This window comes from Atractosteus spatula, chromosome 23, assembly GCF_055471065.1.
Source record: "Atractosteus spatula isolate fAtrSpa1 chromosome 23, fAtrSpa1.hap1, whole genome shotgun sequence".
Taxonomy (NCBI): domain Eukaryota; kingdom Metazoa; phylum Chordata; class Actinopteri; order Semionotiformes; family Lepisosteidae; genus Atractosteus; species Atractosteus spatula.
In genome coordinates this window covers 4,193,461-4,337,639 of record NC_142728.1, presented here as the reverse complement: position 1 = coordinate 4,337,639, position 144,179 = coordinate 4,193,461, and the positions used below count along the sequence as shown (strand labels likewise).

The 144,179-nt window shown below is 39.0% G+C and overlaps 2 protein-coding genes across 3 annotated transcripts; both read right to left on the bottom strand.

Moving 5' to 3' along the window:
* Positions 1–35,656: 35,656 nt before the first annotated feature.
* Positions 35,657–60,090, bottom strand: LOC148816083 (uncharacterized). The gene is made up of 9 exons (XM_088904655.1): positions 60,074–60,090; positions 52,959–53,047; positions 50,722–50,772; positions 49,965–50,048; positions 47,286–47,357; positions 37,729–37,878; positions 37,053–37,166; positions 36,370–36,438; positions 35,657–35,718 (listed from the first exon to the last, which is right to left on the bottom strand). Exons 1-9 carry the CDS (start codon positions 60,088–60,090, stop codon positions 35,657–35,659), a joined length of 708 nt encoding a protein of 235 aa, XP_088760781.1.
* Positions 60,091–62,556: 2,466 nt separating this feature from the next.
* On the bottom strand, positions 62,557–120,095 carry znf618 (zinc finger protein 618). Of its 2 annotated transcripts, XM_088940263.1 has the most exons (13): positions 119,490–119,665; positions 85,530–85,782; positions 84,244–84,321; positions 82,789–82,845; positions 81,344–81,433; positions 76,723–76,803; positions 75,289–75,378; positions 71,350–71,442; positions 70,285–70,362; positions 67,457–67,501; positions 65,762–65,839; positions 65,056–65,163; positions 62,557–64,190 (listed from the first exon to the last, which is right to left on the bottom strand). In XM_088940263.1, the coding sequence occupies exons 2-13, from the start codon at positions 85,759–85,761 to the stop codon at positions 62,692–62,694; spliced, it is 2,529 nt and encodes an 842-aa protein (XP_088796389.1). In that variant the 5' UTR covers positions 85,762–85,782; positions 119,490–119,665; the 3' UTR covers positions 62,557–62,691. The 2 variants fall into 2 exon arrangements, with proteins under 2 accessions (XP_088796389.1, XP_088796390.1); XM_088940264.1 differs by lacking the exon at positions 71,350–71,442 and having other exon boundaries at positions 119,490–120,095.
* Positions 120,096–144,179: the final 24,084 nt, after the last annotated feature.

Sequence of the window (144,179 nt, the reverse complement as noted above, 5' to 3'; positions counted from 1 at the left end):
CAGTTTACTCCAGAGCGCAGTGTGAGGCCATTCTATAAATATATTCTCCATAATCAAAGATAAGAAGGGCAAATGTCAGAACTAAAGTGTTCTGTCCATGTTGGATATGTGAAACAGGCCTCACTGAGCTAAAAATACCTAAACTATGTTTCATGTTGTTTTGCAAATTCTTAATGTGAGGTAAATGTTAAGGCGTTACCAAACACAATCCTAAGGTACTTATTGTATGTCCTGTAACTTGTTCCAAATGTTAATTTGTGAAGTTGTAGGATACCAATTTCCCCAAAACACATACAGATGCAGCCATTCAAAGTGCGCGTTACAGACACGTACCGCAGGTGACGTCGCTCAGTATGACGCAAGATGACGCGCGGCACCGCAGTACGTGATTGGTTGACCGACAGGGGCACTCGTGGTCCGTTGGTCTGTCGTAGAAAGACTTACAGTAAAAATGTCTTTGCTGTGCCCGTTGTAGATATTGAATTTTACCACTGAAGGGAAATCTTAGTAGCTGAGCATAAAAAGAATAGGAGCATACTGTAACGCGTGTGAAAGCCATAAACGATATTAATTTTGGAACATAAACATACAGTATATAGCTGGTCTTGGTACTTTAAAGAAAAAAATACACACCAGTATTCCATTTCTCCCTAAACATTGTAAGCTTCGAAGTCTTTAACGTGATACCGGAGTCAACAAGCATACTTTTAGAATTTGATTAAAAGGGAATATAATATGGAATCGCGTATCTCAAGAATTTAATAACGGTATGAGTATATCCGTGTACTGCGGCAGGGCTGTGTAGGGCTGTTTCGCCTGCCTGCTCATGCGAGCTGTCTTGTAGCCTACTGGTCTAGGTGCGTGACTACCAACGGGCAAGTTGTGTGTTCGAATCCAGCTGGTGCTGGACCATCCAGTTTTATTTATTTATTTTTTAATCGCGTAACATAAACATATTACCGTATGCAAACTGTACTGTATACAATATGTATATGTATATTTAATGTCTTAACTGTGCCCGTTTAAGTATTGAATATTCATATCTAATTTTACCACTGAAGGGAAATCTTAACATAAACATACAGTATATGGCTGGTCTCGGTACTTTAAAGAAAACATACACACCAGTATTCCATTTCTCCCTAAACATTGTAAACTTCGAAGTCTTTAACTAACGTGATACCGGAGTCAACAAGCATACTTTTAGAATTTGATTAAAAGGGAATATAATATGGAATCGCGTATCTCAAGAAATTAATAACGATATAATTATATTCATGTTACAAAAGAACTGCAATGGACATAAAAACTCCCTTGCTTTTAACAGAGCGTTCCATAATTTCTAACTACGAAAATGCCAGGTGAAAGGATTTGTAAACATATTTTGTTAAAGCAAGTCAGTTTTTTCTGCAACACATAAAATACATTTTTCCAAGAAAGTTTAGCCTTTGTCACTAATGAAACCACTAAATAAAGACATAAATATAGAAATCTTAAGATTTGTTTTATTTAATGTTGGTAGCAGGATGAACTGTCAGAGTGTATATTTTGTTCGCAAAGTTGCTGCAAGATGTTAACAGTGAAAAAGGTATTTAGAAATGAGTTATTTCAAGATGAAAAAGAAAACATACACGAAACATGGTTTCATTACGACCAGAATCGGTCTTGAGATATTTTTAACTTGATTTACAGTATTTGAGAGGTATGTCTTAACACCGATACTACAGTGCTTAAGTACTGCTCACGTATATGTTTCTAGGTTTATATTATGCATTTCATACGGTCAAATTACTTTTGAGCAACTAATAAGAAGCGCGAAACGGTATGCATTTTACTTTCGTTTTGTGCTGGGACCCGTGGATTGATTAGAGATATCAAGTACATACAAGTCATTTTTTAAATGTTGTAGTTCGTCTTGAAAAAATGTTACGAGTACATCATCTGTCAACAACCACACAGGTTCTGTTTCCATATTGCGGATTTTGGTTAGGTATTATCAAATCCAGTGGCGCTGTTAGTTTACTGAGTCCCATGTCACATGGTCTGTGATTGAAACCGGTAAAACCGGTTTAATTCGTCACAGCCAGCACTCTTCAGGTGTGAGGGTCTTCTGCTCAGAATGAAACGCTAAAATGTTTGTGTATATTCTAATGGTAGTGGGGGCAGGGTGTGTGGGAACAGGTTTGGTTGAAATTGCATTAGAGATCTATGTAAATCGCTATCTTTGTCTTCTGTGTAATAATGTTCACCTCTCTGTCCAGCAAATTTACAGGTTAAAAACAATACTGTTAGGCTGGGAAAACGATTTTTTTTTAAGAAATACAAAATGAGATATAATGATATGTTCCGGCTTAGACATTAACGAAGAGCATAACGCGTGTACTGCATACACTGCAAGTACAACCCCCCTCTCTGCAGGAGTGCTGGCTGTGACGAATTGAACTGGTTTCACGGGTATTTTCAAAGTAGGAGGCGAGATTTCCAGCGAAAGACACCCCCCCCCCCCTCAAAAACCCAGTAAGTACAGTACTTACTAGTTAAAGGCTAGGCTCCCGACTACGGCGAAAGGAACCCTTCTTTCATTAGAAGACGATGAACTTATTTTAGCCTTGAATGAATTAATAGCAAACATGGTTTACATAAAAGACATTTTTCCAAGAAAGTTTAGCCTTTGTCACTAATGAAACCACTAAATGAAGACATAAATATAAAAATCTTAAGATTTTTAAAATACATGACTTTGCTAAAATTTATTTGAAAATAAAAACAATTACAACCGCCAGGGGAGGGAGAGAACAGGGGAGGGATGTTGGTTTTGCATAAGGGGCGGGGCTATGGAAATTTGGTCTGTTTGGGAATGTGTAGTTACATGTTCTGGCTGTTTGTGAATTATCGTTGTTGAGTATGGAGTGTTGAGGTATTGATTTTGTGTAATGCTTTATGTTGAAAATTGAGGTGGATTTTGTTTATGATAAACAGGATAAACTGGGATGGGAGGAAGGTTTGGTTTTGCATAAGGGGCGGGATTATGATAACTGGAGGACTTTGCGAGAGTAAAATGGTTTGATATATTTGATTTTGTATTGTGGTTGTTATCTATGTTTTTGGTTGGTATTATGTTTATATGGTTGTTTTTGTTGGTTGGTTGTTATTATGGTTATTAATAATACGATCTATAGTTGAAATCTGAGCCTAAATAAAAAGAAAAAGCAAGTGATTAGGTTTATGAGCAATCTAATTACTTATTCGTTTAAAACGCTATATAAAATAAAGTTTATTATTAATTTGCTGGACAGAGCGGTGAATATTATTATGCATAAGACAAAGATAACGATCCTGATCAGTTTAGAAATCTGTGTACGCTGTAAGGTTTTTACTTCTTAAACTTTTAAAATACACGTTTTGAACAGAAAGAAATCCTCTTCCTGATACAGTATGTATAGCAAACCAGCACGTCTTTTTTCTCCAATCAGAGGGGTGTCAGATGGTGTCAGCCAATCACCATTCTGCGTTGGGTAGCAACGGGTGACTGTTCTCAGGCGGAAGATGTAAACAGCTTAATGTTCGTGTTAAATAATTTTTTTAAATTCAATTAAACGGGCACAGTTAAGACATTAAATATACATATACATACTGTATACAGTACAGTTTGCATACGGTAATATGTTTATGTTACGCGATTAAAAAATAAATAAATAAAACTGGATGGTCCAGCACCAGCTGGATTCGAACATACAACCTGCGAGTTGGTAGTCACGCACCTAGACCAGTAGGCTACAAGACAGCTCGCATGAGCAGGCAGGCGAAACAGCCCTACACAGCCCTGCCGCAGTACACGGATATAATCATACCGTTATTAAATTCTTGAGATACGCGATTCCATATTATATTCCCTTTTAATCAAATTCTAAAAGTATGCTTGTTGACTCCGGTATCACGTTAGTTAAAGACTTCGAAGCTTACAATGTTTAGGGAGAAATGGAATACCGGTGTGTATTTTTCCTTGTGATATTTTAAGCTCTAGTTGAATGATAGGTGTCGCATTTTAAATCATTTTCGTAGTTAGAAATTATGAAACGCCCTGTTAAAAGCAAGGAAGTTTTTATGCCCGTTGAAGTAAAACAAAATGCCTGACAAAGTATGGCTTGGACAGATTCCAAGTGCTTGTACAAATGTGCTAAAGAAATTATACTTTGAGTATACAGCTTGTCCAAAGTCATCCATTATTAATACTATTAGTAATATCTTCGGTAAAGGCTTTGATGCATAAATATTTCTGATAAAGGTAGGTTGTGTACTTTTGTCCAACTGAGCAATCTTGCTTTCATAAAATATACCAACATTTTAATGACTGAAGATTAACATGCTGTAATACACTGTTCAAAATTAAAGGCTCAAATGCTGTACATGAGAGGTTAAGCTCCCCCTGGCGGTTTTACAAGGTGACGCCGGATAGTTTCCGGCAGAGCGTCAAATGACGCGCGATTAACCACGTGACACTGCGTGACACCGCGTGATACCGCGACACGCCCACCAGGGTATGCCGCAAAATAACTCACCCATTTTGAATGGCTGCATCTGTATCACTGAACCTTTTACAATCTAAAACCATCAATTTAGTTACAATTATCAAAGAATTTTAAATAAAAAAAGGCTTGCTTGTCTCAACACTCAACTGTAAATTAGACAAGGAAGATAAATAAAGAGGGACTGAATACAGAATACTATATAAGACTGTCAAAACCATATTTATGAACACAACAGTTGCATAAGACAATATTTACAGTATACTGATAGATACCTACGTTGGACCTACTACAGATACATGTGAGACCCCTTATTTACAGTAAGGAGGGTCAAGAAAAAGACGTATCTGCTTTCACACACTTCACATTTTATTTCAAATATAATTAAAAATTATGCAAGAGAGTCCTTCTGTAACACAGCCTATTTATAGTATAGAATGGTGTCACATGACACTGATCAATTTTACAGATCAAAGCATATTTACTTCTTGTCAATGACGGGTCTAATATCATTAAAATGTTAATGATTAGTGTTTTGTACAGATGCAACTCTGCTCTAAATGAAAATCTGACTGCGTATCTAATAAAATGCTGCTGTTCTTAAAAAAGATTAAACAGTTGTTTCCTAATCCTTGTTAAAACCCCTGGCAGACAGGATACAATGCATATACAGTAGACCAGTGACAAGTAAGATCTTACTGTGTTTTCCTCTAAAGGGAAAACATAGTCACAGATTTCCCGTCTTTGGGAATGTCCACTCTTTGAAAGGAAATGTTAAAGAAGACATGGGCAGTGAGCTGACATTTCTATCATTATGCAAATTAAGATCCTATCAGTAATAGGACCAATATTTATCAAACAATTGTGAAATAGATTAACTGTTGTTTTTGTACTCAAAAGAGCAGAACAATGGAAATGTCCACGCCAAATCTGATAAACAGTCTATAAACAACCTATTAACACTCTGCTATAAATTATTACAAGACAATGTACACTCTGACCCCAGGGTTATGGTCAGGTGCATTGTTCAGGTTCTGATCAGATTTGTTACTTTATATCTCAGTTAATCTACAGTTGAGGTTGGTTATCTCATTAATGTCACTCAAATTAATAACATGTCATTATTTCATTATATATTATAATTTATAACAAATAGATTTCATTTATAAAGCATTTCTAAAAGCCATTTGCAGCCCCTAATCTGAAATGTTACCAGATGTTCCAAATATACAAAATGAAAACCTTATGAACCTCTCTTTAACGATTCCCAAAAACATTTGTGGACACCAGTAAGACCTTTTTATTAAAATGCAACTCTTGGAAGTATATAATTCAATTACAATAACCACTCGCTTTCTAAATCTATACTGAGAATTTAGAATGAAATCATACAGCTACAGAAGAGCTACATTTGGCTTGAGAAGTCAATTTAGGTTATGGTCTTTTGATATATATTGCTGTGCCTTTAAAGATGTAAACATTTTCCTCTTTCTAATTATGTAAAAAGCTTTAAACAGTATTGCATCCTATTAATTTCATAATGCACAAAATGATGACTTAATCAGTTGGTAATGGCAGGCTGATTTGTTAAAATAATTTCCTAGGTTCAGACTGCCAAAGACAATATATTCAGTATTGTAAATAATTCTGGCAAATGTTCCACCTAGTCATTCAATATTGGTAAAAATATCAAGTTGGAGACACTTCTGAAGTATTATTCATTGAAAGTGTCATATCTAATTCACTAGAGGAAACGTTTACAAGAACAGAAGAAAGGTTACAAACAACAGAGTCATTTCGCTCTTCGGTGAATTTGGTCAGAATTGACTCTCCTCAATCCTGGCAGCTATTTAATTTGAAGGAAAATTAAATTCCTTCAAGCCCAGAAATATATGTGGTCACTCATCTCTAAACAGATTCTAGAGCTGCAATACAGTATATGTTTTGTAAGGCGGTGACTCAAATAGAACAATATATTCTAAATAAGGTGTTCTGAATGCATTATACAATTTAAATACATCATTCCCTGATAAAACTCTGAGTCGTTATTCTAAAATTGTCTACATGATGAAAATGATATGTCAACATAAACACCTTTTTCATATACAGCCTCTTTGGGGTTTCCTATGTTTAATCTCAAATTAATGTTTCTGTGACATGCAGTTTGCACCTATCTTCTGTACATTTAAACTCATCTGTCTCATGTTTGTTCTGATTTGTGTTATGTCTTTCTATATTTCCTTTGCAGAATCTACAGTACAGTTTGACAACTCTCCAGTTCTTGCATCACAAACTGACTAGTTTACATAATGATACCAAAATCTACAGTACATCTCCGATACAAATTAACAAGAGAAGTGGTCCTAATACAGGTCCTTGTGGAACTCCTAATTACTTTCCATTTACCCTTACTCTAGGTTTCCTGCAAGTTGAGCAGTTCTCAATCAAAAAACTTGTACTACTTTGAATGCCAAACGCTTGTAATTTAAAATTAAATTTTTAAAGAGAAACATTTTCGAAATCTTTCTGAAACTTTAAAAGGACTATACCATGTGCTATTTTTATTCATTACTGCTGATGCTTGTTCAAAGAATGCTGTCAAGCAATACCTATCTTTTCAAAACCCATACCTCCTAGAATCCTACTGCCATAGATCCTAGAGTTTAATTCCAATTGTTTCCATAACAATACGCATAACAGAAGCAAGACTTATTGGTCTATAATTACTTTTGCTCATTTTATCTTTTTTTTTTTGATAGGTGCTACCTCAGCAATTTTCAAGTCAATACTTGTCTTGATATTTTAACTGCCATGTAATATTTTTATGTACCAATACAATACACATTTATAAAAGATAAAACAATCAAATCCACCAGAAATAATACAATGCTCTCATACAAAACAGCAGAACATGGTGAATTTGTAAACCAGTGATGAGATCTCACTCAATAAGAGATACACATGACTGTAAACAGTATGTATTTTATGTTGAGAGATGCAAATATATGTAGCTAATGGTAGCCTTAGAGAGGTTTTCAGTACAATCTTGTTGCTTGTAAATTCTGAAGAGGAACTGATTAATTTTCATCAACTGTCTCGCATGGATTTCTTTTTTTTGACAAAACACAAAGCCTATAACATTGGCATTATTATGTTAATAAAATTGGAAAGGAGACCTTTGACAGAGCTAAGACTCCATTAGACAACCTCACATGAATACTTTTACATGAATACAGTGCCGTGACAGCCAGCCCTGCTCAATATAAACCTAACTTATACTGGCCCTTTCCATCAGAGTCAAGTTGCCAGCATAAAGATTCAACAAGCACATTATGCCACAATCAAAGGAAATTCCTGAAGAGAAAAGTTGTTGATATCTGTTAGTCTGGAAAGGGTTACAAAGCCATTTGTAAGGCTCTGGGACTCCACCAAACCACAGTGACAGCCATGATCTCCAAATTGACAACACTTGGAACTTTAGTGAATCTTTCCAGGAGCGGCCGACCTGCCAAAATTTCTCCAAGGCCGCAGCGTAAAATCATTCAGGAAGTCACAAGGGATAAAAAAAAACATCCAGAGAACTGCAGACTTCTCTTGCCTCAGCTAAGGTCAGTGTTCATGACTCCACAATCAGAAAGAGACTGGGCAAAAATGGGCTTCATGGGAGAGTAGCAAGACGGAAACCACTGCTAACCAAGAAGAACATAAATGCTGGTCTCTCATTTCCCAAGAAGCGCCTGGATGATCCCCAAGCCATTAGGGAGGATGTTCTATAGACAGATGAATCAAAAGTGGAACTTTTTGGACGACATAGGTCCATATGTCTGGTGTAAAGCAAACACAGCATTCCATAGTAAGAACATCAGACCAACAGTCAAACATGGTGGTGGTAGTGTGATGGTGTGGGGATGCTTTGCTGCCTCAGGACCTGGGTGACTTGTCATAACTGAAGGAACCATGAATTCTGTACATAATAAGGTTGTGCTACCATTTCAAGATCCATAGGACTACAGATGACAAGTCTTTGTCAGTAAAAAGAAAACAAAATTTCAATAAAAAAGTCTAATATAATATAAAATACATAACACATTTCTTTACCAAAGAATGAACATTGAAACAACAATGCTGTTTTATATATGCTTTTTACCAGTCTTTATTGTCTTTAATAACATCAACTGGCAAGTGTTTTTCTAAAACGATAATTTTAAAAGAAATAATTAAAAATGAAGTTGCTGCTTGCGTCTTTCATAACACATAAAAAAGACTGTTTGGAATCTCTCCTGGGATAGATGAGATTTACAGTTCAGGGGTTAGAGAAGGTGAGAGTAAGGATATAATCTAAAGGGCGGCTTGTCCCAGAGGGCAGGTCAGGACAAACCTGTTGAGTCTTCATAAAGAAGAATGATATATAAGGTGTGTAAGCCTTCCTCTTAGCTGTACAAATAGATTTACAACTGCTGCTGTAAAACTTTAATGACCAATTAGTCTGAAGAGACTTCTTGGATGTGTGCTTTTATTGTGGTAGAGCTGTGTTTCATAATTTGTGTTTACCACCCACAACTGCTTAGAACTGCTTACCCAGAATCACCATGGCGACACAGCAGAGGTAGCCGCCTCTGAAGTCTGTGTGATTTTTAATAAATCATTACTGGGAACACCCCTGGCCCTGCCAGTTTTACTCAACATTTTGGCCTTCTCCTTACCATTCACTATTACCTTCTCTTCTCCCTGCTTTAATGTGTTTAACCATGTACAGCTCTCTCGCAGGAGAGAACTTGCACTTTACTGCCTACTGCCATTTTATAAAAAAGCCTTCAGTTTCAATAGAACTCAGAACACTCTGACAAACAGCAGAGATGTTCCAGAGGCCTGGGCTTGCCTGCATCTGCTCATGGCAGTCCAGATTGTTGTGAAAATACACTCGAGAAAATACCCCTGGGTGGATACAGCACAAGTTCCAGGAAGGAATATAAAAGGTTCCCTTTCTCTAGGTCTAAAAGTTTGTCTAGGTTTAAATCTTAAAAACCTCAAATTATAAATTCCATTACAACCACTGATAATGAAATCATTATGCTTAAAAGTATATCTCCACTTGGGAAGTTAACCATTTGGCTGACCTCAAATTGTTGGAGCAGGCTGTCAGATGGTCGTCTTGTGGCTGTACAAAACCAGGCTCTTTTCCACAACAAGAGCCCTGCTTCAGAGTCTTACATCCTTTTTTATTCCATAAAGTTGCTCAGTTCAAACTCCAAACAAAAGCAAAACAAATCCTAACTTTGTTTGGAGACCTGCCTGTACTGTAGGTCAGTTTACCCTGCCTACTATGTGGCAGGCTATGTCCTGTTCTCCACACAGACCACAACACAATTCTAATGTGGTCTGTACAGTATACGTTTCATGTCAAACTTAAGATTCTAGCTCTGTGTGTTCTTCCCACTCTCTCCATGCTTTGCTTTAGAGGGTTTATATCCTTCAGGTGAACCTTGATTTCCACTACCCACACCTGGGCTCAATTACTGGACTGTCAGCAGCCATTTTGGCTCAGGGCCTACTCTTGGCCCACATAAGAGCAAACATGGCTGCCACCTATTGAAGCCTTACAGGGACCCCACAGATGAGTTCATTTTTAACTTTTTTAATCCAAATTTTAACATTTTTGATCAGAACTTGAATGCTCAAGTCAAATTCTTATATGGATAAAAACAAAATAAACATCTGTAAAAAGACAATTCCACAACTAAAACACGTCAGTTGCGGAAGTATTCATCTCTTTTTCTCTTACAAACTAGATTGGTTGAGAAGTATAAAACGACTTTGACAAGTTACACAATTAGATGAATGGGCTCTGTGTGCTGTAATAGTGATTTGCATGATTTCAGAATACATTCTGTACAATGAAAGGTCCCTCAGTCTGGGAGTGAATTTCAAGGAAAGAATCAACAGTGAAGACCAAGGAGCTTTCAGACCTACTCAGGGACAAATTTATTGAAAGGCAAACTTAGATTTGAAAAATATTTCCTATAAAAAATGTGTATATATATTGTTTCTAATTCAACAAAACAGGACATCAATAGAACTTGGTAAACTAATTTTGCAAAGCACTATATAGAATCTGTATGGAACTGTAATTATGTGTAATTAAGTGTCATTTTTATTAGTGGGATAGCTCTATCCTAGTCTTTTTGTCTAACAGAAATGCTTACAGAATAAAAACGAATTATTTCTGAGTAAAAAGCTAAATACAATAAGTAAATAAAATTAATCAAGGTATTTCTTTCTAATTTTTGTCACATTCAGACTTTTAATAATAAATGCATACAGCAGATTCTTAAGAATGTTGTGGCAATGTGGGAGAAAGCATTGTAGAGGGCAGGTAGATTCCTAGCAGACAGCTCAGGAAAATGGGGATGAAAAGTGTCTGAAAACTACAAGATCACAAATCCTTAATGAGTCCAAGCTCAAGTTGCTTATGTGAGCTGAAACAATTAGTAAAAGTCCACCTGACAGAACCTGAGAGGTGAATTTTAATCTACCAAAAGAAGAGGGAGGAATGTGTTTTAGAAACAACTATAGACCTTTTGGAAACATGACCTGTTGTTTTAGATGGGAAGATTTTGATCCCTGATTGGAGGTTTTTGATTGGAGTGCCGAAGATTCCAGTTATTTACTCAAGGAAGCAGGGTGCTAAAATTCACAAGATCTGAATAAACCCGGACACAAATTCGTCCTCTCATTGTGTCACTGCACTCAATTACGTTTGAGCAGAATTGATTCGTATGGTTTATCATTCAAACAAATACACTTTTGTAGTGACAGCTGAAGTGTGGTTGAAAGTAAGATTGTTCTTTCCTTGGTCAAAACAATCCTAAGATGTCAATACTTTTGAAAAAACAGTGGAACAAGCAGTTCAATTCTGTGCACAATTATCACGACCTCAAATATTAGCTATCATACTAGAAGAACAAGATTACTGTAGCATGCACATTTTGTAGGGAATACATGTAACATCCTATTGAAACTGTTCCTGCAGCTCACAGAGTCTTGACATGTTAGTGGGGGCTCTTAATATTGCTGCATATTAGATCTGTAAAGGGCTAGGGAGTGTACAATTCAAAGGTCAGTTGCTAGAGTTTATTCTGCAATCTCTGGGAGCACCAAAAATGAAAACACACAGACCATTTAAAACTTGAAAAAATTAGAATTAGCAAATAAGTTTGTTAGGTCTTCCGAAATTCACTAATTTGTGAACTGGACATTTTCTCTTAAACTATTATTTTGAGAGCCTTCTGTCCAGATTATTGCCTAATAAAAAAATATTTTTTCCAACTCAAAGTAACAGACAGTTGAGTGATTATGGCAACAGATATACTTGATGAATCCAGTCAGTCAGTGCACATTTGTAACTCACTGTTCCTGATTAGCATTGTAGGATTAAACTGTTAAGAAATGATGAATGTGGAATTAAAGTCCTTTGAGTTTCTCTTGTTTCAGCTACAGTATGCTTTTACCCCTGAGGTTTCCGATGAACGTCAATGAGAATAGACAACTCCCTATTTGTAGCATTGCAGTCTCTTAGCCCTGCAAAGCCCTTTTGGCACAAACTGTGCTTTTCCAGTCCTCACAAATTAGTACTTACTGACATTCTCTTTAGTCTGTGCCATATGCTACTTTCATACTGGAAGACCCCTTCCAACATGTGTTGTATTTATTTATCTTCTATGGTGAAACAAAATCAATGAAAAGACTCTCATTGATAGTTAAGCAAATTCATGATAAATTGAAAAAGGTCATGAGGAAGAAAGGGAGGAGACAAAGGCTTTTTCGCTTCTGTCAACTTCTTAAAATCAGAACAGGTCAGAGTCAAACTTTCTGCTAAACAACTCTGGAAAAAATCTTTGGTTACACCATTCCCATTTCTTGCAAATCTGTAAGTCTTTGTATTTTTTTTCTGGGTAGGAAAGAAGTTGCAAGACTTTTAAGTGTAAGATAAGCTACATATCAGTAAAAACTAAAGTGAAAATACTGAAATGTTGGTCACAAGAGTATCCTGACCCATGATGTCAATACTTGATGGGAGCACCTTTGAAGCAATTATAGCCCCAATATTTTTTGGTAAGGCTCTAAGAACTTTGCACACCAGCTTGGTGCAATTTTTGCTCGTTCTTCTAGGGACACTTGCTCAAGCTCTCTCAGGTTGCTTGGGAGTCACATATGGACAGCAGATCTCACATTCTTCTATAGATTCTTAATAACATTCAAGTCAGGATTTTGTGTCAGTCAAGTACGTTACCATTCTCATGCCTCAGCTGCTCTCGTATAGCTTTGACCTTGTGCTTGGGGTCATTGTCTTGCTGAAAGGTAGAAGTTATGTCCCAGTTTCAGGGCTGAAGCAGGTTTTCTTCTAAGATTTACCAGTACTTTGCTCCATCTACAAGTTTCCTAGTCCCACAAAAAGCAGAAATATGAAATAATTCAGGTGTTTAGCTGCATCAGCATGCGTAGGCTGCAAAGGACCAAGTAATAGGTTTATTCCATGCAATTTTCTTGAATCATTGACAATGACAGCAATGTGGCACTGCGCACATCTGGAAATTGATTTAATTGATTTTGTGATGTAAATTGTAGGTTTACAGGGTAATGTGTACATTTTACCTGTATTATAGTTTGAAATGCACTCATCAATGCTGATTCTTTTTAACCCCAAAACATAAAAAGTGTTGCAGTTCCCATTTGAATACATATTAAATATGATATATTTATTAATCATAAGAACCACTATTATTCCGCAAAGAGGCCAATCAACAGACTATGAGTCTTGTTAAGATACAATAATTGTGCACCTAAATTGATCTAATGCAAAACATTAGGAAAAAAGTCATTAGATGAAAATACACAAGGAAGGTGATTTTCAGTTGGTTCACATTTCTAAGAGGTGTAAACCTTAGGATTGTGGTACACCTGTAAGATTTGTATACCCATTTTTGCAAGTGCATGTTGGGCTTCAAGTCTGATTAAATATCCAATTATTAGCAGTAACTGATGATGGAACAGTGGGTTAATCAGTAATCCAAGTTGATAGGAATCCACCCTAAGTGGCAGTTTTTTGGGTATGACATACAAACATCAGCTTCCAAACAACCCCAGAAACTGGAGCTTTTGTAATACCACCAGAAACTAAATTACCAGCTTAGTCTTAGAAAGGTGTAACTATGCCCTAGAGAGCTAGAAACAATGCTTTTATTACTGTACATCCCCTTAATAAATGTGCTTTGAAAAAACTGAAACAAGTGCCTTCTGATCACACAACTTGTTCAATTTCACATTAGAAAAGTAATAACTACTACAGTATATTTGGTAGATTGATTAGTAACTCATATTCCTTTGCTGGTACTGTAATTAGAAATTTGTAACTTCCAGATGACCAGTAAAGTCTGCTGGATTCTGCCTGTCCAATAGCTGCCTGATGATCCTTGGGTGGACAGCTGAAGCAAATCCGTATAGCCATGACTCAAATTGGGCTAAAAATGGAAATAATTCATGGAATTCTCAAAGTGCTGCAAAAAGCAATCAACTGACATACTCTTTCAGTATTTATACTATTTATAGTGCCTGGGCTTTGTCTGAGAGCTCAGCCATGGCACGCACTGTACAATCTCTGTGTCATGAGTCAGTCCTCCATAGTCTTAATAATATTCGTCAATCCCAGGAATCCACTGTAAACGTAAACATCGGTGGATTCCTGGGAATCACGGTTCTTTTTCTCTCTGCGTGCAAATATAAAAGATGGGCTTGCACAGGGATAAGTGGCACAGACTGGAGCAGCGTCCAGTCTGTGCCACTTATCCCTCTTCATACAAGTATACAAAATCCTGAAAGGTATTCACAAGGTCAACTACGTGTCTTGTTTTATTTTTAACAGCTAAATGTACAGTGGGAATGAGAACAGGAATCTTTTCTTTACATGAAGAATGCTTAGTATCTGGAGCAAGCTTCTGAAGATGGATCTCTGGAAAACTTGAAAAAGCCATCATGGAGATCAATGCAGATCAATAAACTACCAGTAAGCACACATTAGAACAATTCTCAAAAGGCCATGTCTTATTTGTAATCTAATATTATTATAACTTGGCACTCCAGGAATATAAGTGAACATATTCATAGAAAATGTGTTATATGAATTAACGAACTAGTGCCTTTTGGTGAAAGATGCTTCCAGACGTTTTCAAAGAGAAAGAGGCCTGTAGCTTTAGAGGAAAAATCAGTGGTGTTCAATTGGACACAATGAAGCCGCCAATGGCCCACTCCTGTCTGAGGCCTGACAACATTACTGGTGGTAGGTAGCAGGAAAAAACAGGGGCTGCTGGCAGAAAAGATAAATTGTCTTGGCTTATGAGGTCCCAAGATACTTAGATGTATTTTCCCTCACATGGATCAAACGTTAAACTGGCTCAAATCTAACACTGGAGGTGAGGGGTGCTACACCGGGCAGTTTAAAGAAGACCTACAAAAACACAAGGATGGATAAACATCGTAAAACTCCTGGCAGTATGAGAAGGTCTTACGAACCACAAAGATTGATTTAGGATGACAAAGCAACCTCTATGTACGCTACTCTCAAATCTCCACTTGGAGCTACAAGTACGAGCTGAATAGTGTTTAAAATGAGGATAAAAAAGAAACAACTTTCTCCCAAGTTCAAGTTCTGCAACATGTGAAATTTGACTTTCCCCTTAGAATCATGATTGTTGTTCTCAACCTGCTGGTGACTCCAAGTCCGTTTCTGTTGTTTAGTTTAGCTGATGGTAATTACCAGCTGTAACCCCAGGATGTCACATGAATAGCATTCCCTTCTGTGAAGCCTTGGGAACTTGAAAATGAAACATAACATTGCAAAGTTTGGTTAAGACAGCAGGGACTTTCTGCAGCATTCCTGTGCGCAACAACCGCGAATTAGTAACACCTGGGCCACAGTTATGTTCTGTCCATCAGCTCTTTTGAATGATTGATTTGACGTCAAGGCGAATTAGGAATTAGAATGCCATGAAGTGCAGTTTCTCTACCTGTGCTTTAATGTAGGGCTTGGCTGGAGAGTGTCTGTGGAAATTGATTCGTGCAGGGGGGTATACAACACACATAGCACTTGTGGCACACTAACTTTCCTCATGCCTTTCCTGGCTGGTTCAGAAGTAAGGTCATAAATTAGATCTGGGTGTTGCTCTTGCACATGGAAAATCTTTGCTTTGATACATTTGCAGGCAGTGAATTAAGCAGTTTCTCATTACATTTGTATGGATCCTGTTTGTGTGAATTTTCAAAGAATGGTCTCATTTTTACAGCTTGTTGGAAATGGTTAACACATGTACAGTACATACTACCCCATATTATAGTTGCATTTGACAGTGTGTTAACTGTGATAACTGCAGGCTAACCAAGTGACTACTAAACCATAAACCGACACAAGGATAGGTCAATAAATCAATCATTCATCATATACACTTCAACTTCACAGTGTATATGGCTTTTTTTACATAAGCCCCTTACATATCCACAGCTTTGGCTGTGAATAGCACCAAATGATTACAAGGGTTTACAGTGCAGATTACTGAGGAACTTGCTTCTGAACTGTTAACTCCCATCTGGACTATATCCTGCTTGACCCCATGAAGGAAGCTACCCGAAGCTGGAAATTCAGGGATGGAACCAACCAACATTTTAATTAACTGTATTTACACCGTTTTTACATTGTAATCCCAAAGCTCTTGTATATGGGCGGGGGAACCAACTGATCTGCAGTTGAAGTGTAGCACCTACTGTACCTGGGTGACACTCAACAGCTGTTATGCTCCAGCAGCCAACTAGACTGCAGAGCAGGTAGAGAACAGAAAAAACTGCTTTATAATGGAGGAAGTAGGAAACATTTTACGAAACCCTAAGTGTTCATTATTTAGCCAGAATGTCTACATTATATCCAGAATATCCAGACTCCACACAGATAGCACCGCAGGACTGGAATTGAAGTGCTGTGAGACAGGAATGCTAACCACTGTGCACCATGCCTTCCTGCTACGTTACTGTCTAAACCAAAAAAGATGAGCCATGCTGCTAGAGGAATTATCTAAGATTAAGTCGTAAATATCTGCTCTTGATAGCCAATGATTTTGTACAGAAAAACTGGAATTAAGGCGCCAGTAAACATCCATCCAAAATATGTGGGTGAGATCAGACAAAGTAAGATTTCACAGGATGTCAGATCACCACAGAGACTGCCTGAAAAAATAAGCAGATAAAGTCCTCTTTTTGGTGTCTTGCGTCTTTGTTCTGTTTCTGCCTCTGTGACCCTAGGTCAGCCCTGTTTTTTCAAATCACAGCCTGAAAGTGCTTAGCCAAACCACATGATAGCAGGTCATAACCAGGGTAGGGTCCAATCCAGGTAGGACGAGAATCACACCAATGTGAAAAGAGTTTACCACGGTCCTTAAGGACTTGCTGTCTAATGTGAGGTAGAAAATAAAAAAAAGGTTGCAAGATTATTGTGGCAGAACACCGCAATAATTGAAAATCAAAACAGTCTTGCCACACAGGGTGACCTAACAGAATTGTCAAATAAGAAAATACTTTCAGACTTAAGAACGTGATGTTTGTGTGTTTCAGCAGCAGCAGACTTGCTCGTTTTCAGGTTTTTCACTGCTCTAAAATGTGAAAGGTCAAACTGTAGATTACACATGTGGAAGTGGTTATGCTAAAAAAAAAAAGTGTATGTGTAGCGAAAATCAAATTTTACTAAAGTTTTAGGGCTTATTTTGTCAAATACATTTTTTTTTCTGAAAAATGATGACAAAAAGAAATCCACAGGGGCTAGGTCCAGCAGAATAGGCCTGCAAAGCAAAGCAATTGTAACACAGAGGTTCACTTTCAGTTCATTTAACCAGAATCTGCAATTATCTACCTTGCCACACGTTTCCTAGATTTCACATATTCTGATACAGTTCAAACACCCTTGCTCATAAAGAAAGCTTTATAACCCTTAGCTTATAACCTCTCCTCTCAGGTAACAAAATCTCTAAAACAACTTGCTTCAAAAACAAGTTACCCAATGGTGAACTCTAAGGGAAACAGTGCAGTGTTTGTTTTTTTGGAAAAACAGGAGTGTAACATATGCGCGGGGAACCAAAGACACAAAAATATACACAAATTAATAATAAACCAACCTTGGAAACTTCTTTACTGCCGTGACCTAGCTCCTACGACAAGAACAAATGGGGAAAATTAACTTTTTTTTTCCAGTCTTGCAAATAAAAACCTGAAAAGGACTGTGCTAATGTATCCAGTAAAATAAATAAAATGCAACATTTACTCAAAGAAAATTTTCACTATGATGATGAGTGGGAAATTATATCAAACTGCTTAAATTTCCCCTCTTTCGGAATGTGATCATTCTGGTAAACAGATGAATGAGAGTGTTATCATGGGGAAGTATAGGAATGAAAGCAAATATTTTGCTCAAACTTAAATTCACCACCTCAGGTGTCAGTCTGCAGCTGCTTCTTTTAAAATTCAATACAGTATAGAAACAAATTCAGAGAAAATACAACTCCAAACACAGATGGAAAAGAAGGCAGGCCTTCCTACTGTTTTTTTTATAGCTTTTCCTTTACCTATTATTCCTGCTGTAGTCCTTACAGCTGCCCCATGGAAAACGATATTGAACCTCAAGGCCTGTATGAGTGCAAAGGGGTGCCTTTTTGTCCCATTTTGCCTTTCATTCACTGATCTACAACACACATTCAGACATCCAGAAAGTCACACTAGTCACCATATTGCCGCAATCTGTGAATGCCAAACCAACTAAAGTATCTGATCATGCTCTAACTGCCACACACTGCAGAGCTGGGGAATCTTGGTCACAATCAGATTCGCAACATCACAGAATTCAGTCTGCACTCCTACTGAGCCACTTGGACCAGAAATAAAGGACACATATATAAAATCCTGGCATACATAACATATACGGCCATAACCAACGTCCAGTAGCGGTATTTGTTTCTCAAATTGGTCAGTTTGCGTTTCACAGAGGATAGCTTCTGTTGTCTGGGTGCTACAGTACATACAGTATCACTTACGTCAGTAATGACCAAAACTGGTGCTCTTCCCATAGTTACTGTATGTCACTGCAGCCTCTGCACCAACCAGCTGATATGTGACAAATATTTATGCAGTATTTAACAAACAGGAGTCTGCTCTCCTCGTTCACCAGCTCACATTATTCCATTAACATAGCACAACAACACTCTGCTGCTCATGGACGATGCCAAGTCTAAACCATGAAAGCCAGCTGCCTAGTTAAAACAAACTATCCCTTTTTTTGTCTCTTTAAGCTAAATTCAGTACTGTAATACCATGGTGCCAGTTTGTCTACCACAACCTACGGCTTGGATATGTGAAAGTGGATCATAAAAACAGTATTAAGTTAAAATAAATATTTGTTGTTGAAGACACACACAAGTTACCGCGTCTTATTCCAATTAATTTTATTTTTGCACATTACACTGAATTTCAAAGGTTTATTGCATTTGAAAAGTTAGCAACAATGCTAAATACTGTGCCACTGTTCTGACCTTTGGGTTACTCCAGTTAATACGTTAATAATCTCTGCAAGTCTGAAGCTGTCTATGCCCTAATGAGACCTAGAAAATCTGCTAGGCCTTGGCCCTACAGCCCACGGTTAGACATAGATGTACTGTACTTCTATATCAAATGACAGGAAAAGACAGTCAGTGAAGATAAGCAGCCCAGGTTAGAATCACAAAATATTACTCACGTTCACCATAGCTGAAATTCTTCCAAATTCTGGATAATAACCGAAGGCTATCTTGCACGACTTTCAGAAAAATCTGTTCAGTTCTAAATTAAAACCTCTTCACACTGCGTATGTCTTGGTCATCTTTTTTAACTTACTGTATCTGATCTACAGAACTGCATACAGTGAAACTGTTGTAATCCACACAATATGTTGGGTGATACACAATGTGTTTCAAAACATTTTCAAGAAAGCAAAAGTCAGGAAAAGTCTTGGATCTGATAATGTCAGTGGGCAGGTACTGAGGTCTACTCAGTACTATATTTCATTACGTTTTCTAAATCAGCAAAAAGTAACCAGAATTTGGAAACAGGCAACAGTCAAACCAGTTGCAAAACACAAAATACTAAATGATTACCAACCAGAGCCATTGACCTCTTTAGTCATGAAATCACTTGAGAAAAATGTTAAAAGGCATGTTCTCCACCAGGTAGAGCACCTACTGTACTGTATCCCAGGAAATGTACCTACAGGGCCAAAAGAGGAGTCAAAGATACTACCCTCACATTACTGAATCTTTGATATTCACATCTAGACGTTCCCAAGACACACATCAGCCTTTAACATCATTCAACCACACTTGTTAGTGGAGAGATTTTTACAAATGCTAATCTAGACTTTAATATTATAGGTGGGATATTTGACTTTTTGACAAACAGATCACAAATAGTGAAGGCAAATGGTCGTATATCAGAGCAGCTTTGTTCTTCTACTGAGTCTTCTCAGGGCTCTGTGCTGTCCTCCATCCTATACATTCTTCATACAGGTAGCTGTAGAAGCCCTTTTGATGACAGACACACCATTAAGTTTTCTGACTACTCTAACACGGCCAGGCTCCTCTAAGACAAAGACACAGATCATGGGCCTGTAGTGGATTATTTTGTTGATTGGTGTAAGAACGTCTTTCTTCAACTTAATCTGTCAAAAACCAAAGGCATTATCATTGATGACACAAAGCAACCACTAGCTGGAACACTAACAGTCATCGAGGAGCAAGAAATGTTACAGATATCCTGGCACTATTGTAGAATATAAACTAACCTTAGACGAAAACACACATGCCAACAGAAGAGCCAATAGTGATTGTTCTTCCTAAGAATGCTCTGTTTTTTTAACGTGTGGACTAACACAATGACTTTATACCACAGAATATACCACTTTATTTAATCTGTCATGCACTGTGGCAGCCTGGTTTGGTAACCTTAATACCAGCAATAAAAACAGACTGAGCAGGATTGTGGAGGTAGCCAGCAAAATTATTGGTGCACAACAGCTACAGCTTTCAGACATCTACGTCAAACAAATAGTGTGGAAGGCCAATATAATCACTGACTGTCGTGACCACCCCTTGCAGAGTAAAACTGAGCTCCTTCCATCTGGGCATCAATGTAAACTGCCTAGATGCAAATGCAACAGAACTAAGTTAGAGTATCTTTTTTTTCCCATGTTTATTAACATGCTTATTTTAGACAACTGTCTGTATATTTGACTTTTTTATATATTTAATTCCTCATCATACATGCATATCTCTTATTTGTTAATGGGTTCATGTTTTATGAAATCAATTGCATATTGAGTTACTGTATGTCTTTTACCTGCCTAGAATGCAAATTTTCCATCACAGACAATAAAAGTAAGATTGAGTAACAAAGAACTTTAGGCACTAAGAGAACACAATATCTCTGAATCTAGAATGTCACAGGCCAGAACAGACACCTTATAATTTGACAGATTTCTCTGTAATGGACTGCAGCACTTGATAAAACTGCATTTGCACTTTTACAAATCATTCAAAACAACACAGGCTACAAAAACATGACTGAAACTGACATGTACAGAATAGATTTTTTCATATGGCATACATTTGAGGTTCATCGTAAATCTGAGTCATGGTCTTATAAACCGAATGCAATGCAAACAACCTGTTGCATCCCAGTATAATGGAGCCATCATTCATTTTAAAGGGTTAAGAGCAGTGGATATCTTTAGCCATGAGACATGTAAGCTGCAAAGATTTTCCACAATCTTACACATCGGAGCCAGTGCCATAAAACAATTAAAATCTCCTGAGGAAGAACATGATTAACTAAATAAAAAACGAAGATTAAGGACAGGAGAGGTTACATTTCTAACAGTTTGATGAAATCAAATGCCATGTTTTGCAAAGTTTTCCGAGGTCTCTGTTTGCTAAACCAAACCTTTGACCAAACAACTCTTTTGGTAATCAAAACTATGGCAAATTCATTCCAACACTGAAACATCTAAGTTACTTTAAAGGTTCTTTAAACTGACCTTAAGGCTGTCACTTTTTAGAAAATGAAAACAGCTCATTGAAGTAAGCTATTAAGGTTAAATAAAGTAATTTCCACTTTCCAGGAAGAGTAAATGTCAGACGACCTCGGTATTATAAGGACTACAAACCTGCTCCTTGAGAGCACTACTCTGGTATTTTCTTTAGTGTTGAGTCAACTCTAAGATTTCCAACCTTGGTCCAGGGCATTTAAACAGCGGGTGTGTTTGTTCCACCTGCATAGTCAATTAAACAATTTGAGCCGTTAACAGACCTAACAGTAGGTTTTATCTGAACCTTTGATTATCAGTTCCTAAACATGTCAGAAATTACCTTTTAACTATTACAGAAAATTTACTGTAAGAAGAAACTTTCATCTCCAGCCTATGATAGAAAAAAGATTGAATCCAAGCTTGTTGCTTCAACTAAGGGTTTATTTAAGTAAAGACCTCAGCTACAATGAAAACCAGGAGGTGTATGTGTGTCCAGAAGCAGGATTGGGAAGACCTGCGCTAACTCTTTTTAAGAATGTTGTTTGCTTAAGTGAGCAATCCAATCACTTATTTTACATGTACATGTGCAACCAATCTGAAGAAACAGGTCTTTTAAAGTGACCTGGAAAATTCTTTAGATTGGGGCTCTGCAGAAACCAGGACTGGAAATCAATGACATAGAAAATCATGAACTCCTGCATCTTTATCCAAAGCTACTTCCTGGGGGTCACATCACTTGACAGTGAACAGGACTCTGTAGTCAGAATTGGCAAGGCGCAGCAAGGGTACAGATGGGATAAGTCAGTCAAAGATCCTTAAACTTCAGCAACTCACCTCTGACAACTCGCTAACATCTGCAGGCTTGCACTAATGTCAGAGACTTATCCAGTCAGGTGTCGTGGAGCTTGAGGCATATATTTAGGTCTAGATATCAAATTCTCTCAAGTATTTTTGGAGTAACTGCTGTTAAAGACAAATCTAAGATCAATTAAAGTGCTAGGCTTGAGCTGAGCCACCATAAAATATCTGAGCACTTGAAATTTTTTAAAACCTTCTTGTTTTACTGATTGGTGTCCCTCCATTAAGTACTATGTCTGAGTTCAGTGATAAGGAAGTTTCAATACAATGTGTCCCGGAGCTCTTCCATTGTTGCAGTTAAATCTGTACAGTATGTTCTCTTTAGAAACATCAATTAAACAATTTAATTAAAAGGTCAATTTAACAACCAAAGGTCAATTAGAATTCAAGTACATGTTCTTAAAATGGTATGTTTCACACAAGCCAAAGCCAAATCTACCTGTACACATATACACAAAGATTTGTCCTAAGAACATTAAACCGCATTTATCAATTATAACTTAAAACATCAGCACAAAGTAAACAAAAGCAAGAAGTAAACAAGAGATTTTTTTTTCTTAAAAATCCTTCATTGTCCTGAGAGTCACAGGAGTTTTCTACGCAGGTTCTCTCTAAATAAGTTGAGAATTACCGATTATCTAAACAAGCGGTTCTTAACATGAGCTGTTTTCAAGAAAGTACTCTTAGGAAACCCAGTTCAAACACACAAAGTATTTTAGCTCTTCGGCATCGGCGTGCACTATATGATATTCTCGGACAGATGATTTTGTTTCAATGTTTTTGCTGCCGAGCCTTCAGAAATCGAAAGCTGGCCACTGTTGGCTTCTCCTCAGTATCCAACACAGATTGTATTGATTTAAGTTATGTTATGCACAGCAAATACATAAGTTGTCTACAGATCTTCAGATCAAGATCCAAAATTTCTGAGCTTATGATACAGTACATGTTACAGAGAGAAATAAGAACAGTTCCAAATGGGAATAGGCCATTGGACTCATACAGTTTATTTGCTTGTAGTAGCTAAATAATCTCGACCTCATCCAGCCATTTCGAGAAAGCTGCCAGGAACCATGGCAGTGTCACTTCTTCCACACTCCTACAACCCTTTGTGTAAATAAGTGCATCCTGTATTAGTTTGAAAGCATTTTTGAAGTGGCTCTGTGACAACACAGAACAATCCCCGTGAGTCAGATTCCAATTTCGTTGTCAAACATCTTTCTGTCTTTGGCTGTTTGTCCAAAGAAAAAAAAAAACCCTGGCACTGCCTCCTATTTTCACATATGCTACTTTGTTAAAACAAAGGGCAATAATTTCACCCCCATTAAAGATTAGCGATAAAACATTTAAAAGCAGGCTACTTCATACTGCTGATCTCCAGCCAGGAGTTATTACACTTCTCAGGACACGAATTAGAGTTGTATGGGGCACAGAAAGAAAAATCATTCAGTGATCTTCAGTGCCACCTTCTGGAAAAAAGCTATTAATGAGAAATCTGCAGCTAAGTGCATATATCGATACAGTTAAGACATGTTTATTAAAAGGTGGACTGTTCTAGACCTCTGGTACAGTATATGGTTCATACTACGACTTATGTTGTTTTTTCAGAATCATAAATAAGAATATGCTAATTTTTACATAAAATACTGGCATGTCAGTGCCTATGAGTGTGGCCTTGTACTCATTTTGATCTGGTCTTATTTTAGTATGAAAGGGGATTTATTTATTATATAAAATGGAGGCATTTATGGATAGATTTCCTATAGAATTTTAAATTATTGCAGCTGTGTTGACACTAGATTTCTGTAAACTGAAAATGAAAAGTAAATTGTAAAGCAAGCTTTATTAGAAGGTCCACATATGAACAATTTAGAACAACTCAGAAGTAAAACATTGATGTTTTATTTTGGTCTATTATTATGAATCATGTACAATATAAACATGTAAAATCAAGACCAATAATTCCTACAAACTCATACAATTCATTGTAATTCATACAAACAGTTCTAGTCTCATTGTGTACAATGGAGTGACTTTCAAAAGCAGTCTTTAATACTGTATATTCTTTAATTATAATTCACTTTATCTTTACCAGTTGTGCCATCCAAAAGGCCCCACTCATAGTTCAATGCATTCTGAATTTTAAAAGAAATTCTTCCACCTGTGAGACGATATGCCATTAAGGGTGGCACATTTTAAATGTTTAAGATTTTAAATACAGATACATACTGTACAGTCCTGTAGTAATCTATACATCTAGAGATTTATTCCAAAGTCTGTTGGACAGGTTAGACACATTTCCTTTGTATATGTGATGCATAAGGACTCAGAAACTGTATTTGAAGAACCAGATTTCTGTAGGATCTCTGTAAACATATGATGAATCACAAGAATTTCAGCACTTTGAAACAGCCATCTACTCTGCATTCAACCAAAGAGGTACGAACTGTGACAAATGATCATCTGTTTACAAGAGAGTTCCAGAAACAGCTGCTTGAAAAAAAATGGCTTGGAACCACCACTGTTGTTGTGTGGTTTACGATTTTTAAAATGTAGATCACTTGAAAATAAATCTGGAGTTATTGAAAGGCTGCCTTTACAGTTCAAGTTGAACTATACTTAAACACCAACTTACAGCACATCAGAAGGATGCAAGCTATTCTTGTGCTATTTCAATGTTTCGGTAAAAGCTGAGATCAATAATAAAGCTCTTATAATTTCTTACAGTGGATAAACACTCAACATAAAACTAAAAATAAAATAGTTGCTTTCCCATAAATGTTTAACTGCATTTCTATTTTTTGTTTCTAAATTATGCACCTTATGCATGTGTTGTTAAGTGTTTTGAAAACGTTCAGCAAAGGAACTAGCAGCCAACTCACAACTGGCAGCTCACTGAAGCTCAGCAGGTGTGAGCCCAGTCAATACCTGGATGGGAGACCTCCTGGAAAAAACTAACGTTGCTGCTGAAAGAGGTATTAGAGGGGCCAGTAATGAACACTCACCCTGCGGTCTGTGTGGGTCCTAATGCCCCAGTATATTAACGGGGACACTATACTGTAAAATGGCGCCATCCTTTGGATGTGACAGAAAACTGAAGTCCTGACTCTCTGCGGTCATGAAAAATCTTAGATTGTTTATTGGAAAGAGTAGGGCATCCTGGCCAAATCTCCCATTGGCCTTTACCAATCATGGCCTCCTAATAATCCCCATCGATGAACTGGTTCAATCACTCTGTTCTCCTCCCCACTGATAGCTGATGTGTGGGGAGTGTACTGGCACACTATGGCTGCCGCCGCATCATCCAGGTGGGGCTGCACACTGGTGGTGGTGGAGGGGAGTCCCCATTACCTGTAAAGCGCTTTGAGAGGAGTGTCCAGAAAAGCGCTATATAAGTGTAAGAAATTATTATTAATTCTTATTAACTATTTAATCAAAATTGAAAACCGTATGGACTCTTTCATTCAGAACCTTGTGACTAGACCAAGCAACGGCCATTCTTTCAAATAAATTAAATTCATACTGTGGCCTTCACAGTGCTGGCTGATGTCTGAACACATTTTGATGAACTATTGTGCTCAAAAGCTTCCAGAGCTACCAACAGGTGTGTTATGATGATCAAACTGTTTCATGTGAAGAGGATATTTTTCTAGTTACTTAGGTCCAAGATGGATAGGGTCAGTTACTAAACATTTGGCTCCAAGGTAAATAAATATGTGGTAAAAGGCTCCAGAATGAAATCTCACAATATTAACCACACAGACCCCAATTTTAACGCAGACTTGCAATACCACCCTGAATAACACTAACACCTGTTTTTCCTCAGCAGCAAAAATCCAGCAAATCTGGCCTTGAGATTCATGATTAAGAGCCTTAAGAAAATATATTGCTTGCTGTTTCTTTCATATGCACCTGGTTACTTATTAGGAAGTAAACCGAATATGGGGTCACCTAGAGACAGGATGTCCTAACAAAAACATAGAAAGTCTATTACTTCCTGTTTTAAACCAGGAATTCATCATAACGTGCTTGAAGACACCCAAATCTCTAGCATTTGTTTCTTTGAGGGCCTCTGATCTTGAGCTCACTTTATTGCTACTAAATCTTCCAAGACAGGCTAAGGCTTTGATCTTTCTCTTTCTGGCACTGTAGTTTTATTAACAGAGAAAAAGTCTTGCTCCAGTGTAGGCAGGTTAATAGCAAAGGCAGTTGTCCTTACCCTAATGAAGGTTAAAGTGAAAATGAGGTAAAAGTCATGAAAGTTTTCTAAGACAAATACTGTATTGTACAGTAACAAGAACTTAATGTAGATATTTCTAAACATGATTTCCATGACTGGTTGTTCATAAATGCAAATATAGCAAGAGAATCATTCTGTATGAGATGTTTTCCATTAATTAATATATTTGGCTGATTTTCTGTGTAAAACAAATTGTATTTGTATCCATTTATACAGCAGGGTATTTTATTGAAGCAGTCTGAGTGACATACCATATTCAAGGGTACAAAATCAGTGTGATGACACTGGTACTCAAACACACCTCACCATAATTGCAACATTACCAGCATGTCACTTTAGTTCTTAGTATTTGAGAGGTTGGTCCTTGTCTTTCTTGACCTCCCAAAGGATCCTAGATCTAATGGTGAGCCCTTCATTCTTGAAAGTTTTTATTCTCTTGGTTCTTGTAACGCAAGTTTCTACAGCTTCCCATAAACTCTTTTCGCTGTGCATCTTCATTTATCGCCACGCACTAGATTATTTAAATACACTCCATGCTGCCCTGCATCTCCCACTCTTCCATAATCTGTCACTTAGATCAGCAGGGACCCAATCTCTCCATGGCAGCCCTTTGCAATATTCACTAAAATTGTCACTTTAACTCAAGGAGACACTAGTGTGTTGAGCATGGTTAAACCCTTTAACCCATGGTTAAATCTGGATAGTCAGCTATCCAGACATAGTGTCTCACCCCAAAATGCATTTCCCTGACCAGATCCCTAAACACTACTCCACATTTCTGTAGTTGGAAGTTTTATGTAACAGTGCCCCGTGGACTAACTCTTTACACTTCAAAGGAGTGACTTTTTGGGTCCAGTTTCCTGTAAAATTGTAAAATCATAAATATTATTTAGCACAACATGCAGCCATACTCTGCAATTTATTCTTTATTCATTGCTGATATACTATTTATTATTCATCGTTAATACTTCACTTATCCATTATGCCGACGTAATGACAAAATCACCCAACTAAAGTCAAATTGATGGGGCCACACACAAACAAGGGACTATTTAATGTTGCACTGTATACAAAAACAATCAATTCAGTTTTACGTTTTAACACAGCACTATGTTTGTAATAGATTTTGAGGATACCATAAAATTTCAACACTACCCTTCCTTACAACAACAAAAAATGACAGTCATTCACCTCTCGATTAATTCTTTATTAAGAATGGTGTGCACCCTCATCGATCAGTGCTTTTAGATACAAAGACAGAAGCTGATGATCCAATTCTTGCTTCCTAAGCCTCTTGCTCATCTTCAACTCAAAAAAAACCCCACAAAAGTTTAGAAAACCCAAAAATGAAACAACCATTAGTGCACTCTTTAACCCCAGCTTTAACAAGCCACACCACTACAACACAAGGTAAACAAAAGTCATGATGACATTAACACCAACATTACTTCAATATAGTAATATAATTCATTCTTTATCAAGGAAGGAACAAAGTAACCAAGTACGTAGTAAGATAAGCCGTTTGTCTAAGAAAGAGCAAAAAGAAAAAAGAGGTACAAACGACAGACTGACCTATCTCAATATCTGACCTTCAGATATTCGCTATTTCTTCTTCCCAGTCATCTTGAAGCACTCAGGTACTTTGTTTGTGATTAAGCTCATGAGTTCATGCAGCTGACCTGTACCAGTCGGAGAACTGGAATGCCATAGTGATTGCGACCACCCAAATGTTTACAATTTTGGCCAGCCGTGCATATTCTTATAAAATTCACAAGCCACCAATTTACATTTGGCATTCATTTTGCCCACCTATGATAGTATTGTAACAAGAGGTTCAGGTCTTTTTTTGTTCCTGCTGCGGTCAAACTGTATATCCCATAGTAAGTGAAGATCGCAGTTTGCCACACCAAGCAGACTAAGCCCCTAAGGTCTAAAACTATTCAAAGAGCTCAAGTACTGTAAGCTTTCTTTTCCAAATGATCTTTATCATTAACTTTTTCATCTGCCCTCTTGCTTTGGGGACACTCCAATGAACTATTGCGCTTTCTGCGTTTTCCCTTTCATATTTCTCACCCTGTTGCCTTAGTCATACCTTGCATGCCTTCAGCACTGGGTATTTTCTGGAAGCAGTTAGGGAACAAAATCGAACTCCTTTAGACAGGTCTTTCTCTGGCATTTCAAAAAAGCTATTCAATGCAATTCATTGTTTTACATCCATTTTATCTTTAGGTTCACTAGGCCATTCTGAGGCTTCTGAAAGATGAGAATATTAAGTAAAAATATATTTTAATACTTCCTGAGGTATAATCGTATATATGCACATTTTAAATTATGACTACTGAGATCTATCCATGTCATAGTTTGCATGGAAATTAAGAAACAGCAGGGAACTCATCGATGAGTACTACAATGACCGAGCAGTAGTCATGCACAAATAGCTACAGTAAGACCGTTTTTTTTGTTTTACCGGACACAGAAACTCAACACTGTAGTGATGTCTTTCCAAGCCACTTGGAAAATGGACCTGAAGAGGGTCAAGTTAAAATATGAAATTTTTTCAGCATCCAATAGGAAACGTTGCAACTTTTAAAAGGTTCCACTCTTGAGTGGGATCTGAAAATAAGGATAAAGAAGGCAGATGGGCTTAATTTTAAAGAAAATATTTGAAAAAGAGCTGTATGTATATCTCAAGCCTAGTATGCTATTGTGGCTCGAGATAAAAGGACCACCAGAAAATCTGCCTTTTGCAATCATTGACATTATGAAAAGGTTTTATTATTTTATCCCACAAGACCATATTACTAATGTGGTTTACCAAACTCCCCTAAAGATAGTGAATTTAATCCCCTTTTCAGGAATATTTTGGTAGTACTTCATGAAAAACATACTATTTTATAAGTCTCTTACATCGTCTTATAACAAAACACTTGTGTGTGTGTGTGGCACAGCAGTGGGGTTGTGCAATACAGACTAGTTTCGCAATGCATTATGCCCAGTTACCAAAGCAGTTTGTTACGCAAGTCTGACTGAACTCTATTAATGCACTTTCAGTGGCCTCTAGAAAATGATCACAGCACCTGAACACTACACTCTTAAATAATGCTATTTCACTTAGGATTTAGGTCATGCTTCATGTACCACCCTGTCTGACCTTGCCAGTGCCTCCTAACACCCTGTTCTACAGCCTTTCAAAAGTGCAAAGTCCACTGTCTAATGAGAACACAACTTAAAATAGCTGGTGTCTCTGTGGCTAAGGATCTGCGCCTGTGGCTGGAAGGCTGGGGGTTCGTATCCTGCGGCCGGCAGAGGAATCCTACTCCACTGGGCCCTTAAACCCCAACTGCTCCAGGGGCGCCGTATAAATGGCTGACCCTGCGCTCTGACCCCAAGCTTCTCTCCCTGTCTGTGTGTCTCATGGAGAGCAAGCTGGGGTAGGCGAAAAGACAAATTCCTTATACAAGAAATGGTATATAGCCAATAAAGTGATCTCTCTCTACAGTCCCACTACCGAGACTGCTTCAGGGAGGCTTTATACTGTATGCTAGTATTTTCTCAGTCCAGGGAAAGGAACCAGAGGAATCCTACAGTATGGTCCCAGAACCCAACAGTAAGTGGGAGCTTTAAAAAATGCTACAAGAAAACAAAAAAACTCCAAACTCCATTAAAGCAGAATGTACAGCAGCTAGTGTTTAGAAATCTGTAGGGAGAAATGTAAGGCATTTGGCAATGTTTTCAAAGTACTGAAGTAGTGAAAAAGTCTGCTACCTTCCAGATACTGTAACTCCATATGAGAACATGTTTTTTTTTTATTGTGCATGAGTCAAAAAAAGTTAATTCAGTAAATACCAAATACAAATAGATTAGGCAATTAAACTTTAATTGAATACAAGCCCCAACACTTACTGTACCTTACTAAAACTATGCTGTGACCAACAAAAATACATTTCCTACTCAATTACCAAGTAGTCCAATATATTGTGTCCATTACGTCTTTAAAATGATTTGTATCAAAAGGCAATGTTCCGAAAACATACTATATAAACAACCTCAAAAAAAAAGAAAAAGCAACATTTATCTAACCTGCGGAACATGACAACTGTGATCCTTGAAATATTTCTTACAAACTGGAAATTTTCTTCCATTTACATGACCAATGCACGAAACAAAACACAGTGAACTTTACCACACATGTCTCTCATGCCACTCCATAGGCTCTGTCCTAGCTCTCGCTAGGCGGAAATGTGATGTGCACACTCAATATCAAACGTATGTCATCTTCCTCTTCACTCTGCATTTGGAGGAGGTTTTGACTTTTTTCTTTATAGTTTCGAAGTTGGCTTTCGTTATTCAAAATGTGGGTAACAGTTCACATGCTTTGTAGTACAGAAGTTTCGTAAAAAGAACATTCGTAAAAAGACAGATGGGTATATTACATAAATCCAATAAAAGTGAGATTATAAAATACATTTAATACTGGATTATTTTTGGAATGTAACTTCAGTCTTTCCTGACCATATCAAGTCAGTGATTAAGACTATTTTCATTATACAGTTTTAAATTTTATTTAAACTGGACTGTGAACAAACACATAAATTCCCTAAATGCTTACATTTGCAATCTTTCTCAAAAACACATTTACAGTACTGTATGTCACTATTAAAACCAAACCACCTCTTAAATTTCACCTAAGTACCTCACTGAAACATTACTGAAGCAACATGCTTCACTCTGCCATTGACAAAAAAGCACAACTGAAGTAAAAATCTTAAAAAGTTCAAATCCAGCACAAGAAGCCTTCATTTCTTCTTTATTACACAAGGCAAAGGGGCGTTTCATGTGCTTTACATTAAAAAGCCAAGTGCTTCCGCAAAAGCCAAAATGGATCAAGATGAGGAGGGAGTCCAACTGACTTGCATTCCCAAGTGACAAGTAGTGATTAAAAAAAATACTGTAGGGGGAGAAAAACAAAGCAGGCATGAAAATAATAATAATAATAATTTAACGAAGGTTATTAACAGTCTGGGTTCATGTTGTTTTGGACAGTTGAATCACTGGAACACTGCATGCTTATCTATGACAAAAAAAAATACTGCTCCTTTTATGTCCGAAATGCTCTACTGAATGTTTCTGTCACCAAACAATTTAATTCAAAGTTCCACCTTAAGATACAACGCACAAATCAAAGAGTACTAATTTTCAATCAAATGTCTTCCTATTGTTATTGTTTTGGGGGGATGCTGCCTTCTTTCTGATTTAAGGAAGATCTTCTAAGAACCCACTCTGGTTCACGATACGGCCGGCAGGAAAAAAGTCTGGAGAGGGGGTGAAACAAATGAAACCTACTTTTCAGGTCTTCACCCACGCTTGGAAGACCACGTTTGTGCAAAGAACAGACAACAGTTCATATATTATCCTATATGTTGGATGGCCCAACATGATGATGTCCCAGTATGAAAACTGTATTCTCACATACCGTAAGTCATCACAATAATTGCAACTCACATGATCGCAGCCCAAGGTTCTATTTATATAAATATATTAACACATAAGTATTTATATTTATTTATATCTAAATAATATTTCATCATGGGTCAAGTAATCAATGAAGTGTCAAGCCTGGATTCCCATATGTTTTCCCTGTGAAAATCAGAGCAAGAATCTGATGCTCTGAAGTTGGGCTGGGCGATAATTCAATAACGATAATTATCGCGATATAATTTTCCTCGATATAATTTTAACAAAAGTTCGATAAATGTTCGATATATATGTTTATGCTTTGCGCATGATATGCGTGTGCGCACAAAATACTGCGCGAAGGACGATGACACCATCGACAGAAAAGGTCATTCAACTTCGGTAATTTGGAGATATTTTGGCTTTTTACGATCAGACATAAAACAGAGCACTTTAAACTTTGCAGTCTGTCTGAGCCATCTTCTATGTGTGTTTTATCACACTGCAGTATTTACTTTTTCTATTAAGATATTTATTTTGTAAATTTTACTCATGCATATTTTGACATAAAAAAGACGAATACTCTCTACCTCAGATTTGTTTAATGTTTCTGCTGTTTGGCAAGTGTTTGTTGTGTTCTTAAAATAAAAAGTTGTTTAATTTACCAATTAACTGTCTGGTTTCTTCAACTTTCACTCAGGAGAAAAAATCTCCCTTTAAACTTGAAAGAAATAATTATTTGACACTTATCGTGATAATTATCGATATCGACTGATATGAAAATTTTTATCGTGATAATGTTTTTGGCCATATCGCCCAGCCCTACTCTGAAGTCTATTTTGCATGTATACGACGGTTGCCTTCCACTCCCATCACATGCCCCCTGTAGTCAATGGAGCCATCCGCACTGGCAGTGTGTGTAATGTGTCGGCACTGTAGCAATGTGCAAGGCTCTGCATGAAGTGGAGCATCGACATACATCGTCCTTCGATGCAGATATTTGCCAGCAGCTAATATCACCCTGTAACTCACAACTGACAACCCACTGAAGCTCAGCATGAGCCTGCTCAGTACCTAGATGAGAGACCTCCTGGGAAAAACTAAGAATGCTGCTGGAAGAGGTGTTAGTGAGGCCAGTAGGTGGAGCTCACCTTGTGCTCTCTGTGGGTCCTTATGCCCCAGTATAGTGACGGGGACATACACTGTAAAAAGGTGCCGTCCTTCGGATGAGATAAAACTGAGGTCCCGGGTCTCTGTGGTCATTAAAAATCCCAGGATGTTTCTTGAAAAGAGTAGGGGTGTTACCCATTGGCCTTTACCAATCATGACCTCCTAATAATCCCCATCTATGAATTGGCTTCATCACTCTGCTCTCCTCCCCACTGAGAACTGGTGTGTGGTGAGTGTAATGGCACACTCTGGCTTCTGCTGTATCATCCAGGTAGGGCTGCACATTGGTGGTGGTGGAGGGGAGTCCCCATTACCTGTGAAGCGCTTTGAGTGGAGTGTCCAGAAAAGCGCTATATAAGTGAAAGGAATTATTTTTTTATTAAACCATATCATGAGCCACGTTCCAACGACTCACTAACGCACAAAAAAAAAACATCTAGGAAGCCAACAGAGGTGCTGGAGAGACTAACAGCCACTGGACTCCATGTGCTTTCATTCAGCACCCTGCGGTGAAGTGGGTGACCAGGTGATGAGTTTATGGGTCAAGTCACTGTATATTCAAGAATCATTTCACAGATGAATATCTTGCTTATTGTTAAAGTAGAGAAGTACAATAAGCCCCATGACCCCCGGCCGTCCTTCATACAGCAGAATCACAAACAAAATCTGCTCCAGATACTCTTGATGGTCTTCGTCAAGAGTAAGAGGCCCTAAATCAGCAGATCTTACATCAAGAGCTGGAATCTAAGAGGGATTCTTACAAAAGCGAGCACAGACAGAAGCTTGGAGTCTATGGCATAAACTTTGCTCACAAAAAAAGGCAGGCCTCAGTATTTACTCTGCTTGTTCTTACTCTGGAAGATGAGTGCGTATTAGTGACTTAAGTCTGCTTTCTAAGGTCTTCACTTATTAAGCCATCTGATGACCAAAATACCTCCGTTTGCTAGATAGGTGCAGAAGACACTAAGTTACCACCAACATCGACTCTGCAAAGAATCACTCAACAGTCTACTCCCCCCCAAATTGTTCTCTGTCCTGTTCTGACTGCATGGCAATTTCATTATACTGAACAGTACATAGTTATAAATGACATACCTCAGAACACATAAGTGCATATAAAACATTAAATTAATTGTCTGTTAATAGCTATCTGCTGAACCTGTGACACTACTGCTGTTAGTTTTAAAGAGTACCACATTAACATTTAATCACCAGCCCTTTTTTGTGAGTAGAACAATTCATTACTTAACAGTTGGAACAACAAAAATAAGAGTATTTTACTCAGCTTCTAAAGTTTTAATTGGTTACAAAATTTTGGAAATCTGGGATAAAGGTGTCCTTTAAGACTGTGTCCTAAATTTATTCCTTAAGTCCAAACAGATTTTCTCTATCTGGCAAAGTCATACATAATTATCAGTCAGATGCATTACTGAAGTTTTTTTAAGAGGAATTTAATACCAATTATACTTATACTATAAAGTAGGCATTTGCTGCTAACACATCTTTGTATGCAGTGGGCTGGCCAAATACTTCAGATAACTTGCATTATGCCCACTCACGCCTTATTATTGCTAAGCACACTGAAAACACCACAACCAATGGCAGACATGTCAATCAGGCTGTTACCATGAAAGGAAATATAGACAGAAATCAATCCCACCTGAATGTTCTTAACACCTGCCCTTCCTACTGTACACCACAGCACTTAGTCTTGGAGTGTTTTTCACCTAGTCTTTACTGTGAAGTGGAGAGTATACTGTTTCGACTTTTTTGACTTCACTTCTGGATTACCCTCTAGTTTGTTACTCAGGCATCTGCTTCCTGATTCCCTCTATCAGCACAGCTGCTTGACACACCTCATAATGAGATAATCATTACAACCAAGGCTGCTGCTAATGGGGAAAATAGGAAACCTTCAGAGGCTTGAAGAGACTTCCTCTACACTTCCAAAGAGCGGAATGTTGTTGTAGATTAGTTTTTGATGGATATTGTTTAAAGGAATTCACAGAGGTGTGAATAAATGTGGCCCGTGTGTTTTCTGTAAATGCCATTATGACAAATACAACTTGTCTCTGTGCAAATATCTATGGCAATTACAGTGGAACATCTTAAGAACCTTTAAGCAAGGCATTATCCAATCTCTATCTCTGTGTTCTTATTTAATTTGAGATGTGGAAGCCACCGTAAGTACAGATCCACTTATTTCATTGGCCAATATACATTACACAATGTATTTTGTCTAATGGCTTTTCAGCCAGAAAATGCAATACCTTAGAGCTCTTTGTCTCCTGTGCTTTCAGAACACAGATCTGCCAGCACTTTCTCTTCTGCTTCTGTAATATAGGAAGAGAACAAACATTTCAGATGGGGTTTAAAAGAATAAAACCCAACAATGTCCACATTCTCACTGCAACTGTTGTTCTCCCACCCCAGGAATGCTAGGAGCACTGAGACATGTTAAAACTACAACTAAGAACATAAGTGAAGCCATTACTATGTGTATGGGGCTTCAAAAGGATTCTCAAAAATACTGTGAGTGTGACTCCCTGTCATTAACTTGTCACTACTGTTTCTAAATTACACCTCAACACTCACAATATTGCAGCAGTTACATTGACTGCAGAATGTGCTTCTTAGCCTTCAGCAATTCAGCTGAAAATAGAGTTGAGAGTTATAAATATTGTGCCGCATACATTATAAACATCAGGAGCTTCTACAGCTCTCAGCAATAATGCTAATAACTAATCTCAGATATACTCTACTTGAAGGAGTTTTATTGCCATAAACCACAGCAGTGCAAAATATAAATACACTCATACATTGCTCGTTATATACTGTAGTGTTCTGGCTTAGATGACTTTGTAACAAACCTCTGGCTAACTTTCTATGTATAATTTGGTCTCCATTTTTCATCAACACTGCATATTTGTATTTGATAGGGCAGGGATTTTTAGGTATTCATTGGTGAAATATTCTTTACATACCTAACATCCCCAAGAACTCCGCCTGGGATATGGCTAGAGACCATACTTTGGTTATCTTAATCATGCCATCTGAAAAGACACAACCTGTCACTATTTAGGTAGACTGTTAATACAGATAGGTTAAGGGATTTAGAAAAAAAATACACACTCATATGGAAAAAATGAGTGTGTATCCAAGCAATGCCCCAATACAAAGTATGTTCTAGGACAGTGGTTTTCAACCTGTGTTGTGGATACTGTACTTATACAGGTCTGTGCACAATGGTAAACAGCTCTAGTTATGAAATGATGTTTTTCCCATCCATATCAAACAACTCTCTCTTTTCCACAGCCATATTCCCCTTCTACCAAAAGCTGTCACAACTTCTCATTTAATCATCAATTTAAATAATGTAGACAGCATAATCTTTTAAAATGGTTAATGAAGGATTAAACCCATTTGCAACAACATAAGGAACCCACCCCCAATACTTGTAGGCAAGTTATTTGTGGTTTGAAATGATGCTTAGGATACAAAAGGTTTAAAAACTACTCTTCTAGGATACGGCAAACTTTTTTGTTGAACAAAATTTTGAGGTTTGGAATGAGGAAAAGCTTACAAAAGCTCAGTAAGAAAGGAAGGTGCAAAAAAAAGACAGGCACTCAAGATTCTTCAAAAATTCGGAAATGCAGTTCTCACTCACCAGACTTGATGGGCTCAGCGCTCTCATAGCCATCAGTGTAAGAGGCATAAACTAGGCTGTTGCTACAACTTGCAGCTGCTTCAATCTCCACGTCTTTCATCTGTACATTTTCTGCTGAGGATGTTTTTAATGTTAGTGATCCAGCATTCTGTATGCGGTTTGGAACAGTGTGAGCAATTTAACAAGTACCCCTTGACAGACCTTACAACACATTTTATAATATTATAAGTTTTTTTTTTACATGGCATGGATCGAAGGTTAATGGTAACAGGTCCCTGTAAGACTTTTCAAATCCCTCTTTGCCCAGTAACTATTCCTTGTGCAATAAATTGCAAGAGTGGCCATTACAGGGCTAAGCACAGCTTACTTTGAATCAGGAGACAAAAGGAAAACAGGAATTCAAAAACGGATGTACCTTCAATTGGGAACCTTTGTTACCAAATACAAACTGCAAGTGAAACGTTTTTAGAGTAACTGCTTGTATAAAATGGAATATGAGAATCTCTCCTGAACAAACTGTTTATTACATTATCACACTAGACTTCCAAACAGCCAGTACAATAGATTCAATAATGAAAACCATGTTGATGAAAATGTACTTTTTACCCCAGAGATCCCAAAGTGCTTTCCATTCAGGATGGGCTTTTATTCTTCACTACTGAAGAGCAACACCCACCTGTGTGATGTGTGATGGCAAGGCCAGATGCGGGCATCTCAGATGATCCACTGGCATGTTCGTGATGACTAATCTTGCTGGGCTTGACGGTGTTTCTATAGTCTTTCTTGCTTTCTCTTGACAGCTTAGCACATGGCTGGCTCTTGAGACCTTGAAAGGGAAATAAAGGGAAAAGGGATATTTCTAGTCAAATTAAAGCAACAAAAAGGAGGAGATGAGGACATGAGGAGACACGCGAGGTAGCATCCACAGGTCTAGTGTTTTGACCTTAAGGCAGTCTTTTTTCTGCAGGGTATACTAATTAAAGCAAAAATGAAATTGTGATAGTCTTTCGATTTCTTGTATCATCCATGCAGGCTTATTTGATATTGTGGGCACTACTATTCTTTATTAAAATCTACCGGAATGAGAAAAAACAAACAAAAAAACAGGGAAACATTCATGGGGCTCACAAGCAGCTCAATCAGTAATGGTGCTTGCTTGGAGAGAGGGTTGAAACCTGCAGTCTGGACAATATCTGCCATATACAATAATAGACAAAAACACATTCTTCAGGCACAAAATGCATACTGACTGTCACTTGTCTTGTACACTCAACAAGTACATAATGATGATTTAAGAAATGTGACCTTTCAAATTTTCAAGAATATTCTTTGTTTTTTCTCTGGCTGTGAAGAAACAAAAGATTAATCAGTAATTGTGTGTAACAGTCACACAAATGCACAAAATGAAAATGTACGGTTGTCTTTGTGTCCCGATTATAGAAATATGCCAGTGTTAATGTAATTATGGATAAAAATATAGATATTTGAAATGGAGAACTACAATTTTATTCATTAAGCAAATGAAGTTTCTAGAATCTAACAAGAGGTTCTTCGCCTCCAAACTGCATGTGTGCTCTGAATGGATGACTGAAATTATTTATTTTTTCATTGAAGGCTTCAACAAAGACAGTTTGTTGTGCTGCATATCTGCCATGCCAAGGCTTGGTAGGCATTTAATTCCTCAAATGCGTCATTTATTTCACAGACTTACTTCATGACTCTCAACTCACTATTATAGTTAAAGACCGTTCTCAGGTGCTGATGAGAGAGAGCCTCGTTTCTAAACCTTGTAGATCCTTCAGTTATGTTTTCAGCTCTTTTAACATCACCGTATTCGCCGTATTCTCATTTTCCAAATTTATCACAGCTCCAGCGTCGACTCCACTGATTCCAGAGCTTAAGAGTGGGTACAGGGACACCTAGTGGATAATGACTGAACTACAGCTTAGGTGCCCCAAAGGTCACCTAGTCGAGAAAAAGCTCCAGACTCCAGAGATGAGATAATGCACCTACCTCGCATGCCAGAAGTCAAAACCACGGAGCAGACTGCTGTCCTTCCTGTATTACATGTCTAAATTGTCCACATGACTTAGCATCCAGCCTAACCCTGCCTCCTCACCACACTGTATGTCAATATCACAGTCTCCAGCAGGTTTGTTGCCTCCACCCCCGTTATAAAAAAACAGCTGGGGCTCAAAGGAACCAGCTGGGTTTATTTAACCCAGGTCGGCACCCCACCTGCTAAATAGTTCTACGTGGGGGTAAACATAAACCCATAAAAGGCAGCAAAAACAGCTGCATCAAGCAATTTAAATTTCTTCTTATGTGTTCTGTGACTCAAAGAGTGTGTACATTTCCTGACACTTCTCTCAGTTTCAGGTTTGCAAGACGCAGCTTATAACACGGAAGCCTCCCTCATACATTAGGGAAGGAAAACCACAGATTTTAATGGCAATTTGGTACAAACACCCTGAAGTCCAAATCTTTCTTAGCTTGATTATTCACTAATGTTGTCGGTGTTTAGGGCTTGATTTGGAATTATCCCACTTTTCTTATGATACAGGCACACTCTGCTGATGCCCCCTAAAAACAAATCTTAAATGTACCATCCATGCAATGCATACTGTTTGCATCACAATGAGAACCAGTAGCAAAATAGAGTACCTAACAACTACAACCGTTATGAATCTGAAAATAGCAATAATAATAATAATAATAATAATAATAATAATAATAATTGCTGGACACTCCACTCCAAGCACTTTACAGGTAATGGGGACTCCCCTCCACTACCATGACAAGATGCGATGGCAGCCATAGTGCGCCAGTACTCTCCCCAAACACCAGCTCTTAGTGGGAAGGAGAACAGAGTAATGAAGCCAGTTCAGAGGTGGGGATTATTAGGAGGCCATGATTGGTAAAGGCCAATGGGAGATTTAGCCAGGACACCGGGGTTACACCCCTAATCTTTTTGAGAAACGCTCAAGGATTTTTAATGACCACGGAGAGTCAGAACCTTGGTTTTAAGTCTCATCCAAAGGAACGGCACCTTTTTACAGTCTACTGTCCCTGTCACTATACTGGGGCATTAGGACCCACATAGACCGCAGGGTGAGCACCCGCTGCTGGCCCCACTAGTACCTCTTCAGGCAGCAACCTCAGTTTTTCCCAGGAGGTCTCCTATCCAGGTACTGACCAGGCTCACACCTGCTGAGCTTCAGTGGATTGCCAGCTGTGAGTTGCAGAGTGATATGGCTGCTGGCCAAATAATTATGGAACTTTACATACTACCGTACCATACTACCCAAAGCCTTAAACTACCTGTTGCCAACAAATAGTTCTAAACAAATGCTTATAAATGATTTCTGATGCATAATACCTTCAGAATGATGCTTTTCTTGCTGGCTCAAAAGGGCATTCTGGTTGGTGTAGCTTTGACCACATGATGGGTAAGAGCATCGGTAAGCCAGTTCGTTACGGCCTAAAAAAATGAAAACAATCTGTCCAAGAAATATTTAACAAAACACTAACTCCTAACCCCTCACATTGTCTTACCCTTCATCGCAATGGCTTCAGAAAAGGAAGTCCTGAACATGTTTCTTAACGAAAGCAGTGGAAAGACGTGCGCATCTGCATAATGTGACGTTTAACAGGATATCTGAATGTTTTTGCCAGAAAAAAAATCAACAAGCACTTGAGAAATCTCTCCCTAACCCAAAACAATCTGTAACCTCCTGATGGGAGAAATCTGTTGAACTGTCAGAATATGATCCTTGAGAACAGAACTGGAAAAGAGCGTGTGTGAGCAAGCTCCTTCAAGTGCAATGTCCATATCTGTTGCGCTCTCAAGACCAGTGGTCATGACAGTTCTCCATGTAGTCTGTGGGCTGATGCACAGAATGAAAGTTGGAACAGAAAAAAACAGTTTTATACCTTTTGTTTCACACATGAATAGTATTTTACTTTCACTATTTAATGCAAAAATGAGTTAAGGTAAAAATCAAGTAAATGTATAACCCTGGTTAAATTTTCAAATAAGACTTTGTTTTTACCATCTGGATTTAGCCATTCCAGCTCAGCTGCTGCACTGTTAGAGCAAAGCCAGTTAGTAAACGTACTGTAGGCGAGTGCAGTGTGGTTCACATGGCTTCTAGAGAGTTAAACATACACTCAAAACCCCTCAGCTGGGCCTTTTTGAGTGAGAGCACACGCCAGCAATATGCTCCATTCAACAACTGAAGAATGTCTTCTATCCATTTTCTGACTGCTTCATCCCTTCCAGGGTCAAGGGGGAACTAGAGTCTTATCTTAGCAAGCCGCAGCTGCAAGGGAGGATACACCCTGGGTGGGACGCCAGTCCATCACAGGGTAGACAAACACAGACACTTACATCAGGGCAAATTTTGACAGAAGCTAACTAAACTACCCTGTACGTCTTCAGACTAAACAAGGAAATCATAGCACCTGGAGGAAACCCACACACACATGGGGAGAAAATACACACAGTTTGCACCCTAGGTTTGGAATTGAACCCAGGGCCCAATGCTAACCACTGTGCCACTATGCTGTCCCACCAAAGAACTTTTTTTTATTCTCAAACAGTTAGCCGCATTCTGAAGGTCATTTCCACATTTACATACTGTACCACTGACACACTAGACGTTATAGTTCTAACTTACGTGGGAACAATTCAGGTATATGCCAAGTACGTCCTGCCCTTTCACATCATTTTCTAACAGCAGGTACAATGGAGAGGCTCCACTTTGTTCCAGTAAAGAATAAAACATTGCTTTATTTAAAAACAATGTTAATGTTTCCCGCACTGGGGCAAGAAAACGTTTAAGGTACTCAGCTTTTATAGCGAGTGGGACTGCATCATTATAAAACAGCAGTTAACTGTGAACAGTGTGATGGTTTTGTACTGTAAGTCTGGGTTTTGAAATTGAGCATAAGTGTTTTAAATTCCTTTTTCTACTGAGGTCGTTTAATACGGATGGAGAGAGGTTTTTAGGCGTGTCTACTCATTCCTGACACTAATCAAGAACCACTCTCCTTGGTTTTAGTTAATGTTATGTCTGTGGGAAGAACCTCCTATTTGTCATTTCACTATTACATTAACATGCTGTACACTTTTCTGCAAAGTATCCTGCATGCATAATGGGGACCAGTTAATGTACGTATATTTCAGCCTTCAATAACATGTTACGGTTACTGGCAATATCTGATAAGCTGAGAAACATAATGAAAGGGCAGACTGGATATGATGCGGACATGATTTCTATCTGCTCTAATTAACCAGTTGAGGGAGCACTCCCTTTGAAACACCCTGTAGTTGACTGTGAACACCCAGATCTGTTCCCTGTTTCCTGCATACCTCCTTGACTGATACATTCTTTTTTCATTTTTAATTTCACATTTTTGAAACTGACTAACACCTCCCAGGATATTCTAGTTTGAACCTGTTTGGAGGAAAACAACAAGCAGAAGTTAATATGGCTCACTGGCTGAAATCTGGGACTGTGAAGCAAGATATACAATCTAAAAGCTGGCAAGGTACAAAACAGAGGTGACAATACAAATAAAGCTATTTTTGAACTACAAGGTGAACAATTGAACACATGTTTCTTACATTGAAGCTGAAGTTCAGTTCACTGCTTTCTTAATTATAGACATAAGCACAGCAAAAAGATTTTTAGTTAAATTAAAGCACAAAACACTTATCTAATTCAAAACTGTAACAACAACCAAAAAACAAGAATGAAACAGAACAAAGTACAACACTAAGCTATGGTGTGCTTACCTTGATCTTGGAGAACTTGAGTTTTATAACTCTTCTGGCCAAATAAGAAACAGATAGGTATCAAATCGTGAAGTTTTCAAAGTGCACCTACAAGGCCTTCATGACAAATTGGGAAAATATTTGCTAGCACTAAGCAGGGGCTACCAGTAAATTAGTAATCCATCTGCAAACCAGGCCCTCACCGATCAGATCAGTATGTGCATCAAAAGAGAATAATGGGCAGCTGAATTTCAGTAAGAAAAGAGACTAACAGACTGTGGGCAGTGTGGTGGCTCTGTGGCTAAGGATCTGCGCCTGCGGTTGGAAGGTTGCCGGTTCGAATCCCGCGGCCAGCAGAGATATCCTACTCTGTTGGGCCCCTGAGCAAGGCCCTGAACCCCTACTGCTCCAGGGGCGCCGTATAAATGGCTGACCCTGCGCTCTGACCACAAGCTTCTCTCCCTGTCTGTGTGTCTCATGGAGAGCAAGCTGGGGTATGTGAAAAGGCAAATTCCTAATACAAGAAATTGTATATGGCCAATAAAGTGATTTAATCTTATCCTTTGCTCACTGACAGCTCTGAGGTTCCTACTGCCCTTTCCAACAACATACACACTTTCACAATGAGAGAAACTGGCTGGATGTGGAGCACAATCTGAGACACAGTAGCTAGACATCCTTTCACTGGTCTCTTGGCAAAAGCAGCACAATTCTGTATTGGGAAAATGGCTGAAGCAGAAACAACTGATATCTGCATGAAACTATAAGAGCACGAAAAGTACTCTTCAAAAGCAGATATTCCAAAACCCCAAACCAGAAAATTTTAAAGATACAAATGATTTGCATTCAAATTCAAATGTTAGGCCCCGGAGATACCAAAGTGTAACATGATGTTAGTGATGCACTAACAGCTTTGTACACCCATTCCCCGATTTACGCTGGAGTGTCCTGTTTTGCAAGTCTTTACGTGACCTAAATTTTAGATAAGTCAGAAGCGACTCTCACTTAGCTATTCTGTGGACATGTATGAAAAATCATTATTCCTGCTATTTATAAAAAATGTTTAAATTACCTAAAAAATTAACTATAAAAAAATCTAATGAAGATTACACACCAAATAAAACATACAATTAAAATGCAGTAGAGACAGTGATAAATTAACTGCTGAAGAGAGAATAAATTACCTTTTAACAAATCTATAAATGCTGCACTGTGTATTTCATTACCCTATGCTGTACAGTTTGGTACTTAATGTACAGTGAACAATAAAATCCCGTGGGCACCTTCCTGACAGGATGACAATACGGGTTACTCACTTTTCTAGAGAGAAAAGCAAGAGATGTAGAAGTTGCCATCCACGCATGACAACAAAACAAGACTGAAGTGTAAAATAAAGCTCTGGTGTTTTTACTGCTGGTAAACACATTACATTAAATCCCTGCTTTTCATCCATGGAAGACACTCACTACTTTCTCTTTACCCAAGTAAACTTTCTGTAATTCGAAAACCTCATTATTGGACCTACGGTATGCCCATAACGTCTTGCATAACCTAGAGAGAGGTTTACACAGAAGTGCTGAAACACTAGTGTTTCTTCAGACAGGCTCCCCTGTATCCAGGGAAGCACCTGGAGTGAAAACAGCTGAAGATTCAAGGCTGACCAAAGCACTGTTTGGGATTTAAAGGAAGCAAATGAACAAGTAGTTAACCCAGTTTCACTTGACAGTTCAGAAGATACTGAAAACTACAACAAGAGTGTGGAATCTAATCACTTTTAAAGTATAACATTTTGAAATAAAGTTCAGGTGGGTAGCTGCGTCAGCATGCGTAGGCTGCAAAGGAACAAGTAATAGGTTTATTCCATGCTGAAAAAAAGAAGAAAGAGAACATGTTTCGGCCGTGGAGCCTTCTTCAGGTGTGAGAGAGACAGGGCAAGACTATAAATATAAATAAATATGCATTTGCCAAGTTTAATGGAACAATTTCACCACTACTAAAACATTATGTATCCCTTTCAAATGAACAAAAACATCACTCTGCATAGTGTCATTGTGGTAAGAATTGTTTTTCTACCATCAAGTTTCTTTTAGCATCAGTGTGGCCTCTGCTGGCTCACCACTGCTTCTCCTATTGACATCTGAAATTTGGGCAGACACTGATTCCTCCTGTGTGCTCCTTTTGGAACATCCTAAAGACAGAGAAATCAGCTCTGTAGTGGATAAACTTAAAAGCTTGGGTTTCCTGTAAGTGACTGAATGACAGGATGATGCATATCTATCATAATACTGTCTTCAGTGTTATTCAGCGTATTTGGAGCAGAACTGACTGTGAAATCTTCAAAATTCTGTTTATATCATTATGAACTAACAACAGGCCAGTTCAGAAGTACACAGGTTTCAGTTATTGAATTTGAAAAGGTAAAAGAAAGTACACATGCAGGAATGAAGATGACCTCAAAATTCAATCATTTAGAAAACAAATAACACCAAGAGCAAAACTACCCTGGATGAAATCTTTATAGCTTTTAAGTTTCATGTGTGTGCTTTTGGGATATCTATTCTGGTGAGGATACTACACAATCAGGCATTTAACATCTCTGCCTGACACTGAAGCTCATGCCACAGACCCTGAAGCTCATGTCACAGACCCCCTTTAATTTTTTGCCTCCCCCCTGCTCTTTATTGGCACGTTTTCCTTTTCTGTGGGGTCTAGGATGTCAACAGAACGTAAGTAACTAGGCCTATTCCCCATTTCCTCTCCAAGCAACAGTCCTCTTCTATTTATATATTTCAGTTACAGGCTTGTTACAGGCCATTACTGTTTGGAACAGGGATATGAAAGTTGGGTGAGGCCATTTCCTGGAATAATGTTTAGGATAATACAAATTCGGCCTCAAAAAAGAAAAACATTTCCTCAACAGTGGATCTGACCCCTTTTAGACGTAATATTATGAAGACACTTTCATGCCCCCTGTTTGAACTCTCTCCAAGGGGCACTGTGGGCATATAGTTGCTCTTTTTGAGTGTGTCCAGAGGTTATGGAAACAGTTTGACAATATTCACGTTTAGTACTCTTGCCAGAAAATGACTCAAGAGGGCCTCTAACAGGGGCAGAAACAGGTCTGGCTGGCAGGTCTCATTGTAGCTAAAGATGGTATTACTTGGTTTCAAGGCTGGAAATTCTGGCTTCACTGGGTCCTGACCTATTCTGATAGCAAGCAGATGGAACCTTTGACTGCTAGAATCCATGGTGCCAGCGAGGAGGACAGTCAGAGGCCTGTAGTGCTGCTGAGCTCCATTGTATTTGACAGTACTAGCAGCCACATCACCCGGCAACTCACAACTGGCAGCCCAACAAAGCTACGCAGGTGTGAGCCTGGTCAGTACCTGGATGAGAGACCTCCTGAGAAAAAATAAGGTTGCTGCTGGAAGAGGTGTTAGTGGGGCCAGCAGGGAGCGCTCACCCTGTGGTCTGTGTGGGTCCTAATGCCCCAGTATAGTGACGGGGACACTATACTGTAAAAAGGCGCTACCTTCAGATGAGACGTAAAACTGAGGTCCTGACTCTCTGTGGTCATTAAAAATCCCAGAACATTTTTTGAAAAAAGAAGTGGTGTTACCCCAGTATCCCAGTCAATTTTCCCCCTGAATTTTGCTTCATCACTCTGCTCTCCTCCCCACTGAGAGCTGGTGTGTGGGGAACATACTGGCACACTATGGCTGCCGTTGCATCATCCAGGTGGGGCTGCAAACTGGTGGTGGGGGAGGGGATCCCCATTACCTGTAAAGCACTTTGAGTGGAGTGTCCAGAAAATTGCTATATAAGTGTAACGAATTATTATTTTTATTTTAGGTAACCGGAGGTAAGAAACTGGAGAGCAGAGAGGGGATAATGTGGAATGGGGGAATATATCTTCTGTGTGCAAAATATAAATTTCGACAATTGTACAGTATGTGGAGTCTGTTGCCAGACAAGACCTAATGTTTTTTTTTTTCTAGGCTTGTGTTCGATTTGTTCCGAGCCAATAAGACCGAAAGAAAAAAACTTTCACAACCTGAATTACATATTGGCTTGTAAAGGAACCACATTTTTTTCATTTCATGCTGCAGCAACAATATAATTTCATAATTATGAAAGATTACATCAAGATGTGGCAGTCACAAAACTCGATGGGGGATTGTTTTTCTACTTTGAGCTACAAAAGTGGAATTGCATAAAACTTGACCCGATTCTATAAAATTAAACTTCTGCCCTAGTTTATCCATATTATGACCTAGTTACCGGTTAGTGTCACTGAGACAAAGCCTTACCATACTTTGGGTTTGTGATACTGTTATGTTTGTAGGTGTGAATTTACTGCCTTTAGAACACCACTGCATTCTTCTGGTTTAGATTAGGTGAAAAAATAATCACCCTAAGGACCTTTATTTATAAACACAGAGAAAAAGTCTCACCTCGCTTTCCACTTTTCACCACTGGAATTCTGGCGGGAGTTGACTGTGTTCCTGGCTTGTCTGATGTGGTTCCTAAAGACAAACACATTCATTGTCTACAGCATGAATCAGAAGGTGGGATACAGAAAAATGTTTCAAATATACATTTCCATGCTGTTCTCATCTGTGCCACCAAGTTCTCAACAGCTGCCTCAGGTATTTAGAGCAGAATGGGTTGTGAAGACATTGAATCGGGAACAATATTAACAACCTGTTTAAACCCATGAAGATTTCTCTTAGTCCACTACTAAGTACACCAACACTAAAAAAAAATGCATATGCCGTGAAAAAAATAATCCCTTTGAATTATAAACCTTTGGATCTTTAAGGTTTACATGGGTGCTGGTGGGTGAAGTTCTATTTAATATTTGGTTTTCTCAAGTTTTGTTCTAGAACTTCAGCATGGTAGGAATTCTATACCTTAGTGCCTGCTTTGAAAACCCTCTAGGTACCATAATAGATTCTGGATGATTTAAAAAAAAATAAAAAATAATGTTTAAGCACACAAGGAACATTACATGATAAGCAGTAGACTCCCAGTCTCTAGGCCTTGAGACGAGAGCAACCTTTTTAAGTACCACACATAGACACAAACAGCAAAAAGGTGTTTTCACACTGTAAACATTAAACATTAAATGTGCTTCACACGACACCCATTCCATTGCTGTACTAAACATGATTTGTAATACACGGGAGTAATATTTTTTATATTTACAGTAGTGTTATCAGACTGCATTGGATAGATCTGGTCAATACAGGGATAGGTGATCTCCAGGGAACACCAGGTTGTGTTTGTAAATGGTTTTGGTGGACACAGTTCAGATGTTACCACTGGGGGGAAGTGTTGGCATGCAATCTGGGTTATGATTAGAATATTTACAATAATAATTGCTGTACAATAGGCCTGAGGTAAGGCCAGGAAGAGATTGTTTTCCTCCTATAGGCACTACCTGCCAATAGGTGGCACTGTAGTCCAAACGAAATCTTCCCTATGAGGACGGAACATGGTGCATAACTCAGAAAAGCAAGAAAATCCAATTCCCAGATAAAACACCAAAGGGCAAATGGAAATTTCAATGTAATGTGATAAGTGTATATACTGCAATGCAATACACATTAGCACCCCAGCCACAAACACTGCATAGATACTACTGTAGCACTGCATATACAGTACAGTAGTCTACTTACAAAAATGACTATACATTTTGTACAAAATTAAGCTCAAACACTGCCCAGTAAAGCGGTGGCATTTCATTCAGAATAAAAGTGCACTGTCCTCCTCTGTCATTCAAACATGCTATTAAAAAATAGCATTTTAAACAATTAGCTTATTTGCGGCACAAAGCGGTCATCACATAGTGTTGGGCTTCCTCTGCGCCCATACTGTTTTAATGCACACCATACACATCAGTGCTTCATTTAAAAAAAACCCACCGGAACAGAAAAAAGCTTTTTATTAAACCTTTGATTCGAAACAGGACTCAGATGTGGAAACAGATGTGGCTTAGGGTGTCTGTGCAAGTGTACAGTATGTACATTCAGATGTTCTGAATGATATACATGTAAATGAAAGTGTCTTTGTATTGCTGTCATGGAAGTTTCCATACACAGGTACACTGGCTGGGCACCAAGCCTGCTGTGCTCACGGGACTATCCAGAGCAGCGTTGGGGATGTTTAGTGGCAGAATTACCTGAAAGAACTGTGACTGTGGCGCCTGTTTTCTGCACAATACTGTGCTTCTAAAATACATCAAGTAGTTTTTACAATGTTACCAGAACACCATGCAAATACGAAAGGTTCAAAGCTTGTTCCAAGCTCAAAGATCAAAATCTAACCCTTTCAGGTCCTGTAAAAAAAACAAACATTAAAACAATCCTTTTTGTTGTAGAGGGCCGGCAATCACAAGCACTAAGATCAATTTAAAGACAACATGCGTGAAGGCATACAGTATTTTGCCACTCTAAACTTTCTAACCACTTCATCCAATTCAGCAATGCGAGGGAGACAGAGCCTATACCAGCAAGCAACGAGTGCAAAGCAGGGCACATAGTGTTTATTCAATATATTTTACTGCTTCAAGTGTGATCCTATCCCACTTGAGCAAAACCTTTGAAGGAAAAGGTCTGACCTAATTTAAAAGGGAAGACACTGTCTTAGTATGGGACAAGCATCATGCTTTGGACTGAGTCTGCTTACAGCACATTTGCAGAGACAAAGAACAAAGGCAAACTTTGATGTAGGCGTGAAGCTACTTTTGTCTTCATTGGTGCAAATGGATGAGAAAGGACAGCTTTGCTCTCTCTAATCTCTCCGTACTTAGAATGAGCAAACATAAAGCAGAAAGCGGCACAATTAATCAAACAACAGATAATTGACTACTTAATTATTTTCTTTCTTCATCATCGCAAACAATTAAAGTGTTATTTTGTGAATAAAAAAGTAGAATGTAAACTTGGATTAAACCGAAAACTGGGTCCACAGACTATGACAAATACCAGCAACGCCACTTCATTAATGGCTTCCTGTTTGTTACAATACAATGATAATGCAACCAGCAAATATTGTATTTATATACAGGTGTCTCACGTTTTGACTGAATTCAGACCATGTAAAACAGTGAAAGTGGAAAAAAACAGAACCTCTTATTTTATGCTCTTCTTGGTGCTTCACGTAACTTCTGAGATACTTGTATGATTTTCCACAGATGTCACAGGTGAACATAGCTGAAACAGACAATAAAACAGTTTGTTTGAACAGCTACCATGACTTATATTTTTAAACGTTTGATTTAAGCAGATATATCAGTTGCCAGATTCTCTTCATTTATATTATTTCATTACAAATCCTTTTTTTCCTCAACCATGGAGACCTACAGTATTCATATAACCAGAATGTTTTCTGAAGCAAATGGATAGAATAAAAGCACAGCATTCAGAATTTGGGCCCATTTCCCTCTGGTCTACAGACAAAAGCCCTATACACTACTTCACACCACTGCCTCTCCTAGTCTCCCAGAAACACTTGTGTATGAAAACAATTCCTGATCTTAACACTCTCAGTGATAAGTTTTGCTTCATTAATTGATTTACTTCTTCAAGTCCCCAAACACGATTGATAAACAACACCTTAAACAGGATTTTTGCACTCTTTGATGGTTGTAATTAAACTTCATAGCATAAACGTGACACTACATTAACTTACCAACCTACAATTATGAAAAAAACAATAATATATGATTTTTTTTCAGAAACACCAGTCATATACTGTAGCATTTGATGGCAGAACCATAAGCATGCATTCAAATTCCTGTTTCTACATCACTGAGCCCTTAGAATATTCTTTGTAGTTATAAAAAAAAATCAATTACATTGTAAAAAAAGTAAAAATTGGACATACCTTTGCTTTTCGACCCTTTCTTAGGTGTTTCACTCGCAGTGCCTGGCTCTTCTGAAGCACACAAAACAGAACAGGAATTAATTTCGGGAACTGCGGATCCAGTAAAACTTACAAGCAGTTTTGTCATCTCAAAAGTTCAGTTCCTCTGCACTCAAACTGCTTACTGCTTTTCCGTGCGACTTCCTCATAAAACCTTTAGTGTGGCATTTCTCCCTTTTCCCATCAAGGGTGGGAAGAACGAGACGTATCGTTAACCTGTAAAGCCTCTGTTTGAGAAACCGCATTACCTATATGGTCCATTTTCCGCCTCCCAAGACACAGTCCGTCCTCCCACAACAAAAAGGGCAGTATGGTCAGGTGGAGAGTAGTGTTGGGGTGCAGACCTGAGCAGCACACGTCTTGGGAGGGGGTTCACTTCCTTGGGTGTGAGGGACTCACGTGAGCTCCCATCCAGGCTTCACCTGATTCGCCCACCTGCTGCAAAACACAATGTAATACGCAGGATTCTTGAGAAGAGATCGCTACATTTTACATTTAGTTATCTGTCTGGTGCTTTTATCCAAAGCGATTTGCATTTCAACTCATTTTGGGGGGGGGGGGCAGGGGTTGAAGTACCTTTCTCAAGTTTACGACAACAGTCTCTTAGCTGGGATTTCAACCTACAACCCTATAGTCACAAATCCTGAACTCTAACCACTGAGCTACTGTACATTGCAGTCCTTTATACATCCAGTGAAAAGCATAAATATTAGGAGGCTTAAGGGAAATGTGACATTCTTCCTGTGTACTAATGAAATCTCTATTTCAGATCAAAAGACGAAGAGGCAAAAGCGTTAGAACTTAAGCTTTTGTTTTCGAGTTTTATTTTCCATCCATATTTAGCCACAACGTCATTCGTTTGTGCTCCATCCTTCATTTGGGACAAATGGCTGACAGGTGTTTCTAATTGCTTAGATGTTCAACGTTGCATTAACTGTGAAAACAGCTGAGAATGTAGAGCCATGGTTCCAACCTTTGGAGTTCACTTTTTTTTGTGTCGTTTTAGGGATTACTAGGGAATAATCCTGCTGAAAACTACAATTGCCGTGTAAAGCACCTTTGAGAAAAAAAACCAATAGTGTTTAAAAGAGATATCACTGCATTATAGCTTAAAGACGATTGCTTTTCTCAAACGCACCACGAAAAACAAGCCGTATCTATTACTGCTCGACGTGTCTACCTTAACTGCTTCACAATGAAAAAACAACACTTACACAATGAATGAGTAGGCAACTCCTTTATAGCAACAAGAGTGAATTTCACAACGATTCCGCTACGTTGTCAGACGACACAGTTGTGACTATTGTACTACTGCAATGCAAATGCGTGCAAAGTAACGGTTTCTCCTCCTTTCAGATTATACTTTTCTAGGAATACATCTGACTGTTCGAGTTATCATTAACTTAAACTGTAGACTGCTGCTGTAGCTTCACATTAAAAAATATCTACGGTATTTTGTCGTTTTTCACGACACCAGCTCGTCGTTTAGCTGCGCTTTTAAACGCTTCTGACCCAGGGATACTCAAGTATTAAAGGAGTTGCAGAACGTTTTTTGTCGGGTTTTCCTTTCAAAATCTGATAGATGGCACCTAAAGGCTTCACCAAGACGTACTTTCAGCTTTGGTTTAGACAGAACAGTTTGTGTCTTCAGGAGACAAGAGACGGGAGACTTGAGCAACTTCGCGTTTCTAGAACCTTCGGCCAGAGACAACAGCAAAGCTGTTATCTCGTTAAAACAAACTTTTTAACCCTACAGTAAGTCACGCATAATGCTGAACCTAAGAGAACATTAATGTACTTGAATTATATTATGGTCCAAAACCCTGAAGCACGTAAAGTAATATGCGAACTTTTAATACGTTAACTCTTACCGCTGTTGCACTCGCATTTTACTGAAGAACTGACATTACATCCGTGAGGTGAGCATGCAATATTATAATAGTATTTGCTATCGCTGCCCGGAGAGATTAAATTATCTTTATTAAATATGTTTAAAACGTTATGCACTAGCCGGGTTCAGGCTTGCCCTCAAAACACGCGCGTCAAACAAATTAGCACACCTTCATTAGCACTCTGAAAGACGGCGTGCAACGTAAACATGCTGTCCGACACAGGTAAGCCGATTTAAAACAAAAGGTATAACATAGTACAACGATATTACATAAAACAAAAACAACCGGGGATGAATACAATCTCACCCGTTACAGCCGCGAACTTGCAACTCGCGAAAAGTCGCACCGGCCGCTCACGCTCACTATGCGTCCGCACAGCTCTGCGCTGCTCCACACTGCGCGAAAGAGCGCAGGCGCAGTGGACTGAATGGAACCCACCTGCAGGACGGCCTGAGCTTTGGAAATGAAAAATCGTTCGCCGGGGATATTTTGTTACACCTTTTCCTGAAGAACTGAGACATAGGTTTCAGTAGTTTCTTTGCACTGTGAATGAAACTTGCTCATCGGCCTCTTGAAATAAAAGCATTAAAGGTTTCTTAACAGAGTTCCTTTAGGACATGTGGGTTTTCACATCTGCAATAAGTGGAAACACAGACGTACCAAGAATAACCATCATGTAGGAGTTCGATATGCAAGGGATTCTTTTTCATTCCACGAGGTGTCTCTTATATACTGTAGGAGATACAGAACAAGGCTTGACCTTATTTTTTTTATTTTTAGGTGTTGCAGCGGTTGGCGTTGCAGCCTCATATCATTGGGGCCCTGGGTTCAGTTTCTGGGGTGCTGTCCGTGTGGAGTTTGTTCTCTCCATGTTTGTGTGGGTTTCCTCTGGCTGCTCCGGTATCCTCCCACAGTCCAAAGATACTACACTTGATCTTAGCCAAAAGGCCGAGAAGCATCCCACAGTCCTAAGATATACTGGTAGGTTAATTTCAGGGAAAATAGCCCCCTGTGTCTATGCACATGTCTGTGTGTGCCCTCCGATGGACTGGTGTCAGAATGGGCATTGAAGACTAGTGCTGAATATCTACAGCCATGTATGGCAGGTGTAGGGGTGTTCTTGGGATTATCACACTCCAGTGAATCTACTCTGGGCAAGGGGACTGTAAGTGTGCTTTGATGGACAAGTCCTTCCACTTATTTACATACTCGTCTACAAAACAGAAAGCAACGAGAAAAAACATGGGGCATCGTTACTTCCTTGACACAAGGTAAAGGACAAAACACAAAGCATAAAGACAAAGCAGTCATTGTTCAGCTAGTTTATTAACACAGCACATACTACATTAGATAATATTTCTTTAATACGTCGTACAGCGCTGTGAACTCCAAACATTCAGAAACATGAATCGAATGCTATCGTCAGCAATTTATAAAAATAGTGTCGCTAAAAAAGTATAAATTAAAACTACTAATCATTAAGAAATATTAAATACATAAAACTTATGAGGAATAAGAAAAATATCTGTCAGGACCAGTAGAAAATACGGCCCTAAAAAGTGTATAGTTTGTTGCTAGATGAAGACTTTCTAAAGGTATTCAGAGATTGCTTTGTATTGTCTAAGTCTAACACAAAAGGAGGCAAAAGAAACATGGAGCAATATTAGTAAGTCATAAATAAAATGGATGCAAACAGGAATATACACTTTTTCCAAATAGGAAAGACTTATGAAAACTGTAACTGAGATGGCAACAGGAGATTAAGATCTTGATTCACTACATATATACAAAGTATTACATTGTTTAACACACAGACCTCCCCTGACACACACCCAAACAAACAAAAAAAAATAAAACCAACAAAATAACTATTTGGCTTGTTTTTAGCTATATTAAATTGTGTCTTCTACAAAGAACTTAAAGCCACAGGAAATTTAAAACTTTATTTCCATTTCATATATGATGCTCTATAACAGTGTCTACCTTGCACTTATTTTTAAATCTAAACTTTTAAAATCATTTTAAAAAGAGGTACAGTACAGAACAAGACTGCTCAGAGAAATCAAGTCTTCCTGATTTCGACAACAGTAGCTCCCTCTGGTGGAGTAAAACAGCAGTTCAGTTTTTATGTACATGCCACAGCCTTCTTCCATACACACCCATCCAAGGAAAAAAAAAAGATCGTTAACAGTGTAGTCTTAATGTTCAGCTTCAATTGTAAGATAAAATGCATGCATCTTTATACAAGCACTAGCAATTTTAAATGTCTGCTACCAGACTGAAAATAGCAGCTCCAAAAGCTTTGCCTGGACTATGCTTCAAAGTGGTTATTGTTATCAGCATCTCTTTCTTCACAGCTGCCAAGGCTACATCTGAAGAATGAACACAGCAGGTAGAGGGAATGATTAATTGTACTTGGCTTCAATGAGATCCTGAGCTCTTACAGTAAAATGGCACAGCCTTCGGTTCGAATAAACACCCATACCTTAAAGGAGCGTATACCAACATAGATAGGCAAATAAATTAGAAATAATAAAGTATATTGAGTTTGAAATTGATTTCAAATTAATCCTGTACAAAACAGATCATTGCTTAAATATTTATGCACTTGTGTGATAAAAACATCCTTCTGCACACCAGTATCATGCTTCTAAAGCAGCACATCAGCTTCCAGATGGTATTGGTTATTGAGGTGTAAAAGCACCACCGACAGTCACTGTAGAAAGGTGATAAGAAACTGTGGAGAACCAAAGACTAAGTGTGAAAAAAATACAGGACAAACAGAATATAATAGTTTCTGAAGGCCTAAATAGAAGTTCATACTGACACAAATACATAGTCTTTCCAAAATGGTGTGGCAAATGCACATTAAAGCACACACATGGGTCAAGACTGGGAAGAACACCTTTCCATTCTGAGAAATCCTGGCAAAATATAGGTGAGGTTAATGCAGAGCAGTATTGAAATACTAGAAAAGGCCAGTATGAGGAATTTATTTGGACCACAGGAATGAGGAAGACTCCAGAGTACTGGGTTAATCGGGATGGTTTGCAGGGATTGCACAACAATAGCCTGCACAAGTTCATTGAGGTTTATTGTGCACAATGTTCAGCCCCAAGAAGTGTTCTGGCACCACAATCAATAGCCATTCTTTCCTAATTCATATCAATCTTGTCCTGTGTATACACACACGCTTTGTGCTATGCCAGTTGGGAATGTAGTTTGGTTTCTAATACAAAACTTGTCAAAACTTGCCAAAAGCCAAAACGTGTCTGAAACTTAAGTGAAAAGCAATAATAGTTTGCACTTGGAAGCAGGACCACAGGACTAACATGACCAGAATGTACTAGGTTCACCAGTGTACTTTGAGACACTTCAGGATCTTAAAATTGCCCTTAAATTAAAAGAAATGAATTTTTAAAACAAGCATTACACTGTTTCCAAGACTAATATTAACTACTGTAGTTTATGCCCGTTAAATTAATTTGAAATTCAGTACTACCCTTGCCATCAATCAGACTGAACAGCTGAGAGGTGTTTTTGTTCACAAGAACAAATGGGATTTGATCAGGGCAGTCCTTGCAAATTCATTTTTATACAGTTATTAACAAAAATTTAAATATGTTATTATAATGTTCAAAATACTAAATTGCAATATATTTAGAATGTGACTGGGACAACAATGTAAAATAATCTTCAGGAAATGGACACTAAGAAAGAAATCAGAAACATGTCTCAGGCAGTGGAAGGACAAAGCTGTGACTTAAACAGTGTCAGTGCAGAAAAGGCAAAGGTGTTTTGGTTACTAGAGGCACCCTAGATTGATAAATCATCAGGGCTCAATGGTATGGTATCAATTGCACTCAAGGGATCGAAATGTTAACAAGAAGTCATTAACAGAAGTCTGGAAACGACCTGCTAAAACAGGGTAGGATCCGAGGACTGAAGAAGTGCTCATGTACTACCCATTCATTAGAAGGGTGACAGAACTAAACCAAGTAATTATACACCCATAATACAGGCCAATTATAGATTTTTATTACATAAAGAGTCATGGTAATTATTAGAACTAAATCAGACAATCACTTATGTGGAAATCAGATACTCAAGCAGAGTCAGCATGGATTTAGAAAAGGTCTTGCATTACCATCGAGTGTGAGACCCTTGAACAAGGAACAAGAGTAATGGATATACACTACATAGAGCATCTGATATGGTATATTTATATATTTATTTTTTCAGAATGCTTTTGTTCATAGCTCACCATAACAGATTATTTCCGTGTGTTCAGATTGAATGACAAAGTACAGAAAAGGAGTAAATGCTCATATCTGGGTGACGGAATCAGTGGGGTACCACAAGGATCAGTTTAAGGACCACTCCGTTTCCCAACTCATACCAACGATCTTGATTGCTCTGCAAGCTGGTAGATGGCACCACATTAGCAGGATTTGAAAAATAAGAAGATGAGATTCAGAAATATTTAGATCCAATTAAGGACTGGGCAAACAGCTGGTTGTTGATGTTAACTGCAGGGTTTTACATACAAGTAGAACAAACAAATTATAAACACAAAATGGGAAGCTGGAGAGGCTACTTATGATAAAGGCTTAGGTATTTATGCTGAAACATCTTTTGCATCTTCATGACAATCTGGAAAGAATTAAAAGATAATGTTAGGACACATAGTTAAGGTCCCATGATTTAAAGGGTTGTTGTGTTAAAGTAGGATAATGCCCTAACAAGGCCTCATGTAGAACATTGTGTACAATTTTGGTCATTATGTTGCAGAATATATAAGTCTCCTCAGAATCAACCCAGAGAAGAGAAACCAGATCCATTCTGAGGTTTAAGGGAATGTCCTACACTGACAGGCTGTGAGCATGGAACATTGCAAGGTTTTAAGAAACGTATTCAAAATGCTCAAGAGCACTGACAAAATGAACACAGCATATTTCTTCAAGACAAACTGTGAAACACAAACCTTAGGACGTACGTGGAGACTACAGGGAAGTGCATTTAAAACAGAAAGCAGGCACTTCTTTACACAAATGGTTATACAAGTGTGGAACGTGCTATCTAAACATGCTGTTGAAGCCGATATCCTGGATTCTTTCCAGAAACAGTTGAACAGAACCTTGCCCTTTGGATCAATTAGCAATATCAAATGGGTTTGATTGGTCAAAGGAACACTTCACCTGTGTAACTTTTCTCATATTATCATAAACATCAGTATATAGTATTTATGAACTTTTTTCATATTTTTCTGCAGTATAGAATATGGCAAAGGTATAATGCTTAATTGAAAAGTAATTATACTTTAGGCAATTAAAAAACACTCATCCAGTCTCAAAGTGTTCCAGAGAAGCAGGAGTCACTTGGAATCTCCAGATTTCTGGAGCTGTCAGCAGTATTGAACATAGCAATGCAATCACATTCAACACTGAGATCGGAATTAAAAGCCAGGAATCAAAAGTCAAATAATATACAAATGATTTGTGCAGAAGTAGCAGTGTTCTTCAACTTTAAACTGCTAAAAAAATAGTGAAGTGAAGTTTAGTCTTATTACAGATATTTCCTCATATTACCATTTTTAGGAAAATGTCTATCCCTGCTTCCAGAGAAACTTAGTGCTTTAAAGAAAGAACTGCATGGCTCAAACCACACATCTAGCTCGGTCAGTGTAAATTCAGTTACATATTATATCTGCTACTCGAAAACAATCACAACCAAAAAGATATCCTTGAGTATAAACTCTCTTTTTGCTCAATCTGTAGTTGAAAACACGCAAAATGATAACAGGTCTCTGGCTACGACCTTAAATAAATTATTAGTTTAAAATAAAATAAATTAAGGTGGATGCCTGTCAACTTTGTATACACGACGAGTGAATGCTACAACAAAGGCTACACTTACCCTTTAAGAATCCCCTTATAATAAGTTTATCACCACCTCTTTTGGAACAAAACAGTTTGAAGAGCTACAGCAGCACAGACCGTATCATCAGCAGTACAGAATGCTCTATCCATTTACCATTTAATTATCCAAGTATCTGAGTGCAGTTAAAGGACACACCCTCTTCATTTTCTAGGAAGTCTGCTCTGCAAAACGAAACTATCATTTGGTATCAATCAAACTTGTTCTATAGAAGAAGCAAATAACAGAGATATGCACATGATCCCACACAAAGGCATGAAGAAACATATCTACGTAGAATGGGCCTTCCCTTCAGCAATCTGACAAATTGTTGAAAAAAACTCCAGTGAGTATAGAATGTAAAATTAAAGATATCTGCACAAAAAATGGAAACACCAATTGTAAAGTCAGTTAATAAGGGGTTTGGCCACCAGATGCAGCCAGTGTGGCAAGGATTCTACCAGTGTCTGGAATTCTACAGAATTCCAGGATTGCGGCACCATCAGCACCAACACTGCCTCAAGAGATGTTCCAGAATATCCCATTAATGCTTGACTGGGGTCAGGTCTGGTGACCGGAAAGGTCTTGGTATGTGGATTACGCCAGTCAAACCTCTTGGTGACCACATGTAGCCTGTGGATGTTGACATTGCCATCCTGGAGGACACCCTTCGAGCAGGCAAGAAATGAGGCAACACGGGGTGAACTCAGTACCAGTAAGTAGTGATTCACATTGACTTTGCCTTCTGAAGCAATGAGTGCACCCAAACAATGCCAGGACAATGCAACCCACAACATTACAGAACCACCAGAACCCTTCACCATCGGAGCCGAGCACAGAGGGCCAAAGCTTTGTTTAGGTTGCCCTTTGTCAAGAACATGATGAAGGAGGATTTATCATAACACTTCTTCACTGCTCAGTAGTCCATGGCCCATGTTCTTTGCACCATTGGGACTCAAAAATGTGCCCCGCTGGTGTGACAGGCATTTTGTGCCACGGAACTGCGGTATCCCTTTGTGGAGTTGTCAAATGGACATTGTTGTTGAGGCTGGCTGCCTGCTGCACCCCAGGCCTGAAGTTTGCACCCAGTTAAGCAGCTGCTCATCCGTTTTGCATTCCATTTAGAACTAATGCACAGATGTCACAGTCCTGGACAGTGTGCTTCCTTCCAAAGTTGCCCTTTGCTGATGACGCCTTTCCCTTGGAGGTCCATGCCGACATCACCTTAGACACTATTGTTCATGAAACATCAGCAATCTGAGATTTCCTGGTTCCTAAAATCTCCTACCAAATATACCCCAACTATCACCCTCTTTACTGTCCTCTTGCAACCATAATTATTGACAACCAGGTTAGTTCAGTATTTTTATACATGACCTTTGCATACAGGGCTGTTATTTGCTTAATTAACACATGGGTCACACCTACTGGCTGCCCTTGTTTTCAATATAGTTTCCTTCATTTATCTAGGTGTTTCCATTTTTTGTCAACTACAGTATCTGTACATCATGGTGATGGCCATCTTATGTTCAATGAAGGTCCAGATGGTTCCTCATACATTTCAGCTATAGAGTGTTGTTTTTTTGCCTTCAATCTTAAAGCTGTCACCAATCCTGACATTGAGCAGGAGCTATATTCACAGCTCTGTCATGTCATTTTGCCAGTCAACGAGGTTAGAATGTACTAGGCAGTGTAACTGAGGTCATGCTGAAATTATTCTGAAAGTATTTGCCTCCTACTATAAAAATAAGTACTTTGTTTATTGTACAATTTCTTAATAACAGCTATAAAATAACAAACATCTCTGGTGGCTACTGTACTTGCTGTACAGTATGTGTGTTAATTAAGACTAACAAGAAAACATTTTTTTTACTTTGTATTGTAATGTAATTTTTATTTACCTCCCAATTAATTGCTTGGAAGCTAAAAAAAACGCTGTACAGCGTCATTTCTTCATATCCAATTAAAAAAAAAAGAAAATTACTGTGTTAAATATACCAACAGTCTTAAGGTCAAACACAGAAATCTCTCCTTAGCAGCAGGCTTGGATATGAGTACTGAAGCAACAGGGAAGAGGGGAGAGACCTCTTAAAATTGTGGAAGAATAAACAATAGTGGTTCTGGAGTCAATGTGGAAAAGGGGAGAAACAAGGGAAAAATTGGGATGAATGAAAGAAAAGTTTAGCACAATAAAACAAAACTACATGAAGCAAGGAATAATAGGAACTCAGTTAAAAACTTGCTTTCTCTAACCCTTGCTCTAAAGGAAATCCACATGCTTTCTCTAGCAATGTGTATTTCTTGACCAATGTTAAATACAGTATACAGTATATCTGCAGGGTGACTTCATTTCTCCTTCGGTAAAATCCACTCCAGAGGACGTCAGTGAAAAAGCTTCAAGGTGCAAATCTAGCAAAAGTCAACATTTACAGAAAAGAGACGCAACATACATATTGTCTTGTTCACTTACACAATGAGCTAAACAGTTCAAAAGTTTTAGCTAAAATGAATTATGAATTAATTATTATTATTCTTGAGTATTTGTCTAATCACAACTGAAGAGATACAAAGGATGACATTCTGTTTTTCCCGATTTTTTAACTAATGTCAGGGGAATTGCTCAATCGAGGAAGACTTTAAATCTTTAGAGGTACAAAATAAGTAAACGTAGTTCAGGTGGGTAGCTGCGTCAGCATGCGTAGGCTGCAAAGGAACAAGTAATAGGTGTATTCCATGCTGAAAAGAGAAGAAAGAAAACACAACGTTTTCACACCTGAAGAAGGCTCCAAAGCCGAAACGTTGTGTTTTCTTTCTTCTCTTTTCAGCATGGAATAAACCTTTACTTGTTCCCTCATAAGTAAAAGTAGCCTGTCCTACATTTAGAAGCGGGATACACAGATTGAAAATGCAGTCATTTTAAAAATAAAGATTTGGAACTCTAAAATCCTAACTTGTCAAAAGGGCTTGTTCATGGGTGACTCAGACAAAAAAAAGAGCTATGTAAACAGAAAAAAGCACAATGGCATAAAAGTATACGAGCCCATCTTGAGAAGAAAGACGAAAAGGATAAAACATTCTCCTGAAAACAGACCAACTTTTGAAGACAGGTGCTGTCAGGGCCCATAGAGAAACCACACGTTTTGGCTCTATAGCAAACAATTATAGGACATGAGATTCTATAACAAGGTATTCTTGTACTGGGCTTCTGAGCACTGGGCAGGTTTTAGGGCATGGAGTGTAGTCACATTTGAGGAGCACATGTCTCCTACAGTACTTTCCATATATTACCTGCTTATAATTTTCATTTGGGCATTCTCCTGACAGAAAATGTTAGAAATGCAGGTACATCAGGAGAGCTGTATAAAGGAAGAACAATCAACTCTATAACAAGAGTCACATTTACAGAAAAATGTATTTCCAAGTAGAAACTATTTCCATTAAGTTTCTTCTTGAAAACAAAAAGCTCATAAAATGCACTAGATATCTGAAGAGCTAATAGTTTGGAATAAGAGCAAAAGAGCCCCTCTACTGTCGATGAGGTGAATTTTACACTGTTGGCCAAAAGGCAAAGCCCACGACAAAGATGAATTCACTGTGAAGTGACTGGAAATGCAGAATGATATCAAGGAATTTCAAAGCCATCTGATTGTAAATCAGTAACAGAAACTAAAAAAATAACATTAAAGACATTCTGGAGATGAGCAGTGAAGTGTTTCCTAGTGTTTTAAGTTTTGGTCTTAATACTAAATTGAAATTTTAAATCGTAAAACCAATTCTAGTCTCCTCAATCAGCTTGAAGAAAAGGAAAAAGAAAGCAACCATAAAATTGACTTGTACTGCACTGAAACAAATCAGGTCCAGCCATACACAATTTTGCAACGATCAGAAGAAGAATTCTGGTACATTACCAGACAGCAGCTTGTACTTTACCGAGTGAGACTGCATTTAATTATGCGACATCAAAATAAAAATAAACAAGTTGAACAAGTTGAATTTCCAGGTGTGGGGCCCTTGTTTCTTTATTGTGGGGTTTTCCGTGTCCCTGGCCTTCTATCAGTTTAGCACCTTGCTTTGTATTAAAAAAAAAGGATTTTGGATCTCTGTTTTGCAATGCATCTCCATTTCAAGGCATGTTAGACTTTAAAAAGATAAGTTTATTCATTTCTTCCGGGGTCACCTGTCTTCTCTTCTTCAGAGAAAGTGTTTGCTCACACATGCTAATGGATTCACTCCTGGCTCCCACCGCAGGCACCGAGAGGAGCCACAGAGCCAGCCTGGCCAGTTTGGGATATTTCTCAGTGACGGAGGACCAGTACTGGAAGAGATCCGGAGTGGCGTGAAACAGCGGCTCGGCCAGGTACTGGTAGACTTCATTCTTCACCTGCTGTTCGTCGCCTCCCTGAGCTTTGACATTATTGCTCGCAAGCCGGGCTTTCTTCCCCACTGGTGCCTCGGAGTCGCCTTCCTCCCCCGCTGCGTCCCGGATCTCCGCCATGATCTCGCACACTTTGCCGATGATCTCCTCGTGCTGATACGAGGGAACGGGCCTCAGTTTCAGCTGCGGGTCCAGGATCATGGCCACCTTGTGGGCCCGCTCCACTTTGAAGTTCTCCTTGAGGGCTTCCAGGAAGAAGTGGCAGAGCTTGCTCACAGCGCTGACGTCGTTGGCCTTGGTGGTGAAGAGCTTCTCCAGGCGCACGTAGGTGGGCAGCACCAGCTGCAGAGTGGGCTTCTTCTCGCAGCTCAGCTCCACGACTGCCTGTTTGATGGGAGTCAGGATGGCTGCCAGGTTGCTCAGCAGGTGCTTGTTCAAGCTCTGGAGGGGGGCCGTCTTTCTGGCCCTGCTGTAGAACTCGCAGATCTGCTCGTAGCGCTCGTTCACCAGCAGCAGCGACTCAGTGAGGGAGTCCCAACAGGGAGGCAACAGCACCTCCTGCAGAGAGCCAAAGGTCTCTCGGGAGAAGCCGGCAGAACCTGCCATGTCCTTGCAGGTGATCAACAGATCGGCAACTTCGTGCAGTCCCCGGGCCTGCAGGCTCCTCTTATTGAGCACGCTCTGGACCACCGCGTTCAGGGAGCAGGCCACGCAACGCAGGCACATGCCGGCCTTGGAGAACGGAGTGGAGGCCACTCTAGAGTCCGTCACGTAGATGGTCCGAATCTCTGACATGACGAACTCCGACAGGACGTTCTGCACCCAGTGGTGGACCTGATCCCCGCCTTCCTTCAAGTCTACTTCCTTGACGCCCAGCACGTAGCGCCTCATGCGGGTGCCCTCCACCTGGTAGGCCGTCAGCACGTAACAGGAGTCGGCCCCCACGCTCTGAGAGTGGCACGTCACTCCGATGCCCAGGCAGGAGTTGGAGCCGAGGGCGCAGGTCACCTTCACCTTCACCTGGTTGTACATGCGGGGCAGCTGCTTCAGGGCCAGGGTGTTCATGTCTCCCAGGACGTCGCGCACAGAGAAGGCCCCGTGCCGCGCCCCCGTGTCCACCAGGGTCTGCGCCAGCTTCATGAAGTCCTTCCCGTTCAGGATGCTGAGCGCCCCGAGGTCGGCGTACATCACTTTCAGGAGTCTCTCTGCAACCTGCTGCCTCTCCTTCTCAGGTAAGACGCTGTTGGCTGCGCCGGAGAGAAAAGAGAAGGGAATGAGTGGCAGCAAGAAGAACTGACCGGGCAAGCTGAAGAAAACGGTCTGGAAATGGAGGGTATTAGACCCTGAGACAAAAAATGTAATTCATCACAAGAGACCTTGGTGCCCAACAACAAGTTTAAATGGAAAAAAAAACTGTTTACTGTATAATGTGCTCAAGAAGACCAAGATGCCCCCCTTCCAAGTGTAGTGGTGGGCTTTTTATGGTTGGAGATTTAGAAAGAGTAGTATCTTCACTCTGCTGTACCTGTCCTTGCTGGTGCGCTGTGGAGTAGGCTAGTTCTACCACAGCACCCAGCCACACTTCTCCCACCTGTCAGTCAGGTTGGGTCCTGCAGAAACGGATTCGGACAGTAAGTGTGCTACACATGAGGATAATCACTTCCTCCCATGTGTTCTGGGGAAGCAAGCCATTTAAGGTCTGACTGAGCAGGGCTCCGTTTTCCATGATCAAATGTTACTACTGAGCCTTGCAAGTTCTGAGTTCCGTTTCCCTGACTCCTCGCTTGCTCTTTGGGTGGTTTCTCTACCCTGCAGTGCTTTTGACCATCGCCTCTTGGACCTTCCTGTGCTACGCACTTTTATATATCACCTGTGCTAGGAACTTTTGTGCTTTGTCCCGACCTTGGCTTCTGGATTTCTGTTCTGTGCTTTTTCGCTTCATGTCACTCGACTTTGGACCCTTGCCTACTAAGACCATGATCCTGGACTGCTTGTTTTTTCGCTCACCTTGCTGCCCGAGTTCATTTACAACCCTCGGATCGCTGTTTTGCAGAACCTTAAAGAGAGGTACATTACGGACTCCGCTCCCAAGGCCGAATACACGGTACTTACAATTTGTGGTGTGATTTCTCTGAGCTGGGGGTTTCCAAAGCTTTTCCTGAGCTGCTGGGGCAGGAGAGGATTTGGGCTGTTCCACTTTGATGCGATTTTCATTGTCCGCTGCCATCATAAAACAAGAGCAAAGCACGGAAATGTGGTGAATGAGCCATGATAGACTGGATGCCCTCCACACAACGTGTTCAACTGTGTAGCTGCATTAACAGAGAAACAGTACCGCACAGCCTCAAAACAACACCGTTCAGCTGAGATGCTAGTCTTCCCTGACATTCTTGTGCACCAGCACTGTACAACTAGAAACCAAACCTCTTTTCACATTATTGGCAAGTCTGATATTCTTACGCTTTCAAATAGACTAAGCCCCATCTAACTTAGCTACCTATTATTACACGTACTTGTCTTACTATGGTGGAGGCCCACCCAGCCTGACGGGTAGTTAGAAGTTAATGGATCAAAGGATCTCCTCCAGCCATTTCTTGAAAGAATCCAAGGTTTTGGCTTTAACAACATGGCTGGGTATCTTGTTCCATACTGACTATAATGCCATTTGCCCCCTGAGCACTTCCCAGCCACCGTAGAGCCAGTCACAGCCCACCACTGTTCCACAGCCCGGGAAAGTGGTGAGGTCATTCTTATGATCAATCCAGAATTTCTTATCACCTCGTGCTGATCATTATTCGTTTTACTCCACAGCACTCACCTGCATGGGACTGCATGTGCTCCAGCAGGTTGTTGTAAAACTGGAACTGAATGCCACAGGCTCCACACGTGTACGGTTCTGAAACACAGCACAGAGATCCGCTCAGTCTTGGGCAGAAAGCCAAGCTCTACCCACACTGGACTTGACGCAAAGAGCGGTCACAGGCAGGGATGTGACAAAGTGAAGCCGTACTATAGATCAGCACCTCCGGCATGGGCAACGCCAATCTGACGCAGAGACAGAAGTAGAGCTGGGTTCTGTTTTGGTTAATAACCAGGGGACAGAGCTATTTCAGCAGCCATCATTACAAAACCAAAGAACAAGGAAGGCATGATGGGAGATTAATTCAAAGAAGTGACTATAAATTAATTTGTACACGTAATAAAAAAAGTGCAAGCTTTTGTTCATACAGAGTCAAAAAAGAAATCTTGCACAAAATGCAGATATTAGTAGCTATTTGCCCTGCTTTAGATTTTATATGCTTCAAGAGCTGACACTTTGTTTTGTTTTTGCATTGCATCTTTTTCGCCCTGGTAGGAATAGCAAACTGATGGTTTCGCCCAGTAAAGAACCTCAATACAAAACTGCGTTCTGGGGCACAGATCGCAGCAGGCTGATCCAGCCTTTCCTGCTCTTATTTCTGAATCCCCAGTTGTTTCCCACGCTACCCCAGTGTGCAATCACCTGTTGCACATGAACTCAGCTCATTATGAGAGCACCTCCACAACTGAAAAGAGAATTAGGGTGGCACATTGTATACCATTTTACAGGCTGCGAGCCCCACAAAGTCTAAAGAAGAGTATGCATTGACTGAGGGAGAAGGGGGAATTAATGATTTCACAGACAACTCTTAGGGGTCAAAAGCTCAGTGAACCCCATTAACGCTAATCCAAGAGCTCAGCACATACTCCAAATGGGCCAACTCCTTAAAAGGTTGAGACACTCAGAAGCTCCCTAATCTGCCATGTTGTGAAGGCTGCTACATGTTCTGTAATTGTTGCGTACAAACTATAGACCCATGTGCAGTTTAAACACAGAAAGCAAATATTAAGACTGCATCACTGTTGTTATCCGAAAAGCTCTCTTTTAAAGCTTTCTTTATAAAAAAAAATAATTTCTGAGAACTGCCTCTTACCATTAAAGGATTCCTGTAGTTAGAAATATGGTGACTGTATCTAAAATTGCATCTCTCAATTTTTTTAACAAGCTCGGCAATATTTTCAATCCATCTGTCAACTTTCACAGTCATAGAGACCTACAAACTGCAGCCATACTGGTTTCACAATGCAAACATTTTAGGCGTTCCCCGGCAGATAGCAAAACTCAAGGATACTGCAATAACATACAATGAAAGACTATCAGAAGACCTGGCAGGTACTTGGCATCGATATGTGCAAGCATTAAGGTAGTAAGGAAAGCTACCTTGAAGATTTGACCAGTCAGAGATCTCCGAGATAAAGAAAATGGGCATCTCTGAACTGAACATAAAGTTCTTTAACTGTCCCCACAGATCACAACGTTTTTGCAGAAGTCTGCACCTTTGTGATCTGTCAGTGTCCTGGCCAGCAAATGCACACTGACCTTTGAGATCCCCTTTCTCTCATGAAGAATAAACAGCACACTTTGTTCAGAGACTGGTCACCATGGAAGACAAGAACAGAAACAAGTTATTTTTTTATTAAGTAACCTACTTACTTTGTAGGAGTGGAAAAGGGCTGGAGACCACAGGACTTGTCCCACCTGTGGGAGATAAGATTCATTTACCGTATAGGAAATGGCAGGCCGAATGAGGATTCCAATATACTAAACGAATGGAAATCTGTTCAGTCATTTCAAGAGCTGGTTAGAAAACTCCTTGTTTAGTCTCCATCAATGTTACTGTTCCACCTGACAGCTAGACCATTCCTTTGCAAAGTACGAAAGCAGTGTTGAGTGCAAGCAGTGTTAGTAGCAGGGAAGAATCTTGCTCAGAGGACTGCAAAACATTCAGAACTGAGGATTCTTATTCTAAACAGATCGCCGGCTCATTATTTTAAGCATCGTTGCAGGGGTTTGTACAAATTTTCAAAGAGGTTTAAACATTATAACATTTTGACCTTCTCAACAGAAACAAACAAGGGCCTGAATGCAAATGGAGAGTCCTGTCTTCTTTTTCCTCCCCTGCCTTTTGGAAATATCACTATTCGTGGGACATGAATGACAAAAGTGGGTATAGCTCTTGTGATATTTAAGCTAAGTAATATTTAATATGTCCCAGAATAGTTACGAATCACAACCTACTGAGCACGTTTCCAACACCAAATTTTAACTTTAACTACCCTACTTACTAAAAGCATAGACTATAACACTATCTGGAGCTCAATTGGAAATGATTAAGAAATCTAAAAATGCCCCCAATGTCTTATGTGGTCTGCTTTTCAAGTTAATTCAGTCCATAATTAGTGACACTTTTAATATCTTATGAATAACACAAAATTAATGGTAAATAGTACTTGTTTAAAACTAATACACACACATTAGCATATTTTCCTCCATTCCCACTATTAAATTCCAAAAGACATGGAAACAACTGCACATGGAGACAGGTGTCTAGAATAGTTGAATCCATATCTGTCATATCTGTGATTCTCTGCATTTTCAATCCCATTTTATTTCATGACAGGAAAATGGAGTTTTGCTTTGCTTGTGCTAAGACTATAGAAACGTCACATGGAAATCAAATTAAAAACACAATGTAAGCCATCTAGACAATTTTCTCTACTGCTCTTTTCTGAGAAACCTGTCCAGGATAACTCAGATATGTGGAGGAAAAATAAGATTTAATTCCATAAAGGTAATGAATTCTGCATGTTTATACAAGAGTGTGTTTATATTAGAAATAATACAAGTGACAGCAAAGAAATCCTATTGTAATGAAGCTGTCAAATATGAAATGAGAGAGACTGAACAGTAACGTGAGTAAGACAGCCCATTTCTGCCAAGATTAAGAGTTTATCTTTTTCCCCCCAATTTGGGAGGTAAAACAAAATAATTGGAAGTCATGGGCTGAGATTTCAGTTCCAAACTGATGTGTCTTGGAAAATGTCAACATTGGTTGGAATTTAAACATCCAGACATGCTCAACGAAAAACAACCCCCTACAAACACTATAGACCACAGATGTTTTGGATTTCTCCCCTGAAACAACAGACAAGTACAGCAAATTCAATACGAAATTGACTTTAAAAACAACTGTACTGTAAACCCCTCACATTCTGAGTCTTGTGGTTCTGCATTTATCCTGACACTGAATTTTTTTCCCCGTAATTCTGGATTTGATTTCTCTACTGATAGCAAAGCAACACACTGCCACAACCCTTGCCAGACCAGAGACTAGGAAGATGAATATTAAATCCCTGTTCTTGTTAGTTCTGCTTCATCGCCTGGTTAACTTCATTACTGGGATACTGCCGAGCTGGGGCTCAGTTCAACCTCAGAAACAGCCACTCCTCGGGGTCTCAAGCTCCCTGCTCTAGGGCCTCTGTCTCCAGGAAAAGGCAAAGTCATTTTATTGATTACTTTCACAGAGCCATTCTAACAGGTATGGAGTTGGTACCTATTGGAAAAGTAAATATTATAATTCCTTTTTTTAGTTGGGAGACTAGAGTAATTTCAATTTGTTACATGGCACCCTTTGGTCACAGTTATTTATAGTCGTCCAATTTCTTGATCTGTATCCCTTGTTTGTTGCGGAGATATAAAGTTGACTGTTGAAGCTCTAAAATGGAATTTAGCAGTGCGGAACAGTGCTTATGAAACTGGACAAGAGGGCTGTAGAATATAAATACTGTACCTCAAAATATATCTCAGCAAGGTACATCCCTCCCCAATTCCCCTGGTAAAATGCTACTTTGGGGAAAAAAAAGCATCAGCTAAGAGCAACAAAATGTCCAGTACCACAATAGGCATTAATGGAAAGCTGTTGTTTACAACAACGTAGAACTGCAAAACTGGCTGTTTTAAATTCCACAGACTGAAAATGACCTTTTGTGTATAAAAAACATTTTATTTTCAAGATTTGGAAAAATTTGTGGAAACAGAAACTGCACGCACTACCAAGTGCTAAGCCTTTTCCCGAAAGCCTGGTCAATGAAGGAACAGAATTCCGAGGAAGCCTATATTTTCAAATGAAACAATTCCAAAAAACAGCGATACTAGACATGCGGCTACCACTTGCCTTTTCAACTATTCATCAGTTACCAAAATATTCTCCTCCCACACAAGTTTCGCATTTATTTTTTTCCACAGAGAGTGAGTTTCTGTTTGTCTTACGAATAAATCAAAGCAAAACTGCGAGAAGAGCCGAGGCGGAACTCCATGTCTGTCAGTCATTTATGCGTTTTGGGCCTTTATTGTTGTGCAAACTCCTGTTTGCAACGCTGCCCTCCATCACATCATTGAACATTCCCCGAATAGCCATTGTAATAAGACAAGGCCGGACCACACAGGCAGGAGAGCAGTGGGCCGCACATGAAGTCACTCACCACTTGAATTGTGTGAGCTGTTGGTCTCCTCCACGTTGTTTTGCAATTTGCCTTCCATTTTTCGGCAGAAAGCACTTTCTGTAAAACAGGACGGAAAGACACGATTTAGAATCCCAACAGGAGCTCTGCGGGATCCGGAGAGCTACTGTACCACACTCTGCTGGTTTTCATTTCAGCCTGGTTCTCACTTAAATCCTAATATTTTAATTACATGAAGAATGATAACCGACAAATCCAGAGTGACTGCAGCTCTCCAGGACCAGGGTTCCTCTCCAGGAGACCACTGTTGTAGGACCAGTAGGAACAGTGCTAAGTGACACATTACAGCTTGGTTCAAAGACTAATGGTAACAATGGGTACGTATAATCACGCAGTAATTCTCATCCCCAGTAAAATACATTCTTCTTGGTGAAACTTTCATCCCACAGTGATGGTGACCTAATTAAACGGTGCCAGACTTAAAATAGAACTGCATGGCATGGCACAAAGCGGTAGAGGAAGAGAGTGTGAATGGATGCCAGCGAGGCTGAGAGAGGACTTCAGAGCGCTGGCCCAGTGCTCTCAATTACAGCACCACGGCAACTTGAGGAGTCACGGTGAAAGCAGCACTGTTGCAGACCAAAGCCCACTGGGTGTCCTGCGTTGAAGAGGAAGAGCACACAACTGGGCAAAGGGGGAAAAAATAATAAGAACATAACACTGTGCAAGTGCAGTTCATTATGTAGGGGGACACTACGCTGACAACAACTGCCATGAGTAACACTCATTTCTACAAAGAGACGGAAAGCATAGACTAATGCTACAAAAGCAGGAAAAGACATTTTAAACACGGGAGAGAGCCCGATTTAAAACCCCGTTAATTACTTCTAGATCTGCAAATGCCCCTCGTGAAGTTTCTCCTACTCATTAACATGTTTATTGTTAACTCTCAGGCCACAGGAGCAGTGTGCTTGCAGTTGTGGCGAAAAGGTCTCCTTGAAAGGTATTTCTTGGCACCACCCACTCCAGTCAGCCTCACAGGGCTGTGCTTCTGTGGGCCATGAACCAGACTCCATTGTTCTTTACCTATTTGGTTGTGCTCTGTTTTTGGTGTGCCAAGCTTGACGCTGCCTGCTGGATGTTGTTGTGAACGAGGTGCTCGCATCTCAAGGGACCAACCTGCATAAATAACTTTGTCAATAAAGAATAATAATAATTCCTTACACTTATATAGCGCTTTTCTGGACACTCCACCAAAAAAGTGCTTTACGGGTAATGGGGAAATCCCACTACTCCCACCAATGTGCAACCCCACATGATGTGACGGCAGCCAGAGTGCACCAGTGAGCTCACCACACATCAGCTATCAGTGGGGAGGAGAACAGAGGGATGAAGCCAGTTCAGAGATGGGGATTATTAGTAGGCCATGATTGGTAAAAGCCAGTGGGAGATTTGGCCAGGATGCCGGGGTAATACCCCTACTCTTTTTGAGAAACACCCTGTAATTTTTCATGACCACAGAGAGTCAGGACCTTGGCTTTTACGTCTCATCTGAAGGACGACGCCATTTTCTGTGACAGTGTCCCTGTCACTATACTGGGGCATTAGGACCCACACAGACCGCAGGGTGAGCGCTCCCTACTAGCACCAATAAGACCACTTCCAGCAGCAACCTTAGTTTTTCCCAGGAGATCTCCCATCCAGGTACTGACCAGGCTCACACCTGCTGAGCCTCAGTGGGATGTCAGTTGCAGGGTACTGGCAAAGAAAGAAAGTGCCATTTCCCTGCTGAACTGCTGTTTACTGCAGTGAACAGGTACCCTGTGCCATTACTGTCACCTCATCACCCAGCAGCAGAGCAAGAGGGAGGACCGACAGAACCTTTTTTTCCAGTCGATCCCCCCCTTAAACTGTCAAATATCGCCTTAAAGAAAGGAGAATCTATTAATATGATGTTAATCCTTGTCTCTACCTCTATTTTCAATCTACATGTTGTTGCAGTATCAGTGACTGATATTTGAAAAAGAGTCTACCACGACAGCTTTGATTAATCGGTTAAGTTTTTGTTGACCCATATGTATGTTATATGGGAGCCAACTATGGACTTCTGTTACATAATAAAAGGGAAATAAGAGTCCAGTCCTTGAGGGTAGAATCCAGCAGTCACTGTTTAAACCCCAAAATACAGGTGACCAAATGATCACCCCAACACAGGGGTAGGCTTTCAAGCGGACCAGGGTTTTCTAAACTAGGCCCCCCTTTAATCTCTTTGTCTGTGAAATCTACAATCTGCTTTATCACCAAAAGAACACAAAATCCAAAGAAAATAAGTTCTAAGAATCCTTTCCCTGCAGCTCTGAAAGGAGGCAATCAAGGCAGATATTGCAAAAGTACTTGAAGCTAATGACCACATTCCTGCCTTCTATCCAACACTCACATGTGATGACATATTGTCTGTGCAGGGTAATGTAAAATGAAGCATCTCTTTAACAACACCTTCAAATCAAATGCAATTTAATTCTGACTACTAAATCTTTTATGCAGGACTGTACTACCAGTTATAGAATAAGGAGGCCTTTCGATAACGGCTATTAAATCCATGAACATTCCAAAGGACTGTGGGTCTCACCGAGTCAGGGATTGAGTAGATCAATCAAAAGTCAAGTGGACTTTTGAAACTTGTTGAAAGCCTGCGTACACAATTGAATTCAAAAAGTACGTACAGGGCCACTTTAAATTTGTTGAATCATTTGCATTAAATGAAGCTGTGAAAGATTCCTTTTTTTGCCTTTTGTGGATTCTTTAGGCACAGCTAAAAAAACGTCTACCATTGGGTTTTTTTATTGAATCGCGTCAGAAAAAGAAAATGACAATGTATTCAGAATAAATATGGGTAAAAAAAAAGGTCGTATTCATCTAAACATTATGAATAGTTAAACTAACAAAGTTAGCTTGCAAATTCTTCTGGGAAAATGGAAAATCCATATCCTTTTCAAAACCTGTTCGATATCTCCTCCACTAAGTCAGTTGCCTTCTGTAAGTACACAGTCAGACTGGAACTCAGGGGAAACTAAAAAGACAGGGTGATTTTCAGTCTTCAGCTATGTGTAGGTAAACACTGTCTACAAGATCTTTCAGATACACACCTACATGGATTCATGGTGATGGATTTAGAGCTTGTCCCACTTTCTCAGGACTGGTTTCTGATAGCCAGCATAGACTTTTCCACTGATTGAGCACACTTCCATCATCACCTGAAGCCATGTGAAATTTAGACTATATGTAGCATTTCTACATGCAATTTACACTCTGATGATCATTTTTACCCCAATTAACACATTTCATTTACAGAGCATGCCACCATTTTGCATAACAGCTGTTGTGTTGGCTTTCCAGGACAACAGGTTTTAAAGACATGAGTTTTCAGTGCCTTTCTAGCTACATAAACAAACACTAACTTAATACATATTGTAACACTTCTGAACACTCAAAATGGTCAGATGAACTATATAAAAAAAAAATCACCGCTGTAACATTTCAGCCGCCCTATAAACCATTTTAATTACAACAGCACACAGGGTTTAAACTGTGGTTACCTGCTACAACCTGTTGATCCTTATTCCTCAAGTGTAACATTGTAACAAGCTGTGTAACAAACACAAGTGTGCATACACACAGGGTTACTCCAGCTGTAATGTTCAAACTTCCAGGGTTTGCCACCAGGGGGCATCACTTGTTCTGTGAAATGTCAGCTCTGCACAAGACAGCATCCAAGATAATGAAGGCTTTATCAGAAATAAAGTCAAGAAAAAATATTAATGTATTTTGCATTTCTTATTATTATATATGCTAGTGTTGTTTCACTCGTTAGGCATTGTTAATTAGATGTTTTAAAGGTTGGTTTCTGTCTTCCCTTCGGAGGGTGTTTAATGGCTTAGGTTACTGAAGGATTTGACTCCACATGCCTGAGAATTGCTGTGAAGCACCTCAATTCAAAGGTGTTTTCTTATAAGTGCTAATTGCTAAATTGCTAAAATCCTTTGTCTCCCACTCTTAATCAGTCACGCTGTTGGTCACGACTGTACATTTAGGATCCAGTTATTTTCTGCATCAATCTGATGCAAATGGTTGAAAACTAGCCCCTCACCTACAGTATATTATGCTGTGATCTGAGTCAACCACAGCTGTGTGCTGAACCTCTGCATTCCACAGCCCTACTTACCTGGTCCCTCTTACATCACACAAGAAACAGAAAAGTTCATTTTGATATCACATCTGCAATTCATAAACTCCTCACATTCATATACACACTTGTATTTAATATCCCTTTTTGGGATTTTAAGTGATCCATAATCACAAGTTCAAGAAACACTGGCCATCTGGTATGAAAACATTCTGCTCACCTGGCTACCCATCAGATTTCCAATCACCTTCCAGACCCTTCTCCCAACATGTTACTCAGTCCACCTCCTACTCCCTGCTGGGAATTGGTCTATATGTAGCAAGTCAGCTTTTCTTACTCTGGCCTGCAAGTAACTCCTGCGTTCCAAAAAAATTACAACTGACGGATGTCTTTTGACATGTTACACTTGGTTGAAGTCTCTGCAAAATTGCTGCCAGAAACACGTTATTTTTAATGAAACAAAAAGACATCTCTGCTCTCTGGTCTTGGCAATTTTTATTTCCCTCAACCACTGTGATGTGTATTCCCCTTAAAGGTCTGGTCAGTGCTGATGTCTTCTCTTACCAGTAACTGCCCTGTTATTTGTCTTATATCTTCATCTGATTTTATTTTTAGGGTCATGGGAACTCATACTCTTCTTCCAAGTGGTTGAATTTAAACATGGTTTGCAATGATTTATTTAATTGTTTATTAAGGTTCGTGGGAGCTTTAATACTGGTGAATTAAGTTCTACAGTATGTAACTTAAATCACTTGTATTTTTATTGTGCTCTTCTGGAACTGAATTCCACGTGCGGATCTTGAAAGCAAATGTTTTGTTAGACTTCAGTGAAAGCCACCTACTGATAGGTGCGTGCAGAGCTACATGTTCCTGGTAAGGATTGAAGTACTTGTACTGTTTTCCACAGAATTCGCAAACGTAATTCCCCGTTTCTGTGAAGAGAAGGAAAACAAAAACAAACTCTTAGTATTATGACTACATACACTGTAGACGAAAAACTACAGGAGAACGATCTGAGAATGTTAACGCTTCCCACTTGTTTGGCACAGTCAGGTTTGCAGCTAAAATGTTTAAGCACAAACTTAAATGGTCTTATAGAACAAGCTGAAATTTAATTGAGAACCCAAAATAGATGGCTAACTGCGAGACGAGATGTGTTGCCTACTATGATAATTATTCCATGCGGATAGAGCTCATTCTGCAGTCCTGTTCTCACAGATATAATTAAGCTGTCCTCTGTGCTCCTGAGAACATACAACACTTCATACTATATTTTCCATTTCAACTGATTCTATGAGGGACTGTATTAAAAAAAACAGATGGAGATTCCTGAGCCCATCCACTCTGGCATTTAGGGGTTGCAAGCTCTCGTACAATTTATACAGAAGAAACTAAAACACACGCATTGTATTTGACTTCAAAGTCTTCTTTCCCTTCACAGTTATTCAAGGAAACAAGTTTGAAATATCCAAGCTGGCACCAGGCTCTGGATAAAAGCAGAAATAAACCCCAAATGGATCAAACTGCAATGCAAAAGGCACTTTGCATGTTTCTCTTCACAAGATGCGCTTTTGTGAAGCGTCCTTAGTACAGACCAGGTCTGTGCACAGAACAAGCAGATCACCTCAGAGTGCTCTGCTTTTAGACTGGGTCACGTGTACAGACCCTTCTCCACAGATAGCCTGTACAGAGCCTCAGGTCATGACCACTCATGTTCTAACCCCACCAGAAGACGGACGACAATCGGAGCATTCGTCTCCAGTGCGGATAACTTTGTGCTTTCTTAAGCTGCCGTCGTGCTGACAGAGATCCTTTGTTATATCCCCTGCTTCTTGCAAAACTACAAAAACGTGTACGGACATGAAGAGGAAGAAAACTGAAAAGACACACTGCTAAGGCCTTGTTCTCACTCTATAACTGTAGGGAACGTTGCAGCTTCCCCTTTGCCTGTACTGTGAAATTGCCAATTAGTTATTTCTCCTCCGGCTGCACTACATAATGCGAAACACAAATCATTCATCGTATGAAACGACTGAATTGTCATACAGCCTTGATCATGTAAATAGCTGGATGAGATCCTTGATTCAATAAGTGACAAAGCAACCAAACGGGCTAAATGATCGTTGCTCCTTTTTACCCTTTTAAACGTTCTAGTATTGATAAAATCTGACTGGATTTTTTTATAAGATCAGATCAGCGTCACAATTAACCTGTTTGCCTCAGATGTTCTACCTCTCCAATACCACACTGAATAGCAGACAGCAGAGGGCTCTTACTTGGTCCTATTTTTTGGAAAGGTTCCGCCTGCTCCTCCTCTTTTAGGTCGTCCACTGGGATAACGTTCTGGTCATAGGGATCTGCAGAGACAGGGCAGTGACAGGTCACAACACATGGCAGGTCGCAAATCAAAATGGCAGTCACACACCCTGTCAAGACGCCGTGCAATGTGAAAACTCAAAAACCCACTTCTCCTAGAGGCTCAAATTTTATAAACGACACTACTAAACATGTCTAAATATATAGCTTACACAACCAAACAGGGCATCACCATTTTTTTCTAGGTCCCAGATGCAAAGCAAGCTATTAAGTTCATCTATTTTTTTTATTGGGCTACACAGAAACAGATTTGGATGTCGCGGAGGTTGTTTGATGTCTTTGGATATTCACTTGAAAATTTTTTATTTCAAAAGGCAAGTTAAAAAGCTCACAGTTCTTCACTGGGTTCCTCTCATGTCCTTACTGTGGAACAGGAACAGGGGCAGGGCATTTGGCATAACTGCGTCAGGCTCTCTCTCGGAACAGGCCGGTGTGCATGTGCAGGCAAAGTGTCACTTGAGCCCTGCGATGTCCGTAAACGCTGTACAGTACACGGCTTGAATGCTGGTACTCGTATTCACGGTTATCCGTCTTTTTTAAAATGTTATGTGCAGTAACTGCAGTAAACTGTCCACATGCTGCTGGTAAGCACCTGTGGCCATGTGGTTGTGCTGCGAGGAGTTTAGCACAAATCAGCCACTGTAAATTTCACAAAATATCCAACATGCGCCGTATGTATAAAACAGACAGGACACACTTCATAAAAAACTGTTACTGCTGCTTTCCCACATACCCGGCAGACAAGACTGAATGTTCTGGAACTCTGACAAAATGGCGTTACCACTTCTGTCTCACATAAGATGATCTTTAATGGCTGATGTGTATTAATTTCTTCCTATATTATTTACACTTCAGGTATAAACATTTTTGCATTAGACATGTAAAGGTTTGAACTACATGCCAGGACATGTTAGACTTTCTGGAAATTTCTACCTAGCGTACGTGAAAGCATCCAAAATCTATTTTTTTTCTCCTTTATATACATGTTTTAGTGTAACCTAAGATGAAAGAGATAGGGAACTGATCAAATCAACCAAGATGCTTCTTACAGTACATGTAAAGTTCTTTAACAGATGTAAAGATTACAGTTCACAAGTGTATTTTCTGCTTGGCAAAGGTATACTTCATCTCAGTCCAGCCACGCACGTTCTACAGTGCGGGTATAGACAGTATAAACCCTGTCTAGCCCAGGACATGACTGTGACGTTGCCTGAGGCAGCAATGGGAGTCTGGAACAAGCAACCCAGCCGTGTCTTTGAAGACGACACCCTGGCTGCTTTCAAGAAAGCTGGATGGGATCCTGGAATCAATTTCCTACTAACTACCAAATGGGTCAGATTTACCGAATGCCCTCTTCTCCTTTGTAGCTCTTTTGAGGGGAACTGCGACGTTCTTTTTATATTTCAGGGTTAGAAAGAATTTCCACTCATTAGTGCATTTCAAAATAAAATGTACACAGTAACTTGTAAAACCTCCAATTTACAAGCAATTGATGAAATCTTCAACTATGTGCAATGCCATATTCTGTGATCCAGAATGAGGCAACAAAGCTTCCAGTCACGTGATGCGGCCCTTTAAACATTGTAAACAAACAGACTTGTGAACACATCACTTTCAACGCCATAGCAATATTGCTCTCGACCTCCAAGATAGTTTTGTTGATAAATGGAACTTGTGAACTGCTTGCAGATCACATTAGAAACTTGTTGCAGTGAAATATCTGCTGCACGACCTGTACTTATTCGCTTGTGCATTGCACTACATTAGTCATTACAGTGACTAGTGAGCAGGAAGGGCCGCATCGCGGCACATTTCTCACAAACTCGTGCTTTCTCCCATGGCGAGACCAGGGCTTTGCGACTTTATGGCGACGTTAAGTAGTTTCACAAAGTTCAGGGTTTTGTGCTTAATCCGAATGTTGTCATTTTTTTCTGTACTGTCAAAGAACTGTACTGTTACCAAGATTTAATTACCAGTCAAAGGAATCTGGACTTGCAGTTCCCTTTTAACGTTCTTATGATGCATGCCACCAGAGACAGAGGGGCAAGACTTTACCATGGTATTCTCAGCTTGCAACAATGCCCCAGTGACATGATGAAATCACACTCATGGAGTGCGCAGGCTCATGTGGGACTCCTATAACACTGGGACCATGGAGCTCAGCGTTTACCCAGCTCCATCACACACATTTCAGAGACAGCGTGCGTGGTCTTCACTGGCCTCTTGCTTTTACAGGCGCCTTTCCAGTGAGCCCTTGTAAAAGCAAGAGGCTAGTGAGCTGATTAACTGTTTAAGCTGATTAACACTTGACAAATCCAATTTGAGCTGGTGAAATAAAAACAAATTGAGGATTGCACATTTAAAAATAAAACCCATGATTGATTATTCATTATATGAATCATTATGCAACAAAATGTGGTTAAACACTTGGTTTAGCCTGCTTTTGTTTCCATAATTATGTGAAGAAATATTCAAATGCTTACAGTGATTTACAGATTTTTTCAATTTGAAATGTTTTCACTGTTGTACAGTCACATTCTTTATTTCTCCATTTTCTTTGAATAAATGGTGCAGGTTACATTTGGGTGGATAAACATTTGATTTTTCACATGCAAGTGCTTTTGTTACAGCCAGCAGCCATATCACCCTGCAACTCACAACTGGCAACCCACTGAAGCTAAGCAGGTGTGAGCCTGGTCAGTACCTGGATGGGAGACCTCCTGGGAAAAACTAAGGTTGCTGCTGGAAGAGGTGTTAGTGGGGCCAGCAGGGGGCGCTCACCCTGCGGTCCAGGTGGGTCCTAATGCCCCAGTATAGTGACAGGGACACTATACTGTAAATAAGTGCCGTCCTTCGGATGAGATGTAAAACCAAGGTCCTGACTCTCTGTGGTCATTAAAAATCCCAGGGTGTTTCTCGAAAAGAGTAGGGGTGTAACCCCGGCGTCCTGGCCAAATTTCCCATGCCTCCTAATAATCCTCCTCTATGAATTGGCTACATTACTTTGTTCTCCTCCCCCCCCTCCCACTCTGATGGCAGGCGGAGCGACGCGCCGCGTTAACTGTCACCTAGCAGTTAATGGCAACGTCAGCTCAAAGATTTGGTTCAAACCACCAAATGGAGACTGGTGTGCCAACAAGCGGACCCTGCTGATGCGGGATTAACGCTAGGAAAGAGAGAGACATGCAAGTGCTTTTGTTGGCAGACGTATTATTCTTAAACTTCCGGGTATGTGAAAGTCAACAAATCTATCGCTGATGAGGTATTACAGCTTTCAAGTAACAACAATTTATTAAATTAAAAAGCTATAAATCTTTGAACATCAAAACTTCAGGACACCCTCTTTTCAGTTTTACTGTCTTAAGTAATGTGATTGAATGCAATCTATATAATTACTCGTTTGGCTTGTTTTCTCCAGCCTTTAGCCTGAAAAAGCTTATGCCATTGTAGAGAACCCTTAATGACTGAACTGTTGAGGCCTATGAATTGGGATCAGTAACTTCACTTCAGTAAACCCTGAGCTGGCAGACCTTTTGAATGTAAAGGCAGCAATTTCCCTCGCTCAGACAGTTCTGTGTTTATGATAAGGTGCAGATTTGGTTGAACCTCTAGAGACTGCAATAGTTTCTGAAGGGTAAGGTGCTGATGCCAAGAGGCCAACATTTTATAAAAAGGAAGGGATAACTTTTATGGGGTAAAACAATTCCCTGAACAGATGTGCTATATTCATTTCTCTGTAATCAACCGGTTGAAAACTCTCAGGCAGACAGAGCTATCGCTTCCCCCAGTTGAGTCAAGTGGTGATCTGTGCAGGAACCAGACTATTCCATTTACTAATGCGCATTTTACTCATCTTACAAGATGCTCATCTTGTAAAGACCCTATGTCACGGCCAAAGAGTGTTTTGGCATCTCCTTTTATCACAAAGGATTTTTGTCTCCCACAAATGAGGATTCTGCACACTGTAAGCTTATTCCGTTAGTACCAAACAAGGGACAGTATGAATTGTACACTGTGAAGCAAGCATATCAAAACCAAAGAGAAAGAAAACAACATGAAATACTTTGAAATAATTCTACTGCTTACCAATATTTAACATCTGTAAAATTTCAAACCAATGGAATTTATTTCACTTTCACATTAAATTGTGTCCTTTCTTTAAAAATGCACCTTGCACTTGCAAATGAATTGAAAAAACCTGGACCAAGGTGCTTAGAGTGTCTCGCAAAAATTTCTCTTCCTACGAATCCCACACAGCAAAAGATAAAGTTCAAGTTGGTAGCTGCGTCAGCATGCATAGACTGCAAAGGAACGGGTAAAGGTTTATTCCATGTTGAAAGGAAAAGACAAGAGACACAACGTTTCGGTTGTGGAGCCTTCTTCAGGTGATACCTCAGGTAGGCTCCACAGCCAAAATGTTGTGATTCTTTTCTTTTCCTTTCAGCATGGAATATACCTTTACCTGTTCCTTTACAACAAAAGATAAAGCTATATAATTACTGAGGGGAGATAAAATGTTACCATCCACAGCATGCAAGTCCCGATGCTCCTGAAAGCAGCTGTAGTATTTATACTTCTTTCCACAGATGTCACAGGCATACCGGAAATTACCTGGAAAGATGAAAGAACAGCACAGTCAAGCGTCTTTCTATCTTTTACTTGAGCCAGACACTTTCGGTTTCAAATTTAGCATTTCTCAGGTTTACTATACTTTTCTCCGCATCTCCCAAAAGGAAAGTCTACCCAGGGTTGCGAACACACAATTATCACTTATAAACCCAAGCAAAGCAAACTTCAAATGTAAGAAATATGGCTCTTTTTTCAGAAGTTAAATTTGGAGAACACAAATCATCATTTTAGGGAAGCCACAAAAGAAAGTGTGTTCAATTCAATATAGGCCCTGTAGTTTTGAGCCATTCAAAACCGGTAATTATTATTTTGTACAGAAAGTCACACATGCTAAAGAAAATCCAAAAACTTGTTCAGTCTTGCCATGCTTTACTGTGTTGCATTCTAATTAGTATTTCACACATCTTATGAATGAGCGATTAAAGCATTAACAACAACAAAAAAGACTGTGACAGGGGGAAGTAGATGACTTTACAGGCTTTAGGAGAACTTAACACTCAACAAGAAAAGGCTGTTAACACACACAAGGAAAGACTTCTAAGCTTCAGCGATGCTCTTAATCCTCAATGTTAGCTTTCAACTGGATAAACCACCTCAGGCACTTACTGAGGATTCCTTTTCAATGTGTCCAGATGCTATGAGCAGCATCCTTCAACTCGAAAAAATCCTCAGGTGAAAATTTAACTTAAAGGGTGAATTTAATGTGAAGACAAACTGCATCTCCGTCTTTCGGATGAGACGTTAAACCGAGGTCCTGACTCTCAGTGGTCATTAAAGATCCCCGGACATTTCTCGATAAGAGTAGGGAGCTACCCCGGTGTCCGTGCCAAATTTCCCTCCTCGGCCTTTATTGTGGCCTCCAAATTGTCCCCATGTATGATTGGCTTGCACTGGCCCTGCGATGGACTGGCGTCCTGTCCAGGGTGTACCCTGCCTTGTGCTCATTCCTTGCTGGATAGGCTCCGGCTTCCCGCAACACCGTATGGTATAAAGTGGTTTGGTAAATGATATGACAAACTGCTTCTCAGAAAATATTCGGCTATAGTACTGATATGCCATTAGGGTGATTTCCTTCTGCACTGCAAGGAGAGATGGTCAGTAGGTGGCAATATACCTTATTTTGTTTCAGTCTGTCCTCTGTCCCTGGGTGTTAAAGACTGCATATCTGCCTTTAGGTGTACAGATTAATACAGTGGAAGTTTAACCACAAGTTTAATAAGTAAATCAGATTAAACACTGGTAGAAAAGTTAGACAACACACGGTACAATATAATTATTGATGGAATAGCAATGGATATATGTGTACTTTGCAGGGAGATTTAAAGTCACAATCTTACTGTTCAGACCCTGTGAACCTCCCTCCCCAGATCCTGTTTCCGTCTCTGCCGAAAGAGCTGAGGGTCAGGAAAAGAAAGAAAAAAAGACCCGATAAGGATATTTTGAAAACGTTGTGTTTGAGACACCACCGGGTATACAATATGTGCGTGGACACCATGAAACGATGAAATAAAAAGCACATAAGAAAATACAGAATTAAGGAAAGACCATTCTGACAGTGCCCATGATCTTTTGCCAATAAGATAAACTTTTATTGTGCCCCAAAGGCAAAATGTTCACATACACACAAAGCTTCTGCACATCTAAATGCATCGCCAAACATTAAACATCACATCTATTACACATGCATATCTCATTACAAGATAGTCATAACATATTACAATACATAGTTTATTACAGCATATTCAGTTTATACTTACGCTATTGCATTTACCTTTTATTGCCATTTATTTGTATTTATTGCTTTAAACGATAATTACAATTACAATTCATAATTCAATTACAGCTTCATAAAAGAGGAGCATTCTTTTCTGTCTCAACTCCCAACATTATTCATCTTTATAAAATACAAATGCTACTGAACTCTGGAGCAAACACCTGTATAGCCTCACCTATAAGCACTCAGGAAAGGAACTTAAGAGAACAGGTAGCTGTCAGAAGACTTGTCTGGGAATTAAAGTGCTGAAAGAACTTTAGAAAGAACTTCCGGATAAAATTAGAATACTGCTATACATACATTTTCTATTATTTGATAAGCGATACTAATTGCTTGATACTACTGTGGAATGTACTACACACATTTTAAGCACTACAAAATTGAATGGCACCTTTTCAGGTACATGTGATTTATTTTGGAGAAGATGCCTTGCACAAAATCAGTTATGCCAGTAAGAATTTGGGCTTGCTGTGGGTCTGTTTTGGGTGGTCAAACAATTTAAAACATTTCAATAAAGAAAATGTGGTGTCTACTTCTAAGAACCTTCATTCAGGCCACTGATCTTCTTGATGTCTGTACTAAAAGGATGGGTTTCAGACTGTATGATGGAGCCCCAGTATGTGCACTTTCATCTGGGGTGTCAATTGTTTCAAGCTGCTCTAAAATTTCATGCAAAGTATCTGAGGACAGTTCTAAAACTCACTGACTGGTACAAGGTATGACATCAGTTCAAATCCCATTCAACTTTTGAATTTAAAAATATGCCCCATATAGAAAAGTTATATAAATTAGTCTGTTATAACAAACTTTTGCTGGAGCAAAATCCAGTGACCCCTTAGGGCCAAGACTGAGAACCACTGCTCATGACAAGGTGATACCAAGCAGGGCCACCAGAGACTCTCCTGTGTAGGACGTGGAAGAAGTAGTTCTGGCCAGTTTTAAACCCACCCTACTCAGGCAGAAAGCTGCACACTGTGGCCTTTACTAAGTTCTAATAGAGAAGCTGGGCAGTGCTTACCTCGGTGAGCCCGAACATGTGTCTGAAAGCAGTTGTAGTACTTGTATTTTTTTCCACATATTCCACACACATAGGACCCTGTGAGGAGAGGATAATGCTTTAGACCACAGGAATTATGCCACAACTATCAATTGAATTCCACTGAATTACAGAGCTCAGGTAAAACATTTGAGGGCCTGTCACCAATGTTGAGAGGACGAAAGTGAAAAGAAAATTCAACACCACAGCTACATACACAATTGAAAACTCGAAGTAAAACGTTCAACGACCCCAGCCCAGCTTACCTCGTGATATAAAAGGGTCAAGAAGAAGAATGGTGCTTTGGATTTTTAGCCTTTGTTTCTCAGAACAATAAGCAACGTCACGCCAAAGCCTCTTGGGAATTAAAGAGTTACGTTTTGATAATCAACTCACAAGATTTCATCACAATATTTCAGGTATGCCATTGTCAAACCTGCGCTGATGTAACCTGTACAGCTGAATATTTGGGTGACTGTGCCCTGCTAGCGACATCCAGCACAGATTTACAGCAGCAACCACATATGCTGCATAGATATTCATGGCTTTGAATCTGCTTCTTTCTTGTAGTTCTGATCTTTGAGCCTCTCGCACCATCGCTTTCTGTTTCTTTGTGTCGCTTCGCACTTTTTCACTGCAGCTCTCCCCAGGAATAACCTGCTCATGCTGCCAGTTATATTATTTGAAGGTAAATTAAAGATCTGGACTGAGGCTGCCAAGCATTATAAAAATTGAAGATTAAAACAAAAATCTCAGACGAATCTCTTCCGTAAATTAAACAACGTTCTGTGGACTTCAGCATTTTGGCCAAAGTTACACTCAGTAAAATTCAAATCAGCTTTATTAGATTTCTCCTTAGTTTAGCATTATGATATTGGACTCTGGGGTGGCATGGTGGCGCAGTGGTTGGCATTGCAGCCTCGCAGCGCTGGGTCACGGGGTTTAATTCCTGGGGTGCTGTCTGCTTGGTGTTTGTATGTTCTCCTTGTGTCTGTGGGTCTCCTCCAGGTGCTCCAGTTTCCTGCCACAGTCCAAAATACTGTAGATTAACAGGCTTCTGAGAAAACTGGTCCTGGGGTGAGAGCGTGCGTGCGTGCGTGTGTGGGTCTGTGTGTGTCCGAGTGCGCTCTTGGATGAACTGGCGTCCTGTCCGGGGTGTACCCCGCCTTCTGCCCATTTCTTGCTGGAACAGCCTCCAGCTTCCCTGCAAGCCTGACTTAGCAGAAGCGGTTGGAAAACGGACAGCTGGCTAGTTAGAGCTCTCTTACCAAGAGTCTGGGAGTTTCGGGAACCGCCAATGACGACGCAGATCTCAGCAGGGAGGTGGCCGTCGCTGTCTTTGCCGTTGTTCTGGGTCTCTTTGGTATCGTCTGGCCAGGGAACCTCTTGCGGGTCGGAGTCCTGACCCCGCTCCGGCTTGACAGGCTGGGGTGAGGACATGGCGGCCTTGGGGACCGGAGGGGCAGCCTCCCCCGCCTTCTGGGTCTCCTGGCTACTCATTCACACAGCTCTGCCCTCGGCCTGTGGGAGCACACAGGAGTGTTTCATCACTGGACACAAAACCTGCAGCTCTTGCACCGCCACTGTTTAAGCGTTTCTATGGCCCTAGACCCTGTTTGGTGTATTTTATTCGGTGAAGCGAGCAAAAAACAATGAACATTCAGACAACAACAAAAAGAAAACTAAAACCTTCATGCCTGCCCCCGAGACCAACCCCCCTTGCTAGCTATTCCCCAAAAACCAGCCTATCCCAGATGACAAGTCTTAGGAGCCCCATGAAACCAGATCAGCAACCAGAAGATGGTGGGGAGACCAGCGAGGTTTTCATATCAATGCTTTCTCATTATACAGTGTTTTGGTTTGATCAATGGCAAAACATCCCAATTAGATACATTATGATTAGTTATTTTAACAGAAATAAATGTAAAAAAGTTGAAGGAGGGGGCTGAATACTTTTGATAGCCACTAGTACTTAGATACATAAGTTCGCACGTCCGCGAGATTAGGATATAACCTTATTTTTTATTTGCAGTATTTTTTTTAATGCATTATGGATCACAACTTAAATGTTTTTTATCATATCAAGCAGAAAAACCTATCACATGTTCAAGTGCATTTTCAAATAAGAATATAACATTTCTGTAAACTGTAAAGGTTTTGATTTATATTTATATGCTGTACAGCAATAACGCTTCGACCTGCCACCCTTACAATCCTAATCATTCGGAGAAGTCTGCAATTAAAAATCACTGGGGGAAAAAAAACAAAACACGTCATTTGTATTTTTGACAGCTGTCACTGCCTCAGGCTTCATTAGGTGTAGAGGAAAAAAAGAAAAAAGAAAATAGAAAAAAAACAAAGTGATCAAGCCAAATTATTTTCTTTTTAATACCGTCAATTACTGTAGCGACTGCACCTCAGTGGTTCCTCAGTAAGGGGTTAGTATACGACAAAGAGCTACAAAAACTACATGTCTTCAAGTTGAAAAAACAATTACAGTATGTCTAATGAGTCCAGTCAGCTCATTAAGGATTACCAGGACAGCCATACTTATTATAGTATACTTGTCTGTTCACTATCTGTATTCCCTTAGGACTGCTCATTCTATGGTGAACCAGAATAAGGAATCTCCATTTTATGTCACTGGTGCACAAGATTACAAAATGAGAAATGCTCTTTGAGCTCGCAGAAATTTTGAAAAGTGTGCTACAGTTGAATTTCGGCTAATGATTTGGGTTATACAAACCTTAATCGGTACACAATCCCATTAGGTAAAGTAACCTACTTTAGCTAAACCTGAAAAGCTAGACATTGGATTCCTTCTCAGTGTGGGGCTGGTTGTGACAAATGCAATAACATTGGCTATCCCCCAATTTAACAAAAAATGATAATGAAGAAATAATCACACTAACATTACAGGTACGATTGCTGAGAATTATACTGTATTTAAATTGAATGAAGAAAACTGAAAAAACACAATAATTATCCTTTGAGACCTTTGGGTTCTGGACTTTTAAGTCAGGCATTTTATATGATATACTGTACATGAAACCCCCGGTTTTTCATATGTATTCTTGATGTGGTAAGTGACGGATGTAATGCTAATTGTACGGGTATAATTCTGTTGCCCATATTAGAGTTATCTTTCTGGCTGCAATTTTAAAAGTCATATTTTAATCGACTACATAAGTGGTGTAATTAATGACTGCAGCACTAATATGCAGTAGTGCCACACAGAACGCAGACAGAAACATACATTAAAATAAATGAAAGACTGCATTTCATATCAGACTTGTGATCTTCTAATTAGAAAGGTTTGTAGCCCCAAGCCTCCAGGAAAAACAAAAGTGAAAAAACCTGAAAACCATTTTAAAAGCAACAAAGAGTGATAAGGTTCAGCAAAAAAGTGCGGTAATCTTTCTAGCTATATGTCACAAAGCCTGTATGTTGTTGCTTTCTTGCTGAGGGTGTACAGTAACTGAATAAATATTAAAGCACATGACAATGTAAATAATGGAGAAAGTGAACAGCTGTTGTTTTATTGAAAAGGAATACCATTAGAAGCCAATACAGCATAAGGAGGGAGTTGTTAAATAATTAAAAGAGGCTTAAAGTTTTATTGTTGCACTCTGTCCATAGAAAGTAACAGCCAATTCCAAACCAGACAAAAAATTGAAGAGGGAACTATTCATGCCTCAGTGCAGGATGGGCGTCAGAATTTTGCTGTGCATGTGTACTAATAATAGGAACACACAACAAAGAACTACACAGACCGTTTCACAAAAAAAAATTGTTTTCCAGATTAATTTCTACAGTTGCGTGGGAAACTACCGCTTCACATGAAAACAAATTCTGAAAGTTCAATTTAAAAAAATAAACTTAAACATAGTTAGCAGAGAGACTATGCACCGTGACCTCAAACACAAGACTGCACACGTTTTTCAGACCCAGCCTAATTCCGAAAAAGGTTGGGAACCGATTGCATGGAATGCAATGCCATTTTCAGACCGTAAATCTACGTTTCTGAGCAATTGATACGAAAATAAATATATCCTCTTCAGAAATCCAGATTTAATGACAGAAAATGTATGTTTAAACAGGTCCTGGTCTTACACACCATGTTTAATGCAACTGTCAACATGCAGTACACATTTTCACCTATGTTCGTTTCAATATGTACAACTGTGTAATAACACCATTTGCACAGTGGTCAGAGGAAAAGTGAGAAAACGTGATACAAATATGCATTGCACACAAAAATAAAATGTATTTATCACCATTAGCGTAAAATGTGCGTTTGCCAAATCGGCATAATTTTTGTACATTTGTGGGTTTTGCATGTTTGAGCAGAACAAAATCAGGATGCTGTAATGTTATCTCTCAGCTGTCATCAAGCTGCAATCTAGGCTCTTACCCCCTTTTAAAATGGGAAAAAAACAACTCGAACTTGATGGATGTCCCTCAAGGACAAGATCGCAATGCTCCACTTAAACCACCCAGGGTGTGGAGTCTGTAATAATCATACAATGCTGTCAAGTCATTTTATTTCACAATTTCACCTTCAGAGTACAAGGGAGCAGAGAGAGTGACACACTATTAACAGGCTTTATGATAAATAGTCATGTTAAAGATGGAGCTTGGATCAGGCTCAACTGACTTAATAGAACTGGAAAGTTAACACCAGCAGCTGTGTTAACTTGACAACAGCTGGAAAGTTTAGCTATGGAAAATAAGCAGATATTTTAGGAATCCTACTCCCTATCCCTGAAGATTCTTCTTAACAAACATCTGAATCTCCTTCAGAGAGATATAGTGGGGGGTGTTCTTTTTTCACCTTTACTTTTTAGAAGCATAGAAATTACAGTGGCAAAAAGTACCTTATAAAGATAATTTCTTTTGAAAAAAGTCGTTACTGTACATATAATTGTTTACAATTGAAGTGTTATTGTAATAATTCTTGCAGCTAGTTACCTTTGTCTACAGTCTGCCCAGAGGGAGTTCATATTTTGTTGTGGTAACCATCATTTAACAACAATTTTCTTGTATGAAATATTATTTAAAGTTAAACCTCATTTATTTTAATGACATCAGAATAGAGAGATATGTCTTATTTTTCTTCATAGGCCCTGTTCCATTTGTACACAAAGTTGGTGCTCATTAAGTTCCATGGGATTTTACCTTTGAGCAAATGAAAAACAGACTGAACATTTGACTGTTCAAAATAAAAAACAAAAATAAATCTACACAAAACTGTATTAGGTCACTACATGAAAACCATATGTACCAATATGTCTCCATAATGACATACTGCCATTCTTATAAACCTACTTGACAGTAGGTTCAGAGTAAATCAAGTTCTAGAGGTGCCATCTTGTTTTGAGACCACCAGCTCACATTGTGAGTCTATCCATGAGGCGATACTATATTTTTAAGTAGTGCTACACTATTCCAGGCACAAGTTGCTGCATTTTGTCATTTCACAACTTATAAGCCAAATCACTAATAGATTCTTTGCGTTTGAAAACAAAAAGTACAAAAAGTACCAAATGATTTCAAGAACTGAAATTACCCCTGGTTTCAGACAGGCGTGCTATAGTTTCATGTCACAGAGGGAAAGAAATGGCTACAGTAAAAATCCGAAAAGACCGCCAAGTAGGACTTTCAATTAAGGTGGGTTATAAAGTCTTCTAATTAGCTAGAAGTGCTTCCTTTTGTCACTGCGCAAGCCAAGACACACACAAAAAAAAACAACCTCTTCCTACCCATCAGCAGAACAGCACATAATCAAGCAATTATGGTTAACTTGTAAGGTCAAACAATGGCGTTATGCAGCTTAGTTATGGAGATTTACTCTGTAATTATTAGGGCCGTTCACACATCTCCTTGCCTCAGAGAGCAGGGATTTGCTTTTCTCTCCTCCAGCCAGACAGCTCCTCCTTTTCATCCAGCCTACGTGGTGGACGGTTTGCACTCCCTGAACCCCGAATTCTAAGGAACAGTCCCTGGACTTGGCAGTGAGCCTGCCAGACAAGCACAGCAGACGCCACCCTTCGCAGAAACTGGCAACTTCTTTCCGATGCCTGTGTGCCTCAAGAGGGGCCACCAGCCTCCAGAATAGCTGGACACCTGGGCAACTGCCAAGTGAGCACTGATCCTTTAGTAAAACACTTTATTCTGCATGCTATTGAAGTTAATTAATTTAAATTTTGCTTCCACTACACATCTTATGAATTTTCCATCACCTTGTTAATAGGACATCCTAATTTCAACTTCCAGAATTCTCTGCCAACTATTACACTAAAATTTTTAAACAGCTAATTAGCCGAAGGGTTTGCGGGCATACACATTTTATCATACGCAATGTATGTGTTTGCTTCATTTCAGAAGGAAACCCTTCACATTCTCCAAATTAACCTACAGCTAGGTGTCTCCTCTATCGGTTTTGTCTGAGCTGGGGTCAATCCAGACTTGCAACTTCACAGCTGCAGCCACAATCCCACCAAACGTCGTGCAGGTCACACCTGCAGGACTGCTCTTGGACCCCTGTCGATCTTCCGTTTCACCAAAGCCAGATTCCCCAACAGAAAAAGAGGCCTAGAGCAATGCACAGGAATATTACAGCCATTGGGGAAAAACATGAAGCTTTTTAAAATTGAAAGTATAAATCTGCTCTATGGGGAATGACTGAGAAATAGCTTCTATCAACACAGCTCATTTTGTTATGTGCAACAAATCCCTGTGTGATAATACACAACATTGGCCGACAATTCACCATCTGATCAAATTCCTTCAAGAGAAGAAAAAAATGGAACTGAAGAAGTAGGCCACGTACGCCATTTGATCATCAGACATTATATAGGTACTCAAAAATTTAGAAGCACATTTATAAATACTTTTGACTCAATGTCAAAATCTATCTATGCATTACTTAAAAATATGGCTCAAAAAGAAAACTGCCTTTTGAAATGCTGCTGGACAATTCATTTTCTTGGCTGTAAATCCTGGAATTTATGGCATTTATTTAAGATTTTGCACTGGAGCAAACACCTGTTTTGACTGTCAATGTCCTGTATAGAAGTATCTGTGCGGCGTGTGAGAGCACTGCACAGCCTGTATTTCACACATCTCCTTCGGACTTCCGGTTTTGACAAGAGCACCTTGCAGCAAAAAAGACTTCACATTTTATTCATTCACTTCAACATTTGCCAAAAACAGATTTAAAGGTGTAGTATTTAAATTATCTGTTAATATTTAAACATATGGAAATATTTATCTTCGGTGTTATTTTAATTTCCAGTTTGTAGCAAGGTAAACACAAACTACGAAGGCAAAAAACAATACTAAGCAATCAAATTACTTTTAATACTGTACTTTAAATATTGTGTCATCAAGCTGCAGAGAGCATATGTCATTGTCCAAGTGACTCTGAAACATGCTGATTTCAATACCATCGCACTCCAGTAAATGACCTGGTTCAAATATAGATCTATTTGATACACATATCAAATGTCCAAAGAAATAATGCTAGGTACCTTAAACCTCATTAGATGGTGGTTCATAAGCCCAGTTTTTCAGCCAGAGATTCTGAAACTGGTCTCAACCTTAACCTCCAAATTCATGAAAGACAATCATCATTGACCGCAAAGGACAGCCAATTTAGCCCCATGATGTTATACAGAAAACATTGTTGCTTACCAATAAGGATCTTCACTTGTCTAAAAATCCCCAATTTTGGTTAAAAACCCTGTAGTGCAGTTGTTAATGAGGAATTATTCTAAAAACTCTCTATGTAAAACACGATCATCATCATACTTGCCTACACTGAAATAAAACAATGAAAGTTCTCTGCAGGAAACACAACAGGGGTATCATTACAATATTAACGATATTAATACATCCAGCTCAGTAGTTAATATTTTATACAAGTTCATAGAGATTATTTGAGCCCTTTTAATATCAACACAATGCATAACCTGTCAGCACTTCCAGAGAAGATAGCTACAAATTCTACAATAATCCATCACAACTTTTCAAAACCATACAGCCTATTTATAAAAGAGATGTTTATGTTACAGCAGGACTAAAGAACTCAGAAAAAAAATTAAACAGAAACAAATGCATTCTTTGTTAAACATAAACTCAGTACTAATCACCTTTCATTTTATCTTCTCCGCCTTTCTGTGTCCTCTCCACAAAGAATAACAATTCCAGTTCAAAACACACAAAGGAAAATTCGATTTTTTTTTTTACTGATGGACTCTAAAATTGCAACATTTATTACTTTTAGTTCCACCATTTATTATATTGTCTTTTAGTACTGTATAACCTTAAGGTTAGAAATCATGTGTTACAAGTCCCTATTTCACGCGTGTTGCAATGCAGTCTTGTTCATTTATCTTTCACACCACACTGTCTTAAATTCCTCGACACAAAACAAAGTAAGATGAACAGTTCAACAGGCAACCTCATTTTCCGATGCTGATCCAAAAATCCAGAAAAATCAAGCTGATTTCCCTGACTTTACCAGAGTGAAGGCCTGGTTCTTATTTATTCAAAATGAGTATTTAGAAGATTTGTGCAAAAATAATCAATTATTTCCTGTGTTCTTCTGAGATCATTAAAATATGCATTTAAAGGCACCCACACAGACGCATTTAAATTTTAAATTATAATAAATTCATGTTAGAAGAGAAATAACTATTAGGAGACAAGAGGACATATTCTAGAATATACTGTAAAACTGCATCAAAGGGAAACTGTCATTTAAAAAAAATCTACAAAACGTCACTCATAATAAGTGCAATATTTTTAAATATGCTAATACATAGCAGGGATAACAGCGTACACCTAGGCAGGGAGAAAAATCTGCTTCTGAAATTAATGTTATCGAAGAAGTCAAGTGTAGGCAATGCTCAGTTATCAGGGGTGGATTTCACAACAGCTCAACCGGTCTTGGAACAGAAGTCAGTTTCTAACAACACTATCAGAGTCAACAATCTTACAGGGTGGTCTATTCACATAGCAAAAGGCTATAATTAGATTTTTTGATCAACACAACTGCAATTAAAATTTGCTGAAAGGAATCGCTTTTAATTTGTTGCACTTGATTAAAATGGATTATATCAGTCCTGAACTAAATAACTACAGAACATCATGATGAATTCTCCCTAGGATTGGAGGGTAATACCTATGTATTCAGAAACACGGGTTAAATCTAGCAAGTGGCTGAAGTATGTAGATTGTATTAAAATAAGAGTGTGTTGTGGAACACTTGAATTTTTAAAAGCTTAACTCATTATTTGCACTTTTTAAGTGCGTATTTTATTTATTATAAGACAGGTATACACACCTACTGTACCAAAATGGAATGCGTCTATTTTATTTAATCTCATGTTGCCCAGCACTGCAGACAAGATCAGAGATTAAAATCGAATCCTTCGGTTCTATTATGAAACATAATTGTGCTTTCACACGGAACACTTGGATATATTCTAAGAGTGCATTAGGAAGATGAGATCAGATAAAAAGATCTAGGCCCCAAAACATACAACAATACTTTTGTACAGTGATCTTTTCCTAATTATGTAAAAGCAGTCCTCTTGCATGCTGCTCTTGAAAGAAATGACTATACATGTACTGTAGGCACATTTACACCTCTTTCCCCAATCAGGATCAAACCCTCCAGAATACTCGATCCCGTTGCATTGACAGGCCATTTGAAACAGATGCCCCAAAAGCACGCACAGCCAGTGAGTCAAAATCTCAGGGGAATACTTACGACTGAAAACTACATGTAAGAGGAATGCTATTTTTTTCAGCAAACTAGCCAAATACGTACAGTACATGTGCATTTAAAACACTTACCTTGTCCTCTGATGCTGCAGTCTGAAATATCTCTAGGTGATCCTGGGAGTGTTTTCAGTGCTGGGATCACATGCATCAGTACCATTTGATCCCAATTAGTACCACCTCTCAAGGAGCAACACTTGATCCAATCCAGTAGTGTTTATACTACTATTTTCGAATAGGATTAAATGCCATCGATGCCTTTAATCCTGATTACAAATGGCAGTATAAATGACCCTAATAGCAGAAGATAGTAGGTAGGCTAACTAAAAGCCCTAAAATGTGCACCCATTAAGATTCACCATTGTTTATAAATTTCCACATCATTGCAAATCTGTTTCTACTATAATACTTCTAAAGTTTACCATTGCAACTTGCAAGAACTTTGAATGGCTCACAGTACTTCTCTAACCTTATTCTTAAAATCATTTCTTAAAACAAATTAGAGGATCGGCTGGTTGCCGAGTTGGGTTGTACATCTACAAGCCTTTGGAAACGTAACCTGGTTTGAATGCTCCAGCTCAGTCTGCCTAAACCATCAGCTAGAAAACAGGTCCCAGGAAGAACTGTCTGCCGGCCGTATTCAAAGAAAGCATGTTTGGCCCACTGCTTGTTTAAAAGGCAAAACAGAAAATCCAAATGTGGAAATCAAAAGGAGAAAACATCTGCCCCCACAACACAAACCCCCTCCAGGATTTGTAACCGATAACTATAACCTCCTAACCTTTAACCACTAATAACCTTAACTTTAACATAACCCTAAGCTGCAGGAGCCTAATCTTTCCCCGCTGATCCTGTTTGGCCAGTGACACTCATTTTAACCCAGATCTGTGCCTCTGACACAGCAGCAATCAGGTCCTGTTACTGGTAGGAAACTATCACCAAACACAGTTGGATCCAGCTCTCACATGAGAGCTACACCTCTGTATTATCTATAGGGCAAGACTGGAACTTAACCATCAGGGAAGAGCTAACCCTTGTCCTCCTTTGCCTATGGGCTGGTCTTTCCAAGGCTCTCTAGCTGGGTATTTCCCTTGGAAGGACCATGCTTCTCCCTTCAACCACCTTGACCTAATCAAACTTACCTACCCTCACAGCCGGTCACCTTCGATCAACAGACTCTATCAGCTTCTATCAACTAACCAGAGATCGATGTAACCAGCGACTCGTCTCTATGCAGGCCCCTCTGTGTTGTGTGCTCTGCTGCTCCCATATATACAAATATATCCACTTCACCTGTGAGCAGGCATTTGCATCACTCTCTCTCTAAACCAACCTTTAAGCACACCCCTATAAATGTAATATCATTCTCCTTGTTCCCCAACCAACCAACCAAAAGCTCCTACAACATCTGTCCTGTCCTGTTCCACGAATATTATGCTGAAGCTTGCATCACACTTCCCCCTTTCGCTTAATGATGGACTAATGTCGTATTAGTACCTCTCCATTAACAGATTTCATCTCTTCACACTTGTCTCCCGAACCTCTTCTTGGCTTGGACACTCTTTATCACCTGCTGTGCTCATCGTCACCTGCTCTTGTCTTATATCCCTGCACATTGTTCTCTCTCTCCCTGTCACCTGGAGATTGAACAGACAACTTCCTCTCTACTTTTCAGTGTAAAATTAACCTCCTTTGCAGTGAGCACACTGATGCAATCCCCCACTCCAATCTCATAAATGCAATACTTTATTTTATTCGCATCTTATGTAATAACTGTGGCATAGATGTATTTCCAGTCCATCATTGCTACTTAAATGCTAATTTACTGGCACTGTTTAAAATTAAGCATTAAAGTAGGTCTGAACTTGTACACGGAGGAATGTTCTCCCTAAAGCAGGTTTCCTCCATGGCATTTTAAAGTTATCCTTGGTGAGGGGGGCAAATTTATGTGTGTAATAAATGAACTGCAGTGCAGTTACTGCATAAGACTGCTCGGAAACCTCCCTTTACGCCACCAAAGTGATTCATGTGATACTACAAACCCCCCATAGTACTTATTTACTTTAACTGCACTGCTCTGCCTGTGAAAAACAAACGACACTATGTGACTATATAAGAAAACAAATACCCCAGATAAGGATTCTTAACTTTAGGGAAAAAAAGTCAAGCTTTTATCTTGGTGAAAGCACAGAGGAAAAACTGTAAAGACTAAAAGAAAGTGGATTACAACATTTTGTATTAAAATGCAATGTGGCATGCTACTCAATAACCAATGATAAAACAAAATAGTCCTAGTGAATTACTATTTGTTAAAAATAAACTCTGCAAAGGCACTATTCCTAACATACTGCTCTCTGTGAGTGCTGGCCTGATAGCATGATGGTGGTGGCAAAGTATATTTGGAATGGAAATGCAGCTTAACCTCATATACAGGACTCCAAAGGAAAAAGACTCCATTTTAAAAACTTGCCTTCAAAATCTTGTTCTGATTTTTTCAAATTAATCCCACCTTACCTGTGCAGATATTCTGGGACTGAAGCACTTTTGGGATGTTCATGGAGATTAGAAGTTTCACCTTTTGGCCAAAATAAAACCTGTTTAAGACATTAATTCAAAGGTTTTTTTTTTTTTTAACTGCTACAGCACTGAAAACGTCCCGGCTGCTACAATTCCCTGCTACACACCTGTCGAATACGGTACCTTTTATTCTGCAAACTACAGAATCGCTCAAAATACTGACAAAAACCATCAGAAGGTGCTGTTTGAAAAGGAAGTTGAAAAAAAAACGAAGCAAGACTGCACTCATGTCATGAAGATCAGTGGCAGGAGAAACAGACTGAAAGTGGATTGATGGATTATATTCATTTACAGGAACAGAGAGAACAGGACACTGACCACACAAGAGTGGCCAATAAAGACAAAGAGACAAAAATCATTCTGGCAGAGACCCTTGGACACACGAGAGTTGTACATCATGTCTGCTATAGACACATTCCTTATGTTTAATGTGTTTTCACTAAAGCTGCTACTTACTGGAAGTGCTAATGTGCTACAACTTCAATTCAGTGTTTGCCAATGACATAATTATTTACTTAAATTTCTGAAGAGAATACATGCCTTAAATTTTCCAAATTTGACTATTTGTGTGTGGCAGAAAACAAGTGGCACTTCATAAGTTTAATGTTGAGCCTAACTGCAGATTTTGTTGAATAAATATTAGCTGTTGGAATAATTTAGGCCCAAACAAGTAGAAAAAAATAAAATAAAGCCATTTAGTGCCAAGACATTAATGCATATCAAACAAAAAAATCATGTAAATTGTGCACTGTTGCTCATGGCAACAGAAATTCTGATTTAGCAATACAACACAAAATAATGAATATACGTTCCCTCGAGAATCAAGAGACAGTTTTTTCTCTTCTTTTCCATGGCAACCGACAAACAGGGGACCATAGAACGAATTAATATTTCATATTCACCAGAAATGTCACAAGGATATAAGCAGACTGCGTGACCAGTGGAAAATGATTGCAGTATTTGATGCAAACATTTAAATACATATATAAATGCTTAGACCTACAGTACATTTATATGTCATTTCCAGCCTACTGTATACACATAGTCCAGAAACAGAACGAAGACAATTTTTCATACTGACTACTAATGTAATGGAAATATCTGTCTTACGAAACCCAGTACAATAGAAATACCCACTCTGTAGCGCTACCGCCCAAAACGAAGGGTAAGTTAGAAGTATTACTTGGGTCTAGCCACATGCTGTTCCAATAATGCTTTTAAAAGGATAGTTCTCAATGTCATACATAGGACACTAGATGAACACTGCAGTGCTGAAGCAAACTCAAGCAATAAATTCCATACAATGGTGGTTTATGGGTTTAAAGCTGCAGTTTTCACTCTGAAGTTACTGAAGGCCAGGTGACACCATGTCAAATTACAGCACCTGTTTGAACAAGTCAAGGAGAAACAAAAGTGAAACAGGCAAGCCCCATCTCACCTACTGTGATTTCAGAGATGTCTGAAATAAGAAATTGTATCTCTAGCTTCTTGGGGTATGAGAATATACAGGTATATGCCCTAAAAATCTATGGGTATCAAGTGATCAGCTACTAGAGCACTTTTATCTCAAGGGCCTGTCTTATGGGTGGCTAATTACACCCTTCTTCTTCATCATCGTGATAGCATGGCTACCCTGAACTTTTAATCTTGGCCTGCATTAAACCTAAAGGCCAGGCAGTGGACTCCTTTGGACTAAGCAGTCTTAACTGATGTTCACATTTGAAGCCCAACAATTATTTCATGTATTCTTGGGAAATAAACTGAGACCCCAGATGGATTACAAACCAGGAACTCCTCAGGAGTCTAAGCCCTGGAACTACACACCACACCTGTTTTTCACTTGCTGAAAATCTAACACCTTCCCTTTAAACTAGTGGGCTGCCCTGACACCAGCATTAAACAGTTCACTGCACAGACTAAGCCAATTTCCAATAAGCAAGAACATCGTCACATTCCGTAGAACTGGTTAATGAATATGGGCTTTGCTTTTTTCACAGCCTGAATTTAAAAATGCAGCTTCAAATGTTCTGAATTAAGGAATACCCTTGAACTAATAATTTCGGGGAAGGTTGAGGGTTCAAATCCCAAGTGAGACGTTGCTATTGCGCCCTTGAGTGAGGTCCTTAACCCAAGTTGTTCTATTAAAATACATGGGATTACATCAGCAACCAAATCAACCATTGTAAAAAAAAATATTTAGTTTTTCGATTATTTGTACAAGAGTTAAAAATTGACGTTGCACTGGTCAATTTACCCATATACACAAATGCTCCTTTCGACCATAACTGGTAATTTCATCAACATGTGGACCTTGCAAGTCAAACAGGATTTGTTAACGAACCTTTCCAGACATAAAGAGGTTCCTCTATCACATAAAGGACATCATTGGTCACAAATTCGGCGATATCGTTGAAAGGGGCCTGAAATGCAATCATGCATTTTACAACTCCTTGAACAGCTGTTGAGTAATTAACAACGTAAGTTTGTGTTCAGATATTTCTTCACTTGATAGCCCCATAAAACAAGTAAAATGTGCAAAACATATTGATCTTTACAGTCTGTGGGCAAAACTGGAGTGCATTATCAGCTCTTCCAAGTTCTGCTTGTGCAGATCAGCAGTTTCATGGAAATATTCCTGTCTCAGGTGGCTTGCAGATAGGATAGTCCCCCGCCCCCAATTCAGTACGTGCTTATTAAGGAATTTATATTGTATAGTGTTTCCTGTGCAATATTAAAAGACACCATAATGGCAGACTGCTAGTCCCTCTTTTTTGACAGTTTGTCATAGCTGTAAATCTGAGACTCTTTTTTTCCCATTTTTCCACATGTTGAATGTTGGTCAACTATCACTTTTCAGTACTGGCCGAAAGATATATAACAGGCGATGATAATTAGATTATATTAATCAATACAGCACACTAGAGGATACTGCTGTCACTCATAACATCAATTTTGATGTAGTAAGTACAACCAGTTTTTTCTTAGATGCATCTGTTGATTCGATTGGTGTAACTAATCTTGATGATAAGGGGAGTACTTCTTAATGACTTGTGTTTCAAATTGATTTTTGCCAAATTTCCTAGATCAATTACCTGATTTTTGCCGATTCAAAACAGTTTTTCATTCAAAGATATTTTGCCAGATATCCGATTTTAAGAAAGGCCATCCAGATATAAGCTGTTGCATCCAAGCACTTAATCGCATGGAATTCTCGTAAGTGAAATTCTCTCCAGACAATTAGGAACCAGCCAGATTAAATTGTGTTAAAATGGCATCGTAGTAGCTCACATAAGGAAACACTAAGTGATTCGACTTAAAGTGGATCTGAATAAAAGCATACTGGGAGGAACAGTAAAAGATGGGAAGGAAGTGCAAATCTGCATACAGTAGGGTCTGGTCATTGACGAGAGTTCAGTACAGAGAACTGTCATAAACGGCTAATTCACATAATGTCAAGTCTGCCCCATACCTACCATACCACACATACAGTCTATAGTACATATGGTTAAAAGACAGAAGTATCAACAAAAGACAGAAGAACCTTCCTTTATATGATAATTAAAATATGAAGGCATTGTCTTTACCTTAATGAAAATAACATTGATCAACTAAAACAAACAGTAATCACAATGACAGTAATCAGCTAAAATAACCAACATGAATCCCTCTTCTGCATCCAGTGGATGCCTGCACTTTCTTTCTCTGCCTCTGTAAACAGTATGGTCCAATCTGATGAAAAGGGAAATAAAACTGGGCGGTGAGCCGGACAGTCCCAGCACTGCCAGTCTTCAGCCTGCCATTCCCCACACCACTGACACAGAACCAGGAGCGTTTGTTACAGTACAAAAACAAGACCGCGCGGATATGCAGATGCTGGGTATGGGTCCTGGCAAGCAGTTGGGGGGGGGGGGGGGTCACTATATTCATCTCCCAATCCCAGTCTGTGGTGCAGTTCATCTGAAACTTACACTTAACAACCTTAAGCTCGGTTTCATCCCACTCCGGGCTTTTTCCATCTAAGATTCTATCGGCCAGAAGGTCGGACGACTAAGCGAATTTGGGAATTTTAAACTGGCAGATGCCGGGACCCTACTGTATATCCATGAAAATCGGTGTTCAGTTCAGAATTTTTCAAAACGAGTCGACAGAAGGGCAATGAGGATGCGTCCTGCCGCGAGAGCTACGGCCTCGAAGCCTGTTCCTGTACTGAAAAGAGTCAAAGAACATGTCACAAACCTTCCCATCTAAAATGAGTAAAAAACTTGTTGGAGTTGTGGAGATGTGGAGTCTGGCTAAATTGTTAATGAATCCCCTGATGCACTGGACAGCCCAGTTCTCTTTTTTTAACCAAAAATTAGCACTGTTTTGTGCGGATGCTACATCAGCCCAATTACTGACACCATGCTCAAGTAAATACAATATTAGAAATACACCAGGATGTCCCAGCAATTACTTTTCTACAATATGGTGACCAAAACTGTACACACTAGCGTCTTACACAATTAACACAACATTCCTTGATTTATATTTTAAGCTTATAACCTTATAACCTAACACTCCCCACATTGTCTAGATGTAAATGAAGTAAATGAGTCAACATAAACACCAAAGTCTTTCTCATCAGTAGCTTCTTCTAGCACAATGTATCCCATTTTGTAATTATAGTTTTTGGTTTTGCTACCTGCATGCAAACCCTGCTGTTATCTATATTAAAAATCATCTGCCAGTGTTTCCGAGCCTTGAATTCTATATAAGTCTTTTGGAGTTTTGTTTGCTGCTTCTGCGCTTGATTATTAACTATACCAAAATGCAGGTCATTGATACAGTTTAAATTAGTAAGAGTAATTCTCCTACCATGATACACAAATTCACTACAATTTGAGCATTTACTCCTTATCTGTGCTCTGTTTTTTATTAACTTACCTCAATCTAATGTCACGTGTTTACTTGAAGGCTGTAGTCGGTAATTTAAGAATGCTTTATGATGAACTTTATGAAAAGCCTTTGGAAAAATCTGAAAAAAATGTGCTCTGGATGTACCCATTTCTGATGTTGCTTGCTCAAAGAACAAATAACACATGGGTTATGCAAGATGTACCTTTTCTAAATACATGCTGAGTAATCCCTAGTATCTGATTTCCGAATAGGTGATCCTCTAATTTAGTCCTAATATTTGTTTCCAATAAGATTACATGTAATAGAAATATATAACTATTCTATATTATGGTCTATAATTTGTTCACTTGTTCACCCATCATTTGAAAGGGTACTACATTAGCAACAGTTTCCTTGAGCACATGATAAACTATCAGGCCCTGGTGATTATGCTTCTAATACGCAAAACATTTCCTGCATCTTCTACATTAATACTATTTAATACCAAACTTGGTCCATTTGCTGCCTCAGGTTATGAAGTTTTTATGATGTCCAATCCATCATAAATGGTCTATCATTTCAGTTTCTGTTGCTGTCATTCCTATAGGTGTTTCCCAGTCTATAGGGGGAAAGTTGAAGTCTCCCATACAAACTATTACTCCTTTTCCAGTGATGAATTATAATCAACAACTGTATTTAGTGGTCTACAGCATAGTCCTAGCACTATGCCTTGTATGTATTTTAATGAGCCTAACCCCAAAAATATTGATTATTATAGCTTTAGATTCAGAGTCTGGATGATACGCAATACTTTCCTCCCTCCTATAGTGCCTGTAATAGATAGAACACAAACATTACAGACAACTGCAACATTACATTGTTTTTGGATAGCCATTTTTTGTGATTCCCACAACAATATAACTGCCTGCAATTGAGGTAATTGGTTCCTAGTACTCTAAGTATTTAGTACTGTTTGTGAACCAAACATTCCAACCCACTTTTCCATTAAAAAGACAAATCCTGAAAAATTCTAGGATTGGTTTTAAATGTACTCCAAAATGCAGAACCATTAAAGTCAATCAGAAACCAGACAACTTCCAGTAATTATTACTATTTTACCATTCAGATAAGTGGAACCTGGGTTAAAACCTAACTTCAAGTCTGATCCATCTATCTTCCCATCAGTCTTGACAAGCTTCCCAGTCCCTGCTAGAATTCTAACTATGCTACGCTGCCATTCTTAACAATAGGAATGGTATTAACCAAATTCCTAATTTGGTTAAATTTAGATTAAATTTTAGTAATTAACCAAATTTCTAATTTGGTCTCACCTGACCACAAAACATTTTACCTCATTTTTGCAGGGATCATTTAGGTACTCTACTGCAAACTCCATATAGGATAAGAGATTTTTCATTCAGCCAGCTTTGTGGGGTGAGGGGGATATTGATAGAGTATACCAATGCTCATTTTCGTGCAATTCAGCCATTGAACTCTACAGCTGTTTCAAAGTTATTGGCCTCACTGTCCAGTACTGTCTGGGTGGTACAATTATTTTACATGACTCCACTCACAGGGATACTCGGAGACACTGATATTATTTGTACCCTTCTCCTGATCCATGCATTTCAATAACCTTATCCGTGATTTTCTTAAAATTCAGTGCCCGACCCAGAAACCTCACAAAGACAAGGGTTTTTTTTATTCTGAATTCAAAAGAACCACCATTATTACACACAGACAGAGATGACTAACTGTGAGGCTCACTAAGGCAATTCTGTGCATCTAAATTTATTTACGTTTGTCACAGCAAAAGGTCTGAATACTTATGAAATTACATTTTATTCCATGAAAACTGCAATGGTCTGAAAATTTTTGCAAGGTACTGTTATTTACACTACTGGATACTTATCTGGGGATGAAATCCACAGTTAGGTATTAAAGGCATAAAGACAGAGAGAAGCTATATAAAACAGGATGAATGATGTGGGAATAGAATTGCATGAATCTGTACTACAAGGCTTCAAAGTGTCACATTTGTGAGATCCCTTACTTTGATACAATTTTTACTACGTTATAGGATAAATTCAATAAAAAAAACACATTGCTTTGAGTTTTGAAGAGATACAATAAACGGGTCTCACAGAACAGTTACAAAGCCTTGCTTAAGTCATGCGTTTCACGACTAAATAAAAATTAATTGCTTCAAAATTGAAAGCCCAGTCAAACACAGCCTCTATGCTGTCCTTCTGCGATCACCACCATAGTTGTAATGATCTGTTTTACAGCCTAAGAAATACACATAAATCTGCTGTCGATAAAACACAAAGTCTTACTTAAGACACTGGAAGGGCACTGAGATAACTAGGAATGCCCGATTACCAGCTGAGTAAAAATCTCATATTCTAGGAATATTCAATGACCATCTTTCACTTCAACAATCCCAGGATTTTTCCTAAATTAGAAAAACAAATGATCATTCAAGATTGTGGATCTTGTGGTCATGTTCAAAGACCCACACACTGGTAAGAGCACAACCTCAATCATTTACCTACTGTATACTGTATGGTTAAAACTGGAATAAATGTCCTTTATCTGTGAAACCATTAATGCATTTGATTAAGATTATAATAATTCATTAATAAAATTGCTTACAGTTGTATAGCACTCTTCTGGACACTCCACTAAAAGAGGTTTACAGGTAATGGGGACTCCCCTCCACCACCACCAATGTGCAGCATCCACCTGGATGATGCGATGGCAGCCATAGTGCACCAGAACACTCACCACACATCAGCTATTAGTAGGGAGAACAGAGTAATAAAGCCAATTCATAGAGGGGCATTATTAGGAGGCCATGATTGGTAAGGGTCAATGGGAAATTTGGCCAGGATGCCGGAGTGACACCCGTACTCTTTCTGAGAAACGTCCTGGGATTTTTAATGACCACAGAGAGTCAGGACCTCGGTATTAATTCTCATCCGAAGGACGGTGCCTTTTTACAGTAGTGTCAGTATAGTTTCCTATCACTATACTGGGGCATTAGGACCCACACAGACCGAAGGGTGAGCGCCCCCTACTGGTCCCACTAACACCTCTTCCAGCAGCAACCTTATTTTTTCCCCCAGGAGGTCTCCCATCCAGGTACTGACCAGGCTCACACCTGCTGAGCTTCAGTGGGTTTACCAGTTGTGAGTTGCAGGGTGATATGGCCATTTAGATGGGCAATACTCTGTATAAAATACAGTTGAGATATAAAGTATGAAGTGTCTACCTGAAAATCTATAGGACCTACAAACCTTTACAGATCAAGGTGGTGGCATACCATTTGCCCATGGTTTAACACAAGTATCCCTACAAATTAGTCTAGAACCCAATTTGGATTCAAATGAAAAACTCCAACTATAAAATTGATTTTTCTCTAAATGTTATCTAAATTCCGTTACCTAGACTGGTTAAGTCATCCAGATAACCGTATGACTTATGGAGGAACAAACATTCCACATTTCCTGCATCCCAATACAGGAGGCTTAAATTCATCTGAACTGTTCTAAAAAAATAAGACAAGAAAATGGTTAAAAGTAAAATATCCTTTTTTATTAACTAATTGAACTTGTACAAAACAGCACTGACTCAACTCAGAATTTTTTTTTTATCTGCCAAGCTCCGAATTCCATAAAACCTTTTCAATTTATATGTTAATGCTCCAAATTAAAATTTAATAACTACGGATATTGAAAAGCGGGCTTGAATTATACGAAATAAATCCTGCAAGAACGGACTAAAATTAGAAATTCATGGCAGCACGCAGTCTGCAGCTAAGCTGTACGGTGCAAGATTAAATTTTTGATGAAATCAAAATTGCACTGCACTGTGAAGAAGAGGCAGTAAATCGGCCACACTGTGATTTATGGTTTCATTAAACTAAGGGAAAGCCTTTCTTTCACAGCAAAAGCTCTCATAAATTTAACTCCCATTTCAAATTCTTATTTTTAGAAATGCAGCCAAGCTTCTCAGTGAAACTACAAATCAAGAATTTTGAAGAAAAAAAATCCACGCTGAATAAATAGAATTTTTTATATAAGCTGCTGCTTTTACTTGTGAAATCATTTTTTTTTAATCTATACATAATTCATACCACCACTGAATTGATTTTTTTCTGCTCCAAAGCAGGGAAAAAAATAGCTAAAATCCAACCACATTGTAGCCCCTTCTTAACTCTCGTTATGAATATCGTCTACTGGAATTATTTTCACAGCACTCAAAATCTGAATGCCACATTTATCCAGGCGAGGTCTTCTGCCAAATAAAAAGGCAGTCTGTAATGAATTTTAAACTTACAATTTCAAGTTGCAACATTGCAAACTGCTAAAATTATTATTCAATATTTTGCAGTCACTGTGATTCGAAGCACAAAAGACTTATTGATAATGAAGATGTTTAGGCTTCTTGTTCTGTTTCCCCAGCCTGGTACGAAATTCTGAAATTCAAAATTTAGGTCTTCCTGTAAGCACTGCCATTTCTCGATTGTTTCCCCAATAGCCCAATAGCCCTGTTCATACATTTCTGCAAAACCTTTGGCAGTGCTGCTAATAACACTTCCGTGCCACTGAACGGTATTTGCAAAATCTACAAACACCCTTCCACAGAATACTTACAAAACCACACAAAACGCAGATCTACCACAACTACGATTCCCAGGATTTAAAAAAAAAAATTCTTATCATAATGCTGATGTATGATTCACTTATAGCTTAACATACTTTTCACTGAACCATGAAATGCCCTCTTACTACTTGTTTTAGATATAAATCTCTTATGTAAAATTAGTCTGTAACAATAAGCATTCAATACACAGATGGATTTGTTCTAATACTTTCAACTGAGTTCAGCCTAAGAGCAGATGAGCTCTAGATGAAGTACAGTAGGATAATACACTGTACCTGATTTCATACAGATACCAGCACAGCATTCGGGACTTGAGGACATTTCCTGACAACTTCCCAATACCGTTATTACAGATGATCCAATACAGTCAAGTTTTTTTCCAGCTCTGCCTCAACTGCAAACTTTCCACTGGAATTTCCAGGTTCACTGCATTTTAAAGGGGCAGTTCATATCACGAGCACCCTGCTGCCATTTCATTTCTCATCACAATATTGTGCTTTTCATGTGGCGGTTTTCTCCTTTGTGCTATTCTTAACATTCATCCTGGCAGTGTACAGATATCTCACTTGCAGGTTTCCTGCACAGTCAAGTCCATTATTTAAAAAAGTTACGGAGAATAGGCAGAAATAACATTTTGCATTTTAAATGTGAAGAAGCAGGATGTAGTTAACTGGGAAAATGTATGAGCATATTTATTTTTTATATTTAAAATATTTGTCGACAGAGTCCCCTGCAAAAATAGTTGGGTCCTCACATTGTAATCACCAAGAAACAGTGCAGTTCATTTTTTTTACATTGTAAGTCGAGTTGTAGGAACTACAGTAAAATCACTAATTTACACAGTAATATTTATTCTATTAAGAAGGTAAAATATTCACAGGAACATGTAAAACCTCCTATTTACATAAACAATATATGAAATTCCCTGCTATTCAGAACGAGGCAACAAATATTCCGGTGAGGTGAGGCGGCCATTTACATTGTAAACAAGCATCTCTTTCAATCCAATAGAAATATTGCTCTCGACTTCAAGGCAGTTTTGCCGACAAATACTACTTACTTGTTAACTCTGCACGCAGATCATGTTGGAACATTAGTCTGCCTTTACTTATTCGCTTGTACATTACGTTGCATTAGTCCAGGGGTTTGCGATCAAATGAAGAATATCCAGGTCAACAAAATTCACGATCTTATGCTTAATTTGGAACTTGTAAAATTTTGCGATACCGTCAATTAATTTATTTTGTTACCGAAATGTAATGAGAAATTGGGACTGCAGTTCTTTTTTAAATACGCAACACATCTATATCCCGTATCTTGCAAAAAACGTTCTTTATATTTTCCGTCCTTATCACTGCCAATGAATTTCGCTTTCAATTTGCATAAAAGCTTGCACCACTTAGATGTGAGTGAAGCGTCAAAGCTAAACTTGAGCTTTGTATGACTTAGTGTTCCCTCCCAGGAATCATATACAGAAGGCTGGATATTTGTTACTGAAGGAAAACACCTATATGTTCTATTTTCCAATTGTATTGATATCTTATTATTATAATTCTAAAAGGTGAACTTCACAACACAAGTCTTAAGGAAAACCCTTCTTTACAGAATGAAATTGGCTACAACCCATTTTGTAAAAATTGAATTTTACTGTGCCACCAAAAACTCAATTCTGAAAAGACACTACGAGATGAAATGTGAGGAAAAAGGACAGTGTTTCAGTGTCCTCAAGACATACCTCGCCAATGAGATTCCAAAGTCCATCTGGATATATTTTAATACTAATACTAAATGTTATCTTTTTTGTTCCATATTAAATTGGAACCAAATCAAGGCCTCTTAACTGAGCCTGTCTTTTGTTTTATTTATCTCTTCACAGTGTCACTTTTGTGTGAGTGGAATACCAGCTACCGATATTTCACATGACAGGCAGTTCATATGTGCACCTGAACCCAATGAAGGAGCTTTTATCTGGGATGGCTGCTATCAAAATTGTGCTGACAGATCCTTCTGAACATTTTAACCCAACACGGAACACATTGAATCAATTAAAAAAATTATCCTTTCTTCCCATTAAAAAAAAAAACAACAGATTCTGTTTGACTCAAATTGGCATTTTATTTAAATTCAGTTAAATAAAATGTAAATTTGAGTAAGGTACAGAAGACAACAGATGGCATATAAGCAATCCAGACAAGGAGAAGTGGCGAATGATTTTCTCTCCTTGCACATTCTAAAAATCCTTTTTTTTAACTATGTACATAAAAACATATTTGTGCATACACTTTTATCAATGTTATGGGAAATTCCCTTGAGACACAGAAGAAAATTTACTTTTTTAAAGCAATACAATTACTGTCTGAAACTTTGGCTTATCATACAATTTCTGGTGGTTTAAAAGTTTGTGATAAATATTTTCATTTAGGAGAAAAAAATAAACAGATTAAAAAACTTCAATGGTGCATTCATCTTGCTATTAGTCCATGCTAGTACATTAAGTTTCCTTAATTTGTTACGGCTTCTCAAAGCCATGCTGATATGAACTCAGTGTGTTCTCTCACAATCACATAGGAATGTTCATTTCCAAGAATTACTTGTTTCAGTTAATCTTTGTTCTATACTGGCGACTTTGCAGAAATATATCTTTTAACACTCTTTGCATAGGGTTTCTCTTGGGTTTCAATCTAGTGATTGGAAGGGCCAATCAAATACTACATCTTCTCTTGCAGAGATCTTTCTAAACGTTAAGAAGCCCCTTTCTGCACAAGACGTACATCAACATGTTTAGATTTGCCAAGAGATCTGTGCTGCCATGTTTTAAATGAAACTGAAATGAGAATGTACTGTTTGCTACACCACCTCGAAAGTTTCTTCTCTCCAAATTTTAGCCAAGCTGGTACATACTCCAGAGTTTCACTACTGGCCAACTGAAGACTTTCGTCAAAAATAATACCTTAGCTCTGGGACACGCTATTATGAAAATGCTGTCTGGCAACCTCTAACACTGCTTTATCATTAGTTATTCCACCAGGTCATGTGTCACACTGACAAGAGAGGTTGTTGAGCAGTATTATAATGTAGTTTAATAAACAGGGCCGAGTCAGGACCAGAGAAGGAAGAACACAATGCAATTCAGAAATTTGGGGCACATAAAATCCTATTTTAAACAGCAGCTTCATTTTTGTCGGATGCCAGCTGCCTCCCTCCCCACTCACATTTGAAACTGCTGTTATGTGAGAAAGAAAAGGAAAAAAAAAACAAACTACACCTCTCAAAAATTGTAAAGTGCGCACCCCTAAGCTTTTCAGCGCTTAAAAAAAAAAAATTAAGTCAGCAAAGAAGCCTGTAGGGTCAACTCGAATTTAAGCAATGGAACAAAAAAAAAAACTAATTTGCTTCAGTAAAGAAAGTACAATGCAGTCTATGAAAATACAGGTACTTTCCAAACATAATTCTCAAAATGTGTGGCTCAATGGTATTCAAAACATTATTTTACTTGCTTTCTTAGGAAAGTTTTTTTGGGGGGGTTGTTGGGAGCTGTATGATGGTCACCTACCTCTGTGTATACATCTTACCAAATGCTAGTAAGAGTCAACCAACCTGCTGGAGTGGGACAGCTGTACCTACCTACACACCGGCAAAATCAATGACCTTGGTTGCCAACATGCAGGTCGTGACCCTGGTCAAATTGCTAGTGTGGAAGGGGCTTAAAGAGAAGCAATTTCTCTGAGAGATGCAAGTTAGATTATATATGGATTTATTATACATCACTCACATGAACTTTCCTATTGATTTTAATAATTAGACCTACCAGGCCATTTTTGATTTCACTGGTTTAGCTACGTCTGGTCATTATGCAAGCAGCTAAATCTAGTGCCCGGCTCTTAATACATTGATCATCATCCTGATCAATGAATCAATTGAGGTGTTGAACGTGCTGAAGTCTTACAATGGATCTGGCTGGAGGGATCCAACTTCAAGCCTCCAGCACTCTGTACCGTAATTTTCTTCCTGCTGTAAAATCTAGGACAAAATTCTAGCCGGCAATCTCCTTTACAGGCAACTATGGCAGGTTATCTTGCAAATTGGTTAACAGCTTTCAAACACAATTAGTAATCACTGCCTACATCCACATCTTAATAGCTAAACATTGCCATTCAAGTAAATATGGCCTTGCAGTACAGGAAACTGAACTGTGCAATTTCTACTTGATTTCTTATTAAGATCCTTGTGAAATGTACATTGGGTATTTGGACAAGAAAAAAACTATACGGGTTATACCTGAGGCATGAACAGTGCAGCCTACCTCTGGCAGTATAGCCTATACATGCCTGAAACAGCACTGGAAGCAAACTGGAGAGTCACACCAGCTGGAATGGCAAATTAAGTACTCACCATCCACATCTTCGAAAAACGTTTACTGCACACCCTGAAAACTTGATATGTAAAACCGTTTGTTGATGCGATGCCATCATCCACAATAAAAGCACATTCTTACGTTTTTCAGATCTCAGATCTAAAGCAAAGGTCACTGTATTATGATTCCCCTGCCATCACAAACATTCAAATGTCTAGAATTTACTGCCTATTAAAATTCAGCCAAGATGTAAATGTCAAAATGAAACTGAAGAAAAAACGCTGGAATGCCTCCAAGTCTGACTCAGTTTTAAAAAAATTCTCAAAGTTTTCAACTGTTTAGAAGGGGAAATTGTTTTCTGGGCTCAGAAATATCTAAATATCTAATCTGAACAACAACATTTCTGAAATGACAGTTGCCTTCCCAGACATTGCTGACTAAGAGTGTTGTTATAGTTTTTTAATCTCCAGTAAATTCTGTGTTGACAGTGGGCTCAGAACATGAAGCCTGAAGATCGCTACAGGGTGTTTATAGGGTTTCTGAAACCCGTTTACTGAGAGAAATTTTTAATGAAAGAAAAACACCAGATTTTCTCAAGCCGCTTTTAAGTTTTTCTGGTTTAAAATTTTTATGCAAGACTTGCATAAATAATAAATAACAAAATAGTTACTGTCCAATTACCACTGGCGTATACAGTTTCCTATATTGTAATACCGCCTGGCTTTGACATTTTTATATATGTTTTAGAACCTGAATAACAACCCAGTCAAATCTGAGCCTTGTCACAAACCCTTAAATGTGACTAACAACGTCCAAAGTTCTGTATACAGCCTCAGATATCAGAGATGGACTGCACAAAAACCAAACATATAGTATATCATAGGAGACCAATGGATTTTGTTGTCTCTGCCGAAAAAGGAAGATCCCAGTTGCATTCTCGTATTAGTAAAAATTAATTAAATTCAGCATTACCTGGGGTTTCTAAAAATCAAGCTTTTTTACCTTCAGCCGATGCCAGAAAACCGAAACGATAATTATGGAAAAACATATTTAAGTTGTTACAACTGGAGGGAACAGATATTGCACAAAACAAAAGATGATTTCCTCAAAGTCGCAGTTGCTTAATTCTGAACTTACTTGGCATGGAAACTGCCCTTCTGCAGCACACAATATTTCCCAAAGATAAATTAATGCCACCAACTTCAAACCAATCCCTTTATCCCTCATACTGTAATGTAGGCTATTTTATTTTGTCACATGGGTAAAATACCAGTAATGGCAGGCCATAATTTCTCCCCCCACACTCAACACCAAATAAAAAAACGAGAACAAAAAGAAGCCGAATACTTACACATACAACAAAACCGTCAAATCAACTGCTAAAAATAACCGCGACGAAAATGCAAACAAGCTCTCAGCACCATTTGTCAATTTGCATTACTGGAACATGATGAACAACATGGACCAGAAAACCCTCTCTGCTTTGTTACCCTGCTTCTGTGCTTCTTTCTAAAACTGCAAGATTAGAAAACAGGTTAAATCCCAGGGCATTGTTAAACTACAGTACATTTACCTCAGACCATGTCATGTCAGCCTGACTGAATCAGCCATTTCATTTTAAATCTTGAGCTGAAAATCACCGTTAAATTATGCATGCTGGGGAACGAAACAGAAATGCGAGATCCACATGGACTAATTTCTAAGAATCATATCTGTATTTAGTATTTGTGTATTACACTAAAGGCTATGATGTGATGTTTTCCGCAGATTTTATTATCTGGAATTCCATCCCATTTCAGTTCCTGTGTTTGATTTATTATTGATCTCAGATACATTATTGTGGAACTCCACTGTCCAGTCTCCTTTTCAAAGGCCCTTTCTTTGCTCCAAACAATAAAAACCAAAGATCGGGACTTTAAACAAAAATCAGTTCTAATTTTCCAATGTATGAGAAGGGAATACCGCAAAAAAGAAATTATAGATGTCCAATCACAGTGCTACAGGAAGCAGAACTGTTTAATGACTTTATTCTGTGTTTTTGTGAATGGACAAGAGGTAGTTCATATGTGAATATGAACTACCTCTTGTCTATTCACAAAAACACAGAATAAAGTCATTAAACAGTCATTAAACCCATAATCCAAAATCCTATTTTCTCAACGCACACCTTCTGGGAAAAACTAAGGTTGCTGCTGGAAGAGGTGTTAGTGGGGCCAGTAGAGGGCGCTCACCCTGTGGTCTGTGTGGGTCCTAATGCCCCAGTATAGTGACGGGGACACTATACTGCAAAAAAGCGCCATTCTGCGAATGAGACGTAAAACCGAGGTCTAGACTCTCTGTGATCATTAAAAATCCCAAGGTGTTTCTCGAAAAGAGTAGGGGTGTAACCCCGGCGTCCTGGCCAAATTTCCCATTGGCCCTTACCAATCATGGCCTCCTAATAATCCCCATCTCTGAATGGGAGTGTGTGGGGAGCGGACTGGCGCACTATGACTGCATAGTGGTGATGGTGGAGGGGATCCCCATTACCTGTAAAGCGCTTTGAGTGGAGTGTCCAGAAAACCGCTATATTAGTGTAAGGGATTATTTATTTATTATTACCCAATGCTAATTTCCTATTTAAACTTAAAGATCCAACAATTACGTTCTGGTGGTCTGTTCAAACTCTTAAAGATTTTTTAATCTATGGCATTTATTGCAGGATATCTTGATCACACACCCTCATCCCATCCAAAGAGACAGACATTCCTTAAATGGCACAGTGGCACAGTGGTCAGCATGGCCGCCTTGTTGTGCTGGGGCCCTGGGTTCAATTTCCTGGGGTGCTCTCTCTGTATTTGCATGTTTTCCCCATGTTCATGTGGGTTTCCTCCAGGTGCTCCAGTTTCCTCCCACAGTCCAAAGACATACTGATAAGGTTACTTGGCTTCTGCAAAACTGGCCTAGGTGCGAGTGTGTGCATGTCTGTGTGTCTGCCCTGCGATGGAGTCCCATCTAGGGTTCCCCTGCCTTGGCTTCTTGCATGCTGGGATAGGTTCTGGCTACCCACGATCCTGTATTGGATAAAGTCGATTTGAAAATGGAAGGACAAACGGTTGGATGGACTTTTCACCTCACTACATCCACTAAAAACAAGAAAAGCAATAAGAAGCAATGAGGAAATTGCCATGTATGAAGCAAAACAACCACATGCCGTTCAAAGGGGCTGAAGGTGATTCACAATGTTTCCATATTTTTTTGGCCACCTAAATCTGCAGTCATGACTTCAAATATCAAATATGACTTCACGATTCTACATTTACATAATGTAAAGGAAACTGAGTTACAGATAGTACGCAATTAAGATGTTCAAAGAACTCATCCAACTTCCGATTGCTCCAGTCTGGCCCGTTAGTACAACAACTCTCAAAATTACTCAATGTGTGTGTAAAGGCCTTTGGGTCTAGTCAGAGTGAATGAACTTGACTTCAGTGCAAAACCATCTGTCTCTTCAAGTTCCCTCAGTTAGATATTGAATTCCAAGCCACAACCTGCATAGTGATACAACAAACCTACCATGAAGACCAAGAAGCTTTCAAAACAATTTGGGGATAAAGTGTTAAAGAAACCCGATAAATTTCTCAGTTGCTCATTATCCCACTAAGGAAAGGAATACGTGTCATACCACACAGACATTACCTAAATCGGGTTATCCACATTTTTTCCTCAAAAATACATCTTAACAACTGTCGTTACAAAGGCTTTTGTGCCAAAACACTGACAGTTGTTAAGTAAATAATATTTTGGAGTGTACAGTGTTTATATACATTTCTACTGCTTTTTCTCTGTACAGGACCTCTGCAATTTTCGGGTTTGCATTCTTTTTTTTTCCTACACTGAGTAGAAAAGCAAGAAGGATCAGGAATTTCACTCTAAAGCCAACAAAACATTGGAAAACTTTTGCGTCCAAGATGGGTGCCAGTCATACACTGACAATATCCCAGTACAAAGCTGACCTATACTGGACAGTGGCAAGAAAGGAGCCAATACTGAAAAATATGCCATTTCAATCTTATTAAGGGTTTGTACATGTACATGGTACCACGGAGCAGTGGCAAAGTGTCTTGTTGTCTTAATAGTAGAGGAAAACTTGCGTGAGTCAGTCAAAAATCTCAAACTGGGCAAAAAATGGACATTTCAACAGGACAGGAACTTGAAGCATGAGGCCAAAGCAACACTGGAGTGGTCCAACAAGATGGGTGTAAATTTCCACGAGTGGGCCAGTCAAAGTGCTGACCGCATTCCTCCGATAAAAGAAAAAATACTGCACATTTAAAGATTCATGTCTGTCTTTAATCCCCAACTAACTTGAGATCATTTCTGTCAGTAAAAATGGGCAAACATTGACCAAGTGTGCAACGCTTGTACAGAACCATCAGAAAAAAAGATTCCCAGCAGTAATTGTTTCAACAATACTGACTGAGTTGAATACTAAATTTACAACGACAAATCTAATTTTCTTTTCCATCTTCAGGGTTCCTGTCTGTGTACTACATGAAAATCATTCCAAACAATACCGGAACCATGCTGTTTGAATTAAAAGCATTTAAAAAACGATCTTTGCCGATCGTTAAGTTGTCATATCCATGAAACAGATGCCATAATGAAAGTTTATATTACATTTCTTTACATACTGGTGTGTTCCTCCTTTACACTGTAGGCAAACGCTGACGTGACCAGTTTCCCGACTGGTTAAATGAATATTGAATGTTTAATCTCAAAGGTTAAATACCCCTATGAAAAACAGTAAGAGTTCCAAACCAAAGAAGATTGAAACTCAATAGTACTAAAAAATATTTCAAGCTTTGCTTTTTACTTTCCAATAACAGGGCTTTCCTGCTTGACCAGAGTATCGCCACCCAGTAAAATAAATACAATGGACAAAGGCCTTTATTGTTAATTTCTCACATCTCTGGATGATTAATTCCAAGTGTATGGGTGGGAAGGTTGTGTTACACCTCAAAATTTTTTCCCCATTAGCAAGCAGATTTCTACAAAATTTGTAATTCCCCTCCTAGCCAGACAGTTTCTCTTATGGATAAAACCGATAATGGCTAAAAATGATGCAAAGGTTTGGAAATTTCTTCACTATGTGCTGTCCTAGATATTCGGCTAAGGCAATGGAAGACTGCTGTCAGGTGAGGAAGCATTATTGCTGCCGTGTATGTGAAACATTTTACTTCCTGAGGCTGTATTTGTTTTTAATTTTATGTTACAGAAGAAATTTGAAAGCTTTTTACTGTCGTTAACAAAACTTTGCCCAGTCCAGTTCCAACAAAACACAAAACACACCCAACTGCCTACAGAAGCCTTAAAAATACATTTTAAGATGCTTTAGGTGCCAGCCTAACAGTCTTTCATATTTCAGCAACTGCAGTCATATATGCGCAATCTTACGTTAGCCAAAATAATAATCTACAAGAACCCCTTGATAAGGGCACCCTTCTTTGCCAACAACCAAAAATCCGTTGCACCTCAAGTTTCAAAGCATGTAACTCTCTTCATGGCCTTGAGTGCTGAGGGTATTATTCTGGCCAAATACACTGAGCCTCTCTACTGACAGCTGTTTGAAGTGCTGAAGACACAGAACAGAGTAATTTCACATCATCACCCCCATTTGAGGCTTCCACTCTTTGTAGGGAGGGAGGGAGGCCAGACATAACCACTTTACAGAAACGTCTGTCACCTTTCTTTACCTGAAAAGCTCACATGCACATAAAACCTAGACATTAACAATAGAATAGCAGTGGAACAGTGCATTCCCTCCAGTTATATCCTCCAATATTGTGAACTCATTCCCCAGCATCCTGAAATTAGCTCAAAAATATCCGAAGAAGCTCTGGAATGCAGAGATGGGCCGCACACACTGTCAGAAGTCACAGCCATTGATACACAATACACACGGGCCACACTCGATTAAAAACAAAGTATAAATCGGAACATATTCCTGCAATATCCAACACTTTAGCCCCATTTCACGAAACTCAGAGATACAGTACACATTTTGCAAGCAATAAACACGAATGAAGAGGTGAAAAAGAACACTGACTTAAAGCTTTCCTCGACATAAGGCAATATGAGTGGGCTGCCTTAAAAACACTGATCCACCTACAGGGGCGAGCCAGAGTCAGACCTGTTCCTTTAATAAACAGACCTTTGAAGTTCATTATCGAAGCCCTGAGGAACAAACTACTGCTGATCAATTTGTCTTTCCTTCTTTTTTTCTGTAACAGGGGAAGTTGAAGAAAATAAATCTTTCACCACCCTGGCAAATTCTAGCAACGACCGCAATTTGATTTGCACTCTTTAAAAGTTGTCAACCAGTCCTTTAAGCGCACCAAGCGTCTCTCATTAAATTGTTCAGACATTAGGGAAACAACCACAAATGTCCCATTAATTAACCTGTGAACCAAAACAGACACCATTTCAAATACGTTTAAATCACCACACTTCCTGGGGGGGGGGGGGGGGGGCTACATTCTGCTCCAAGGCTCATCGCACTTGAACTTGGGTCATCTGTGCAGCTGTGAGAGATTAATTTTTGCCCCTCCTACTAAAATACTGCCAACGTTGAAAGTTCAGAACTAAAGAAACAAAAACAATTGGTGTATCACAGCTACTCAGTGACAATATCCGTGGCTTTCAAACTGCAGTCCAGACGAAAAATTCCATCCACCCATTTTCTAAATGTCCAATTCAGGGTCGCAGGGGAGCCGGAGCCTATCCCAGCAAGCAATGGGTGCAAGGCAGGGTACACCCTGGGTGGGACACCAGTCTGTCACAGGGCACACACTGACATACACTCACACTTACTGGGCCAGTTTTCCCAGAAGCCAATTAGCCTACCAACATGCCTTTGAATTGTGGGAGAAAACCAGAGCACCCAGAGGAAAACCATGGTAACAAGGGAAGACCCACATAGCAACCCAGGTACAGCAACCACAGAAGGAAATTTTCTTCTGTAATTAGTCACATTTTTTATCATCTTTGAATAGGACAAGCAATCCCCCAAAATGCCCGGTGGATCCCCAAAACAGCAACCTACCTAGTTAGTTAAGAGTCTGCAAAACCTATCAAAACTACGAAACCAGCTCTCAAGTTTTCTACTCTCAAGAACAGAACAAAATTGTGCCGTGAACTGCTGGTTTTGTAATGTGGGACTGGCCGAGGGGATAAACACTGCAATGACTTCACTGCACGCCTCTTTAACAGCATTAATTCAAAAGGCTTTCCCAAACTGAAATAATAAATGCATAATACAGTAGAATATTTTCAGATTTAACGGTACAGACTTTCTAACAGTACTGCAACAAAGCTAGGTGCCCAGCTTATTACTAGCGATGCAATTAGTGGTCAGCTTGAGAAAAGAAACAATGTTCTTCTTTAATGGTAGAATTCAAAATTAAGCCCATCAATTAGGGCATGTTCTTTCAAGAAACTCTTACATTATTCTTCCAGCCCTTCATCTGGTTAAAAAAGCTAGATGGTATGGTTTTTGAATATTCTAAATATTTAAAAATACATTTTTACACAAAAAAATGTGGTTTTACATACTAATAGGGTTTTTAATCTTTCCTTAATGTTTTAAAGGTTATTACCCCAAAAAAAACGAAAACTAAATTTTAACAGAAATGTACAATGTTAAGTTCTGAACGCAAAAATCTTCTTCACGTCATAAACTACCTGTTCAGAGTTTTTACAATGAAATTGTTTTGTTTTTAATGCTATAAATCATAGCTCAGTGCAGATTTATACTAGTTTATTTATACAGATTCGTGTTCTTGAGTTATTGAACATTATCCATTCTCAATCGCAAGTTTTGCTTACAAATGTTTTTTTACAATGCAAATTAATAAATACACAATCCTAAATCACATAAACGCAAAAGCGTAATTGCAGTCCTTTTCAGCACCGAAAGGGTTAATGTATTAATACTGAATTAAATATAAAACACAACCTCACCATTACCTGTTGGAATTTGAAATGTTCTCATTAAATTAAAAAAAGTAAAAGAATCAGAGCAATGCAGAAAGCTACATTTTTGGCCCGAGGTGTTCATCCCTACAAAATTAATATTTGTTTAAATTTGAAAATTACTGTTAAAAATGAATTCGATTTTGTTTTTCAAATCAAACCCCAATTAAAGGCCGTTTAAGACACTTGCCGTTCGTCCACCGTCTGAAAAAGCAAAATTAGAAAACTTGTCAAAAAGCTTAAATATTTTTGCATTACTGTTTTCAAATTGTGAGTGGAAAAAACAATTCATGAAATTATTTCCAATTTCTTATTTTATCGAATATCTACCGACAGGTGGCGCCAATTTAATAAAAGAAATTACCTTTTTTACGAAATAAAAACAAACAAACCTCACTATCCTCATAATTTGATAAAAAAGAAAACCCGTAAGTTTTTAGTGCATTAAAACCAATATGGAGTAATAAGTCAAAACTAAATATAACGTTTGTCGCCATCAAATAGTTGTTGGTTATTTTAAAGAAATAATAATTGCTTTGGAAAAAAAATGAAACAAAATCTGAATATGGCTGCGTAGCTGTTTTGTTTTCTCGGGCTGCTGTGTGCCCTTCACATTCTGCACACAATAGTTTTTTTAAAAAAAAAAATCTTCCAACATCTTTGACAAGTTGGAAAACCAAAATTATTTTTTATTTAAAAAAAAGCAGAATTTAAATGCCGGCAGACCGGAGTCTCATTCAAAAGTTGATTGCACGCTCGGGAAAATTTTTAAAAACGGGAATTTAAAAAAAGTCAAATTAAAGATCGACTAATAAAAAAAAACGCACAGGCGCAACGCACGGATACAAATTTAGCAACGAGGCCCTTGCAAATTCATTTTCCCCATTTCTTAAATTTCCACCCCCCAAAAAAAAAAAACATGGAAGTACAGTAGATGCGCTGAGCTAGTTACCTCCCCAAAGGATGCGGTGCATGCGGCTACTGTTGTTTGGATCGCGATCAATCTCGCCGACGGGAACAAGCGAAGAAGAGCGCTTGCTAAGGACACCCGGACCGGGGGGTGATGCCCGCTGGCTGTCCTGGTGCCCAGGCGAGGGTGCGGGAGGGTCCGGGCTGTATCCGGGCGCGCTGGCGGAGAGCGGCTGGGCTGGGCGCCCCGGGCTGGGCGCTGCGCGGCGGCGTGCGGGCGGGCGGCGTGTTGCGGAGGGTCCTGTGCAGACAGTAGTCCGCCATCACACAAGGGCAACTCGCACAGCTCCACCACTATTCAGATCAAATAGCACAAGGCGAGCCAGACAAAAGGCTGAACGACCATAACGTTGCACAGGAGCTGGGAGAGGAGGAGGAGGAGGAGGAGGGGGGGAGAAAGAGCCGGGGAAGTATCGCCTACTCATACATCCCAACGCCGAAAGCGTGTCATTTTCGTGTTGCGTTAACCGGCGGGGAGGCTGTGTTTTTATTCGGTTGAGGAGTTCGACAGCGGAGGTGAAGACCGCGATTGACTTGACGGATAGAACCGGACAGTTTATTTTTTGGGAAAGATAAAATAAAAATAAAACTGCTCATATCGCGTCAAACGTTAAAGGCAGGCTCCCCGAGAGGGTCGGTGTCGTCTCACCTGTATCGCCGAGTGGGAGTGTCGAGGAGTTAAGAATAAGCGCCCCTTTCTCACCTCCCGACCTCCCTCACAACAGCAGTTCCTGAGTTACACGCGTGTTAAAATTAAGCGTCTTGAACTCCCTCTGTAGTTAAGGATAAAATGTATCTGTTGCACCTCTTCGCAACACGGTCGACTAAACACCTGTTCCGTGAAGAGCGGGGGGGGTTAACTTTTCGCGGTGCCATTTTTATTTATAGTGGCACAAAAAAAGCATACTTGCCAGAACCAGAACACCTCTTCAAGAAACGCCTTCACTTAAAACAAGTATACTTGCCTAATCACGCTATGTGAGAAAACAGCTTTGATTATAACTATGACGCTATGTTTGAGAATTGTTTTGAATAGCATGCATTGTTTTGGAGGAGTCTCCAAATACAGTCCCCCTTACCTACATTACCTGCAATACTGACAATCTGTTTTCTTCCCATTATCCTCTACATGTATTGTGCTGCTGTCAAGCATGGTTGCAGTAAGTTAAATCTAAAGCCATTAATACTATTTTATGGAGTAAACTTTTTTTTCAAACTTTAGAAGAATTTTTAAACCATAGAATCAAACATTATGAACTAGTTCCTGGTATAAAATCAGTATTGAGGAGTCGAAGAAAGTGGGTTCAGTTGTGAGCAGCCGATATTCTGCTCTCTGGGGTTCATGCCTGGCGAGTGGCCACGCAGAGAAATGAGACGTTTTAACCCTTTTTTCCATCTATTACTACACCTTTAGCCGATGCCTCTGTTCAAGACCGCCTATATTCAAGACCACAGAGCCATAGAAAATGCAGAGAACCAGCATGCAGCTCAGAGTCGTAGAAACAAATGCAGTCAATTCAGTACTGCAACAGGTGGAACAAGGCGAGGTGCTGAAATCGTCACAACACTGTGATGAATTGAATTGAAAAGTGCAGTTTACGCCAACCAACAGCAGTGCAATTTAATACAGAAATGACAGGGATGACAGGAACACAGGATATTCAAGTCCGAGCTGCTGTGTCTTTTACAAAGCAGTGGGAGGTGGTCAGTCTCCCAGCTGCTGGTGGCACTGATTCCAGACTGTAGGTCTCCGATTCCAGATGTACGAGAGGGATAACAGGCCAACAGAAAGGAGGAAGCAGGGGTTGCTCTTTGAAATCTGGACTCCAAACCTTTTTTAGAAGAGCTTTTATTTAATTGCTTTCCTATTTTATTCCATACTCCCCCCTCTGATTTCTCCTCTCACTGTATTTTTTGTTGTTGTTCATAACAATATGTTAATAAATATTTTGAAATAAATGTTAATATAAAAAAATACTAATAATAGGACTGTGTGGGTCTTAATGCCCCAGTTTAGTGATGGATGAGATGTAAAACCGAGGTCCTTACTTTTAGTTAATGTTACTAGATTGATATATATCTCACAAATACAGTATGTATCGCAAAGGTACTGACTTTGAGGGACAGGTTAAAGCCTGAGTTAACTTCATCTTTGTCCATTAAGTACCACTTAATCAGGTTACATTGGCTGTGTGTATCCGACCAACTTCAGTGTGTTGCGGTTACGATTTATAAAGCTATTTAACCCAGGTCTTAGATGTGGACAAAATTTAGCATTAGCATTACTGACGAGCATTATTTACAGGAGATAGATTATGCTCGACATTTGGCTAACCCTGTCCTGCTACAACCCCAGGAGCAACCTCAGAGCCCGGAGTTTAGCTCATTTCAAGAGCAGCCACTGAGAACTGAAATGTACTGTACACTGGCTGTCCACACGGCCCTGCAAGTACAAAAGCTAATGGCTAATGGCATGTTCACAAGGGTTTCCCTTTGGGTACTCCAGTTTCCAGTCCAAAAACATACTGGTAGGTTAATCGACTTCTGGGATAATTGGCACTAGTGTGTGTGTGTGCCCTGTGAAATGGGATTATTTTCCAGGGTGCACACGTGTTGCTTGCCAGGATAGGCTCTGGCTCCCCAGCACCCCTGAACTGGAACAAGCAATTAGAAAACAGATAGACGGACTTCATCGAGCCTTTCTAGATTATCCAAATCAGTCATTCAAAATAGTAGGACTGTTTTGTTCCCCAGTATTATTAGTTGAGAAGAAAAGACAGCACTGAGTTTGTTCCCCAATGCCGTTGGGCTGTGCAGGATAAATTGATTTGTCTTGTCAAGCAGGAGTACCTCTCAGAGAATATTTTACTGGGTCATTGGGAAATCAGCTCTGTCCAGATCAATAGCAGCACCTGGAGATAAGACACTGAAGAACGCCACAGGACACATTATACAAGAGACTAATTTCTCTGCCATTCTCCCTATTCGCATGTAAATGTCCAAAGTGAAGAAAAAAATAGCCAAGTACTTCAAAATTGTGTACACTGTATTTAATCTAAATCTTTATTTGAATGCTTGTTACGCAAGTCAGGGAAAGTCATAAGTATCTTCGTACCACTGCCAAATCCTAAAATTGTTGCACATTATTGTGTCACAACAGCACAAACGCGGCAGAGTTGATTTTACTTTAAAGTCTACAGAATGACAAAGACTGACTCAACCATGTGCTGTCCAGTCACCCAACTCAATACCATGAAGCAGGGTACTTAGAGTTTCTGCATAGAAAGCTAACATACTGTATGACTTTACGTGGCTGGCTTGAGGTCCAGAAGACCCTTATTCTATATGCATCATAGCAAGGACACGGGTTGTCAATGCATGGGCAAGACACTGCATTCCACCTGGTTCCTGGCATTTCCTGAAATGTCTGTGTTGTTTGCTTGCTGTGCATCGTTGAATTACTTCAATGGCCCTAGCACACCATTATACTTAGAGACTATGTCCTGGTTAATCATACCTTCTTGGGCTCCATTATACTGGAAGACTGTGTGTCTTGGCCCATCATCCTCAACTTACTTGTCACCTTCAGAACCAGAAGGAAAGGGTCTCTCCATCCGAGCAAAGGTGTCCTTCCAATAGTACCAGATTTGGACACACCTTACTCATTCCTATGGGCAGACTAATTGCAGGACGTACTCTGTTGCATCAGAGTTGAATAGAAAGTACTGAAGTACAGTTCAAGAGCAGAGAGGAGACAGAAAAAGAGAGGAAATGAATTAGGCAATGACAAATGCGCACAGCAGGTGCATAACCCCCCCCCCGATGAAGAAGACACACATCACCCATCCAGCCAATAATGACAATAATTTAGTGGAACGAAAAGCTACACAAATATGGCTGTGACTACAGTATATTTCAATGAACCATGACAACCAATACCATTCAGAGTAGCAGAATAACTAACAAAGAAAGGGTTTAAATTTGTTTGTGACTTTATCCAAGAGAGCGATTTTGTTTCTGCTACACAGCTCAAAAGCAACAGTTGAATTAGTAAAAAAAAAAAATCCGAAACGACTTATAAGCATTTATTTAAATGACTGCAGTCTCATGAATTTTCTAATGAGCACGCCTTAAACTCAACTGAATGGACGAATAAATATACAACAACTTTTCTCTGCAATGAACACAATATGAATGCACACTTTGGGAAATAAGAAGCAGCACTGGCATTCAGTTTTGACAGTTCTAGCAGCTGTGCAATACCAAGCCAAGTATAACTCCGCAAAAATTAGACATACTGCATGAACTTTCTTGATTGACTATTTCTCTTCAAAAAATTGTGAATTTAATGAAAATTACATTAAAAGACTACTTAGATTTGGATAATGCACCGATGGGCTCATGACATGGATCGAGCTGAGTTTAGACTCTTCTGAGAATTCATCACTTCAGAAGCAACCAGTAGTACACCACAAAACTGTGTAGCCACCCTGTCCTTTGAGAACAATATCACTTGGACCCCGAGTTACCCGAACCCTGAGCAGAGTTTGTGGTGATGAGTGGCGAGATACCATAAATGGCAAGTTGGTTTTAGCTACTGTATATTATACTGTACTTTGTACAGATGGTGGTGTTGTGTCTTGTAGTACTGTATATAATATAGTATAGGAAAGAGCATACAACCATACAGTAAATGTAAAGTTCAACATAATAGGTTTAATAATAAGAAGAATAGCTTACACTTGTATAGAGCTTTTTCTGGACACTCCAGTGCTTTACAGGTAATGGGGATCCCCTCCACCACCACCAACATGCAGCCCCACCTGGATTATGCGACAGCAGCCATAGTGCGCCAGTGTGCTCAGCACAAATCAGCTATTAGTGGGGAGGAAAACAGAGTAATGAAGCAAATTCATTGATGGGGATTGTTAGGAGGCCATGATTGGTAAGGGCCAATGGAAAAATTGACAAGGACACCAGGGTGACACCCTTACCCTTTTCGAGAAACGCCCTGGGATTTTTAATGACCACAGAGAGTAAGGACGGTTTTTCCATCTCATCTGAAGGATGGCGCCTTTTTACAGTATAGTGTTCCCGTCACTATACTGGGGCATTAGGACCCACATAGACTGCAAGGTGAGCGCCCCCTGCTGGCCCCACTACAATGCTACCCTTGAAGTTCATCACCGGTCTTCATTTTTAAGGGGGTCCCACACAAGCTCCTTTGTCCCCAGGCCCTGGGTTCCACACCCTTTCGGGAACGACCCTAGCAGCTCCTTTCTTTCACTACGCCTCTCTTCACCATCCAGGTCTAGCATCTGGACAATCTTTTTTCATAGACAATGTTACCCTCCGTCATTCGATCCAGGGCATGGACACCAGGCATCCCTAATCTGTGCTGTAGCTCCTTCGTGTTCTGTGGCGTGGAGCCATTTCATCTCTTTCCTTTGATCATAGTGTACCTCCTGCTTGGTTATGCACCTGCGGCTAATCCCACAGCCATTTGTCATCCAAGGACAAATTCTCTCATGAAACACCGCAGTGCTATTTAAGTGCAGTGCCCGTCGGCGTTTTGTTGTAATCCTTGTGTTGTCCCTACCGAATCTTCCATCGACTTAACCTCCCCCCAGCCCATAAAACACCAACACAGCCTGGACATCTGAAACGAGCTCTCTCGCCATGAACTAAACAGCAGGGCTCATCACTGGCAAATCTAGATTTAAACTGACAGGACGACCAGCCTCTTGGTGCCTCACTTTGCAGAACATATAGTAATAGACATCTGCAGAATGTGGCGTGGTCCTGAAGGCGTACACAGCTGCAAAAATTGAATCCCTTAATTGAGTTGATAATAGGATCATTTGGAGTCGTCGGACGGTTTTCGGCTCTTAAACGTTGGATGTGCCCTTTTAAATCACTGCATTTCATCAGTCAAATAAAATGTAAACATTCCAACCAAGAAAGCGGCCATTCAGTCAAGGGTTCAGTTTTGAATAGAAGCTCAAATGGAAAGTAACACCTGGAGCTGAGTGGGCCTCCCACCCTGTACTAGAAACCGAGGAAGGACAAGCCTCTGTGTCATCCAGGACAGCAGCCTCAGTTGGGTCCTGAAAATAAATCATCCACCTAATTATGTTTTATACTTTTGCAGATGGCCCAGATTTTACCATCACTGACAATACTCACCCCAAACAATTGAAATCCAGATCTGCCAGCGACGAGCCCTGCTGTTCAGGTATATTTAATGACCTCGGTTCATTTCTACCCTTTTCAGTCAATCAATCAAACAAATTAATATCCTCGAACCTCTACTTTGAAAGAACTGAGACAACCCACTTTGTTCTCACATTGACGGGAAGCCAAAGAGCCTTACATTGGAGAAATGCTTGCAATTTGCAAGTTGGAAGAAGAATGATTAAACGCATTCAAAAACTGTGTTTTTATTTTAAAAAAATAAAGTTTTTGGCATAAGCTGAAAAAAGGAAAAACGCAGGTAAAATTATTGATCAGCTAAGACCCCAGAAGCCAAACCAAAAGCAGTGGCTCTTTCCATTTATGCTTTTGTTATTGAAGGCATCATATAAACATTTAGAAATATCTATGATCTTGAAAATCCAACTTTAATGTCATAGATGAGGCTATTCGAGATTTTCATTGGTCAAAATTGGAGATAATTCAAGAATGCAGAGTGTGTCTGACCACTTGCAGACAGCATCTTATTCTGCAATTACATAATACAAGTTGTTTTTGTCGATTCTTGATGCCTAACTCTTGCTAATTCACGCAGACTCTATCAGAAGTCAATATTGCTGACTAGTTGTGCAGACCTTCTAATCCACGGAAGCTGTAGTTAATGAAAAGAGAATAAACCACGGATATTCTTTAGAAGCACCAAGTTAAACCCGTCCTGTCAGTTATGTCATTCACCTCTGCCAAAAACTGAGGACTGTATCCATTTCAAGACCAAAAACAGCCCAATTAAACTGCTTGCAAGCTAGTCTAAAACATTTTGGTATTTTAATCACTGTATATTTCCTTCAAGTATTTTTAAAACATAACTTGTATTACAACAAGCAAAAACAATTCTTGGATTCTTAAAATCTAATCAAATTAAAATATATTATTGAAAAAGTAGTCTAAAAGCAGAAAAAAAAAACATTTCCGTAATTGTAGCCCCGTGAGGCTGAAACAGTGCATTTTTATTTGTAATTAGTTAACTTATATTGCCAGGGACTATAATTGTAACTGTGAATAAATACATTTCATCCCTGTAATGAAACTTGAGAGTAAATGTCTTTTGACTGCTCATAAGGTGCAACAAGTATTACCATAAAGACGTACAGTACGAGGATTCGAATTTGGCAAGGCTACTTTATTGTGACTTTAATAATTACTGTATTTTTTTTCCTGTAATGACTGAATTGGTATGCACCATGGGAGATGTTCCTTACGCCTGTTACAACAAAACCGTTTCAGATTTTATGCAGTTAGTACTGCACTTTCTTCACTTAGTTGCACGTCAGAGGCTCGTTGAGGTTAGTTGGTCAGCATCCTAGTACTGTACAACATCCGTTTGCACAGACAGAAAAAAATACAGCTATTTTCAGAAAGAAACTAGAAGTAACAAAACGCAATAAGAGCTAAAAATGAAAAAGAAAATGTTTCAGAACTAATTTTGAGGTTCTTCAAACGAGCGTTTTAAACTGTCATTTCGATTTCTAAAGATTTCTCGCTGCGCCCCAGTGCATCGTGTTGGTAAATGAGGAAGTATCAGTTATTCGTAATCTTATTGACTACCCACGTCATTAGTTACCAGTTCAGATAAGAGCGATAACAGAACCTTCCTGCAGTTCACAGAAGAGTAATGCAACACCACCGGAGCAACGAATTCCTCCGATATATTTACCTCTCTAGAGAAAAGATTAGCCGTGCGACTTTATGGTTGGCCAACAAATTCTAGTTTGTAAATTTTAAAACTTCTCGCGACGTTAAAAATGAAAAATTGAAATTGAAAGACGAGAAATTCTGACGTAGGCAGAAAAAAATTCTGGTTAAATTTCGGATGCGTGGGAGAAATAGGTGTCTCTCACCATGTGCGTTAGGAAAAACCTATCCCCTCCTCTCTCTTGCTGCTGCAGAACGAGTTTGAAGACGAGTGTGCAAAGATTTCGTCTTTAGTTCAGTGCAGCGCAGCTGGAGCGGTCTGCTCTCCAATCAATGAAATTTGTTTCAATTCGCTGCGGGTCCGCTTAAATCACCCCTCTGCTGTTAGAATAGCTGATAGCACTTCTGGGAGCAATTAAAACAAATCATCCATTTCAACGCAGTTAGTATTATTTTAGAGTTTGAGTTTAATTTAATCTTGTTGCAAAGCTGCGAAGGCAGCGGGAGGGCCTCTTGTGATCTTGGGAGACCAGAGCTGGAAATTTCCCTCTGAGATCTATCCATCACAGCGCGGATTCCTTTTCTTGATGCGGGTTTAAGGGAAAGAAAAAATTACATCGCGTAATTGTCCTATCCTCTTATTGAAGGTTTTTTTTTTTAGTTACGTCTTTATTAATAGATTGCAATACAGTAAATGACCCACCAACAAATGACATTCTGGTAAAACTGGGGGGTAGCACTTAATTTTAGTTATTTAAATAATATCCAAACAAAAAATGTATGATAGGAAACATTTGCAGTTTTACATTGTGAGTAGGTTTAAATTAAGGCTTAGTCTGACTGCCGTTACTATAGAAAGATCTGAAGACCAGCCCTGCACCCTGGGTTTAGCAGCTGGACAGCTGCAGAGAGCAGGAGTCTTAAAAAAATCAATTCAATACTCACTGAATTAAAGGGGAACTACAGACCCAATTTATTAAATCTCAATAACAAAATAAATTCACCAACGGTATAGAAAATGTTTACAAATGTCAAATTAAGTACAAAATCATTAACCTTGTGAATGTACTGTAAGTAGTTATGTTGTCCAAAACCCCTGGTCTCAGCGTGGGTGAGAGTTCCCGCAAATTGTGACATGATGTGGCCCTTCCTGCTCACTAGTCACTGTAATGACTATTGCAATATTATGGTTTGTGACATGATGCAGCCCTTCCTGCTCACTAGTCACTATAATGAATGCATGCACAGTTAACAAGTAAGTTCCATTTATCGGCAAAACTGTCTTAAAGTTGAGAGTCAATATATCCATTGGATTAAAAGAGATGTATTCACAAGTCTTTATAATGCAGTAGGGTCACTTCAAGTCACTGGAAGTTCTGTTGCCTTGTTCCAAATCGCAGGCATTGAGGGCAATATGGCACTGTGCATACCTGGAAAACATTTTGTCAATTCTGTGATGTACAGTGTATTGGAGGCTTTACAAGTTGCTCTGTACATTTTACCTAAATTGTGGTTAGACATGCGTTCATCAATCCTGAGTCTTTCTAGCCCTGATATATAAAAATAGTATTCCAGTTCCCCTTTATTTACATTTTTTATATAACTATATAAAATGCAAAACGGGTGGTATACTTTTAAACTAAGCTCAGAGATAATACAAACTGATTTGTGCCCTATTTCACATGGGATGAGCAAAATACTTGATAATGAAGTGTTAAATACTGATCAAGGGAAGCAGGGATAGCATTGTGTAACACACCAATATAACCCAGTTATCATTATTATTAGTATTATTGTAGTTGTTGTTGTAATTACAATTTTATGGTTTTAAGATTTGTTCTCTGAACATACATAACTGTTGAAGAGCATCACATGCATAAGCACAGAGTTGCACAACTGTTGATATTCTATAAGAGATAGGTGGAGTAAAGTCAAACTCTTGGCTTAGTAGTTATGTCTATAGCAGGAAGACATTTTAATGCTCCTTGGGCTAAACAGTATAATTGTCTTCAACCTCTTAATTGTCATGATGCTCATGAAGTGTTTCATGCATTTCATGATTGTACTTATGCAGAAGAACATTACAAATTCCTACAATCCTTTGCATGAAAAGTATGTTGGTCTCAAATTCAAAATGCTACAATTCCTACATTTTCCTTAACGTTCCGGTTGTGTCCTCTGGTTTGTCTTTCACTGTTCAAATGAGTGGACTTGGTTAAGATAAATGTCCCTTGTGGATTTTAAACAGATGAACCAAGTTCCTTAACAGTGTTCTCTGTTTAACACTAAAGAATGTTTTAAGCTAAATATTTTAAGCATTCTACAAGCCCAGGGTTGTACCTGGTAGCTTTTCATTTGACAAATTGTTTCGGCTAAGTTGTGGCCTATACCTACACCTTAATACAGTGCAGTTAAATAGAAATAAGTAGTTCAGGTGGGGAGCTGCATCAGCATGCATAGGCTGCAAAGGAACAAGTAATTTTTTTAATTGTAGTATTTAAAGTGTATTATCGCTCTGTCGACATTATATATATTGCCTTGTATTGAAATTTGACTGTTCCTTGCAATTTCTTCTGCCTATGTACTGTTAGTCACTCATCAGGAAAACAGTAATAATATTGTAAAACAATAATAATTGATTTTTCCCATAGATAACAAGGAATGGCAAAATGATATTCATATTATCAATATTTATTGTGAAACATGATTATATTTCTAAACATTTCAATTTGCTGTGGCAGTAGCATAGGAAGGGGAAATCCAGATTAATCACTGATTAAGATGTGATAAAATACGGGAGACCAGACTTCTTAATCACAAAGTTAGCTCAATCAATATCAGAGGTAGACTTTAGGGACTAGAGTTATCTCTTTCTGAATTAGGATCCTTTTGAAAGTGTCCGGGGCTCTCCACAAGTCATTGCACGTTAATGATGGGAGGGTAGCTATTCTCCACCTTCCAAATTGAGAGTGTTCCCTAGTTTCCATTTTGATACCTAGACAGAGTAGTGACACCTTGTGGTTCCTTAAATTCAAGCTCTTGCACTGTTGTACTTGCAGCCCTTTTCCCAGAACAGTTTTGTTTAGGCAAACTAAAATACTGTAAGCGGAAAAAGTAATGTAACTGACATTTATGGAATTTCAAGGAGGTAGCTGCGTCAGCCTGCGTAGGCTGCAAAGGAACAAGAAAAGGTTTATTGCCCGCTGAAAAGAGAAGACAGGAAACAACGTTGTGTCCCATTTACAGAATTTTACCATGGTTAATATACAACGCATTTTTACTTATACTGTGCTGTTACTGTGCTTTGTCCCATTCTTTTTCATACCCAGTTCTTCAACATGCTTCTATCATGACTTTCCTTTGCTTTATTGAGTATCTTTAGTCTTTTTTACCATGGTATACCACAGTAAACATCTAGAACATAAGGAAGGTTGCAAAGAACAGATGGCTTTTCAGTCCACCTTGCCTTTTTGGTAGTTTAGCAGCTAATCGAATTAATCCAGCTGTTTCCTAAAGGTGACCAGAATTTGGGTCTCAACTACATACCTGCCTATGAAGTCTGCTTGAAATACTTCTTTAAAGTGTTGTGGGTGGGTCCTACTCTCCATCCTAAATTCATGTTTTTGTCTTTGTTTTGCTAGTGAGTGTGAAATACTCCCATAAAGTTATAAGGTGAACCTTATCCATAAACCTTACAATCTTCACTTGAATCAAATCTCCCTCAGTCTCCATTGGTCTAGGCTGAAGAGATTTACTCCTCCTTACCCGACTAAGTGCATCTGAATTAGAATGTGTGTAGCTACAGTAAATATGCTTTTTGGTGACCACTTACTTCAAATAACCTCTGAAATTGAATATTAATTTATGGAAATCCCATATGTCCATTTTCAATACCCTGTCATTGTGAGGGTCATCGAATATTAAAAATCATAGTAATTTAATCTGACCTTCTGTGGTAACTTAGTTTTTCAAAATCCAGTTGTATCTGTTGTACATACTGGAAACAAAGGCATGACTGAACATTAAAGCAGCTGGGAGTTTCATCTACCCTGGATACCAATCCCTTTGGGATGAAAAATGCAATATACATGCCAAGAATTATTATTATTAGAGTATTGGTATCATCCATTCCCAGTAAACGCTGTGACAAAATGCAGCATCCTGGAAGCAGTCCACACTGGACAGGATGCAAGTCTGATACAGGACACTGTACACACACAAGCACACAGGTATTTTTTTTTTCAAACACCAATTAATATGCAGTAGTCGTATATTTGGGATGTAAATATAGATGGGAAGAAACTTTGGCACTCAGAGAAAATCAATGCAAACATGCAAAATATACAAATATATACTATATATACTGTACCTTCACACTTGAAGAAGGCTCCGAAACGTTGTGTTTTCTTCCTTCTCTTTTCAGCATGGAATGAACCTATTACTTGTTCCAAATATATACTATGTAATAATATAATATAGGAACAAGTAAAGGTAAATTCCATGCTGAAAAGAGAAGAAATGAAACACCTGAAGAAGGCTCCACAGCCGAAACTTGTTTCTGTTTTTCTCTTTTCAGGATGGAATTAACCTTTACTTGTTCCTTTGCAGCCCACACATGCTGATGCAGCTCCCTACTTATACTATATAATATCATATAATATATACCAGATGTAGATATGAATAATAATTACATATATAATATAGAACTATATGATATATATACACCAGGCAAGACTTTGAACTCAGGTTCCAAGAGCTGTGAAGCAGTAGCGCTGACCACCACACTGTTCCAGTTATTATTCAAAATTTAAAGGCAAAACAATGTTACTTCTCGTACCTACAGCAGATAATAAAGGGATGGGAGGAATATTAAAGTAGCTGGAATTTTCAGATTGAACAAAGTTGAATTGGCTGCATTGCGTGGTTTGAAGAGTTCCTAACAGAAAAAGAGCGTATTTGCTCACAATATCTTAAATGGGACTGTGGAAACACTGAAAACATAGTGATACAGATGTGAAAATCATAACAATACAGAGTGATATAAAGATAAATATCAATCACTGTAGTTACTTTATAAACCTTTATAAAATACAAGTTATTATTACCCTTGTTTGGAAATCTGGACTATGATCAAATATAATCCAAAATATAATTTCCTCTCTCTGTGTATGTCCCAGCACAGCAAAGCTACTGTTGGGTGTCTTGAACTCACCCAGGATATTGAGGTCACTCTGAAGTTTGATGATAGATTTAATCAAGTGCCTGGGCTTGGCAATGTAGTGTTTACAGACTTACCGTGGTTTTTTATTGAGTTTTTACTGTGTTTTGTTTTCCATTGATATTTGCCAGTTAGTGTCCAGAAGCATAGCAGTTTATAACCAAGAGGAATAATAATATTGTTTTGCTTAAATATTAATACACTGTGTGTACAGTTTGTATACAGTATACACTAAATGCAAACATAATCAAATGAAAAGGCTGAGGACAGAAGGCAAGAGAGGGAGAAGATATTTTATTAAAATGTAAATATAAAAATGTATATATATATTTATTCTAAAAGTATAAAACACATACAATATGGAGTATAAATCCCTTATTGTTCTTACAGTTAGGAATAAAACATACAATATTCTTAGATTCATGCATTTGTCTTGCACTGCTAATACAACTGTTCCATGAAAATTATCCATTGTCATTACGCTGATTGAGAAGTGGCTCCGACTGTGAAGATACAGAGGTTTGGAGAAAACAGGTGAGAAAAATAAACTAAAATAAAGTTTTTTCTTATGCAGCCTTCTGTAATGGAAATTACACAGTGAAGTACAGGTGTTGTAGTGTATTTAACTATTAGCAGAATTGCTCCTCACTAGACAGCTGGCCAACCTGATGGCTCTGCGTGTGTTTTGAAAGTCATGTGTATGTCTTGTGAGAATGTTTGAGGCAGTTTTTTGAGACCCAGTTGAGAATATCGTGTTCCCTCTTGGCAACCGTACTGCAAAAAATATTACTACCTTAGATACAGTTTAAAGAAGAGAAAAAAAGATTCATGTACCATGGTGTTGTCATGGATACGTTAAAAGAAGTAAAGTGATTGAGGACCGATATGATCCAAAAGTATAAAATCCTAAAATATTGGATAGCTAGGGTCAACCCAGAGGCTTTTAAACCCTGGCTTTTGATTAGGATGGATCATAGGAAACACGTCTTTACACAAAGAGGAACGTGGAAGTTATCAAGCAAGTTACTCTTGTTTTTTCGGTTTAAACTGTCCTGCACTTGCCTGTCTTCAGTCACTTGTGGTCAAGATGCCCAGTTTTGCCTTCTCCTACTCCGGACTATATTTAATTCTCCTACTCCGGACTATATTTAATTCAAGCACCAACTCCAAACTCACTTTTGCAAACGGCACATGCAGTACTGTATAGCTGTATAGATACTGTATGAAGTATCTCTCTGACCTGCAAAACTTATAAACTACTGCCAGCATTGCTCTGTTTGAACGTCTCACTACAGACGTTCACAAAATATCTTTTATTAAGCTCTTTGTTCTACTGTATGCTCACTATCACATGTTTTAATCTTGCCATTTCTGTGCTGTTTCCTTCAATATTGCAATATTTTCTTAACAACTGATGTGAATTCTGACATCCTGTATCTAAAATGTGTTTACTCACTAAATAAAGTATATTAAAATATCTTTTGTTCAACTATGTTTTCTTTTGCTTGTGCTTGTGTTACTTCTAAACACTGTACTGATACTGAAATTACACATAGGTATAAATTGGCTTCTCTAAACCACAGTACATTATACAGCATAACTTCTGTATGTTATTTTGTGAATATTTATATTCAGAATTGTTATATTACACATAATGGAACTGTGATTATTTCTATTCTCGATTTAAATATGTGCAGTATATCTGTGAAACTAATCACAATCACAAACACTGCAGCAAGATTAATAAAAAAAACAATTTTCTCACCAAATTCCGGTTATTGCTTACTGTGGTAAGGTTGCATTTAAAAAAAAAATAAAATAAAATTAGTATTCTATCTGTGCAATGAAGAATGCAGTTTTAGCAATGTTCCTGCTAGTCTTTTTTTTTGTATATTTAATGCTTTAAAATGAAATGGATTCACACATGGTTGCGTGTTGTGGTGCATAGAAGATTTAAAAAAATCCCTCTTGTGGTGCAATTCTGAAATGACAGTTGAATTCCATTCCGCAATCCAAGAGCTGTCAAATTTACCTCTGCTTTCAGATCACAGGTGCAGGACATTCTTGTGGAGAAACAGATTGAAAAACTTCACTTCCGACATTTCTGTCATGTGTGAGTATCTCATTCATAAATCTTCATTATGGTGCTGAGTTTTAAGTTTGCAGTCATTGCATAATTAAAACTATTAAAACATTGCTGACTTTTCGTGTTCTGCATTGTTTTCCTATAATGTTTATGATTATACTTTTATTTCTTATATAGATACAAAATCTTTTAAATAAATGCTGTTATTTATATCTGTTTAACATAAAAATCAATCTTTAACTTGATTTGAATGATTCAGCATGATACCCAGAAGATTTGTTTTTTATTATTAATTTGTGTTAAAGTTCTATACTGAAGGATATAAAAACTATGTTATGGGTCATATTCAGACTAGGAAGAATATGTATAAGAATATGTACAGTATATGTAGTTTCATGCTATACTTAACATTAGGTTTTTCTGTTGTTATAGTAAAAAATAGTACATGTTATTTGAGTGCAGTATCACTCCATGTTGTTCAAATTCCACAGTTCTGAAGTTAATGTAGTGGCCATCCATAAAGGGGTGAAAAACCTGAACCAAAGAATTGAATAAATATGTCTGACTTTTATGACATGAATGGAAATGGAAACAATTTTAAGAACTAAACTAGATAGTCACCTTCTGCATACAGAAATAATATTCTACGAACTCATCTGCAAGTATTTAGTTAGGTCTTGCCTGACTAACATTTTATAGTTCTTTGATAAAGCAACAACAGCAATAGGCACACATATGATAGGGTTCCTTAGGCTTGTGATAAAATTCTTCACAAAAGATTAATTCTCAAATTGCAGGCAGAAGGCATTTAGGGAAACCCAAGTGTTTGGATTGAGAATAATTTAGTTAATAGAAAACAGAGGGTACACAGAAGGGGTTCGTATAATATAAACTTATAATATGGTTGTGGTAGTTTGGAACAAAGTAACCTGTAATGGTGAAGCAAATACCCTGGTTTCTTTCAAGAAACACATTCTTGTATCAATTAACTACCAACTACCAAATGGGTTAGGGAGGTAATTAGTCTCCTTTTGTTTGTAACTGTTTTTTATATTCTTGTGTAGACATCTGTTTCAAGTCATTGACCTTAATGTCTAGAACAAAATCAGAAGTGATTCAAGCTTTCAAATAAACCCCTCTCCATTATAATACTAAGATTTACTGTTTATGATAAGAGCTGTACTTTTCAGGACTGCTTATTACTAAGCATCACATGACTTCTATTTAGTTAGAAGAGAAAATAAAACGTACTATGTTTTGTATTTTTGTGTAGGTAGTGTGTTTCTCTGTTCCTGCCCCTGTTCTGAATAAAGGGATATATTTATCTCCAGCAGTATGTGTATCAGAAATACTTAAAACTTGAACCAAAGACTATGTTTCCGTGACATCAGTAACATCTTATAACATCTGCAGAGCCTATTGTAACATTGACACAGTTGCAAACATATACAGGTGCATTTGTAGAATTATATCATTCATGATTGTATTACGGAGTATTGGAATAATGGGCGTTATAATACATGTTATAATACATAATTAAATGTGTAGTGTCTATTCTTTTATTTTGATCTGTATGTAGTATCAGTATTGCTTTTCATTTTTGAACAATCAGTTTTCCCATCCATGACCTTATCTGAATGCTTTATGAAGACTTTAATGAGGATCTAACTAATTTTTAGGGTTAGCATATACAAGAGTCTACCTTTCCTATGTTCTCACTTGCAGTAATGAGAGAGAGTAAGCACAATAACCCAGTTTCTGTGCACTTCACAAGTTCTGTCCTATGTGTCATGAAGAGGAAGAGATTTTTTAGGCCAGACAAAGCACACAAGCAATATGGTGGCTCATGATGAAGTATTGAAAAAGCTGTTTTTGAGGTGGATAGCTTTAGAGTATTCAGTAATATGTGACTGTTGGTACTGTACTATTATCTCTCACCTAGCAATGATAAATGTTCTGGTGGCTTAGTGAAAATTCATAGTGGCTTACTTCATAGTGAGGCATCAGGCTCCTGACTAGAAGGACAGTGTTTTGTGATTGCCATTTGTCGCCAGTGCCAATATCTCAGAGCTCTCATCAATAGCATTTTGAACTCTACTCCATTAAGAACCCCAAAATGCTCCTTAAAACTTCCCATAGCAACACTGCAGCATCACGTAAAATAACTCATGTGGACTGATTCCATTTTAAAGAGAGTCTGACATTCAGATAAACAGAAGAATTCCTTACGTCATGTAAGGGATAATCCCCAGGCAAGAAAGAATGTAATCCTGTCAAAAATATCTTCTGATCAAATACAGATAATACAATAAAAAATATTTTCTTGGTGCATGACATCCAGCAGATGTCAGTCTTGCACTACACTACAATAATATTCTTTACCTATTACAGACATTTCCTAAATTTCATGGATATGTTCTCGGTAGAATTGAGTGGTGTTTAATGGTATTTATTGTTTTCAAATACCATTTGCACTGTTACTTATTGTTACATGAACACCAACACCAATGAATAAACTTTGCTTGTATGAGCTTATGTGGAGGTTTCCTTTTTACAAAGTACTGTGGGAATGTATTTTATGGACAACGATTATAACACAGGCACATAAAATATATTACAACCGATTTGACAGTTTTCGGGTAGCATGGTGGCGCAGTAGTGCCTTGCAGCTCTGGGGCCCTAGGATCAATTCCAGACCTGGGGTACTATCTGTGTGGAGTTTGTATGTTCTCCCTGTGTTCAAGTGGGCTTCCTTCAGGTGTTTTGGTTTCCTGCCACAGTCTCAAATCATACTGATAGGTTAATTGGCTTCTGGGAAAATTGGCTCTGGTCTCTGTGTTCCCCATGATGCAGTGGTGTCCCGTGAACTTGTGCCTGTTGCTTGCTGGGATAGGCTCTGGCTCCCCTGTGAACCAGAAAACATGGTTAGAAAATGGATGGATGGAGAAGAGGTTTTGCAGACCATCTAGCTTGTATCATTTGGCTTTGTGCTTTACTTTAGTTGTGACGTGATCAATTTTTGAGTTTCTGCTGAAGAATATAACAATAATATTGTTAGAACTATAAATCATCATTTTTGTGGAGTCCCTAAGTCAGACATACAGTGTGTGGCCTGTTCTACCCTAGGTTTGATACACCTTGAATCATTCATTTAGCTATAATTATGTACTGTTTATTTTCCCAAATGTGTGATTGAAATGTTAAGATACATAATGTTAAGATAAAATTGGCCCCAATAAAACCCCAGTTTGGAATCTCCAGATGTTATTAGTACAGCTTGTCCTATAACCACGCAACAGCCTGAGACAGATAAAGATAACAGAGAGCTACACAACTTTGAAGACGGATCGCAGAAGGTAAGCCAGGCTCTGCCATGGTGAATCCTGGAAAGACGTCTAAGGAGAATCCTTGCTCTGTGGAGTAGGGTAGTGAAAGACGATGCTGTACAGTAGGAAATGCCATCATTTGAGTGAAACAAAGGTCCTGGTTACTTCTTTGAAGATCCCATAGGGCTATTTGTAAGAGCAGAAGTGCTAACCCTGTTGTCTTGGGTATATTTACTTCTTCGGGGCATCTTAAACTTCCCCTCAGTTCATTTCCCACTTCTCCACTTAATCTGCTGTGCTGTGACGGATGAAGTGTGTCTCCTACATTTTTTAACATATCTGGGATCCATGTGGATGAAAGGTGTTCCATAAAAAAATGCAAGCAATAAATTACACGTGACTGCATGAGACAGGTGTGCAAAGGCCAGACTCTGCTGCTTTTTTACCTTGCAATTCAAGAACACAAACAACAGAGATCTAGTGCCAAGATGGATACCACCCCCACTGGTAGCATCGAATTCGCCAATGAAATTTGAGAATAACCCCATTAGCTCACCCCCACTAAATTCCAGCAGCACTCAGCCAGTTTTATGCATTTCCACTGGGAATTCCTCTGTTACAGAAGTCAAATGGCAGTGCCCAGAAAGAAAACAGAGCAATCTTCAATTTGAATGATTCATTCTTCTTTCTTTTAGCTGATGAACCTTTTTGGAGACCCTGACAGAGCTCTTCTAAAAGGGTTTCATTTACAGTTGTGGTAATATTCAGTATAAAGTACTGCAAAGACTGAGAAATCAGATTGAATCAAGTAGTACTGTATGCAAATAACAGATATTTGACAACAGCTATTAAAAAAATGCTCCTGAGGTGTGCAACCTTAATCTACAGTCATGCAATATGTATTATGGAAGAACATCTCAGTTCTGTTTTTATTCAACCAGATTCCTATGGTCACATCCCTGTACCAAAGTAAGGAGCATACACAGGTTGTGGAACTTGAAAAGAGCTCTGCTGTGACTCCAGAATTTGTTACAGAGCTGCGTGTGCAGATGTGTGGAAAACACTGAGTTCACTCTGTGTTTTAAAATATGAAGTGTGTTGATGGGAACAGAAATGACCTAATCTCTCTACAGCTGCAGACTCTCTTGTTTTCATCTTCAGCCTTCCTCTGCAGAACTGCAACTCGCTGTTCTGTGTGTAATAGAAGCCCTTGCAGCACCTCACCTGGGGTTTGGGAAGTGTTTAGGAAGAAATCAGGTTTCAGTGCTCTTATTCCCAAAAGCAGTCAGAGTTCAGAATGTACTTAGCTCTTTTAGGATTCAATTCCAAAGGGCTGCAGTCAAAATATCTTACAGTGACATAACTGAGACACCAGACTCATGTGGTATATACTGATTCAAGCATTACTTAGGGTTCAAGTGACTGGTTCCAGATCACAGGCCCACATGAAGGTCATACTTCTGCTTCAACCAAAGGAATAGCATAAGAGAAATCTTCCTCACCCCAATCCTTGTAACCACAATATCTTCTGGTTTTCACTCGAGCTGAACTATTAATGACTTAATTGGATTCCTAATTCAAAGTACAAATCTGCTAATTAAACCTTTCAGTTGGTTTCATCCATGCCAATTGTCACAGCCAAGTGCTACAGTCATATGCAGAAGGATTGTGGGGCCATGAAACAACCCATATTCATGATGGTGCAGTGGTGATGCACTGGTTAGCATAGTAGCCTTGCAGAGCTGGAGCTCTGGGTTCAATTCCTGGGGTGCTATCTGCATGGAGGTTGCATATTCTCCCTGTGTTCGGGTGGGTTTCCTTCAGGTGCCCTGCTTTCCTCCCACAGTCTAAAGACATAGTGGTAGGGGTTTCTGGGAAAATGGACATTGGCGTGAGTGTGTGCATGCTTGAGTCTCAGTGTGCCTTGCGCTGGACTAGCGTCCCATCCAAGGTGTACCCCGCCTTGCACCCATTGTTTTCTGGGATAGGCCCTAGCTCCTCCACAACCCTGTATAGGTAAAAGCGTTTAGAAAATGGATATATGAGTCTTTAATGCATAAATATCTATTGCAGTATTACCAAAATAGGGGTCAGTGATTTGGTGAAAGCTTATTCAAACTTATTTCTAGAAATAAGCATATTGATTGAAGCCATACCTTTACAGCTGCCAAGATCCAGCTCACAGTTATTCATCATTTACCTATATGCCAATTTATTGCTCATGTCATGTATTTTCCATTCAAATAAAAATGCTCAAGGCTCAAGTCCAGGCTGCCTGTTTCTTCAACAAATGAAGCTTGTTTAATCTTTGAATGTGCTTTTTTTTTTCTCAGACTGTGAGAAGTGGACGGAAATGCACAGAACAATGGTTCACACTTTGCTGTCCCATTAACTGGCCTTCATCTTTGAAGTACTATCTTGACCCACATAATGTTTATTCCTTCTGACATTTTTTTCATTTGCCTGCATATTGTTCAAAGTATAAAGGGTCATTAGAAAAGGAAAACAAACAGCAACATCAAAGAATATCTTTAAACCTTGATTCAAATTCACTTTTAGAAACCCCTATAGGCCTCTTACTATGGTTATTCCTTTCTGGATTAATCATTGTCTGTTGCTGCTTTGTATGCTTCTAAAAGAATGTGCTCTCATAGGGAACAGTACTGTATATTGCAATGAACACAAACAAAGGTGCTGAGAAACACTTAATTTACAAAGGGAATTTCAGTCCACAAAAATTAGACTTCTGCTGCAAACTTTCAAATTCATGAACAGGTGATTTTTTTTAATGTGATCATTGTAAATGCAAGATAATGCATTTCTAAGGCAAGATGAATTTTTGGAGCTGCTTTAGGTGAATGTTATTCTGCCAAAATCTAATGGGGGAAAGTAAAAGCAAGCTCCTCACACCCTGTATCCTTTTCAAAGGCAATCGGAAAACAAATAATGTTTGAAGAAAAACGCCTACAGTGTGACTTGACCTTGTCCCAGTTCCACACAGGGAATTGAGCTCTGATTCAGATTTCTGTGCACACATTACTAATGCACCACCACAATTCCTTTGGTGGGACTGTAATAACATGCTTTAAGATGCATCCAGTGCATTTTTACAAACTCATATTTGGTCTGCACATTCTTGCTGTTTTTAACAAGGATCTACAGTACAGTATGTGCTTAACCTTTACATTCTATGGAAGGGTCTTATTCTACAGTATATAAGCATATGCAATTTCCCAGTCAGCTATGTCTTTTATTAAATTGCCATGCACATCATTATACTATTACGATATACTATTTGAAATTTAGCACTGCGATTTAGCAAGAGACTTGATAAAAAGTTAATCGCAGTCAAAATAAGCAACATCTGCTTTACATGACATTTGAATTTAAATTGACAACAAGCCAGAACACATTAGTCCTAAACAACAGAGTTCTAATTTGAATGAGAATTATAGTGTAATTTAATTTCAACAAGAGGTCTAATTACAGTCTAGCATTCACTTCCAGTAGGTCTCCACATATGTATCCTGATGGTGAAAGAGAATTATTGAACTGTCCGCGTTTGGTGTGATCCAGTGTCTACAGTGATTAATGTTATTTACTGGCAATAATCTTATAACACAGAAAGCTAAGAAGGAATCGTGCACCAGGTTCTTCCAGAGTCATTCATCAGCTTCACTGTAGGTCTGCAAAGAATGTAATTTCACTGAGATGAAAAAACAAACAAACAAAAAATTAGAACCAGAACAGTATGTATCCCAAGACCGCTCTTTTATTTGAATGTTTTTGCTTGTACCAGCATTCGTTCAGCCAAGAAAGCACAGTATTGGACACTCACTAGTTAATATCCAGGCAGTTGCATTTACTGGACAAGTGTTAACCAGATATCAATTTCTCATCAGGGGGAACGTAACATTGCAGCAATTCTGTTGATTAGTAACGTTAGCTAAGCACGTTTTTGTTGGGAGCCCAATTCAAAAATGCTCCACTGAAATTGATTAATGAGAACTTGCCCTTGATGGCAGCACAGAAAAAAAAACCCATCTAGGTTAATTAAAATACAATTATTGATTAATGAAGACTGTGGAGTGAATGTTTGCCTCAGCCAATAAATCACAGCAAATTCAAAGTTCACCTCCCACATTCTGTCCTCTAAGGTCTGCACCCAGAAAGGTCCTTCTTATTTATTTTTATTTTATGCACAAAACCCTAGTAACCCAGGATTATATAATTAAGTGCATAGAAATGAAATTAATATAATTTTCAAATTAGATGGTTGATTAATACGATCTCATCTGGAATTCTGTGTTTGCTTTTGATCACATTTATACCAAGGAGGAGCCTGGGACGATTTCAGAGAAAAGTCAGTAGAGTCTTTCCCTGTCCTTCAGGACTAAACCTCTTTAGAGTTAAATTGAGAAGGTTAAAATCTGGTATGCATGTTCAAAATCTTGAAGGTTAAGGAAAGTCAATCCAGTTGACTATCTTGGACTTAATAGACATCATCTAGATTATCTCAGAATAGGACAAAGCAAACAAGAATTAAAAGGAAGTGTATTTAGAACTATAACTATGGTGCATTGTCTTACACAAAGGGTTGTGGGAGTATGTTGCCAAAACATGTTGGTGATATTGATTCCTTGTGTTCCTGATATGGCTGGCAGAGACTGTAGGCTCATGTGTGCATAAAGAGAAGAGGTGAATGGCATAGGGGATTTCAGAGACTGAATGTTTCTTTATTGAAAGGTCTATTTTGCAGAAACTGTTTTTGTAAAAACGTCTCAAAGGTCACTGTCAAGCAGTGAAATTTTGACACTGGGTTGAACAGTTGTACAGTGTACTTTGCATTGCTGATCCACTATTGCATTGTTTCTGATCTCATTTAGCCATTTGAGATGTCTTTTGCTGGGACGGAAAATAAGCAATAACATCTCAGTCTAAGCACAAACAAAAAGAATGCAAGAAGAGCGAAAGGAAATTGCATAAGTCATAAACCATTCCTTTAAATCCCTCTAGGGATCTTGTTACAAAAAGCCTGGCTGGCGGTTCTATGTTTGAAGGTCTTTGTGATAAAGCAGGCCATGAACTATTTGTCACGGTCCAAGAGAGACTTCTGGCTCCCTCTACCACATGTTAATAAAGTTTATTATATTTCCCCAGAGGAGGGGGTAGCTCTCAGTCGTGGACTCCCGGAGGTTTCCTGACAGTTAAATTAGGTTTTTCCTCCCCCCTGTGCTGTGCAGCTTATTCTACGTGTGGTACTATCTTGGTCGACATCCTACCCCTAGAGGGAGCCCCACTTCTTTCCTGTTCCTAATTCTGTGTGATTATTCATGTCCTTCTGGTGTGTCTGGTTTTCCTTTCCTATTTAGCCCCTGTGTCTCCAGTGTTCCTCGCTCAGCATTAGGGTACGGATGTCGCGAGGCCCGCCTAGCACCAGGTCACCCCACATCCGTGTCCTGAGGGCATAGGCCTCATCCCGACATCAACTTGGAGATTGTATGTGACCCCATGCTCATGTCGGTTTCCTCTGGGTGCTTTCCTCACACAGTCTAAAGATAAGCTGGCAGGTTAATTGGCTGCTGGGAAAATTGGCTCTGGTGTGAGTGTGTGTGCGTGTTTGTGTCTGTGTGTGCCCTGCTATGGCGTCCCATCCAAGGTGTATCCTGCCTTGCACCTGTTGCTTGTTGGGATAGGTGCCAGCTCCCCCGTGACCCTGTACTTGATAAAGTGGCTAGGAAATGGGTGGATGGGAAGATCTGGATAATGCCAGTTAGCCAATTTAAACAACAGCAGGTCAACAGATTTTTTATTAACCTACCTGAATCCCAACATAAAGGGATTGTCACGATCGTAAACCCTCCTCTTCAGGGTGCTCCGGCTCTTTCACTTTGTAATTCATTATGTGCACCTGCCTCCTATCCAGCCCCTCTTTATTTAAGCCAGGCGCTCCTGCTATTCCTGGCTCAGCACTGGGAGATGGACGCCCAGAAGCCCACCTACCAGCGGGTCCAGGAAAGACCCGACTGCATAGGCTTCATCACGGCGTCCTGACCATCTGAGACCGGGGCTCAGAGCACCTGGCCTCGTTAACCTGTTTTTATTCCCCGTCCCTACACCGGATCCTGCTCCAGTTTTTAAACCTTGTCTTGCTTATGT

Bases quoted from the DNA above. Each gene is read 5' to 3' on its own strand.
- LOC148816083 (XM_088904655.1), bottom strand. The intron at 50,049-50,721 runs GTATGTCCAATT...TGTCTGTTTCAG, and splicing joins GAAAGGGTCGAAAAGCAAAG to CTATGTTCACCTGTGACATC. The intron at 47,358-49,964 runs GTTCTGTTTTTT...GTTTGTCTTTAG, and splicing joins AGAAGAGCATAAAATAAGAG to GAACCACATCAGACAAGCCA.
- znf618 (XM_088940263.1), bottom strand. From the start codon at position 85,761: ATGAGTAGCCAGGAGACCCAGAAGGCGGGGGAGGCTGCCCCTCCGGTC. The intron at 81,434-82,788 runs GTAAGATTGTGA...TCATCTTTCCAG, and splicing joins AGGTTCACAGGGTCTGAACA to GTAATTTCCGGTATGCCTGT. The intron at 67,502-70,284 runs GTGAGTGACTTC...TATCTCCCACAG, and splicing joins CAGCTCACACAATTCAAGTG to GTGGGACAAGTCCTGTGGTC.